Consider the following 110,878-nt stretch of genomic DNA (forward strand, 5'->3'; position numbering starts at 1 on the left):
CACCGTGTTCGTGTTTTCCTCCGAAAACAATAAGTTCCGTTGGAGCAGTCTTTCAACGCCTCTCTCTGTCTCTCGCAAGAAAAGTTGACCCACACAACAAAGTAAAGCTATTTTTCGGCTACGAGCAGACAGGGACCCCGCCGTATTAGTCAGAGGTCCCTTTACTACAGTTCGGAGTCGCGGACCTTCAGTAATAGTAATAAATCACACAGCAATAGTACATTCACGTTGTTGTAAAAAGCATGATAATATATTAAGTAATCCAAAGTATTCAGAATACGTTACTGTCATTGAGTAACGTAACGGAATACGTTACAGAATACATTTTGGGGCATGTATTCTGTATTCTGTAATGGAATACATTTTAAAAGTAACCTTCCCAACACTGAATATAAAACACCTTGAGGTGACTGTTGTTGTCGTCTCTTTGACAAAACAACTAAAATCCCACCTTTTTAAACTTGTGTTTAACTTTTATTTTTATGTTCTGGCATTTCTTTTGTGAAGCACTTTGTGATTGTGACTTGCAAGGTGCTATACAATTTGAAATTTTGCTTATTTACTCTTATTGCAGTAGCACTTGAGAGCCCAGAGATCACAGGTATTCAGGATGGATGTTCAGGCTTCTCTTCTGTGTTTCTTGCACACAGAGGCTTCTCCAGACTATTATTGAACCTTATTATGTAATGTAGATTAAAATATTCAGTCTTTGTAATATTACACTGAGGAACATTATTCTGAAATTGTTCCAAAAGTTGTAGGCACAGTTTTTTGCAGATTGAAGAAACTCTGCCACCTTTACTTCTGAGTAAAGATGTAATTAAAAAAAAAAAAAACCAGCCTTGTTACTGACCTGTTGCCTAATCAGCTGCAAAATGTTTCTCAATCTTTTTCTTTTATTAACACTTACTTTTCCAGCCTCTTTGTTGCCCCATCCCAACTTTTGAGATCTGCTCATACCATCGGATTAAAAATGAGCTAATAGTCTATTATTATTATTAAAGTCTATTTTTAGGGGAGTTTAAAACTATATAAAACAAACAAAATAAATATTAAGAGTATTGCCATATACTGGTATTGTACTTTTGTACAAATATGATTACAGACTGCCTTTTCTCTCATATCATTATTATGATATATTCTTTTTTGTTTAGTTTTTTTGGCCAGGATAATCTTGTAATGATATTTGATAACATAACAGCCGTAGTATATGCCACTGATTGGAAAGTCTATTTGAATATGGCAAAAAAGAGAAAAGAAATATTTTTGCTCTATTGCTGGTTTAATATTATATTTAACATATATAAAACTTTCCATTATTAAATACACTCAAGTTTAAAAAACATGAATGACAGTTATTGATGCTACTCAAAATAATGATATTGATAAACACAATGCCTTGTACCAGCCAAAGGAAAATATTAACACCACTGTTTTCAGCTCCATACAAACAGAAGGAAAGACACATTTAAGTACTTACTGGATCAGAAATGCATGACTTGGTTTCGGCATACATACATACAAAAAACTCAGCAACAGTACAAAACTGTGACTGTTAATTCTGGTGATAAACAGCTCTATTGTGATATGATATGGCCAACAGTGATGGGATGATTAAGACCTGGATGTAAAGGACTACCCCCCAGAAGGAGAGAGCCAGCAAAGCTGGTTTAGTAAGCACCCCCATTTCCCACACCCTGCTGCTGGGCGATGAAGAGTGGAACCGGGAACAATGTCGACCGCAACCCAGGGCAACACTCATCTTCCACACTGCACACATTAGTCAAACTGGACCTCTCAAAGCCCCATCACCAGCACCTTGCGAAATCTCTTTCTGAAGGCAATATTAAACTGGCGAAACATCTCATGCAAGCACTGGCTTTTGTAAAGGTGTATGTCTGGGAGAATTACTTTCACAGAATTACACTTCTAAAGTTGTTTGCATTAGTGGTTCGCTGTTGTTTTGGTTACATCTTTTTTTTGTTATTAGTCTTTTAATATATTTTCACAACTACCTGTTATGAAAGCCCACATAGCCTTTCGTAACAGGAGCCAACCACTACCAAAAACTGCACTTCTTCTAAGTATACCCTCATAACCAGTGGTCGGGTTAAATACCTGTGGCTCTCTACCATTTCTTTAAAAATGTCTTTACACACCTAAATAAATGCAGTTGTCTTAAGCTCTTAAGGTCACTTAAGGCTCCATAGGGGAGTCAGACACCGTGGACTGCCATGATAAAATCTGACTACAACAAAAATGAACATTTTTTACTGATAGGGACAAAATCAAGTGTGAGCTCTGTGGTAGGAAACTTTATTACAGCTGAGCTATTTAAACTGTGGTACCATCACAGCCTCCAGCTCTGCCAGCCAAATCTAGTGACAGACTTAAGTCATGCCACTGTTCTGGAATATACACAATCAGCTGGGTGAGGAGGCTTGCAGAGGGCTGCTGAGGGAAAAGTCTCCAAACACACTAGCATAGGATCCTTTGAGGAACTGGACATAGTTTTGCAGGCTTCGATTAGTGCTGTCTGACTGCTCCAGGCGATCCTTCAAATCCTGCAGCTGGCTCTGGTACCGCCACTCCATCTAAGCATCAGAAATACATACTTTACAGACCGGCAGATGTTTCTACACAGACAATTTTAGTCAGTAATTCCCAGAAGCCTTTACCTGCTCTTTGCTCCGTCTCAATTGATTAATTTCTGCAGTGGTCCTGCTGAGTTGGTTTTCTAGGTCCAGTATTTTGGACTGGGTGGAACGTTGTTTGTTGACAACACGTTCTTTGGTCTCTGACATCTGATAAACAGATAAACAGATCACACTGAATTTCACTAAAATTTCTTTTATACACTATTTCAATGTTACATGCTCTTATAAACAAATTCAAATAAAAATATAGTCAGTGTATGTACAGTGGGGCAAAAAAGTATTTAGTCAGCCACCGATTGTGCAAGTTCCCCCACTTAAAATGATGACAGAGGTCAGTAATTTGCACCAGAGGTACACTTCAACTGTGAGAGACAGAATGTGAAAAAAAAAATCCATGAATTCACATGGTAGGATTTGTAAAGAATTTATTCGTAAATTAGGGTGGAAAATAAGTATTTGGTCACCTCAAACATGGAAAATCTCTGGCTCTCACAGACCTGTAACGTCTTCTGTAAGAAGCTTTTCTGTCGCCCACTCGTTACCTGTATGAATGGCACCTGTTTGAACTCATCATCTGTATAAAAGACACCTGTCCACAGCCTCAAACAGTCAGACTCCAAACTCCGCCATGGCCAAGACCAAAGAGCTTTCGAAGGACACCAGGAAAAGTATTGTAGACCTGCACCAGACTGGGAAGAGTGAATCTACAATAGGCAAGCAGCTTGGTGTGAAAAAATCAACTGTGGGAGCAATCATCAGAAAATGGAAGACATACAAGACCACTGATAATCTCCCTCGATCTGGGGCTCCACGCAAGATCTCATCCCGTGGGGTCAAAATGATCATGAGAACGGTGAGCAAAGATCCCAGAACCACACGGGGGGACCTGGTGAATGACCTGCAGAGAGCTGGGACCAAAGTAACAAAGGTCACCATCAGTAACACACTACAACGGCAGGGAATCAAATCCCGCAGTGCCAGACGTGTTCCGCTGCTGAAGCCAGTGCATGTCCAGGCCCGTCTGAAGTTTGCCAGAGAGCACATGGATGATACAGCAGAGGATTGGGAGAATGTCATGTGGTCGGATGAAACCAAAGTAGAACTTTTTGGTATAAACTCAACTCGTCGTGTTTGGAGGAAGAGGAATACTGAGTTGCATCCCAAGAACACCATACCTACTGTGAAGCATGGGGGTGGAAACATCATGCTATGGGGCTGTTTTTCTGCCAAGGGGACAGGACGACTGATCCGTGTTAAGGACAGAATGAATGGGGCCATGTATCGTGAGATTTTGAGCCAAAACCTCCTTCCATCAGTGAGAACTTTGAAGATGAAACGAGGCTGGGTCTTCCAACATGACAATGATCCAAAACACACCGCCCGGGCAACAAAGGAGTGGCTCCGTAAGAAGCATTTGAAAGTCCTGGAGTGGCCTAGCCAGTCTCCAGACCTCAACCCCATAGAAAATCTGTGGCGGGAGTTGAAAGTCCGTGTTGCTCGGCGACAGCCCCAAAACATCACTGCTCTCGAGAAGATCTGCACGGAGGAATGGGCCAAAATACCAGCTACTGTGTGTGCAAACCTGGTAAAGACCTATAGTAAACGTTTGATCTCTGTTATTGCCAACAAAGGTTATGTTACAAAGTACTGAGTTGTATTTTTGTTATTGACCAAATACTTATTTTCCACCCTGATTTACGAATAAATTCTTTACAAATCCTACCATGTGGATTCATGGATTTTTTTTTTTCACATTCTGTCTCTCACAGTTGAAGTGTACCTCTGGTGCAAATTACTGACCTCTGTCATCATTTTAGGTGGGGGAACTTGCACAATCGGTGGCTGACTAAATACTTTTTTGCCCCACTGTATATATGAAAAAATGGGTGTATCATATTTGACCACAGTTAAATTCAGTCATCATTAAAGTATTAAATAATGTATTAAATAATACAAGCTAAAAAGGAAACATTTAATAGTCAGAGATGCCAAGATATCTAAGGTGGTGACTGACTCAGAACACTAACCCAGAGCCCAATTCAAAGAAATGAAACCCGTGATTATAATACTGCTGAGGGAGTGGGCATTTAGAGCTAAAACATTGCATTTACAGATACACATACACAGTCCATTGTGTAGATGGAGTGGTTTAAAGGAACAACATATTTACGCAGTATCATTAAGTTTCTTGTGTATTTTTCACACACTTTGCTTTCTAATGTTAATTAAAATCCAGGTGTTTCCTCTGAAGCTTGCCGGGCTGTATGGTCTGTATGTGCTTTGTATCATGGTGTTCTTTTTATTGTGAATTGCTGTCACACTTGGGGTTAATCATATTTTTAAGTTCTTTAAAAGTAAATCACTATGAAAAAGGATCAGACTTGTTGGCGAGCATCATCCAGAGCCTCCTCCAGCCGATGGCTCAATAATGAGCATTCTCTTGTTTTGTCTTTTAGACGGAGCTCATTGCTGTAGACGGTCTCTTCCCGTTTTGCAATAACTGCTAGCAGGTCGCTATTCTGACTGCCGGCCTCCTTTAACTTTCTAGAAGATGGCAAACAAAAAGACAATGACAACAAGGTGCAGTTAGAGTATTTTCAATGAACATATATTTCAAATTGCGTAATTAACAGGCTTTGGGAGCGTATTTAATATTAAATCGATATAATTCAAATATGATTCAGTGGAATTCTGTCAGGACAAGCAAGGCAAGCACTGTCAAATTTAAAAATAGACAAATTAAATTGAATTTTCACTTGTTCCATTGGCAGATTTTTTCACTTATTCCAAGCAAAAATATCTTGTATTAAGTGAAAAAACAAACAAACCTGCCAATGGAATAAGTGAAAAATCTCTAGTTTCAAGATGCACTGTCTAAAAACAAGTTCATATATCTTACTGAAGTGTTACCCTGTAGCTGATTGTGTCTTATTTTAAGTGTGATGAGATTATTTTGACTAGAAATTAAAAAAATATACTTGGTAAGATTTTGAGTTTTTGCAGTGTATTGCCAGTCCCAGTCAGCAGTTCTCCTGCCCAACCAAACAGCCTGAGCCAGCCAGCTTCCCATTCCTGAGTCAGCGGACAGCTTGCCAGAACTTTTTTGAGGCCTACCGAAAGACCCTAAACTCCTATCACACCCCAGGTTTTTCTATCAAAACTGCAGAAATTGCACCGGATACCCCCTCTGATACTCCTCTGCTGCTTCAGGAGACCCCCTGGCCAATCAAGCCTGGGAACTCTCCTTCTTCAGCCAGACGGGACATCATGATTCAATAGCTAAACAAACACCAGTGGATTTATGTTTGCTCAATTCTCACCTCACAAAATACAAATTCAGAATCCTGATATAAAATGTGCTGCTCCTATTTGACAGGGTCACTAATGTTTACCTCAGCATTTACCCAGCTCACAGGACATTTCTCTGCCTAAAAGCATTTCAGAGACTTGCTGACAACATGATTTTGTGGAGCAGCAAGTGTCTTCTGTCCACTCCTCTTTATGCTATGAAACAACGCACGATCTGATATCCTCGTGTTGGTGTTGTTCCCAGATCATCATACTAAATGTTGCTCCAGGATCAACATTGCAAGTGACCAATCAGAATGTTGTGACGTCATACTTTTGCGACTTCGGGAAAAACCGGCGTAAAACAAAAAACTGTACTTAAGCTGCGAGAAACCGCCTCTGTCCGCCGATCAACGGACCCTGACCCTAACCCTAACCGTAACCCTTTAATAAACAGTAAGCAGAATTGATATTCTCCTTGCAACATTGGAATTTCATAAATGCACAAATGGCTTGGCGCGCAAAAGAATAACGTCACAACAATGTGATTGGTCACTTGCAATGTTGAACGTGGAACAACATTTTCATGATGGTCTGGGAACAACACCAACACGAGGATATCAGATCATCCATGAAACAACGGCGTGCTGTCAATGGAGGACATGCTTCTTCACTTATGGCCAAACATAGTTCTATATGCTCTCTTCCCAGCCTCATATCATTAGTATTAAGAGGATTAGAAATGGCTGCTTCTGACTTTGTTAACTCCATCATTGTGTTTTATTTTGACCAATTGCAATACAACAAATGTCCCAGTAAGCCGGTTATGTTACCTGGGGTTTGGGTTATTTTTTTTTTTAACTGAAAAATCTGAATTTCATGAAACCTGCTTTCTAGAACAGGATCAGATACGGGGTTTTATTAGGAATGACAAGGTGTAAAGACAAGAACAAGAAACAGCTGTTGGACGACATGGTGGTTGATAAATAACTATATATCTAGACAGTATTAAAGTGAAACAGCATAAGAGAAGACGGACCTTTCCAAACTTTCTACTCGCTGCTGAAGCTGTCTGTTCTCCTCCAGCAGCACCTTTTTCTTCTGTCTAAGAAGCTCCATCTGGCTGCCTTGGGTCTCCACCTAACACAATAGAAGGCCTTTGAATAATGTATTTAGAAAACATTTTCACTGAATATAAACTGAAGGACATATTAACTGAAGATGCACAGAGATGAAGAGTAGTCTCAGAATGGAATGGATGTGGCTCAAGAGACAAGGGGGAAAGTTGGTAGTTTGATCCCTGGTTCCTGTTAAAGTTGAAATGCTCTTGAGAGAGATGCTAAAACCCACATTACCCCCAGTTGGGTATGGTATAATTGTTATTTGTGCCCTTTTCTACAAGTTTATTAGTCTGTTAGCTATAATTATATTAAAAAGCTATTTTTCCAAACTTTGTAAAGCACCATTGTTTCCACACTTCCCAACGAGCATTCCTTTCTGCCAATCTATCATTTATTATCTGTCATTCCCATTTGTTCTTGCTCTTGTACCACTACCATCCAATATTTTTATTTGAATTTTTCATTAACATCATTTCAATATTGTTAATATTTTTAATGCTATCTTTGGCTATAAAGCATAAGACTGTTGTAACCTTCATGCGGAGATCAGTCAGTGCTGTGCTGAGCTCCAAGCTGTGTTTCTCCTGGCTGCACTCCCTATCCTGAGCTTCCTGCAGCTGTAGCTGGGAGCGCTGTAGGGCTTCAGGGAGAGGCTCCAACTCTGCCAGCCGTCCCAGAAGCTCCCTGCGCACTTCATCGATCTCCTTCTCCAGCTCCCCCTGCACCGTCTGAGCCTTCTGCTCTGCTTGAGCCAGCCGAGCACAGTACTCATCTGCCTCAGCCTGGGTTTTCTCCAACTTTGTAGATATGGTTTAACAGGACAACAAGGACAATAACGGTGTCATTTCTGTACAATGACAATGTAAAACTGTTGTATCCCCGTGAGAGTGTGAAATAATGACCTGCATCTTATAGCTGTCTAGGAGGCCCTCATACTGTCTGATGGAAACTTTGACCTGTTGAAGCTCTAACTGAGACACGGACAGCTTCTCCTCCACGGCAGACGCTGTAGCCTGAGAGAAACAGAACTTTTATTAAATAAAAATGACAGTTCATACTCCTAATGCAATATAAGTGAACCTAAAGCTATTAGAATCAGTAATGGAAAGATTACATCCAACCCGCAAAAGCATAACAGATGTGTCGAAATTCTGATCAGGGCATGGTTTGATTAACATTTAGCAAATCTGTTATCGTTAATAAGTGACTTTGGCTGTTTCACCTTGAGGGATTGGTTCTCCAGTTTGGCAGCAGTACTCTCTGCAGTGATTTCACGGAGACGATCCAGCAGCGCTTCTTTCTCTGCTCTGCCTTTATCCTTAGTAGTATGAAGCTGCTCAGTCAGCTCTGCTATACGGCTGTCATACCACATATGATAACAAGTTAACAAGGATTAGATTTCCATTCATATAAACAAAATCCATCTGAAAGAGCAAAAGTCCAAAGTCAAAATTCTATTAATGAAGCTTGGTAACTGATTTCATCACAACAGGATCTTTGTGATTTTCATGTTACATTTTCTGGAAGCTTGCCCTTATCTGAATTAAGGGTCTAAAGACTTATATATGGTTCAATAATGTTTAAAAGGTCCACTGAGCACACTGATTTGTGATATTGGACTAAATAAAAACTCAAGTAAAAATAAATTCAATTAAATTTTATTTATATAGCTGTGATGTCTGCTGCTGCAGATTGTGTGGAGTGAAGAGAGTGCAGACCCAAATGCAGACAATGGAGATGTGATGAAGTGAACAGAAAGTGAGCAGTTTATTTCTGGCTGCACAAGACTACAAACAAAAGCAAAGAAGGACTAAGATGGAACTACCAGAAGCTATACTGGGAAAAGCTAAAATACTAAGTACATGAAGCCTAAGACCTGAAACCTGAAACTTGGAACACAAAGGAAGAAAAGCACCAACAAGAGACAGACAGAGGACTAAATGCACAATGATAACAAGGAAATGGCAAACAGGAGGGAAACACAGCTGCGACTAGTCAGAGACAACGTGACAGGGAGGAAGCAACCCTGAACACACTAAACGCAAGACGCGGGACTATCAAAATAAAACAGGAAACACGAGAAACAAGCTGAGACACGGACCGCTGGGACTGCTGAAGAACAGACATGAGTATATAACTGACTTGTCGTGACACATGAAACACAGGGGAGGCACAGAAACAAAAGCCTAAGGCGTAGAAACAACAAATATAACCAGAAACTAACTAAGTGAAAGTATATTCAAAAACACAGGGTGCCCAGACCCAGGACCATGACAATACTGCCAAATCACAACAACAGTTCCCTCAAGGCGCTTTATACAAATGACTTGCAAATCTCATAAACTCATTTTATTTTATTCACAACACAATATAGAATATGTAAAATATGAAAACATATCAAGTATTTAAACTGACAAAAGAAAAACACTAGTATATTTTGAATTTGATGGGAGCAACACATCTCACAAAAGTTGGTACAGGGCCATGTTTCCCCCCGGGTAGTGTCCCGTTTTCTTTTAACACGCATCCGTAAATGTCTGGTAACTGAGAAGATCAGCTGCTGGAATTTTGGGAGGAATGTTGTCCCATTCTTTATCTGATAGAGGATTTTAGCTACTCAACAGCCATATGTCTTCTTTTTTATATTTCTTATTTCATAATGTGCCAAATGTTTTCAGTTATTGAAAGATCTGGGTCAGCCTGCAAGCAAGCCAATTCAACCCCCAGATTCTTCCACTACAAAGACATGCTGTAGGAATAGATTAAATGTGCAGTTTAGCATTGTCTTGCTTAAATATGCATATTATGCACACAGGGAGCATATTTTGCTCTAAACCTTTCAGCATTGATGGCGCTTTTCCAGATGTGAAACCTGCCAATCCCCCCCCTGACATTTACGTTTTCCAAAAAGATTATCAAATTTCAATTTGTCTGACCACAGCACAGTTGCTCAACAATTTGCAGATGCAGATTTTTTTGGAGATTGTTGTAGCTACATAGCTATTCTGACATCACCCATCGGTTCGTAAATGTCCATTCTGAAGTCTCAAGATCAACCTTTCCACCATCTTCATCACAAAAAACAGTGATGGATCCTGACAGTGACGATGGGCACCTCTGACTGTGAAACCACTTGCTAGTACGCTCACAAGTCGTTAGCCAATGAGAAAGCAGATAACACCACAGCTCATCCTGCTTTATGTAACATGGTATGATAATGTTTACAAAACAGATTTCATCTTTTATTCAGTATGACCCAAAATGCATGACTAGGTCAAAGAACACAGTAGCAAAGTGTTTGCAGAGGGGGACACAGAAAGCCTATAGACTTCTATAGGACTGGAAGTGTTTTTGCAACCTCAGCTAGTGCCACCAGGTGGCATGGATGGATATAATGCACTTCCATACCGGCTTCATTTTTTTTGACCAGCAATCTATGTCAATCTTTTTTTTTTTTCCCCCATCTATGTTACGCTCAGAAATTCTGCATCTAAGATGCTGCTTTTATAATCATGTTACTAACCTGTTGCCAATGAACCTAATTAGCTGCAAAATGTTCCTCCAGACATTTTTTTCAGTACCACTTACTTTTCCAGACTATTACTGCTCCATTCCAACTTTTTTGACATGTGCTGATATGTTCTATTGTCAATATAATATGGGTTTATTAGATTACACAGTTTTCACCTTGAGGCGATTGTGGTTCTGTTTTGGCGCTATATACATAAAAATTATTTAAGTTGAAATTTACATCACACACACGTTTTCCTTAGGATCACATTTTTTTTTTGTATTTTAACAAAACAGCCAAACAAATGAGTCTCAGCAAGAGTGCTCCTCTCAGAGTTTTGCCAAAGAGATCAATGGACATATTGTGTCAACTACATTTTCTCCATATCTGCATGTCTCTCACATCCCACCCTCAAATGTACTGCTATATCCAACTTCAGCTCAAACAATTCCCTGTTTATTTCTCTCCCAGAATGATACTGAAAGCAAGAAAACTTGATGAATGAATGGAAGATGCTCGGTATATGGCTACAGTCTATAACCCTATGCTAATGTCATTAGTGGTATAAGGCATTTTGCACTACACAATTACCAATGTGACATTGGAAGACCTTGCAAACGTCAAAATAAAAATGTATTCATGGTGATTTTCCAAAAATATCAACAGACTTTTATTGTCGTGCATGCCATTCAGCTGTCCAAAACTCCTTTGTGAAAAATAAAAGGAGTTTAGGATCTTGGGTTTGTTATCCCCCCTTTGTGAACAGAGAAAAGGAAAATGCAGTTACCTGTTCAATAGCGACAATTCAATATCCAGTTTACTCTTGTCTTTTGCTTCTCGTGCATGTTGACTCTGCCATGTCTCAGCTGCTGACAGCACCTCTGCTATCTGCTTCTCCTGCAATTGGAATACATTTTTGTCACTGTTCACAAATACTGGTTGAGTCAGTTATAGTCATAGTTGGGCACTGGTTTGTTTTTAGACTTCTCCTGGTATGAGGTGCTTATGTTGATATGCTGTATTTGATTGTACATTATGGTCAAATATCTCCATTTGTTGAGTTCTAGAATCATGTCCAAAGACATTTTGGAAACGTACATAGACATATAGTAGAACTGTAAAAACCTGTAATCTGTAAAGCCACTGTTGTGTTTGTGACCAGCTCTGTCTATGAACATGCTGCAGCTGTTTTTTAAGTTGAAAAACACAAGCACTGTGCTGGATTGCTGGTGATGTATGAATGGCTCGACCTTTTTAAGGAGCAAAACAAGTCCTGTTTTTCCTTGGTTTTATGACTTTACATCATATGGGATCAAGCTGTATGCCAGAAAATTTGCAAGGCTTTAACTCTTTGATGGACCTCACCAGAAAGGATCAAGAGCGAGGACACACATGTCACACAGACTGTTTAAGTGTGGCTGAATGATGCCAAAGACAGAGAAGGTGATCCAAACTGAAGATGTAGAACTACCAGGAAGCAAAATAGTAGACTAATGGGATAGCTATATCCTCCTGGGGTTATCCAGAAAGTTATAGCTATCCTGTATGTCTGCTATTTGCTCTCCAAGCCAATCGGACCATGATAATGATGCAAAGAGAACAGCCCTGCCAAATATTTCCAGAGGGTAAGATAGTACTGACAAACCAGCCCAGTTGTAGTAATAAGGTCCCAGACATTAATATGTACAGTACCTACTACTGGTCATCATATAAGCAGCCAGAATAATATTGCTTTTTCTACTGAATTAAAGTACAGACTCTCTATATGTGTGTCAGAGCTGCATGAAATAAGACTTTTGTTCATAACCCACCTGCACACTTACTCAGAGCTGACTGAACTATTTCTGATCTGCTGCTCTGGAACTTAAAACTTCACATTACCAGTTCATCTACTCAAATTTCAGGCTCACACTCTGTGGTGTTTATTACATTTGTTTGCTGCAGTATGGACCAGAGGGTTGGACTATGAAGCAAGTTTGACAGGCTTTCTTTAAGTTAGCTGGCTTGGCAACTCTTCAATCAGTGATAAAGACGATGAAGAAGGCTTCAGGATCTGGGCAGGCTCAAATAAAAGAAGGCATCAAATGCTTCTTTTGACTCTACTTCCGTGAAAAATTAACTGTACCGATGGTTGAATTAACTGTGATTTATCACTTTTTTTTGGAAATCTGGGCTACATTTGTGCCTGATTACAGCCAGACCCACTGAATCCAGAAATCACTTAAATAGAACCTGCGTGACAAAGAGAAGCGGGCTAAAAGATCTCAAAAAGCTACACATCATGGTACAATCTAAAGAAGCAGCCTAATGATTAAGATGAACAGCATGGGCTCAAGCTCACACTCTTAAGCACCTGAGATCCTTCTGCAACCAACCTCTGAAAATAATGGAGATAAAGGGGCATCAGTATTATACTGAATCTAAAAGAAAAATCTCCTTAAATTAGTTTTCAAATATACACAGAGTCTAGTGTCACTGCATCTTCTTAAAGACAAAACAGCAAAGGTCACTAGGAGGATGGTGAATGGCAACTGTAAAATAACACATCATAGATGCACATCTAGACAGTCAGTATTCTTCATAAGGCCCGTCTTCTCTGCGACACACTGAAACCAAACTAACTGCAGATCCTGAAGTCAAACTAGGAAGAAAGACTGGAATTTTGCATAGATATAAAATCTCCGTTCAGCACATTAGCTTCATAATATGTTAAATTGCATTATTGCATTATCCCTATCATATCCATCATTTGGATATAACAATAATTTTTACCCAGATCAAATGGGAAATTATTTATATTCTCTGTGACTTATATGACAAAATCAAACTGAACAGAATATAATTGACAGAAATGACATAATATAAAAAACAGCAGAACAAGTTTAATATCCATGACATTAAAGGTTTTAATAGACTGGTATGTCTGCGCTGTGGAAGGACGTACCATGTCCAGCAGCTGGATGCTGAGATGGCCTGCTGTGTCCTCGCTGCGCTCAGCTCGCTGCTTTTGGGCCCGTGCGGCTCGTTTCAGAGCCTCTCGGTCTGCGCCTGCCTGCTGCTTTAGTGTCACCAGCTGATCTGTCAGATGTTTTATCTCCACCTTCTGCCGATTGGCTGCTTTTTCCAGGTTCTGAACCAATGGCAGAGGATAACAGACGTATAGATAAAGATATACTGAAAAAAACATGTCTGACTACAATACAAACAACTGGACAAATATAGATTGCAATAAATATAGATTGTCCAGGGTGTGTGTTCACTGACTATCATTTCTTTCCATCCATCCATCCATCCATCATTATTATACACAGCACCAAAAACAGCAACAGATGGCAGAAGATACCACACAAACCTTTATCTGCACAGTGAGGCGACTGTTCTCAGCGTCTTTGCTCCGGAGCTGTCCTTGTAAATGAGCTCGTGTTGACTCCAGGCTCTTTGAAAAAACAGCTGTGCTCCTGGCATTGTCCTGCATTTCCAAAGCCAGCAGAAGATACTTGTTTTGTGCTTTGACATTTGTTAGTTCTAAGAATATATGATATGAGTAATGCTGCAGTGAAAGAATGCCGTATGGAAAATTTCAGCTCTGCAGTTTGACACAGTTTCGGATGAAGAGAGTTCTAAATAAGACAGCCACCTTTTCATCATCTAGGAGCTTGGCAAGTCGATTAACCTCTCGGTCTTTCTCTTGAAGTTTAACAACAAGATGCTGTAAAAGGAAAGAAAACATATTATTTCTGACACAAAAAAGGAAACTACACAAAACGGATGTATTTTGTGAGGTTACTTAAACAAAAAGAATTTGTAGTTTCTATTAAACTCACGGCATTTTCAGCTTCTGTGTCTGCCAGTTTCTTGAGTAATTCGTCCTTCCTTGACAGCTGGAGTGACTCCATCTGCTTTAAACCATCCACACATATAAAACTTCACCAGTTTCTTTAACAAGCATTTACTGCATCTACAAAAGTGTTAAGAGACCAACCAAGGCTAAATATTGTGACAGAATATAATCAACTTACTAAGTAAGGATTCATTTATTTGAAAATTACAACAGATCTGCACCATACTGGCAAATCTAGCTTCTTACCAAAACTACGACTGCGACATGCCCCCTTCTCTCACTCTGTTTCTCTGCACTGAGGTTTCCTTGTGTTGTTTTCATGTGAAAGAATACTGTCCCAGAAACAGTTCAATATTTACTCATCTAAAGGTAGCATGATTTCCTGTGTATTTTGTGCTATTGTAAATTGGCAGTTGCATTAGACTGAGGTTACGGTTCATTCATTGGACCCTGCTTGCATGAAATGGATCATCAACACAGTCCTGCAACCATTTACACTGGAGCTTAAGGCGCAATAGGCTCTCTTTAGATTTCTCCAAATGATCTGTGCTGTAAATCAAAAAATCATCTTGCACAGTACCTGAGATTCATGCTGCTCTCTGAGAAGCTTCCGCAGTGTTCGGTTTGTGACCTCAAATGTCTCCAGTTTCTGCAGCAGCAGCTCGTTCTGACAGGCCAAGGCTGAAGACTCAGAGCCAAATGGCTTCTTCAGCAGCAAAGACACAGACAGAGATAGAAACACTGCATCACGAAACGCTGAGAAAGCCTCCTGTTTCTTTCTAAAGTTCCCATGTTCCCCTAGTCTCACAGGACACATTGAAAGAGCAGACCCTGAGGTAATACTCACATTGCTACCAGGAGCGCACAGATTGAAAATGGACTCTCGCAGGGCGGAGGCTTGCTTTGCAGCTGCTGCTCCATTCACCTCAGCCTCCATCAGCATCCTGAGTAAAGCATCTTTGTCCTGATGCCCACTGTCACTGTGTAGGAAAAAACAGACCTTAAATCACAAACATACTACTACTCGAACATGAGTTTCATAAACGTCATACTCTGAAATGACTGTCCCACCTTTATGTCACATACGCTAACAGGTAGTATAGTTGAAATGCAGTTGAATCAAGCTATTTTCTTTCAGTTGCCTATAGTATAATTAACCACCCAGATCTCTAAGCCCTTTGAAAATGAGGGCAAAGAGAGGCTGTTTGTCACGTGAAGGATTGGGAATGAGTTTGGAATCACATTTGCCTGTTACAGTCATTCTCCTCCAGCATCTTCTCCATGGAAAGCCGTAACCTGGTGTTTTCCTTCTCCGTCTCCTCCAGCTCTTTGGTCACCTCAGCCAGCTCCTCTTCCTGCTCAGCGATCACCCGCTGGGACACGCTCAGCTGCTTCGACTGACGCTCTAGCAGCCGCTCCTTCTTTTGCATTTCTACCTGCACATATACCGGATAGGTATAAGTGAAAAAGGACATGTGGACCAACGCTTTAAGCACAGAAATCGACAAGAAAACCTCGCTGCTCTTTGCGATCATCAGATGTGGCAGTTTAAAATGAGGGCAAGTCTTTCTATGGGGTAAATGAACAGGTTATCTCCCTGCTATACTTATTACATGTGAGTGGCAAGACTGGAGAATTTTGACTAAATTAATACATTTCTACATTTAGATTTTACCATGTGTTTCTGTGTAAATGGTAAATGGACTGATTCTTAAATGGTGCTTTTCTACTCTCCCAAAGCACGCAAAGCACTTTTTTCTAGTGCTTTCTATCTACCTCTACCAGGCTTTAGTACTACCTGTTGTCTCGTGACAGGGTGGTACACTCCAAGCTGAGTTTGTGAAGTTAAAATAGCAGTTAAAATGAAATAAATATGACTGGATTAAAAGCACTTGAGCTTGCAAATTGCTATGTATTTTAGGTTTAACATATTCAAAAATGTTCAAATTTCCAGGAGTATTTAAAACAGTTTCCATGGAATAAACCCATTTATTGTCTGGGTGCCTTAAATGGTTATGTAACAATAAATATGTAACAAGACTCGCCTTGAAAATCCCATGTAAGAAAAATAGAAATCAACAATGTTTATAACATAAGTACTACTAACAAACAAATTATAATCTGAAATCTGTCTAATTAATAGTAAGGTTAGGGTTGTAGGTTGGACAGTTGCTTAACTCAAACTGACCTCATTTTTCAGCGAGCTGACTTCAGTCAATAAGTTGTCAATCTTCCTCGTGTACTGGCTGATTTGTCCATGTAGGCCTTCTTCCTCCACTGATGCAAGGTCAGCTAACTGAAGTGCAGACTGCGAGCTTTCAGGTTCTGGTTTCGGTGGTGTGATCTCAAGGTTGTGCGTTGGCCCCTTGGTGCAAAATATACCGTGACACTACATCTTTGATTGCGTGAGTGTTTTTAAAAAAATAGCAGAGTGGACTGGAAACTGAGAGAAGGTATTACCTCCCACTTATATGTGGCATCACGTATGGAGGTCTTTCCTGGCGTGATCCCCAGACCTCGAGTTTTGACTTTAGCCGTGGGACAAAGGTCTGCTTTGTTGACTGCAGTCTTCCCCTTTAAAATACAGTGTGGTTATATTAATTGCATTTATTAGAATGGGCATGTACTATGGGCATGAGTAAGCAAACGGCTTATGATCAAGAGATTAGATTAGGAGAAACATTCACAATAAAACATGAACAACATCACAAGACAGACAGTCCACATACAAATATCTGACCTGAGGTGACCTGCCAGGACTCCTCTGGCTGTCCAGGTGCACGTGTACTGGCACGGTGTCATTGATGTGCACATGAATTGGAGGTGAATTTGAGCGTGTTCTCGTGATTTTCCTCTGTGGTACATGAGCTTAAGTAAGAATAAGCTTAATAGAACAGCATGTAGCTCAATAAAAAACAAACAATATCTTAATAATTTGCAAATAAATACGACAGGATATGTGAATTTGATTGCACAAAATCCATAATTTTCTGTTAAGGTAAGTCAAAAACAGCTAGAAAAATTACTGGGTATTCTTTTACAAAAAGAATGTTATGGCTATGATCTGAAACAGATTCTGGATCCTGTCCACTCTGGTTACTCCCAATGAAAATCATCAACTGCCACCTCCAGCTCAACACACTCCTCTGCACTCATTTCTCTTGTGCACTGCTTTCGATGTTTCTAAACATTTCTACCTTTACTAACGCTGCTCCTTGCATGTTCACCTTTCCACCTCATCTACTGTCTGGATTCTAGTGACACTCGTGCCTCTTCTCTCCAGAACATGCCTCCACTTCTCCAGTCTATTCCACCTATTGTTGAAGCTGAGGAGGGGTTCATCAGCTTTACCCCTCTGTAGTTACTAGTGCTCTGCACATCTGTCAAGACGTCCACTACTCTGTCTCCCAGACATCTCTATACCTGCACAGGTATGTCATCTGGACGGACTCTTCATCATCTTCACAGCTCCCCTCACTTTCAGATTCACTAACTTTCCTCATCAGTCTTCGTCTCTCTCGTTTTCTTCATTCATCAGCTCCTCAAAGAACGTCTTCAATTTCCTCAACACACTTTCTTCTTAGCACATTTCTGTCCTTCATCAATCTCTCCTGTTCCACATCCTTTCCAGCTTAATCACACAGGTTGGTCCTTTTCTCCTTCCTTAGGAGGAGAAAGGTGCTGTCCTATGTACACAGTACTTGGACAGCTTGAATCCAAATACAGTGCTCCTGGCCTTGCTTTCATCTGTTCTCCTGCACACGCAATACTCGTGTATTGCTCGTGTATCGCTCTAAGACTCTACCTTCTTCCTCCTCTCCATCATATCAGCCAACTCTTTTGCCTTGTACCAGACATAGTTCCTATATTTCAAAACAGTTCCTCTGCAAACACCTCTGCACTCCTGCCTTTCCTCACATCAAACTTGCCTTCCCTCTTTCCTCCTAGGCACAGTTTCCACCTTAACTCTTTGGTCTATCAACACCTATCAACATCTATCATTCACTCCGTCACCGACAAATCCGATCCTCATTCTTGTGTTTGATGTCTGATTAGGAAAAGACTTTTGGCTGACGCCCCATTTATTAATGTATAACCCAAGAGTACACTTCATATCGACATTGTTTTAAACAGTTGGCGAAGTTGTCATGAGGTCACTAAGAAGTATTCCTTCCCATCACATTAGCTTCAAACCTTCACGACAGCATTTTTAGGATGTGTATAGTAAACGAACAAGTCAGGAATCTTACCATAGGAGAGACCGTAAAAATACACCCCCCAAAATAGAAATAGAATTCATTGGCAAAGCACCATTTAATGCTTCGAGAGGAGTTGGATTGGAGTCAACGCCAACAGACAAAGCTTCTTTCTGGTTGGTTACTTTAAAGCACGTGACGTCTTTCTCAACCAGAGATTGGAGCAGAGTCGACGACGTTACGTCACTTAGCAACACACTTAACAAGCTACCAAAGAGAATAGCTGAATGAAGATGAACCTCCCCCACTAGGTCAATTCCATTTTCTAAAGTAAGCTCACCACTCAGCAGCCATCTTGAAACTCACTCGGACTCTTACTTTGAATCAGCAGAGGAACAAGAAGCAGTCAAATGTGGTAAAGCACATGAAAAGTGTTTTTCTTCTGCCATCATCTTTGCTGTCGCGAATCTCACGTTTCTGTTAATGCAATATATGCTAAATGACAGAAAAGGGAAAACAAAAATATACCTGAGTACATCCTTGTCTTCCTTCTCTCACCCCAACTGGTCCCAGATTACGGCCCCTCCCTGAGCCTGGTTCTGCGGAGGTTTCTTCCTATTAAAAGGGAGTTTTTCGTTCCCACTGTCGCCAGAGTGCTTGCTCATAGGGGGTCGTATGATTGTTGGGGGGTTTTCTTTGTATTATTATAGGGTGCACTTTACAATATAAAGCGCCTTCAGGCAACTGTGATTTGGCGCTGTATAAATAAAACTGAATTGAACTGTTTGTTTGGGAGGAATTAAGTTCAGTGTAGTTGAGCAGTACCCTAGCAGTAGCATTAAAGGACCACATTTCACTCACCTCAAAATCCTTCTATTTAAAAATTGTTATCATTTATTTATTTTAACTAGAGCTGCAGCTTCTCTCAGTGGCTGGGGGTTAAGTGATCAGGATATGGCCCAAGACTTGTATGTTCAATAACTTTGTAGATGGAAAAATATTCAACTACAGGAATAAGACAAATGAAAAAAGTGTCTAACACATATGTTTAGATTCTACGCTGTCTGTTATATGTAGAGATGACTTATTCCTTGAGTTAGATCCTTTTTCTGTGCTTGCATGATTCATACGAATAAATAGCAGCCAGTGCCCAAAGAAAATCTTTGAAAGATATTTGAAATCTTTGAACCTTGAAACACATCTGTTGAGTGTATCAGCTAATGGGCTGCTTTTAGATTTAAGGTGCTACTCAGGCACACTAGCCTTTTTTTCCCCCCACACTACAACACAGCTAAAGGCTCGCTTTACAAACGGGTAAAGCTGATTGTATCACAGAACTCTTTAAACACAAACAACATACAACAATAAAGAAACATACACACATCATCTCTGTTGTGACACAGGACACTCCTTTAATGAAGCCAAATATTGTTTTCATTATTGGCTCCATCACAGAGGGGAAAAAAGCAACATCTGATACAATAACTGATTTTAATCATTGTTAAGATGGGAACATGAGAATACACCAGTCTTTGGCACCTCCTACTCTAAACAAACATGCTGCTTACAGATAAACATCTGTTCTTTTTTTTTTTTTTTAAAAGAAATATTAAAAATACATTTGACATTTTGACACTGATAATCACAAGCATGTGACACATGTGGGTATAAAGGACGGGTGCTCCCATCTTTTGGACAATTTTACAAGTAGAAAACAGTAGAAAGGACCCCTGCACATCTGGGGAAGAAATCAGAATTGATCAGTTGGCAGTTATTTGTGACGTGCATTAGCAGGTTGCTGACGTGGAGTTGGGGCTTTGTGCGTCCATGTCAAAAACAAGTTTATTTCTTGTGCTCTGTTGGATTCTAATACTGGCTAGGCAGATTTCACCCCCATGGCTGGCCTTCAAAAATCACTGCATCTTCTGTGCATTTTCACTTTGACCACTTTGAAATGGACTGATTTGGCATGATTGCAACAAAAATATAAAGTGTTTTATGTAGCTGAGACCTGACGGTGTGAATTCTGGAAAATAAAAGAGTGAAACTTTTCAAAATAAGGCAAATTTATGTCACAAAATGCTGAACAATTGTAGTCCTTGAACACCCAACATGTCAGATAATTATGACAGGAATAGCAACATGACAGCAGAAGAGGAATAAAAAGTCTTTTGTGGTTTGGACAGAGTTGGATTTCAGGGTTTAGATTTCCATTTTAGTTTACAGTAGTAATATCCTCTGTATAATCCTGCAGATTACTCATTCTTATAAATTCATTGCAGTAATGAACAACAACATAACACACAACATATTAAATTTTGTGTCAAATGCAGAAGCAGCGTGTGAAAAAGTAGGCACACTTTAACTGCTTCAAAAGGAATTAAGATGGCAAGCAGCAGCCAGGCACTGCTAATCAAATTCACTTGATTATCTGATCATCAGCAAGTGTGAGCGCCTCTATATAAGCTCAAGTTTAGGCAGTTTGCTGCTCCTGAGCATTCAGGTGTGTTAACACAACGCCAAAGAGGAAAGACATCAACAATGATCTTTAATAAGAAAATGTTGCTGCCCATCAACCTGGCAAGTGTTAAACGGCCATTTCCAAACAATCTGTTGTCCACTGTTTGACGGATTATTCACAAGTGGAAAACATTCAAGACGTGCCAATCTTTCCAAGCGTGCATGTGCCACCAAATTCAACCCACGGTGAGACCGTGCAATGCTTAGAGACACTGCAACAAACCCAAGAGCTTCATTTCACAACACCAGCACAAACACCTCAGACCAACTGTCAGCACGGTGGTGGAGCGATGATGATTTGGGCACCTTGCGGTCTCGTTTATGCAGTGATGTTTCCCACACGAGTCATCTTGGTCATATTATGCCTGTAAAAGTTCCATCCGTCTCACAGAATCCACCTTCTTAGTAATTTGTTTGCACAATTTGCAACATGTTGTTTGCATAATTGTATAATCTGTAAATATTTCATTCTCACAAGCTACCTTATTTAATCAAATTCATACATATCATACAAGATGAGCTTGTTAATATTTTGTTCGCAGAAGCTATTTTAGTGATACAATTTTAGTACCTTGTTTACACAACTTGACATTTTATTTAACATAGCTGTTATTTTGCGTGAACTACTGATGGGTTTTTTGTTCTATTGTTTAAAAAAAAAAAAAAAAGAAAAAAAAAAAATTGTGCAGTGAATTTACCTCGAGAATATTGCACCAAAAAACATTTTAACAATCTAGTCTTCACATAGCCATTAAATCACGTGACTCACGACCCATTTCCATCATACAGAATGTTATAAACATGTTATCGCACCATGCTTCATACGCTGCTGGGTAGAGTAGTATAAAATTGACTGCAACATGAACCCCCCCCCCAAAAAAAACAAGTTTCAGGAAACATCTGTGAGAGGCAACTTTAAATAATACACACTGTTTGCATCAATGATCCAAGTGCTGCTACATAACAAATGTTGCATTTGTGGTGATGTTTTGAACATGAACAACAGAAACAGAAGTTCCACAAACGGTTAACAGAAGCTCAAAGTTACGTTCTTCGTTTCTTTTATTTATCAGGTTTCGTCGTTATAATTCCGATGAAGGGGCAGCAGCAGTTTGTGTTTGGGGTTATTTTCCAATAGAAAAATGCTAATTTTGTGTCAGCAGGCCAAAGTGTTGAATCTTTTCAGAGATCTTTTGAGCTCTGAGAACTGAATGTACAGTAAGAAGTTATAACAACACAGAAACAAGACTTTTGGAATAGTACCTGACAAATTTGTCAGTATGCAGTGTTTGAGGATTTACTGTGTACCATTGATACAAAGTGTTAGAAAACATCATTGGTATTGCAATCCTCACCAACAGCATTACGTTTGAGCACCACAGAAATCTTTCTCATTCTTTTTCACACATGTAAATGACATGTTATTGCTGCCTACTTAATACAGCCAACTGCTATTAAAAACATGACAAAAGATGAAAAGTTTAAAATCAGTGACCCACGTAACTTTTACTCTTCAAGTGAAAGAAGGTCACCAGTGTGTAGGGCTGGTATGAAGAACAACAACATGAAAGTATTTTTCAATTTCTGGACTAAAGAACAACTAACAAGATCAGAAGAACATTAAATCTCATAAAGTGCAAGCCTACAATATTTTAAATGTCATAACTGTCAATACAGGAAACACATTACGGTAAAAAGAAAAGAAAATGTAGAAACAGCTGACTTCCATAGACAAATGTAACACTGAGAAAACACTCGTCCTCTGCCTCTCTTCACATCCTCGGAAAGCTGGAATGTAACTAGAGAAAAATGGTCAAAGAACAAACTGGCCTCTTTACCATGTTGCTCCTCCTCGCTTTAACTTCATATTTCATTATGGATTACATAGTCTTGCAAAATACTGAACAAACACATCTCTGCGCAACACTATTATACATCATGTGTGCACACTCCAATGGTGGCAATAACAAAAAAATCAACACTAAAAAGTCAAATGTCATTTCAACCAGCTGCTTCTTGCATTGCTGTATCATTCCAACATTTCAACAAGTGCAGTTAAATTTCAGCAGCCATGTGCAGTCACTTTCCCCTGCTGCTGCCAGGAATAAATCGACAGCAGTTCCTGATAAACCTTTGGACCTTTTACATCTGCCCCGCTACATTAAAGATATGAGGCATGCATATTAGCCAATGTAATACTGAAAGTTTGAATATAAAGACAATTTTACTTTTTAGCTAATACCTCTTAGATGTTAGAGGTTTCAATGGAACTGGTTGGTGATGATATATATATATATATATATAGTAGATATAATAATATATATATATAATATATAGAAATGATATATACTTGATATATATACACACACATATATACACACATATATATATACACACACACACACACACACACACACACTTCTATTCACAAATAATCACATAGAAATGCATTCATTGTTGCAATCAACAATGAATGCATTTCAGTTTGTGAATCCTTCAGGATTTTCAAAATCGACTGAAATGTGACCAAAAACATCAAACGTTTTCTCTAAAAGACAATTAAATAATCAAACAAAGAAAGCTAACAATAAGTTGGAGGTAAAAATTAAGCTAAAATTCCTCCAAGCCTCTGTGAGAGACAGATTGTGAATTGAGAATTAAACATTTAATGGCAAATGGGAGGCGGTTTTCCACTGCAGGAACTCGCAGGCTGGTCTAGTGCAGCCTTCTCTTTAGTATTCATTCTGAACTGCTACAGTTTTCAGGATCGCTAACAAACCTACTGCATTAGCAGCTCTTACAACCTACTGGGGACTCACTCACTGGTTAAACTCTAAGATTTCAACAACAAAAGCCAAAGTCTATAGGTAGCAGTCTAATGCTTTTAAAGCACAAGCAAATGTGCAAAATTTGCAACAGACACTAATATAACTGATCGCAGATATGTCATATTGCTCTTTTTTATACATTTATGTATGCTTTTATGAAGTTTTAGTACTGTGCTATGCAAGTTCTCATATGGATTTGATATTAATGTAGGTTTGGACCCCACTAAGATTAGCTTTCCTTTAAGACACAGCTAATAGAGATTCTAATATCCATCTATGGGTCTAGGATTTGAAGGCTGTAGTTTTGGCAGAGATTGCAGGGAAGCTCGCCCCTCCAGCGGGTCCTGGGACTGTCATGGTTTTTTCTCCCTGTAGGACGTGCACCTCACCTAGCAGGCATCTAGTCAAATGCTGGAACAACTTCACGTGGTTCCTTTCGATGTGGAGGAGCAGAAGCTGTACTCTGAGGCTCTTCTGACTGACTCATTCGTTGCACATTGCATTGAAGCTGATGCCCGATCACTTAGGTGAGCCTCTAATGTATTTAATACCAGGTCATTTGTCAATCAACAGTATTTTTCATTCTCATTGGTGGTCATTTAAATCGCTCACCTGGAAGTTGCGTCGCCAGCATGTTTTTCGCCCATAGTCACTAAATACTGTTCACTTTCTGTGGTTTCTCATTGATATGTTGGTATGAATCACTTCCAGTGTGAATGCGGGTTATCGCCATGAGACACCAGAGTTGGTTCAAAGGAAGCTCTGGGCTATAATCTCTAAAGTCACTCCCTGCAGCTTGGGGCCACAGGCAAGGGTAGAAACAAAGCTCATCCAGAAAGCCATTAGTTTTGCTTTTAGGATCCTGATAAAAAGGATCCTTATAAATAAACAAACGGTGACTATTTTGGTTTCCTTTATTGGCATTCATAGTAAACTTTTGGGGCAGCCCTGAATTCCTGCGGTGCAAAGTTGCCTGGAACCATCTTTGAGCTTAAAGGAGTAAAAGCCACCAGCCAGTATGGTGACAGCAATGACTTAAGGACATAGCGAGAGGAGCACGACTGGTATTTATTGTGCTTTATAAGAAAGCAGCTAAGGATGTTGTGATTAGGTGGCAGGCCACACGTTAATGCTGTCATCATGAAGATAACAGGTGCCTAGCCATTTCAGTAATAAAAGTAACGATCTGTGTTATCAGAAAGCACAACAATTTGAACCTCTGACAGGTCACCACCTCTCCCACCTCTCACTAGATTGTCTTCACCGATTGACTAACTAAACTGTACAGGCCCATGCAACACATGCACTACTTCCCTTTACTTTCTCATTCCATGTCATCTGAACATCTACAATTTCTTTTGTGTGGTGGAGCATCCTCTTTGGAGCACACAACTAACTGACACACGTCTTTGCCTTTTTTAGCATGCAAGTACAGCACAGTGAAATGGGAAATGAAGCACTATCACGTCACACAAGGCTGAAAAGAAAGTCTCCGAATTAGTTTGTTAATGATATGAAAGCGAATAACTAACTCACAACATGTGGCGAAACAAAACCTCATGCACCTTTAGCGTGCTGCAAGTTGATACACCAAGCGCTGTTTGGCAAACACAAAACTCCAGCACTAATAATATTTTTGGTGAATAATGTGCTCATATAATAACTGTTACATTTCCTGATGCATTTTTAGCTCTACCATGCTTGTCTTTTTACAGGTGGATCAAAAACCACATGAAAGCTGCCAAGAATGTTTCCTTTCTTTGTTCCTTTACGTTAATAAATGATGAAAAATCTTTTTACAACAAACTACCAAGGCTGTTATCATCTTGATGATAGTCTGCTGTGATGAAAAAAGTTAGAAGCTGATAAACAAGAACTAGTAAGCTGAACGGTAACGTGGAGCGTCTCATTTGTTTTACTCTTATGTTGCTCATATTTACCAGGCAAGCCAATGAGAGTCAAAATGGGGAATTTATGAGAAGAAACTATGTGAACATCTTTCTGTTGCATGACATTAACACTTACATGGAGGACATGAACTTGCATGTTGGGTTTTTTTTTTTTCTCATTACCTGTTAAAAAACAAAATGACTATGAGGGCTTTGGCAGTGGAGTCTGTATTTACATATACGCCATACTGCCCTGTGTGAAGATGTTAGTAGGCTTCCAGTGAATCATCCCAAAATAAGCTCTGCACGTCCAGCATGGTCGCCAGCTCCAAAATATGCTTCTGTAGAAGGCTGCTCTCCACTGTGTCCTGTTTGGGGAGCTCTGGATAGGATTCCGGGAAACTCTGAGATTCCTGCAAGCACACAAACATCCAAATTGTGTTTTAGCTACTTGACAAAAATTCTTTGGTGTTCACTGAAGGGTTCTCACTCTAAAGTGAGAATGAAAGGTTTAAGTGTTAAGAAGAGCTTCCTTCATTTACGAGAAATTTAAAAAAAAAACATGATTTAAATAGCATTTAAATACAATGAGAAGGTTAAAAAATTATTGTATGCAGGTAAACTATTATAAAATTTAAAAAAAATAGCAGTTTATTTTGAAAGTCATCTGTTATTCTCATTTATTAATATTATTTATTATTGCCCCCATAATAACATAAGTGTTTTTTATTGAGTTACTTGATGGAATAATCAATATTAAAATATTGATTATTAAAATAATCAATAACTGTAAACCTGTAATAATCTGGGGACTTTAGTGGGTTCATTTACTGAGTATTTGCTGACATGACGTGATTTCCTGATGATGCATAAATACGACTTACTGCAAGTGCTTAAGAAACACTGGTTTGTGGAAATGCATGGTGCATTTTTGGCATATAAACTTAAACAATGTGGCTCCTTAAGGAAAGCAGACTTACCCGAAAGAGTTTATGCAGTCTCAGTGCAGCGGAGCAGAACACAAAGCGGATCAACAGCAGCCGCAGGAACTCGTCACCAAAGAACTGCAAAAAGGCTTGATCTGCATTAAACAATGTGTAAATAAGTCGATCAACAGAAGATGAATGTATCACAATTTATTGCAGTGCAGCCTTAAATCCACCATAGATTTAAACTTCTCAAGAAAGAGAGAAGTTTATTTTCATGGAGGGACCTACAAAGCTCACCTGATGGTCACAAATACAGTACACATGGGTCGTCACAGTAACCCTTTCATAGTCCATGCTAATCTCCATAACATACCTATGGTCCGCGATCGTGTTAGCATCTGCCCAATGTCACGGTACACTTTGCGAAGGAATTCTTGAGCTCTTTCCCAAAGACCTCGTTGCACACTGTTTAAGCCACACACGGAGGAGAAAGCCAAGAGCGGACTGTAGAGGAACAGAGTGAAGAGACTCCCACGCTGAGACTGATCTAAACAGGTGAAGCAGAGACATTGTAAACTGAAAGGAAATTCGATGCCTGAAAAGCTTCCACTGAAAGCAGCATCTTTACCAAACATAAAAATACTGGTAGATACCAATGACACCCATGTTAAATGTGGATTAATCAGCTGCTACAAACAGTCCAGAATTTACTTTTGTCTAACTAACATTAGACTAAAAGCCTCTTTCTCTTTCAACCAAAACACTCAGATAGTGGAGCCACAGAGAGGAAGTTAGGCAAACAGACGAAGATGGAGTTCGTTTAGGTCTTCTGGTTAAAGGAGTGTGGTTCTGCAGTGACACCCACCTTGTACACTCTTGGGATATACCGTAGGTGATAGTAGGCACACCAGGGGCTGGCCAAATAGATTTGTAAAATTCTAATAAAACAAAGAAACAAGCATTTTAATTATGGAAATATACTTACAAACAACAGTGGCATGTTTGATATATCTGCTGTGGACACTAGTGACATTTTTATCTTGAAGACAGATTGAGGGACATCCATACAAAAGCTGAACGTCTGACACAAACTTGTGCTGTGTGATGTGAACAGAGGTGAGCATCTGCTCAATTTATAAATATTTCGATTAGCTTCACATTTGGTCAGGAAACCCATGAGCAGATTCTCTCATACACCTTCATTCTCAGCATCACTCTCTCCCCTTTAGCAGTAATATCCCCTACATTTTAATTCCCTACTCTTACCTCGACCCCCCTCGTCTAAAACTAAGAAACACTGAAATATTAATTTAAATTTATGTATGTAAATCTACGTAAGATGAGACAAGATGTTCATTACTAAAATGTAACAAATGAATAACTAAAAAACTATTCAAATGTGATTAAAGTGTGGCACATTGAGCCATGCTTTATGAACGATGCACGCACCATGACAACCACTTCAATAAAAGTTCAAATCTAAAATAACAACAAGTTATGCAGCCATTTTTTTCCCGCTTATCTGAAGTCGGATCGTGGAGGGAGGAGCAGAGAAGTCCTGCCTCCACGATCCGCCACCTCCTCCAACTTATCCTGGGAAACATTGAGCCATCTCTCCAAGTGTGTCCCAGATATACACTGGGGCCTCCTCCTAGTAGGACGTGCCCGTCTGAACACCTTGTCAAGGAGGCGACAGCATTAGCCGTCACCCTATCGCTAAGAGAGAGTCCATCGAATTTTTGGAGCACCAATTAAAACTTAACAATTAGATTAAACCACTAGTAACTCTGGTACTGACTAGTGACAACAGTGTTGATTAGTCTGCTAGGAGACAATATGTGCACATCCCTGGAAACTCGTGAATATTCGCCCCTAACATTCTACAAAAGGAATACAATTTATAAAGATTGAAAATTACCATAAATTATTTTCTCTTGCCGTCTTGGTCCAACTGCTCTCACTTTCCCCCCCCCATCTCTACATAAAAGTCAAGTTTAATCCTACAGCTACATATGGCCTCAACCTGCATCAATAAGGTTGCCCTACATTTTAGATTCTTGCATTAGGAGAATACACAGTCTATGAGAGAATTCCAGCTGAGGCGTCTTTATATTGCACCACAAAGCAAATTTTTTGCCAAAGAACCGGAGAATTACTGATCTTTTCATATTGGACAACACAAGCTTTTGTCAGTTCACCTCTTTCCAAAAGACTGTGGATGTAAACTTCACGTTGCATTTTGTTTGAACACACTAGTAGTGATGCAATGTGGCGGTATCCACACAGATAAAACTATTCTCAACTTTGAGGCAAGTACTTGTTACTAATGGAGTGAAGAAAACTATTAATTGACATAAGATAGGGTGTTTGTTCATGCAATTTATGAAGGAGGCATGAGAAAGACCTAACAAACATTTTCAGTTACAGGTTTCAAGTTGGCCCTGTCATCATAACTTGCACATCCCCTGAATTAGAGTATCTCCCATGCAACCATATGTCCACTAGTGTTCAGCTGCCAACTACAAGGTGATGCGTAGTGAGCGAATTTCTTTTTATGCTGATTGGGCTTAAGTTGTGTTCTGTTCTCACCTCACACTGTGAGGTGAGAACAGATTCCCTCATCACATTTTTCCCTCCATTTGCCCATCAACAATTCCTCACCATTTAAATGTGTCTGAAATGGAAGGTCTTAACCTACATACCTTGTAGGCCGTGCTGTTTGAAGAATCCACAATGACAAAAAGAGGCTTCCGGGTGAAAGGGAATAAGTCTCCTGGATGAAGGCTGCAATACGCCAAGCAAATGTAACTCAGCAAACCCTCAGTGAGATTCTGCACTTTTCAAGTAACATAGATAGATTCTTAGTAAGCTCTGTCACACATTATGACTTCTGTAAACATATTTAGAGTCAGGCTTTCAGCACGAAAGCCTGAAAGTCATTTACTTATTAGTGAAAGTAATAGGTAAAATCACTTCCTCTGATTTTGGTTTAGATGCTGTCAACTGAATAAACAAAGCAAAGTTAGAAGTATTGCTAGGAAATTCTCACCAATGCATTTCCTTCTGGGCCTGATTCCTCTTCTGCACCGTCTCTCCATTCACCACATCTCGATTTGTATTCGTGAGAACTCCTCCAAAATCATATGGTCCTGTGGGAAAGGGTTAGACGCTTCTTTGGTGTAACTTGAAAAGACTGTATCGGTCATAAATATGCATTGGTAATGCTTGGTAGAAGCCACTGTCCACAACATCTTCAACCACCAGAGATACAAATTCAACAGCATTCCAAGAGAGGCTAAGTATACTGAGTCTGAACAGACCTTGTTCTGCATTAGGGATGAGACTTGAGAACCGGTTCCCAGTAGTTCAATTTCTTTTAATTGTTAGTGTGCTTGCCTATTGATCCTGCTTAACGGTTTCATTTGCACTTGCTGTAAACAGCTGATTTCAGTTGTATATTGTTAAATGGTAATTATAAGACAATGCATTTCAGGTCATTTTAAAGTGAAATGCAAAAGTAATGTAACGAGTAGTGTAACAAATTACTTTCTCCTGGGAGTAATTAAGTCTCCATAGGTGAGGAGTTCAGCCATCTGAGAGAGACTCAGATTAGAGCTGCTACTCCCCCCACATCGAAAGGAGCCAGTTGAAGTAGCTCGGGTATCTGACAAGGACGCCTCCTGGATGCCTTATGGTTAAAGTGTTCTGCGTATGTCCTACTCGGAGAATGCCCTGGGGTAGAACCAGTAGGACACACTGGAGAGATTATACATCTCGGCAGGTCTAGGAAACCCCGAATAAATTGCAGGTGGTGGCTGGGGAGAAAAGAATCTGGGCTTCTCTGCTCACACTGCTGCCCCTGCGACCCAGCCCCCGATAAGCAGAAGAAAATGGGAGGCAGGACACGAGTGTTGCAAACATGTCTACTATAACAAAAAACTCTTGAAATGGCAGTGTTGCATTTGCTGTTGTCTCTAATTTATTGTTATTAGTTACATCCATGACTTTGCTTGAATGGTTTTTAAAAACTTTACATCAGATAAAACCTGGAAGCCTGTCTCATGAACCAGACATTTTTGACTTTTTCAAGACATTTCATCAGATTTCTTTCACGTTTTTTCACTTTTACTTCCTACCACAAACATGTGCTAACAGCTGTAATGACATTACTGATCTCCACTCCAAATCGGTCTATTATCGTATTCAGAAATTCCATGAAATTACAGACAAAAAACCCCAAAACAAAACAACAACAAAAGAAAACCAAAAACATACCCTCATAATCTGAATGCCCAGTAGGGAAGACTCCAGTAGCTGACAGGTAGACGAGCAGAACACTGTTAGCAGGTAGCTCCTGGAAATAAAAGTGGTAAGATAAAAAATTAAGTCACAAATTCAAGTATTTCATTTTACTGTAACTACCAATCGTAAATAATTTACAGCGCATGATAACCGAAAAACTCTGAATCCATTCAATTCAACTGAAATTATATAGTGCCAATTCACAACCACGTCTTTCTGAGTATGATAATACAAGCTTGGCACACCCATTTTTTAGACCGTTTCTCCCATTCTTCTTTGTAGAACCTTTCGAGCTCAGGTTGGACAGGAAGGGTTGGGGCAAAGCCATTTTCAGATCTTTTCAGAGACAAGAGTTCAATCGGGTTCAGGTCTAGGGTCTGGCTGGGCCGTGACTCCTTTGTTATCGTGACTGTGTGCGTAGGGTCACTGTCCTGTTGGAAGATGAGCCTTCACCCCAGACCAGGGTCCAGAGTGCTCTAGAGCACATTACCATCCAAGATATCTATGTACATTGCTACAATCATCTTGCCTTCAAGTCTGACTAGTCTCCCAGTTGCTGGTGCCAAAAACATCCCCGTACCATGATGCTGCCACAACCATGATTCTCTATAGGTATGGTAATGACCAAGTGCTGAACAGTACCTGGTTTCCTCCAGACATGACACTCAGGCCAAAGAGTTCAATCTTTGCTTCATCAGAACAGAAAATATTGCATCTCATGGTCTAAAAGGCACCTGAAGGACTCCAGGTGGGTTGTCATGTGCCTTTTCTGAGGAAAGGCTTCCATCTAGCCACGTTACCACACAGGCCTTAATAGTTGAGTGCTGCAGAAATAATTGTGCCTCTGCAAGGTTATTCTGTCTCCACAGAGCAATGTTGGCGCTCTGTCAGAGTGAGCATAGGGTTCTTGGTAACCTCCTCAACTAAGGTTCTTCTACCCCGAATGCCAGGAAGTCACAATTAGGAAGAGTTCAGGTGGTTCCAAACGTTTTCTATTTGTGAGTGATAGAGGCCACTTTGCTCATTGGGACGTTCAGTGCTGCAGATATTTTTCTGCACACTTTCTCAGATCTGTACCTCGATACCATCCTAACTCAGAGGTCTACAGATGATTCCTCAAATTCCATGGATTTGTTTGGGCTCTGACATCAGTCATGCCCAATCCATCCATCCATCCATCAAAAATACATGTTCAAGAATTTCAAGCAAACTGTTTCAATTTGTCTTTACATGGTAATATGTATATAACTTTGAAGTGAATGAATGACAAATTTTTCCCCTCAACCACTGTGTAATATAAATAATTAACCTCAGTGTGTGAAGAAGACTCCCTATATATATATATATATATATATAAACAAACTGGAGGATAATGGAGAGACATGATTCAAACCACTGCAGCGTAGTAGCTTTAATACCAAAAGTGTGTTCTGATCTCTGTAATAAAACATTGCAGTCTATGGGCAACGCTTGGTCTGCATTGGAGTACCTATGTTCCCTTTATGAGCTCAACTTGAAAACAATGCCCAGATAGTAGGTGGAAAGAAGTGAGAATATAAATATTAACAATGCAAATAATGTAAATATATAATACATCTTGGAGATAAAAATCTCAACTTATTGAATATTTATTGAGGAAACCTGCGATTAAAGTTCATACTGACCTTAAAAGAGGCAGACAAGAAAGTAAAAAGCTGGCTGAAGGTTGGCTTATACAGCAAAGTACTTGTGAGGGTTTTCTCTCTTCGCTGGCTTTTCGTTGGGTTCCTGTGGAGAAACATCACACAAAACATTGCATGTGTAAACAAAAGATTGTAAAACCTTATGTAAATGCAAGTGAAATCAAAAGGCTTCTAGGCCAGGGGCTGAGGCACACTGCTGTGTGTACAGGTGTATTATGTGGTTTTATCATCCCTATACATTATAAATGTATAAGCCATTTGTGCATATATACATGTGGTACAGTAATAGTATCTTCATTAACAGACAAGCAGATTGGGATTGGACAGTAAATGTGTTCTTGTGCAAATCCATACAGTTTATACAGAGGAACAGTTTGTGCTGTGGATAAATCCTATGCTCCAGCTCAGTCTCAGAGACTCACACGATGGACATGCGTCAACTAGCATGCAGCCTGTTTCAGTTGCTCCTGTTTTTTTAATCCATACTTTAAACTTTTTCCTTACTTTCTTTGTCTTTTACTTATTATTGTAGCATGTTAGTTTGTTTTCAATAGTTTTCTCTCAAACATGTGGGTTGAGAAAGTTTTTCTTCTCCTTGTTGCCGCAGAACTACTACTTTCATTGAGGAATGAGATTGCGGCATGGCAGTTACACACCACACGCTCTGTGGCTGAAATGGATGCAGAGGTGGGGGACAGAAGAGCACGAGGGAGACCGTAATACAGTGGAGGCTTCAAGCAATGAAGAGCTTTAAGCTGAGTCTCCCATGTAGTATAATGGGGAATGTTAGGTCGCTAGCAAACAAGCTGCATGAGCCAACAGCACTCGCCTGGAGTCAGAGAAGCCTGATGTTCTTCACTGAGTCATGGATTAACCAGGATATTCCAGATGACAATGCATCTGTGGAAGGCTTCCATACTGTTCGGGCCAACATGGACAAGTGGTAAAGCAGGAAGGAGGGGGGCTTGCCCATTATTACCACTACACGATGTGCCTGACACTCACCATCGTTCCTTGCTTGGAGGTCTGTGTGGCCAGGTTTACTGGTTCCCTCTCCAAAGCTTGAAGCATGCGGAACATATCTATGGTTAACTCACTGAACTTCACCTAAAATAAATGACAAAACAATATTAATATATCAAGTTACTGTTTCAGCCTTCATTGTGGTTTGAAAAATTATTCAAAGTCACACACAAACACAATTGTTTGCCATACACAGAAAAATGAGAGCCCTCAAAGATAAATCAGTGCTGCAGTTATAATGAAAATGAAACAAAAACAACTACTGGTTATATTGTAATCTTCTCCTACAAAGTTTGACAAATATTTTAGTTTTTTGGGTCATAACAGCCAGGAGTGAGCAGTGCAAATACTATCAGCACTTCAGAAACTGAATGTTAGTGTAAACTGCACAGAAAGCAGAAAAAGATCAGATCAGAGGCCCAGAGAGAGGACGTATATGAAATAATAAAATAATCCATCCATCCATATTACTTGAGAGTCAATGTCTCAAGTTTTCTCTGAAAAGAGTTGCAGCAATTGTGGAAATAGAAATATATTGCTTTTCTAGTCTTAGTACCCAGTTAAGACACTTTAGATTACAAATAACATTTAACTAGAACATGCATGCAGTATCCAAAGGAAACCCAGAAAGGTACATTGAGGAACATGCAACTTCTACATTGAAAGACCCCAGCCAGGGTTCAAGCCTTCTTGCTGTGAGGCAACAGTGCCGATCATTGTACCACCATGCTGCTCATGCTGATGTGTGTTAAGTTTGAGAAACCATGAATCAGATTTAGTGGGTTAGAACCTGGTTGTTACTGTTGCCGATGATTAGTGCGTCAGCAAGGATGAGCTGCCCAACCACCATGCCTTGTTCCAGTGGAGGCACACTTCCCTCCTGCAGCCGATTGCTGATGGTGACGACAGAATTGTTGTCGTTCAGAACTACCACAGGATCTGCCTGTTACAGACAAACAATTGAAGAAGAGCAGTTGAAGAAATAGTGCGGATCCAGTATATCACCCAGCAGACAAGAGGAAGAACAGAGACTTCTCTGTTTACCTGTATGTGCACAAACATGACAATTATACCATAATGAATAAAATACTAACATAATGAAATAACATCAAACAGTATTACGCTTGGAGGGTTATTTACCTCTATAAAAGCTGCCACTTCCTGCAGAACCAGGTTCCACTCCAACTGGTCCTCTGTGTTGAAACGCTGTGTGTAGTCTTCAATTTCCTCAGATAACTCCTGCAGATGGCAGATAGGCAGGAAGAGCAATAAGTGGTGTCATGAAAAAAACCCGAACAGTTTTGAATTTTTACACAATCATAAAAGTAAATCGTGAACAAAATTCATGAAGTAGACTACCTTGGCTTATGCTATTCATGTAGATACTACTCCGACTTGCACAACCTACCTGAACATTTTGAAGACCATGCACAACCCTCTTGATGTGAGTGGCCTCATTACTAACTAAACCAAGACACTTACCTTTTCCTCCTCACCCAATTCAGCTTAATATTTGTTCATTACTTTGAAACGAAAAGACTAATTAAAATATAAGGGGGGATTGTTTTAAGCATTATAATACAGCATCTTCAACTTTGAAGGTATCGAGTGGACTGTAGACAGGTACTACACTTGGCAAATTATAGTTTCGACTATTACAAAATGGTTTTCCCTTATAGGTACACTTTGACTGTTTCTTCCTTTATTTAGCTGTTTTTGGCCCCTTTTTTTACTCTATAACATGCCTTTCATTCTAGTATTAGTAGTCGATATACACATTAATACAAAGTTATCACTTTGTAATTATAGTCATGTGAATGTACCTCATTATTAAAACTGTTACCTAATGACTGAAACCCTGCATACCAAGCTGTAATATAAAGTACTAACAATATGGCTTCCATACCTTCACCAAAACTTTGACAAGGTCCATCTTGTTTAAAAGTAAACAGACGACTATGTAGCGAGCATAATAACGAAGCTTCTTCACTACTAATTCAGGCCTGATGAAAGACAAGAAAAGACAATATGAGCGTGCAAACACAAACAAATCAACATAAAGCACTATCACAGTCGAAGCCGTGTTTATTAAATTGACTGGAGCCACCAAATGGTTCACCCTGTGTTTCTTAAGACTCCAATAAACATTTTTGTCTTTTCAACAAATATTTGATGTAAATATCTACACTCTGGGGAGCGTAAAAAGAGAAATTTTGCTAATTTTTGGAAAAAAAAAAAAAGACATCAGATCGTGCACACTCACATAAAAAGGCGAGTTTCACACATAATTTGACTCTTACACACTTAAATGATCCCCAAGAGTGCAGTCCAGTCCGCTCAGACACAATATCAAATAATGATTAAATGGAGATAAAAATCTATAAAGAATGTTATACACTTAAAAATGTAACAGTACAAGAGCAAATAGCACAAGAGTTTAATGCTGCAGAAATTCATTAATCTTGGGATTTAGCATAACGAGCAAAAAATTAGACATTTTAATTCCAGTTAATTATTTCAACACTGAGGGAAATCTTGGTGCTGCTGTTTATATCAAATGTGATAGCTGCACGTTAGAGCTCTGAAGCTTAAACTGGATCATTTTAAACATTCTAGGTTACTAGTAGCTGCAGTTCCAACTGTGTAAAAGAGACTTGGCAGCAGATTATAATAAATTATAACATTTATATATTTGCAGCTGGGCAACAACTTGCACATTTGAGACATGTTTGCCCAGCAGGGGACCTAAATTGCACTTAAAACATGGTGCAAATAAAAAAAATCTGTGAAATGTGGAGGTTCCAGACGACTAAACTGAAACATAACCTACTCCTAGTAGGTTATGCCTGGAGCATAAGTCACCATGGTGACCCAGCCAGGTAATAAGAAAGCCACTTTCACACATAGTCTTACAAAAACTGCAACTTACACTACTTTAACAAAAAATATCTGGAGCTTACCTGTCCTCTTTGTTGACCTGAAAGTAGTAGGAGCGCTGACGAATGGCTGAGTAGAACGAAAAGGCCTCATTCAGGTAACTTGTTTCTGAGGTACGAAGGCTGTCAACAAAGAGGAATACATATTTCAAATTTGCATCTTTTTAAACAAATCTGCAAGTGGTGATTGATAAATTGAATGAATGCAGCAGCATTCATTTGCTTTTCTGTGTTTAGTTTAGACACCAGGGACAATGAGCTGAGCTGTTTGAGGCTACCTGGGAGCTCTGAAAGTTTCATAACATACCAGATCTAACATGTATTCACTGTTTTACTTCAATGATAAAAAACAAACAAACAAACAAAAAAACATGAAGATGTGAAAACTGGACTAATGTGATCTCTTTCCTATCTTCTTACAGTAGAGCTGTCTAGAGATTCTTTGCTCTAAACCTTTTCTAGTTGAAATTTCCACACAGCACTGATTTCTGTTTTTCCCCTAATTTTTAATTTGGATTACATTCTCTAAAGCACTTCCTGAGTTCTGTGTTTGAACAGCTCTACATAAATAAACATTGCTTGCTTGCAGTTAAGTAATGCAATACTTAAAGTTATAATGACTAGAATACTCAAAGTAGTAACAAGAAGTGGATAAATATGGGCACTTCCATTGTGGTGACAGACTAGCTTTTTCAGATGTAGTTGCCACTGAATTAAATTATCATTATTATTTTTTTAAGGAGTGCATTTAAGGAGTTTTGTGGGCTGTAAAAACAATGTTTGGACGTTTCCTGCTTATGCAGAAGTGGCTAATTTCATCATGACCACTTTGCCAGTTCTTTTTTTTCCCCCTTAACGGTTGCTGGAAAAAACCTTCTAGGTGCAGTAGGGATGGGAAAGATTTCAGTTTGTGTGCAGGAGGAGTAAAATAGTGGTGCAGGCTGCGGCGTGTATAAGGACGTAATTTTTAGTTTTTATTGCACAAAAAGAAAATTGTGCGATGGTAAAGTGGAGACTGCATCCAATACAGTAACAGCTGCATTGTGCTGCTAACACAACTTCAGCTCTTTGCAAGCACCTGCACAGACAGCATGCTATTGCTAAGCCAGCCAAGAACAATCATTCTATGTTAGTGTTTGATATTTTAGTGTACTGTCGTTTTCTCAAAGAATGTACGTGATGCTGAAATAAAATCAGTGGCAAGTCTTCATGAAAACGGTAAAAAATACTGTCGTCTTCCACCATCTGAGTTAGGGAAGGTATGCTGATACTAAACAGACATGGAATTTTTGGGACCCTATGTTGGGACCCCAATAAGCAGTCCACTTCATTCAAAAGGCAACAACACATGTATCCTACCTGATGACTACCCTATCCTTAGTCATATTAATAATGCTGCAAAACATTGATACATGAGTTAGGAGGCCCTGTCACTTACTAGTAGTGGTAATAAAGCTGTCCAATTTTGGATGCAACTTCACCAATCTGCCATCTCTTCAGTCCATACCGACTGTCCAGAACCTGCCTGTCAGTAAGTATACAAAGATGTCAAACTTAACATTGAGACAATGATAAAACCAACCCTTAGAAAGAAAAAAGAACATTCTTCATTCAAGTATTTAAACGGTACAAGAAAAAAATAACCTGTGTTGTTGCTGGAACTTCCATAGCTTAGTGTAGACGTCAAAGGTCCGTCCAAAGTAGGACTGCCACTGCTTGTGTCCATACTGAGGAAGGTCTCTGCAGCAAAAGACGGCATAGAAGAGGATAGAGAAGGCAAGAAAAGCACACATAAAATTCAACTGATTGCGCTCAGCCTTTCAAACAAACTCCAATAAAAAGAACAGTGAAAACATTCGTGAAACAGAGTTGTTAGCACTCTTGGTGCTTTTTGTGACCCCAGTTACTTTTTTGTGTTCAAGGAAAAGCGATGACCTTTTTGTTCCATTACATGCAACACACATTATACAAATTTGTACAGAAATGGGGCGTCTTTTTACCCAGAGCTCAGTAATTATTTGAAAACTATTTTTTCCAATTGCAACGATGCCTTCCAGTGACTGGTTTTTGAGAAAAGTGATTATTTAGCCACATTTAGTTTTGCAAAGATGCTCTCTGTTTGTCTTGAGTTTTACATCCAGCATATCCCTTCCTGAAAGCTCAAGGATATCTCACATGTTCAGCTTACAATTATCCTTGTCTTATCACTCGAAGGCCACACACCGGGCAGCTTAAAGCCTTACCTTAAAATGTTAATGAATGCTATTAGTTAGATTTTCCTTTCTTCATGCTCCAATAGTCAACCAGTAAAATGTGCTAAACAGCTTTTTAAAGCAGGTTAACAATTACAGTAAAAAAAATGACACCATGCTGCACATTGTTATTAGCTATAGTTAATTTTCAAACCTTTTCAAGCTTTTAAATTTTCAAGGTAAACTTAAAATACACTTTTTATTCTCATAAAACCACCATGCACTAAAGACAGAAAACTACAATAAATGCACATTAACTGAGAAAAAAACCCCTACATGGATAGCATACATAATTAGTGTATTCTGATACACACATATGAGAATATAATGATGGTATTAAATTTGATTCTAGCTGATCTCTTCTTACAATGCTCACACGCCAACATTACTACAGTGAATGGTGAACAACCAAAATTAAACTGGATGTTTAACAATAGTGCTTCATATTTCAACAATACTCTGAATTTGTGCGCCCTCTAAATCCTAACTTTGACCTGATGACCCGCTCCCTCTGTCGATGATTCAAATGTGACCAAAAGGCAGCGTCAGCCCTGACTAATGCATCACAAACCCAGTGCGTCACTCTCATCTCAGAACAAAACAAGCAGAAGGCACCAGGGTACAAAAGGATGGCTGGCTGATTATCTAGCTCATAAGACACTTTCACAATACTTCACTCATAATTTTTAAACATACAATATGATTATTGTATGAGTATTGCAATAACATATACTGAGATTTATCACCTTTTCTAAAAAAAATAAAAAATAAAATAAATTATAGAATTCAATAGAATAGAATAGAATTCAACTTTATTGTCATTGCACATGCACAGGTACAGGGCAACGAAATGCAGTTTGCATCCATCCAGAAGTGCTTTAGTGATATAGATATATTACAATATATATTAGCAATAATATAGATATGTGAGTATATTACAGAAATGGGTCTATTATGGTATGTTATAATGTACACGGTATGAAGTATGTTGTGAATATTCTATAACTATAAGTATGTACAGGCTGTAGTGAGTACAAGCTATGTACAGGATATGAACAGGATATAAATATGAAAAACTATACAGAATATGAAATAAATAACTTTACAGAATCTGAGATATACAGCTATACAGAAATGGGAACTATGCAAGTTGTAAACAGTTGTAGGGTTAAAAATTATCGAATGTACAGAATGATTATTTACACAGAGCTATACAGTAGTGCAGTTAAGATAAGTGAGATATAATTCCTACAGAGGCTATATAAAGTGCTAGTGGTTGTGAGTGGTAGTTCAGTCCATGTTATTATTGTGTGTTTGAGGGTACAGTTGTCCATTGTGGGTGTGTGTATGTTCAGTCCATGAGTTTAACGTGGGTCAGATGTCAGGAGGCAGAGTTCAGGAGTCTGACAGCTGTGGGGAAGAAGCTGTTCCGGTACCTGGTGGTCTTAGTCCGGAGGCTCCTGTAGGCGCCTCCCAGAGGGCAGGAGGGTGAAGAGTCCATGCGATGGGTGACTGGGGTCTTTGATGATTTTCCCAGCCCTTTTCAGACACCGCTTCCTGTAGATGTCTTTTATGGCAGGAAGTGGTGCTCTGGCGATGCGCTGGGCAGTTTTCACGACCCTCTGCAACGCCTTCCGGTCCGAGGCAGAGCAGTTCCCGTACCAGACTGTTATACAGTTGGTCAGGATGCTCTCGATGGTGCAACGATAGAAGTTCACCAGGATGTCTGAGGACAGGTGGTTCTTCCTCAGAGTCCTCAAGAAGAAGAGGCGCTGGTGAGCCGCCTTGACCAGCTTGGAGCAGTTGGTCGTCCAGGTTAGATCCTCGGAGATGTGGACTCCCAGGAACTTGAAGCTGCTCACACGCTCCACAGCCGTCCCCTTAATGTGGATGTGGGTCAGCATTCCTCCTGTAGTCCACGATGAGCTCCTTGGTCTTCTCGGTGTTAAGCAGCAGGTTGTTTCTGTCGCACCACTCAGCCAGACGATCCACCTCCTCCCTGTAGGCGGCCTCATCGTTGTCACTGATGAGGCCAATCACCGTGGTGTCATCTGCAAACTTAATGATGGTGTTGGAACCATCAGCAGGTCTGCAGTCGTGGGTGAAGAGGGAGTAGAGGAAAGGGCTCATCACACAGCCTTGTGGTACACCGGTGTTCATCGTGATTGTAGATGAACAGTGGTTATCCAGCCGGACATGTTGGGGGCGGTTGGTCAGGAAGTCCAGTAACCATTTGCAGATGAGGGAACTGATGCCCAGGTCTGTCAGTTTCCTGATGAGTTGTGAGGGGTGGATTGTATTGAACGCTGAACTGAAGTCTATAAACAGCATTCTGGCGTAGGTGTTGTTGTTGTCCAGGTGTGAGAGGACAGAGTGCAGTGCGATGGAGACTGCATCCTCTGTGCTCCTGTTCTGGCGGTATGCGAATTGGTGGGGGTCCAGGGTGGGGGGGAGACAGGATTTGAAGTGTGCTAGGACCAGCTGCTCTAAGCACTTAGTGATGATGATTATGTCCTAAAAGTTGATCTGTTTTATCCGGTAAGATGAAGTTATGATGGGCATTATTGTAAGAGCTAGGAAGCAGGCACTTTCAGTCCTGCCTGTCTGTAAAATTAACAGAAAGTATTAATTTACCAGGATAACACAATAACTTGTGTCTGAAAAGTATTATGTTTCTCTTTTCATCTTAAAGTCCCAGATTTAAAGTGAAATAAAAATCATTCTATTAGCAACTAGACATAAACAGTGGCAGCCTACCTTACCAACATTGATCAATAACAAAAATATGGTGCCAAGCCACCAGAAACAGAAAAACAAACAGTAGGGCTAGAATGTTTTAGAGATTTCCCAACTTCCAGCCATTAACCACAATCGCTAGATCCCTGGCTGTACGAGACTGCATGCCAAAGATCCTTGGGCAAGATACAAAGCCCAAGTTGCTCTCCGGTGCAACGACTGGAGTGAGCATGTCTCTTTTCACACCTTTCAGTCTTTAACTTATTAATGGGATGCTTTTGCAGACTGTTAGTACATTTGAAAATAGCAAAATGAAGCACCAACATCGGTCATGGCTTTGGTTTATATCTGTGTCAGTTTTTCATTCAGCAGAACAGAGTCACTAAGAGCTAGGCTTCAAAAGGCAATATGAGCTAAAATTTTACTATTGGAAAAGTAAATTCAAGTTAACTTTGACACTTTTCATAAAAACTGAGAGTACCCAACATATCCATGTCAGTCGGGGGCCTGGCCCCATTTTGTACTCAATTTCTTAGTGTCAGTTCTGGCCAGCTTGGCTTATATCAAATGGCAGGTTTACCAACTCAGCAGGAAAACTCCTGCTACTCCAGATGGCCAGTCTCTGTTTATTCAACAGTTTTTCTGAAGCTTTCTGAAGCTGTGATAGCCACTCTAACAATATCGCAAGAAACAAATCCAAAAGAAATGTGATTAGGAATGCATCTGAGGACTAGATTAAGTGTAAACTACAATATCTTGCTTCGTGTATGACAAAAAGAAAACAAGCAACCTTAAGAACCAAGTAAGGCCAAGGCTTCAGTCAGGGTGATGTGTGTGTAGTTGCCATTTTTTGAATTGTTGTGAGCAGCATGACCCTTGTCAGTTTTTTGTTGGGTGTTTTTTTTTTTTTAACAACTCCAACAGCAAACTCTAATCTCAGAATCTTTTCTAGATGTAAGGAATTGTGTACAAAAGACAAAAGTGTAAACAAACCAAAGAGCTTCTACGCTTAAGCGCTTTAAAGCTTTGCTGTATTGATGACAGCTTTGTACATGCTTGGCAACATCTTAACATTCAGGTTCTCACCCAGAATGGGTAGTGTTATTGATAACATTTCTTCCTTTCTTATTGTGTGTTCAGACCCAACACAAAAGGCACTTTTAGATTCAATAAAGGACTAGATGTTACAATCCCAGTCTGCAGCATAAAATCCTCTTCTGTTGTTACATTGTATTTATATTAAGTCACATCAAACAAACAAACAAACAAACAAACAAACAAACAAACCACAGTAACAATTTTGCAAATAAAAAGCGTGAGTAGTTACTTTTGCTGTGATTTTATGCACGGGACAAAGTAACAGTAACTTTATTAAGATGTGGATTGCCGTCTAATTGGGTCTGCCTGTTTTTGACATATTAATTTGTCCTCCTTTTAGTAGATTGCCTAACTCATGCCTGAAATGAACAGGCTACTTCTGTGCTTATAAATAAATTACTTAGTGAAAAATCTAGGACCAGTACTGCTTCTTGATCTCAGGAGTTCTGCTCAGAGTGTGAGGGACACTTCTTTTTCCTTCTGTAACATTCAGTAAGCTGCAGCAACTATTCAGTCTGGGCACTATATGAGTAGAAACATCATAGAGACATCATGTTGCTTCTAGCTTTCTCTCTAAGTGATCATCTCACTTGTAAAATGTAAATAAAAGCGCAGTTGGTATCTTTGATTTATGTCCGTGATCATTCTGTCAGCTGACATTGCGGACGAGAAGAAGCAGCATAACAAGAAGGTGGAACATAAAATGCAAGTGGGACAAACTCCAACAACGGGTGGAAATAAATCCACTAAAATGGCTTGCACTCTATAGCAATCACAATTAGTTTCTAAAGAGTGTAAATAGGTCAGCGATGCTCAGCTGATAATTGCCTCAGTTATAAAATGTTTCAAACTCCAAATCAGGAAAGTACGACAAATAGGCATAAGTGGCATGAGTTAGTTAATTGTGTTGATGCATAAATGTTGTCCATCCTGTTTCCAAGATATAAGTTTATAAGAAAGATATTAAAGATTGGAGATCGCTAGTGATGTTGTCAACATTAGCCACGGCTCTCACTCTAGATGAATCACAGAGATTATATCTCTTAAAACGGGAACCTTTATTCATTTTTTTCAGCAGAAGACTAATAGCAAAGACATACAGGAAAGCGCCTAAAGGACATCCCTGTTTCACCCCACTGGAAACATTAAAAGGTTCACTCAAAAAGCCATTTACTTTTACTTGCACAATGGACTTTTATGAAAATTCACATATGTCTTTATCACTGTCTACAAGTAGGAATGTGAAACATAAACACTTTCTTTTGATGCAAACCTATATAAAGAAGCCTGTGTCATTGCCAGTATATACAATTTCTCTTAAAGTTATCTCACATCTGAAGACTACAAGTCTATTTTTTATCAATAATGATACACACATCATTAACTCCATTCATTATAATTTTAGCTAATATTTTATAATCCACATTCCTTATAGATTGCTGCCTGTAATTATTTAAATCACAATCATCGCCATTTTTATGAAATAAACACACGACTATCCATCTTACTCGTGTGTAACACAGGTCTATCCATTCCTGCCATTGCTCAATCTGAATGAAGCCATGAAGAACATTACCAAAAAGGCGACATTCACAGATTACTGAAGCCACCAATGTGGCACATTCCAGGTCGTGCCACAATCCTACTGTCCAAGATAATACTGGTATACATTTTTATGTGATTTAAAAAAAAAAAAAAAAAAAAGTCATATTACGATATGAATGAAATAGCAATGCAATAGGTGGAAACTGGTCTTAGCATTTGAACCAAAATGCATCATTTAGTACAACCAGGGTTTAAAGCATGTGAGGAGGTGACAACAGCAGCTGTGGATCTGCGACCCAAAAGGACACAAAATACTCCACTGTGCAAAGCAATGGCAAGTGAGCCAGTGTTAGCAACTCTGCAATATACCACTGCTAAAACCGCCAGGAAGGTTTCTTCTTCAGCTGCTGTATGTTTGATTAAACACAGTGTTTTGGGTTCCGTGAGCACCAAAAATGTGTCTGTGAAGGAAAATCCTGAGCGTTCTAAATTGAAATTTATGAAAAGTATTGCTCAGAGTAAAAAGAAAGAAGTTTAACTTCCCAGAGAAAGAGCTTTTTCAAACTTTTAAGAAAAGCAGAAAAACTTGGAGAATGCCAACAAAATGTTTCATATGCATGCATTTTATTCATTTTATTCATTTTATCCGCCTGCAGAAGTTTCAGGATATCAGATTTTATGTTTAAAACACATTTGTTTTGACTAACATGATATTCTGCTCATTTCATTCTTAGTTATAATTTAATAAATGAATGCAAGCACCCAAAAATGTTTATGGTTTACATTGTATTCATTTTTTAAGCCATCAAATAACAAATTTCCAAATTTACATGAGCTACACATCAATCCACCCCTCTAACAGACAGGGCACACCACTTCCTACACTGGTACCGAATGCTGCAGAATAATCCAGTGAAAACACACTCTTGAGGGGTATCTGTTCAATGCACCCATTCACCAGAGTAATGCACTGTAAACCAATGTTAGAGTAGAAAACACAGTCCAGCAGACAGAAGAAAACAAAGTAAATTCCAACCAACCGTAGCCCATTGAAGAGTTGCTTGGACTTGTCCAGGAGATAGCAGAAGTCTGTGACAGTCTTCCTTTCACCTAATGGAATGTCATCCTCAGTCTCAGCTCCAGTCATGACACTGACTTTTCACACCTGAATTTAAAGAGAAATACAGACCGTATACGGTCGATACTCTATAGACTGATGGTGATGGATTAAAGAAAAACATTTCAATTACAAAAAAATATTAGTACTCATTGAAACTGATGGAAACTACATGAAAGTCAGCCAATCAGAACTTGTGACTGACTAAAGAGGAACAATTTAGACTGTTAAAATGAAGCAAAAGATTGTTGTTGTTTTTTTTGTCTTGATTTCCGGAGCAAATTCCTGATACTGTCTATCCTGTAACACTTACATCATGATTTAGTAAACTCCAGTTGTTTTTAAACATCTATAAATAAATTTGATTTGACTTGAAAATAATCTAGTCATATGTAACATGTTGATATGCATGGTTGTACTACTGAACAAACACTGCTGATTGGAGTTATCCAAGCGTCTTACTGGTGCCCTACTTACTTATGAATAGAAATAAGAAACTATGGAGGAGGAAATGCATCACATGGTCACCCTTTTTTTAGGTTGACCTGGGATGTCCCATATTTCATTCTCACAGTGGCTGCAGTCTCCAGTTTGCTAAGGATGTACAATCAGGTCAAGGCAGCAGACAGCTAGGGCACAATGTTCAGCTAATGCTCTGCATGTTAAAATCATTTGCAGCTAATGACAATTTTACCGTGCTATAAACATGTCTGGCTATAGCCTCGAAGTTACTGTGCATGTGTGTGGCTCTACATCTGTTTGGCTTTTAAGTAATGTAAATCCATAATTTCAAACTGAAGAGTTAAAAAAGGATTTTTTTAATACATTGAAATTCAATATAAACCTCACCTTAACAGATTTTTCAGATTAATTAAGCACTGCCTAAAAGTATAATTTTCCTGTACTTGTGTGGGCATTTGATGCCATGACGGTGTATGTGGTGAGAAACGGCAATAGCAACAAACAAAGCCCTGTCACATTGAGTAGTTATGTATGTAGCTGCATGTCATGAAATACAGTTAACAGTCCATTAATCCTTTTCTGAGTGGGCGTGTCTGTGGGCGTGTCAGTGTTTGCAGTAGCAGAATCTGGATGTTAACTGAACTGTTATGCATGATGGATTATACCAAGTTATTCCAGAATAGATACAATGACAGTAAAGGGCTATTCTAAGTGTTTCTACATTTCTAATATTATGATTACAGTTTAGTCCAATGCTAGATTAGCAACGTCTAGAGTTAAGTGAGTTAGTGGGATGGTGACTATCACTGTGCGCAGGAAAACTTGTGAACGGAACTCAAGCTATCTTTACTTAACTTATGTAATGAAGTAAATGAGTGTAATGACGTGGAATGGCACGTCATTACACTCATTTACTTTGGGGTGCTGCTTATATTTTTATTTAAATAAATACGTTTAGGTTATGGTAAAAGTGAGGTTTTTCATGTAAAGATTTTTCAGAATATGCTGCGAACACTTCTGTCTTGTAAATTAGAGTGCCCTAGCTGCTTCTTAAAAAAGACATGCGAAGACGGCACCTTGGACATTTTTGTATTGTCTAATTATTTCATGAAACAACTGATGTTCTTTGTATGAAGTGTGTGAAGCCTTATTTTACTTGTAGTACCTAAAACTTCTGCTCAGTTTTAAATGAAGGCGAGAAGCTGTGAGAGAAGGTCTGCATGACAATCTCATGCTATACATCATGTGTACCATTGTTTTCTCTCGCTTTCCCTTGTGGCTTACTTATCATGTTAACAGCAGCAGAGTTGGTAAAAACCTGTCTCACCTGTGAACATCTCTTTGTTCCAAACCAACACAACATGCAGCACAAGTAGTATTTGTCACTATGTTTGGAAGAAAGATCTCCAAAAATAACAATCAAGTTTGGAGAATTTTTTTTTTTTAAATTAGGTAAACTGAATACCAATATTATTATCACTGGTAGATGGGTGGCATTCATTTAAATGCAATTCAAATTTCTGTCTTTGCCGGTAAAAATCTGTATCAAAGAGCGTGATTGTGCTGTGAGCTCTAATAACATAGCTAATTCCTGATATCTACCATCAGCATCATGAATAAAATCTCAACATAATAAGCATGTGGATATTAATAATGTGAAGCACAAAGATAACAGAGAATACCACATATATGCAGGTGACACTTGAGTTGGCGGTTGCAGGGCTTTAACCGCCTCTGCTTGTGTAATTGCCATTTGTTCTTACCTGTGCAGCCGGCTAACGGTGACAAACTGTACTATCTTTCACAGAGATGCTTCTCAAAAATCACAGCGAAAGCCTCGACGAGCTCTACTGCTGAAGCGCGACTTTCCTGGCATCTCAGTGCGTGGAAGTGCCACCAGACCGGCTAACGAGTTCCCCCGCAGCGTTGATTGGACTGCTGTCTGTCCGAGCTTGAACGCTGCTCAAAGGCTGTGACAGGCGACGAGAAACAGAAGGCAGGGTGAGGACCGCCGCTGGCACTACTCCACTCCAACTGGCTAGCTATTTCCGGGTCAACTATTTCAAAATAAGAGCTTCACATCGTTACAGTTTTTAATAGCCAAAATTTCAACCAGTAGTAGTATGATCCTATGATTCCTTAATGCCATTTTAGATAATGATTACAAAATACTGGTGGCTCAAAGGTGGACTGTTTCAATATTAACATTCAATTCAGGCTTAGGTGGCTGGCTTCAGGGTCACCTGATCCAGCCCTAGCTGTAAGCTTTATCAAAAAGGAAAGTTTGAAGTTGAAGAATCGTAAAAAGGAGTGGGGTTGTCTGTGTATTGAATCCAAACTGGGAGCTGTTTCCACAGAGGAGGGCCCTGAAAGCTGAAGGTTTTGCCTCTCATTCAACCTTTACATATCCAACAAACCACAAATAAAACTAGGGTGTCGTGGGGTGTGGTTTGTGGCTCTGTTCAGGGGAGGGGTGGAGCAGAGGATTCAGGGTGTGGTGACAGGGGAGGCTGGTTGGTGCCTAAAAGGCCCCGGGAAATGAATTTTCCAGGCGATTCATTACAACCCAATGGCCGGTCACATGGGATATGATAAAACTCTGGAGCAGATAATGGCCTGATTTTATTGGCCGGTCATCCTAGCGGCTGTGCGCCAATGGTGCGCATTCTGCCTGGAGTTTCAGCTGGTTAACCAGCCAGCAATTCCAAAAGTGCCTTTGCACTCACTGACATTAATAGAGGTCCCTTTTGAGCGCATAGGTATGGTCCTCACTGGGCCATTTCACTGGAGTGCATGGGAATAAGGCTTTGTACTAGTTGTGGTCGATTACGGTATCTCGAAGCAGTGCTGCTATGCACCATTTCTGCAATAAGTGTGGGGCAGGCGGTGTTTCAGATCCTCAAATAGATACTGAATGACCAGGGCACACCATTCTGTAAATCTGTTCGGACCAGTATGTACCACCCTCAGACTGATGGGCTGGTGGAGCAGCTGAATAACACTTTAAAGTTCATGATTTGTAAGTTTAGTCACGAGGATGAAGGCAATTGAGATCGCTGGTTAGCACATCTGTTGTTTGCGGGAGGCCTCCACGGGTTTTCTCCCTTTGAGTCGCTGTTCCGCAGAAAGCCACAGGGGGTTTTGGACCTAGTTAACAAAAATTTGACGAAGGTCCAAGCCTAGCAAAAAATTGAAATTTAAACACATTTAAACTTTTTTTTTTTTTTTAAACGTTAATCACATTGATTTTACATTCTTTCCAAGTGTCATAATGTAAAGCCAAAAAGGATAAAAAAAAAAAAAACAACAACAACTTTGAGCTTGTTTTAGGAGTAAACCCACACCAAATTAATACCTATAGAAGAAACAGAAACAAGCACTGGTGCCCTGGATGCTTGATCTGTTGTCTGATGATTGATGGAGAGAACTTCAAAAAGTGCATTTTGGGTAAATTTTGAAGGGTCACGTCAGGTAAGAGATGTGGTTGCTCTAGATAGCTTCTGTCATTTGAAACCTCTCCCTTTTACCTACATTTAGCCTCAGTAAATTTGAGTTTGGCAATCCTGGGCCAAAATTACATCATTAGTAAGGTTCAAATGACAACTACTTGCAAATATTAAGGAAGAATGTTTTATTGAAATTAAAACAACAAAAAACAAAAACAGGAAAACAATGTTAAAGAGGCCTATGCTCTCCTAGAATTACAGCTACTTTTCAGCTATTTATTTTTCCACAATTAAAGATTCTGCTTATAAAATGCCATAATTCATCACACTGCAGAGATGGATGGGAAATTTTAAAAAGAAAGATACCTGTGGGAACTTGCCATTTAAAAAAGAAAAAAAAAATCCATGTGCAGTAGCAAGACACTTTTTGAACTGAATAAATAAAAAAGGAAAACTAAACTGAAGCTAAAGTATGAAATCAGCAGTTAAGGCAAAACGCTGAGAGAATCGCTCAGGAGCTTTTTACACAGTGAATCAAAGGAAACAGTATTTATCACTTCACTTATATGCATCTATTGTTGGCACGCGCTACTATAAATATTTGTCAATTACTTTCCTTGGGAGGGATACATAAGATCAAAAATTGTAATTATTTAAAATATGAAGTCATTTAACAGTATGAGTCTGGCATTGGGTGTATAAAAAGATATTTTTCCTACTTTTATGGCAGAATGTGGGTGTGGTGCAAACAGACTGTAGCTTAAAGAAACTCTTTGCTACTCAAAACACTCTTAACTTGTGTTAATTTCCTAAAACATGTTGTGAGTTTACAAAAAAGGAAGGAAGCACGGCATGGATCTGATGGCTGACCCAACAGGTGCTCTTCAGCTGCACAGAGAGAAGTGCAAAAAACAAAATCCAGGAAGTCTTATAAGATTTCCTGCATGTAATCTTTTGCTGAATAATATTTGAGGGATGAGAAGTCCAGAGGGTAGAGCTAAGAGAAAACTCTGCTTTATCATTAGAGGAAGTAGGGGGTGGTTGTTCGAGGAGGTATCACACGTTCAGAGTCGGGAACGGCTCGAAACAGCTTGGGCTCTCGTCTGTTGACGTCCTTGAAGACCATGATGGAGGCAATGTTCCCACAGCGGTAGCAGTAGTTGGGCGCTGACCACACGGTCACCAGTTTCTCATCAAACATGAACTTGTAGCCTTCGTGAACCAGCTGGTGTGCACGGCAGATGAGCTTCAAGTTGTTGATGTGAACAAACTAAAACACAACAGATTAGAGAAGTAAGTAAAAGGAGGTTGACACACCTGGGTTAAAGGATGCTTTCCAATGACTGGTTTTCCAACACGGATGGCTCAACATACCTCATTAGTAACCTTGGAGCCAAAAAGCCAGCCAGCACCTCGTGGACTGATAGCCCAGGTGTCCACATCCTCTGGATCTGACCACACAAGATCACAAAAAGCCCCCTTGTGAGGAATCTCCTGGTTGCGTTCGATGGTTCGGATCTGGTCCAAAGTCTTGATGTCCGGTGAGAGACCACCATGGACACACAGGATCTGCTCATCTATCAACTGGGATTAGGGTTTAAAACATACTATTATGAACAAATCAATGAATAAACCCAAGTCAATAGACATCTCTATTAGCAACACTTCAAAGTTGCCATCTGCTTGTCTCTGTTCTACTCTTTCACAAACTGGAAAATCCTGACAGCAGAACAAATTTCAGGAAAGTTTGAAGTGCACTACATTCAGCTGCTAAAGAGTGCTCATGAGATCTGGTAGCAGAACTGAAGAGGGCAGTGTCAGAGTGTTTTCACACCTTCTGTGTTTAGTCTGTTTAAATCAAAGTCTGGTTTGGCCAGATTCATTTGTGCAGATGTGAATCGCCAAACAAGCATACTGAGATCATTTGGAGGAAGTGGTCTCAGAGCAGTTCTGAATCAACTCCAGAACGGTTTGTTTATGGAGTGAACATGATCTGACCTCAATCTAGGACTGCAGCTATCGATTATTTTTGAAATCAAGTAATCTATTGATTATTCCATTGATCAATCATGTAATATGCTAAGAAATACTTTCTTCTTATTAATAAGCAATAAATATCCCAAAAAGAGAAAAAACCCCAAGGCTTTCAGAATGAACTGCTCACTGGTTTTTGAGAAAATTTTAGAAACTGCAATGTTTTAAAACTTAACTGCATACAACAAATTTGTGAACAAATTTAAACTCAACTCTTCGATTGCATGTATGTGCCATATTAAAATTATTTTAAAAGAAACATTTTCTTAAATACAAAAATACATAAATAATCCCAATACAGTCAAAAGACATATATTCAATCTAAACTAAGGCATAACAAATTATCTTTACTATGTCTTCTTTCTGGCTTCCTAACATTAATAGGAGGCAAAAAGAGTTCTGAAACGAGGCAGTTCTGGTGTCCGCTCATGTTTGAGTTCAGTGTGCAAGTAAACTTGGTATCAGACTAAGTTAACAGTTCATCTGCATATTTTAATATAAATTCAGGAGGCTCATTGGTTAAACGTCTCCATTGTTTAACACATTGGCAGGCTACACAGCCGTGTGTTAAACAATGCACTGAAGCAAAGAATGTGGGTTGAAGATTTTTTATAATCAAATTATTTGAATTACTCAATGGATCCTTGCAGCCCTTGATCCAGACCAACTACCAAGTGTGCATTGTAGCCATGTACGCTTTATATTCCAGATTGTGGAAAGGTACTATAGATGCAAAAATGATCTGTATGAGCTAGCAACTAGCTGTGAACGTAAATTCTCCGACGGTCCCACAAACACCACCTTCTTCCTGTATTTGCTCACTCCCCAGACACACCTGGCCAATAAGTGGACTAAATATTCTCACGTGGTTTCTAGCGGCTCATTCTGGTTTCCTTTGAGTTCACTTGGATTTTTCTCAAACCAAATCATAGGGAAAAGCTACAAGTTTATTAACTCATAAATTGATTGGGACCAGAATAAACCAATAAAATAATCAATAAAATTGATGTGAAAACACCCTTACTCTACAAAAATGTCTGCCACACTTTACTGTTCTTACTCTTCTCTAAAAGCAAGAACACATCCAAAATCATGAGCGAGCTGAGGCCTTGGATGCATAATTTCTTGAAATCTATCTTCCTGCTGTTGAAACAGACTAGCTTGCGATGACGGTCATGGTTATGATTCTGGCTGTGTCATGACCACTTTCAATGGGTTTAGCACTGATTGCATCTAGCGTTTATGTATGGAGTGAGTTGTTTTCTGGCGTTCTATATTTTTGTGTTGGTAATACACCTGTTACAGAAGATTATATGGATACTTGTATATCCATAAGATCATTAAAAGAAAGAAGTAACCTCAGAGTACTTTTTAATTGAATTCCTGGAGAATTATTGCCTTGATCCTTGTTGGGCTCTGTCTGTGATGATGAATGCCGTAATAAATATTTAATGCAAAGCTAACTGCCTGCTGGATAAAGGCACCTTTTAATATTAAAACCCCCCAAAATTAAGAAAATGTAATGTAAACCAGTGTGCTCTTTGTTTTGTTGTGATGCTAAAGACGCAATGTTTTAAGTTGGAGCTTATTATGATAATGTATTAAATGAAGTAACAAGCAGCCATTTACATAAAGATAGCATACAGGGGGTTAATAGCTACTTAAGATGTCTTTATGGTTGCACTGGTTCCAATTATGCTGCATTTAAAAAGGAACAATAGTTAAATGTCATGTAACCGGAGAGAAGAAATCAGACTTACAGCTGCCACAGTCAGCATATCAAACACTTTCGTGCAATACCGCCAGGCATTTGCATTTCCATACTTTGTCTGACACTCATCTAAAACAAACAACAGACAAACAGAAAATGTAAACCATTGTTAATAATGAATTTTGAACTTAGTAAACACACAAAAAATGTATTTCCATAAATACATGAAGTGAAGTACATACCATAAAATCCATACACTTGAGTTATCTGTCTGCTCTCATGGTTCCCTCGAAGGAGAGTGATACGATCTGGCCACTTGGCTTTTAAAGCTAGCAGGTGTGTAAAAGTCTCCAAGCTATAATATCCTCTGTCTACAAAATCTCCCTGGGAAGAAGAACAAGAAGACATTATTAAAGAAGGTTCTGGAAAAGGTGGATATTTGTATGAGAACAGAACACCTGCTTTTTATTTTAACTAGTTGCATTAAACTTGCAAATGCATACTGGTTAAAGCAACATGTAACTAGGGATGTTCCTGGTGACCAATTTCTTAGTCGACTAAACGAAGAAACAATATAAACTAACCCACTAGTCTAAAAGTAAGAAACGCTCAGATATTAAGTTAAATTTGAGAACAGTTTAATGGGAAATTTCAAAAACCAATAACAAAGGCATCTGAAACTATTAATCACGTTCTTCAATAATGAGTCCTGCCACTTAAATGTGCGGCACCTCACATCATGCATTATCAACATTACACGTTATTCAAAAATTCTCAATGATAGGTTTTCATGGGCTGATTCAGCTGCTGAGAGGCATTACATTTTATGTAATGGTATTACAACATGCCTAACAGCCTTCATCATTCAGATTTATTTAAAATGTGCTGCAGCTCAGGCACAAGTAAAGGAAGCTTACTTACCATGAAAATGTAATTTGTGTCTGGTACTTGGCCTCCAGTTCTGAAGAGCTCGCATAGATCATAAAACTAGAGAGGAAAATTAAGAAGAACTCATCAATCAAAATATTTAAATTAGAACTAGCACACGTACCAATAAACCTTGAAACCAAAATGAACTAAACTGGGGTACGAAAAACCCCTTTTCCACTAGTAACTACTTGATTCAACTTGGTTTTTAGGGTTTCCCAACAGGTACCAGTACTGGTAAAAGTACCTGGTACCAGGTACTTTTTTAGTACTGACTCAGCCGGGGTTCCAATGAGCCGAGTCGAGCCTGACGTCAATTGACTGCATGCCATCACTGGATAAATCAAGAGAGTGACTCCTTCACAAGAATCAAACCCGGAATTTTTGAAACCAGGCAACGAGGGAAATGGCTACACACAAACTAACACCGTGGTCCAATGACAAGGTGCAGATGTTTACTAATGGTTTAGCAGCGAGTATATTATTGTCTTGATGTTCTCAGTTGTTGTGTGCCATAACGACCTCACCCACATTAATTGCAATTAAAAATGACCGGAGCAGAGTAGAGCAGAGTCAAGTTGAGCAGAGCCAAGTAGGTGCTAGTGAAAAAAGAACCCTAACTTAACTTATTTCCAAATGATATTCGTATTATAAATGCTTTTTATGACTGCAATAACATATTGCCACCGATCCTATATTGGGGTGGCTGTAGCTTTAGAGGTAGAGTGGGTCATTTACTGATTGGGAGGTTGCCGTTTCAATCCCTAGCTGCTCCAGTCTGCATGCCAAATATCCTTCAACAAGATACTAACCCCAAGTTGCTATCTGAAGCCTCCATCAGTCTGAATGTGTGTGAATGTTAGATGGAAGGCGCTTAAAGCATAGAAAAAAGTGCTTGTGCGAATGAGGCGTGTTATATAAAGCGCCCTGAGTGCTCTGGGAGAGTAGAAAAGCTCTACATAAGAATCACTCCATTTAGATGGTAAATGGTACGCTTTTCTAGTTAGCGGTTTCTTTCTCTCTCTTTTTTGCTACAAGTTGACTCATGGCACAGGGTACGCCACTGCTCATGATGGAATGAGACCTGTTATCCCGGAGGAGCTACAAAGTAGACAATGGTGCTGCAGAGCTGGAGCTAAACAAAGAGCTGAGGTGGAAGAGTGGGATATGAAATGTCCATTCCAGCTATTATATGGGGAATGTGAGGTCCTTGGATAATAAGATGGACAAGCTTGTAGTGGTGATTCAGACCCAAAGCGAATACTGACAAGAAGGGGCTAAGTACAAACTGTTTCCTAAAACAGAAGTTCTTCTGGATGTGCAGCAAATATTACAGATGCTCAGTCTGTTGTGGTTTTACTGCCATTTTAAAACTCAATTTGCTTTGATGATGATTAAATATTTTACTAGTCAATAATAATAATAATAATAATAATAATAATAATATTCACTTCTGTAATCAAAAGTATTTTCAAAATATGGGATAAATAAAGCATTTTTTTCTTCTTCTGTATTTTGCCCATGGTGAAAATTGTGCATCACCCTGGGAGAAAATTATAGAAGAAGAAAAAACAAAAACGAAAATCACACAGACCTACCTGACCATGAATGTCTCCACAAACTGTAACCGGAGTAGCGACTGGCTGAACATTTGATTCTTCAAGCAGCAAATCACAAACATAATCACATAATCTCTACAAGAGGAAAAACACAACACGGTTAGTGGACACAGGCACCTGGAAACACACTATATTAAAGGCAGCGTGTGTATCACACAGCCCATTAAATTCTATTCTTACAGATGGACTGTAAAATGGGAAATGGGTTGGGATTTACATTCTGTGCTGCATCTTGTGCAACAACACTTTTACATGCAGACTGAAGGATCTTCCACTATCTCCCGAACCACAGCACTAGAAACGCTAGAACTCTTTAAAGGCGATTTGTAGGCATGATCTGTGACAAGGTAGGCACTCAGCTGAGTGCTATGTTTCTGCAGTCATGTGACTTTTACATTTCATATTTCTGTGGTAATCTTGTAAGTAGTTTAACTGCTAGTTACAGTTAATTAAACTAGCTGTAGTCCAGATTTCTCCCTATGTCAGATCGGGCACTAATAGGGGCCATCTATTTCCAAGTATGAAGTAATTAATGTCCTACTGAATATTAACTTGTTTTTTTAAGTGACACATTTTCACAGCAGTGTGACTAAAGGACTAAAATGGGATGTAAAGAATACAGTTAGGAACTACTTTGATCTCAGTTCATTCTGAGACATTTACAAAGTCAAAATGACTCCTTTTTCAGAAAGTTTCATTTTTCTTTGCAACGCACTCAGAGTCTGTCTGATATTTAGCTCTGCTCTGATCGCCGTTTCAAGCAAAGCCTCAGAGCAGAGGGATGAATAAACGTATAGATGTTGTCTTCCTTATGCTATTTACACCCCCAGTGCACATTTCATCGGAATATTTCGGCTACCATGATATCTTTCCACAGTTAAACCTATATCTTATATTTAAAGTTAATACGGCTTATGGTAACGGCAGACACTGACACAGCAGTGGTTCCCATTACAATGTTTTAAGTGGCACCTTCCTCACTATTCACACCGACGTGTTTAACAGAGTCAACATGCGTTATAATTCTGTGAGATTCATTTTTAAAAGCTGAAACAAACAACAGAGTATTACTTGAGCGTGAAACCCAGTTAAAACTACCGACCACATTTGTTGAACAAACCTCGTCTAGTCGCACCATGACCTTTTACGAATACTAACAGAGCTTATCTGAAGTTAAATCCAGAAACTTCGACTCACCTTTAGATCATTTTCAGGCAGATATTTGCACTGTCTCGCTATTTCTACGTACTTATCGAGGTCTAAAGGCGCCATTATCGAAACGCTAAAAGCAGCTAAACTGCAGCTAGCTTCCTTTTCTTCTTCCTGTTCGCTCGCCGCTCCTTCATTTTCAACTTCAATTTCCTGCATCAAATCAGCCTACCACATCCTGCCCACATTTTCAAAATAAAACTATTTACCAATGACACAGAGGCTAGTAATGAACAGCAACTAAATTAAACTTAGAAATGTCAAGAAAGAAAATATATAATCTACCATAAGTGCTTATTTAAGTAAATTTCCGGCTGATAACAGCGAATGTTATAATACCTTTATGTCGAACGTCGCATTGAAAGGAAATGAACTGAAGCCAACTTGACCCTCGTCAATGGGCTTTATTGTGCAACTAAACCAAACATCGCCCCCTGTTGGTACGAGCACTGTGTCATCCATTTGTTTACATACAGTATTATGGAAGCCACACATTGCGTGGGGCAACGAAAGCAGTCACGTTACATAACAAACTTTACTAACATTAAATAAATAATAACTTGACCCCCCCCAAAAAAAGAAATCAATGACTTTATTTAAAATGTTTTATCTCCTGCCTACGACCTCTCCAAACACTTGCTGGTGTCCTTCTACTGTGGTTCAGTAGAAAGCATATTTAGTGCAGCATATGCCAGGTGCATGCCAGCTGCACTGAGGGTGACATTACGGCTTCTGCGAGAGCTATCGTATCAGCATACAGAACCACCAAGACTCAGCTACCAGCACATAAGCCGAAACTTCAAACATCAGCGGCGCTACACATCAGTAAAGGCCCCTGCAGAAGTCATTAAAGTGTCTCATAACGCTGTGCACTGCCATCACTCAGAACATCCTGTGCAATATCACAAAGGAATGTGAAATGGATGTCCGTGTGTCTTTTGTAATTCATAATAGTCGGTATTTTGTCTGTATTTGAATTTATATTTTTTATTTTTAATTTATATATAATATGAAAGCACTTGCTTGATTTTTTTTAACGTGCCTTAAATGTATTCAACTCAGGGAAATGCATTTTGCTGTACACCTGTAACATTACAACTAAAGGTATTCTATTCTATAGCTAAAAATAAAGGTTGATATTTCATGTTAATCACATTCACACTTGGAGCCACGTGAAATCATTAAAATGTGTGCTGGGCTTCTGGAAGACTCTTTTAGCCTGAATACATCAGAGGAGAAAACACAAAGATAACAAGTCAACATTACACTTATAAACTAATAAACTGTAACCTTCTTACACACAATTTCAGAGAAGTTAAAATTTATGATATACCAGCCACCAGAAAAGACAAAATACTGATGTAAAACTAGTAACCAGGTTTACATTTGCAATAATCTATTGTTAATTTGTGGTTAAATCAACTGTAACATGGGTTTTTACATGTAGCATTACATAAAAATCTTTTATATCTAATAGATCTGTGCACTTGGAACAAACCAAGAGAGAGAAATCTCAAAAGACAGTAGGTCAATAAGGACGACAACGAAAACACCACAAAACGAGTGGATGAAAATCCTTAGGTTGCACAAAACAAAACATGGAAATTTTCCTGTTTAGAATTTTCCAAATTAAGTGTTCAGAAGTGATTTTACATACAATGTGTATTTCACTTAGCTTTGTAGATTGTAAAGGTTACATTTATTAAGATATTAAATTTACTTTAAAAAAGTAAAAAAAAGAGTTTGTTTATGTAGCACATGTAAACACAGACTTCGACCAAAGTACTGCACAGCAAATAAATCTATAAACAAAAACAAAAAATATTAATTACACAATAATAAAACAATATAACAACTAAAAGATACAAATAAAGTTTTAATATAAAAGAAATAATTCAACAAAAAAAAAACCGATAAAGAAATAAATAAATAATGAGAGCAATACACTGCAGAAATCTTGAAATGAGCTATATTTGTTTTTACAACAACAATGTCCATGCTGCTTATCTGAGTGTAAACATTTACATTGTTTGCTCTTATAAGGGCAGTTTGTCCTTTTTGGCCTTGTTCGAACTATAAATGGTTCAAACAACCATCCTGAATGTCTTGATGCGCTCAATCATCCAAGTAAGTAAATCCCCAAAAGTTGATTCTGTTCATCTGGACGTTTTCAGTTTGAGAAACGTTTCGTCAGTTCAGTCAGTGACTTCTTCAGTCTCACCTGACTGCAGGTTTCCCCAACCTTATAAACAGTACCTTTGCACAATTACTGAAACAAGCACCACTGAATGAACAATGGGCTGTGAGGTCAGTGCTCAGTGACGAAAATACTTAATCTATACCAAGTTTGTGTGGTTTACTGAAGATACATAAACAGGGTTTACCTTTAAGACCAATTGTCTGTATGATCAACTAGGTCACCTATAACATCTCAAAGTTTCTGGTTTTGTTCCTCAACCCGTTGAGGTCACCTGGCCATACCCCCCGATCTGCTCTGTCTCTGATGTCGGTCTCCCGGCCAGCCCCGAGAGTTCCATCATCACAGCCATCTGCCTGCTGGCAGACCTGCTGAACTGAGTTGCCAGCATTGGCATTGTAGGAGCCATAATTGAATGTATTGAATTTTGATGATCACTGGGTTTTTATTTGTTTGGTTGTTATGGGAGTCACGTGGGTGCTAGCGGTGACATAAATGGGCGTTGTCAGTCTGTCATTCACGGGTTTTGATTTTGACAGAGAGGTAGCCGTAGTTTTTGTTGACCGCTGCATTACATGTTCGCTTCGTTATATTAGAGCCTGTGATGTTGTAAGAGTTTGAATCAGGAGCCGATGATACTACTCTGTAAAAATCGCAAAGCACTTTAATTAAACTTTAATTAAACGAGCAAACAATTCCATCTCTCGCATTATTGCGTAACTTTGACAGCGCGTCAGGCAAACAGGCAGGCTCCATCCCCGGCCTGTAGCGACTGTGGAAGTCGCTACAGGCATCTCTCCCTGGACAGTGGGACAGTGGGTGGGTGGTGGGGTACTGCATGATATTGGGTTTTGGACCTAGTGTTTTCAGTTTTGGACTTTCAGTTTCTGTTTGATATTCTCTGTTTGACCTGGTTTGTTGTAGTTTTTCTGTTTTGAGTGTATCTAATATTATATTTTAGCGTAGGTTGTGTTCTCATTCGTATTTTGTATTTCTGGTTTTTCCTTAGAGTGATAATTTATATGTGTCTGTGCTTAATATCATGATTTGCTGGGTTATATTCTTGACATTTGTTGGTTTGTATTAATGCCCTTATTTCATTTATCGACCTTTCCCTGTGCTCTCCATTCCTTGCCAAGTCATCTTCCCCATTTGTGATTCTATCTTTTGTTACTTCCTGTTTTATTTTATTAGTCTTTCTCTTGTGTTGTTCAGTTTTGTGTCCCTCTGCCTTTTTCCCTGATTTTGTTCGGCTGTGTGCCCTGGTGTGTTCCATCTCCCTGATTACCACATGTCTGTATTTAAGCCCTCAGTTTCCCTTTGTTGCATAATACTGTTTGTATTGTTGTCTGCCAGTGTGGCCTCTTTGTACATTCTCATTTGTTGTTGTCTGGGTTTGCAGGCTCACCTTTAAATAAAGATTCGTATTCATTTATTTGAATGGAGTCTGCATTTTGGGTTCAAACTCCACACACATAATGGACTGGTTCTTATAGCTACAACGCTTTTCTACTCTTCCTGAGCAATCAAAGCACTTTATACAACTTGCCTCATTCACCTATTCACCTCGATTTATACAAGCACTTTTTTCTATGCTTCTCATTGTGACAATAATATAAACACCTTGAGGCAACTGTTGTTGTGATTTGGTCATATATAAATAGAATTGACTAGAGTATCTATTTGAATTTAATACAGAATGCCACAGAGCCTCGCTTCATTAGACTCATGTATATATGAGCACCAGCTCACACTTGAGTGAGCTGGTGCCTGCCTGACTGTTGTTTTCAACCAGACATTTCCACCTAGGCCAATAGAAAACTGTTCATTTTAACAAGAAGCTAACATATTCATGTGACAAACATTAAGTTTGTCACATGAAGTTTTATTTATTATTACCCCTGAAGTTTGTCAGGGGTAATATAATATCATGAATATGTGAATATGTGAAACTTCTACGCCAAGTTAATAATTTAGTAGTTTGGAAATGGGTGCTTAATATTAACGTTCAGTGTGTAAATTAGCAAATGTGAGATGTAGCTGGTACAGACTGAACCTGTCATTAAGCTGTGGCTATATAAATATGTGTACAACTCTGTGTATATATATGTTTATGGACAGGCATGCAATGTAGTGACAAGGATTGACAAGAACTAATATTGCATATGAGAAATATTGCACATAGAAACTACCATGGTGTATTGTACGCTGCAGGTAAGGAAGGAAAGTAGCCTTGCAGGGAAGGAAAGACCTGAATCTCTCATGGTTGGGGGTGTGTGTGTGTGTTTGCACAACAAAAGCAGGAGAACAATGGAGCTGAAGGCCTGTGAAAATCTCAGCGGGGTGCCAAGAGGTGTTAGGGTCAGGGGAATTTACGCAAATTTGCTCAGGGCTAGTAAATCTAGTAGTAGGGACTTGCACCAGGGGAAAAAAAAGCTCAGTAATTCTAGTGTTAAACTCCAACCAAACAGTAATTAGACAATGTCCTCACTCTTTTAAACTGAACACAATCAAATGTCAGTGCATGGGTTGGTGCATGATGAACTGTTTCTGTAAATGTGCAATTAGCAGTCAGACATTTGCAGTCCTGTAACTATGAGACAGTCTTATATTATTAGCCTACAGTGTCCCTTTCAGACAGTACACCTATATCCATAAAATGAGTCACAGATGCATCAAAGTTAGATGAGCAACACAAAGGGAAACCTGGACAGGAGACAGAATCACATTTTCCACTCACCAGCAGTGCTGCAGGTAATTCAGTCTGCTGCAGGAAGATTTGTGATGAACAGATGGCTTGAACAGCAAATATGTTCCAGTCCTTAAAACATTTTTTTTCTTTGATCTAATCAGCTGTTCCTTAACAAATTACTTGTTTGAAACAATCTTGAATCTTGAATGTAATTTCCTTGTAGTTAAATACAGTAGTTTTGATTTAATTCACCATTAAACCCCAGAAATATATCGAAATGTCAATGCTATTTCTAAATTAAAGCAACTGTTAAATACGTGATCATAACAACTTAAACCAGGTTATGGTAAGATTTAAGAATTTAAGGTGCACCCTCTTTAAGTAAATATTCAAATCTGAAGGATTTAAATGATTATTAAATTGAGATCCTGGATATTTGTCTTACAATAATAAAATGAATCCATAAATCCTCAAAAGACATTTTTTTCCGCGATGAAAAAAAAAAAAATCGTAGCGAGATATATATTTGCAAACAAGAGAAATGGTTCATGTCACTGATTTCAGTTTGTTAGTTTTACTGCTCAGATTTGGGAGAACATGCATTTGAAACATATTTGGAACGCGCATTTATTCGCTAAACCTTTTGCAGAAAGGAATAAAGTTTTGAACATGTGCAAACATCTGAGCTATTATAGACCAATATGGTTCATAATTTTAAGAGAATGCATTGCTGGTGTGAATACGTGACACACGCACGTTTGCTCCTACTAACAGAGAAAAGACCGAACAGTTACGTCCTCCTCTGGACCAAAAGAAGGCAGACAAGTAAATCATAACCATATGCGTGTTGTGTCTGAAAAGCATTAAGGAAGAAGCTGAAAAAAAATATCTGAGAGTAATAAAGAATGTCTTTACATAAATGATTTCCGCCAAAAGCGGGAGAAATTGCACATTTTTCCAGAGAAAATCCAAAAGAACGAAGGATTCGACGTTTCTGACGCACAGGTTTCACTTCTTTCTGAATCTACAGCGTATAGTCCGAGTGCTACGGAAGAGGACTGGGGCGATCGGAGAGAGGAACAAATGTGAGCGTTTTTTGGATTTTGTTTTTCTTCCAGAATTCAGAAAAACAAACAAACCCAAATGCAGAATTTTTTTCTTAGAATTCTGGAAAAAAGAATCCAAAAGACCTCCCAGTGGTCCTTATACTCGCTTTGATTTACAGACTACAGCAGTTTGCGAAACCCATGAGTTGCACCGCTGGAGTGTAAGGGGTTAAATCACGTGTGTGGTAAACCTGTTACCTGAGTAGGACAAAGACACCGGGGCCGACATTCATTCACTCCATCCACGCAGTTCCTGCGTCCGCTCTGTTGCACGGTCGCCGTCACAGCGTTGAAAAGATGCTGCGAGGTGCCGTGTTTTACGGCAGCATCCTGCCTTTGTACCTTTTCCTCTGCGTCTGTTCTCTGCCGGTACACGACCACAGGACCGCCAAGCAGCTGCAGGTGAGTCAAAGCATCTGAAGCGTAAATGCACTTTTCAGAGATCCTTATGAATGGGAAAGTGTTCACAGATGCAATGGTGAACAAACATCCAGTAATACAGAAGTTGACATGAATAAATGAATTAAACATGTTAAAGTTACCTGATAATTCTTGTGTGTGTGTGTGTGTGTGTGTGTGTGTGTGTGTGTGTGTGTGTTCAAAACTGTGCTGCGTGTATCGTCACATCCACTCATTTTAGGGATGCTGCTGTAAGTTCCTTTGTTGTTCTGCATACCTTAATGTTTCTGCATGCGCTGCCCTTAAAGACATCAATGTTCTCACTGAAAGCTGTTGATGGTTGAACAGCTGAGATTTGTGAGATGTGAAGTCTCTTTGAGTTTCTGTCACAACTGACTCAGGGAACTATGATTTTCATAGTTATAACATCTTCAGATTACCAGTGTGGTGTTTCTGTTTTGGAATAACACGGTCGGTCCTGTTTGTGAAGGATTAAAAAAAGAAAGAGAAAAAAAAAGAAGTTTTATTGTTGTTACTGTGTACTGTACCCTGGAGGGTGCCAGAGCTGCTTTCCGGTGAGTGAGAGTCAGATTATGCAGGCAGAGGCACGCACCTGGTAACTCCGGTGCAAACGCTACTTATTTGCTGACTCACGGGAAAAACCGCAGATAACTACTTAAAGACAGAAACACGAGGTAAACAGGCAGTGTGCAGCAGAGTAACACCACCAAGACTTGTTTGTAAGCTTTAAGTGTCCACAGACAGGAACCGGCTGTGGCAAAAAGGACCCTGTGCAGCTGTCTGGCATTCCTATTTATTCCTTGTTTGAGTCCAGTGACTAATCATAATAGCTGAAGCAGACTTGCTGCTTGTGACAGATTCATGTTACTAACAAACAATCAGTCCCTGACATTCTTTTGTGTGGGAGGCTTCCTTCTGGACTGTCAATGATGAATTAATCTGTTTATCTGCAGGTTAAGCAGCAGAACCATTAGGTCAAATACTAGCATTTTATACAAACCCTCTTACAGCTAAAAACTTATCTTTTTAAAATTGCTTTTTGTTAACTTTGTTTGTTTTTTGCCTTTTAATCTGTTATATCTGTAAAGCACTTTGTGATGTCTATCTAGAAATGTGCTATATAAATAAAATTTTACTTTACTTACTTACCCAGAAAAGGTGCTGTTGCTCATAACAGTCAAGGCAAAAGCTCAACTTTAAAAATAATGAAAAGTTTTTTTAAAGATGTTTTTTTTTAGTCACAGTTTATGAAAGTAGATTAATATACCAAAATCCACTTTAGTGATACTTATAATTGCAGTTTCTGTGTAGTTCCCTGACTATCCAACGTAACATCTTATGCTCTAATATTCTTTGTTAGGATCATGTAAACACATTAGTTTACATGTGTTTGAGTCTGGTTAACGAAAAAAGGTCTTCATTCAAATGTATACAGTTACAGTTAAGTGCAAATACTTTTGGAGACTGACACAACTGTTAAAAATCCACATTAAAATAGCAACCAACCATCAGCAATCATTGCTGTTAGTAAGTGTTTAGCTGCTTCAACACTGAAGAACATGTCTTCAGGTTTAGACAGAAAGACAGCGGTGAGATGCAAGAGCGCCAACTCTCCACATTATGTTCAAATCTTCTGTTTATGAGGAACATCTAATCAGAAGAAAACTGATTAAAGTGAAATAAAAGAATAAAAGTTTGAGACAGAATAGCTACACAAATGCCTTGTATACCGGTATATGATGTCTGAGAATAAAAATGAGGTAAAAGTTGAGCAGAATAGGTCATCTGAATCCTTCAAACATGTACTTTTTCACAATATGAAAACCTGGAGACGACAAAGACAACTCTGTGGTTCATACTCCTCTAACAATGATGTAAAATGCAACACACGGGAAATGTCTGTGTTTTTAACTGCAGAAACTTAGCTTGTTCAGACGTGTCAGACCAGAGTGTGCATCTATAAAAACAAGCAATATTGTTGTCCATTTTATGCAGTGCATAATCTTAAGTTGGCTGTACTATCATGTTGTTTTCACTCACATATTTTAAGAGGCAGTTTAAGTGGGATAATCGTGCTGTTTGGTCTTTCACCAAAATGTTCAGAAGATGTTAGAATGTTAGAAGCTGAAAGGACAAAAGAAAACAAGACAACATAGTTTTAAATGTAAATTTAGCTTTAAACTTATGAATTAAATTAATTTTTTTCCTTCCATTCCTCTGTACTCTAGATTTATTTGAGCTTTTCAAGTAACCTCGACCAGAACCGAAATGATTTGATTTGTTGACTGTTAAAAATGGACTTGTTAATTGTTTCCTTGGTGAGAGAGGTGCGCTATTTTGGTTAGTCAAAACAAGACATTTGAACACATCAATTTGGACTCTTGGAAAAAATAAGAAAAGATGTATTTTGACATTTTCTAGATCAAATAACTAAGTGATTGTTTCCAGAAGATATTCCACAAATTAATCAACAATGAAAAAAAAACGGAGTTGCAGCTTTTTCTGAGCTGGGTATACACTGGATGGAGCTTATAAAGTAGCTAAAACTAAGTCTAACTTCAAGAACTGAAAAAAGTTGCTCATTGTATTAACAGTACTGGTCATTTTAGACACTTCTAGTATTTTTGCTACTCATGATAATATATCATCTGGATAATATATTATAATGGTATTTTGAATGCAAGACATAGAGAAGTAGTTTTATTTTGGTATTGAGCCAATCACAGACCCAAATACTTTCACTGCTGGAGACAGTAGTTCTCACTGTTTCTATAATCACACTTATGCACTTTTATCTGGAAACTGTTTTCAAATGAAATCACTCTGCCCTACATCCTCAATTATGGATGGGGACTTTTATCAAAGGAAATCGGCAGGGTCTGCGTGATACGCTCATAAATTTCCATCCTGAACAAAGGAGTTTGGGACCGATAAAATCTAATCAAAAAGCAAACTGTATGCCTGCTTGATTGTTTCCAAACGTCTGAGTTTTTCCCTGTCCACACATGGCCAAAAGAGTGATCTAAAACAGTGTGGGATGAGGACAAAAGGTTAAAATCTGCTGAAGTTTGTTAAGGTCTATTTTACAAGAGCATCCAATATACAGACAACAGAGATTTGCAAGTACATCGGGGGAAATAAAAACAACAAATGACTGGTTTAATGACAGGCCCTGTGTAGTGAGCCAGGAAAGTCCAATAAAAAAAAAAAACTATCCAAAAAAGCACGGATCACACAGGAGAAACAAGCACGATGGAGGCATGTGAGGGAAGTGCATCAAAAAATGAGGGAAAAGACATGCACTAAATAGACACCGGGGAGAGAGGGGTAATAGGGCAACAATCAGGTCAATCAGACAGAAATATGTAATAATCAAAATAGTTTTAAAATAATACAGGAAGTAACCTAAAAAGGATTTGAGAGAAAGGCAGACACAGAAAGAACAGAAGAGGGGAAAACCTTCAAAAACACAAAGGACAGAGAAAACTAACCATTCATATTGGAAACCACAACACACAGAAACTGCAATGTTTTCAAAGGTTCCTATGGAAAAGCTGATGTTATCTGGAGTATGATGGGGCTTGTTGACTGAAGGTTTACTGATAGATGTTTACCTTGGAGAAGCAGCCTCTCATCTCTATTCATGCTAATACCCTTCATCCTGCAAACATTCCCCACACTTAGCACAGTCAGCTCTCTGTGTGCAAAACACTTACAGCCTGCTGATATTCAGGACTTTTTGTAGTTAAATATTTACCCTGGAGAAATTTCTCCCACTACGTGCATCATTTATCTAAAGTTTGGCTACTTTTTATCTGCCAAGGGATATCTGTGGGATATCTCACAGCATGTGTTTAAAAGGGAATTGAATCAAGTCCTGCTTGTTTTTTGTGTCACTGTAAAAATGATAATTCTCGCTAATGTTTAGATTACCACCCATAACAACCTCCCATAAAACACCCCCAGTATTATAGTGCAGGTGACCTGATGTCATGACTGAAGAGGGAATTTCCAGACATCTGCTCACTGTGTGTGATGCAGCTTTTTGTAGCTTTGATGAACACATTTTCATCTGTGTGTGTGCACATTTTTTCTGTGTGCAGGTTCATACTTGCACATATACGTGTAGTTGCATGTTTGAACATCATCAACAAAGAGTCCTCAGTGTAACCACCTATTAGATAAAACTATAATGCTCCTTTCTGCAGATGTTCCCAGCAGTACACATGGCTTGTATCTCAGGCACACTGATTTGGGAAGCAGGAATCACACTATCCTGTGGGGACATGTTGGCCCCATCGGCAGGATTCCCAAGCATACACAATGCTTTCTTTTAGTGGCATGTGACTCTGTGTTATGCCTTTTAAGCAAACCTGTACTCATTGCCAACATACTTACAGAACAAACTATAGTTTTGTCACTCATCCTAAATTAAACGATCTGCTAGCTCCGCATGGCTCTGGCTTCAGCATTGTTCAAACTGTCCAAGCCTGGGGTGCCAAACTCATTTTAAGAGTTTAAAGCATTTTAAGCAGGCCGGACCAGTGAAAATCCCCTTTTTGTCAGTATAAAGAAGTTACATATTTAACTTTTTTTTTTCTACATGATGAAGAAAAAGCTGCTGTGTCAAGGAAAGAAACTGTGACCATGACTCTTTGGACTTAAATTGTAAGAAATACATGTGTAAAATTTCAGAAAAAGTTTTGGTTGCTCATTGTTTAGATTGTCCAGTTTGTTTGTTTTTTGTAGTTGTAAAAAACTGAAATTTCTATAGTAGAAAATAGAAAATAGAAACTTTTCAGTTTTTCACAAAGTTACAGAAGTTTTATTAGTAGACACATAGCTAAGCATTTTTCTAATTTGCTGAAATTTGTGAAAACTGAAATTTCTTGGGTATTGAATGGAACAAAATAGGCTTTCTCGTCAGAGGGCATCTTTTGGGAAAAAAAAAAAAACTGTGGCCAACAACACTACACAACGATAGACTGATGTGCGAATAAGGTATGAGGTAAAAATGACTGAATTCCAAATAGGGGTAGTGAATCCTTATCTTCAGTTACTGATCATGTTACATTTTAGTATTTTAGTAATAGAAGACATGATTGCAGCCTTCAACTGTTGTTCCACTTCCCACAGTTTCAGTGGATTGAACTACTGTAAAAAATTGCCTGTCAGATTAAAGTTATGATGTATGAACCTATAGCAGGAAAGCCCTAGCAGCCATTAATCTGTTAGCAAAGACAAACACAAATGCTATTTGTTGTGCAAAGCAAATAGGGACATTCTGATTTAAAAGACAAAGGGTCAGTTTAAGAATTAAGTTCAGTCAACCTCCGTCATGTTAGTAAGTGCTCTCCACCCATTATAAGGTGGAATTAAATGGTCTCTATTTTATTGAATGGCCTTTATAAGTTTAAAATCAAATAGCACAATTAAAGCTTCAAAGTTTTTGAATGTATAGTAAATGGATTAAGCCCTGACATTTGATGTTGATGATTAACAGCTTTGCTTGCTGTGAGTGAGCCTCAAAAACCAAAAACAACAAGGTCTTTTGTAAAGTAAAGGTCTAAAGCAGTGGCGGTGGTTCAGCACTGCTGAACAAAACTGAACTGCTGTTCAATTCAAGATTCATACTTTTATACTTGGACTCTGCTAGAGTACTGTGACAAAGTGGCTAGGACAGAATTCATTTGCCATTTGTCACTTGCATATATTGTTATTTTGTGTTCTGTTATTTTACAGTCAGCCATAATGCTTTAATTTAGACATTGCTGGTGTAACTTCTCTTAACACACACTATCCCGGGTTTTGTTTGTGGTAGCAGTAGTTACATCCTTTACATCCATGCATGTGTTTTAAAGCAAACACTACTAACCATCAGATTAGATCTGAATTTTCTTCTGTTTACAGGCACATGTCTGGTAAATTATGTTTCTTTATGTTGCTTTGGTTATACTTACCATGGTGTCCATTTTGTGTATTCAGGTCCTATATGTGAGACAGGTGTATGGGAAGGGCCGCCCACTACTTCCTGTTTATATAGGGTCATGAGGTCAATGAGTGTATCACTGGGTGTAACCAAATGGAGGGTTTTTCATTTTGTATAGTATTGTTTGTTTTCTTTAAAGTAGCCTTTTGAGTTATATTGTATGCAGTGTTTTACTTTACAAACCATTTAGTTGAGTAAATGAGTTTGTCAGTTTCATGCATGACTTTATTCCTGTTCTTTGTTTAGAATTGTATTATTTGGTTTGACCTATTTTGTTTCAATGGTAGGGACTAACGAGGTCAGGTGTGGGCAAAGTCTTGTATAAAGCCAGTGGGATTTTTGCATGCCTGATTAATTGTTTTATGGTAAAAGGGAGATGCCAGCAATAAAGTATGCTTAAAAGAACTTCAATCGTCTGCTAATGCTATTTACTTATCACCTTCCTTGCTACACCACAAGTACCAAAAAGCAATGTAGATCAATGTAGCTTCAGAATTGACAGGGAAAGTATATGAGTCTATCTTTCCATCCATTTTCTAACCTAAGCAGAGAAGTCCATACCTCCCCATCCCCAGCCACGTCCTCCAGCTCTTCCGGGGTAGCAGTGAGCCATTCCCAAGTCATCTAAGAGGTATAATCTCTCCAATGCATCCTGTTACATCCTGGAACACCTCACCCAGGAGGCGTCCTTGTCAGATCCGCGAACCACTTCAACTGGCTCCTTGTTATGTGGAGAAACAGTAGCTCTCTGACTTAAGTCCTCACCCTGTCACTAAGAGAGAGGCCAGCCAAACTTCAGAGAATGCTCATTTATGCAGCTTGCATCTGCAATTTCATTCTTTCAGTCACTACCCACAGCTCATGACTATAGGTGAGCGCGGGGAGAGATTGACTGGTATAGTAACAGCTTCTCTCAGTATCTGCAATTGATATAATCCACCTGCCAATCTCCCACTCTCTTCTCACCTTGCTTGTGAAATACATAAATTCCTCCACTTGAGGCAGGCACTCATCCCTGATCCGGAGTGAGCACTCCACCCTTTCACAGTTGAGGGACATGGCCTACACAGGGAGATGAGGAGCCGGATTTAAATGCAAGCATGTCAGAAGAAGTGAAAAAACAAGTGAAAACATAAAACGAGCAGTATCTGGCTGCATTTCAGTGATATTGGGTGTCTGATCGTCTAAATGAGTTTTACAGTGCTTGAAGAAATTTATAATTCTTGACTTGTTTGATTTGTTGCTCACCGCAAACAAGCACAAGCTGAAATGTTGGACTTTTAACTGTATTTTCATAAGTTTTGCAGCTTTTCCTACTGACAAAATTCTCCCTTATGGCCATTCATGCCACACAACATAATTAAGCAATAAACAATTAACCTGTTGAACCCCAATGCTCCCGGTACTGGAGGCATACAGTACATCCCATTAAACATCTGGTTTAATGGGATGTACTGTAAGATGTGTTTTTAAATATAGACACGTGTGGTATCCACAGAAACATCAGAATCTCAGCTAAAAGCTCACAAAGTAATTTCAACAACCACTAAACAGCTGAAACGGCAAATGATTAAAAAGCAAGTAAGCGCAAGATGTAAAGACAATGTGTGGATTCCCACCGTTCACCCGATATACATGGACATACCTTTGGTGCTGAAAGCAAACACCTCACAGAATTTCAAACTGCAGGTTTCATCACTCCGATCAAAATTTACTGAACCAGCAGCAAAAGTAGACCAAAAGTACACTTCACGTGAAAAACTGAATTGCCTCTTACTATGACTTTCATCCTTTCATTAATAATAGCAATTTTCTGCCTTATTTGCAATTTTACACATTTATTTATTACATTTTATGTCCAGAGTCTTGCTGACAGATTTCTTTCCTTGTCACAGCAGCGTAAACTACACATGGCAGCATATTAGCACAGCTAACTGTCTTCTCAGTGAAAAACAGGCCACTCAGCAACTCTGAAACTGAACTGTACCAACAATCATAGGCTGGCCTGGGCCAACTTACATCCCTCACATCAGACAACAAAAACCAACACAAGTGAGCCAGCAGCTGACGTCAGCATGTAATGAAGGAGTGTGACAGACGCCCAGCGCAGCGCTTATGACACTTCAAACATCATATGGATAACTGAGCTGAAGCTCATACACTGATGCCCTTCGTGGCTGGAGCTCAGGAGGTTCATCTCGTAAGGCTGATGGTTTGATCTCTGGCTGCTCCAGTCTGCATTCCAAATATCCTTGAGAAAAATACTAACTACAAATTCCAAAAGGTTGATTCTGGACGTAACGTTTTCAGTTTGAGAAACGTTTCGTCACTCATCCAAGTGACTTCTTCAGTCTGAACTGACTGCAGGTTTCCCCAACCTTATAAACAGTACATTTGCATGTTGACTGAAACCAGCCCACTGAATGAACAATGGCCTGTGAGGTCAGTTCCTTGATCATTAATATGCAAATTGTCATGACTATTGATCAACAACCACTGATCAAAGCCAAAGACCATTGATCACTGATCAATGGCTATGAGTACCATTCACAGAGAGTTGGGGAATGGCTGCAATCACAGCATTTTAAGGCTATGTTCACACTAGCCCGGATAGATTTGAAAAAGGCGTTTTCGTCTCAAAACGCTCCGTGTCCACACTACCGTTTTCAGTCATTTTCACAGAGTTGTGCATCCACATTGAAACGGCCGGAAACGTTTACGTTGCAGTACTGCGCATGCTTGTAGGATGATTCGGCCTGCCTCATTTCTGTCAGCCGTTTATTTACTTTCCGGCTCTTTGAAATGTCGCAGCAAAATGTTGAGGAAAAGCACCGAGTTTTTTAAATGGACTAACAATGAGGTGGAGTTGTTGCTGCAAGTAACACAAAAGTACAAAGTGAGAATTAAAGAATTTCAAGAAAAGCTATCTGAAACATGTACAAACTGATATTAATCTTTAATAGCGCTGTCAAAATTGAGAGCAAACAAAACAACTGCTGTATAATGCCCTCAGCTATCTTTGTTTAATTGGTCACATGACTAAAATGCATCATCGTTTTCGAAAGTCTCCGTTTTTGCTGTCCATACTGCGACGCGAAAGCACCATCTTCAAATGTATTCAAATGTATTTGTTTTCAAGAGTGTTTTCAAAACGCTGTGTTTTTCTTCGGGGAAAACGCTGTCTCAGTGTGGGCGGGAGGCCAAAACGGAGAGAAAACGATGTGTTTTCAAACGAAAACGCATTAGTGTGGACGTAGCCTAAGATGGTGAAAGATGGACCCTTAGGCCCCCTCCTCGATTCAGAGATGGTCTTTCCCTTTTCACATAAATGGCCTCCTTGACTCCGCGCTCAAACCAGCGTTCCTCCCTGTGCAGGATGTGTACATCCTCATCATTGAAAGAGTGTCCACAGGCCTGTAGGTGTAAATAGACTGCGGAGTCCTGGCCTGACGAGGTAGCTCTTCTGTGTTGTGCCATTCACTTTGTCAGAGGTTGTTTGGTTTACTGATGTAAAAATCATGGCAATCCTCCTGGCACTTAACAGCGTACACTGCATTACTCTGTTTGTGTCAGGGGACTCGATCCTAGGGGTGGACCAATTTTTGGTGCAGCATGTTTTGAGGTTTAAAAGCCACAGAGACCCGGTGTTTAGACTGTTCAACTGTAACAACTGTTCCGATACTCCTGACACATAAGGGATCACTAAGGGTTTTTGCTTAGGCAGCAGTTGTCCTTCTCTCCTGGATCAGCTGGAGCTTTCTTTAGGTGCCTTCCCAGCTTCGACAAATGCCCAGCTGGGATAACCACATTTACTCAGGGCCTTCTAGATGTGATGTTATTCTGCTTCCCTGGCTGCTGTGTCTGGGGATGGTGTTCGCTTTGTGTTGTAGCGTCCTGAGGACACCCAGTTTGTGCTCCAGTGGATGATGAGAGTTAGACCTTAAATACTGATTCGTATGCGTAGGTTTACGGTACACATGAACTTTTAACTGTCCCCCATTACTGATGGAAATCTCACAGTCTAAAAAGGCTAACCTGCCACTTTTCATATCTCCCCTGGTGAATTTGATCTGTTGGTCCACCGAGTTAATGTGATCCGTGATGTGATCTTAAAATGCTGTGATTGCAGCCATTCCTCAACTCTCTGTGAATGGTACTCATAGCCATTGATCAATATCCATTGATCAGTGATCAATGGTCTATGGCTTTGATCAGTGGTTGTTGATCAATAGTCATGACAATTTGCATATTAATGTTTAAGGAACTGACCTCACAGGCCATTGTTCATTCAGTGGGCTAGTTTCATTTATTGTGCAAATGTACTGTTTATAAGGTTGGGGAAACCTGCAGTCAGCTGAGACTGAAGACGTCAGTTGGATGAGTGACGAAATGTTTCTTCCACTGAAAACGCAACATCCAGATGAACAGAATCAACCTTTTGGGATTTACTTACCTGGATGTTTGAGCATGCATTAAGACACTAACTCCAAATTGCACTCTGATGCATCTACTGGAGTATGAATATGTGTGAATGTTAGATAGGAAGCACTTAAGCATAGAAAGACGTGCTTGTATAATAGGTGAATGCACCCATCACAAAATGAGGCATTTTGTATAAAGAAAGTACTTTGAATTCTCCAGGAGGGTGTGAACGTTATGAACGTTATGTCATCAGCATCAGTATTTTGTGATGATTTACTTTCAAAGAAGTGTGTATGAAGTCAAAAGCCAAGGATAATCTGGAATTTACCAGTAGAAAGGTGGCAGAAATGGTACATAGCCAACATTACATCTTTATGTATCTATTAAAACTAAAAAGTACTCTGACTCTGTTTTCTTTCCCTCAGAGATGGAGCAACAGTCATGCCGGTCTGAAGAAGAGGCCAAGTCATGAACAGGACACACTAAATGAAGAGTACGATTTCAAGTCCCCAAATGACACAGATTTGTGGAATCGTCCTCGCTGTGGAGTCCCAGATTATCCTACCTTAACGCAGCTCAGCACGACATACAACAATGTGAAAAAGAGGAGGGACACCCTGAGTAGACAGCAGCGCAGGAAGCGATTTGCGCTCTATGGCAGGCGATGGGAGAAGACAGACTTAACTTACAAGTAAGAAACACTAAAAAGTCTCTAAATACAGTGACTTGTTTGTTTGTTTTGCTGATGAGTTACATGGCTGCCTACATGACCATAATTTGCAGGAGTGGAACGCAAAGCTGATGGTTTTAGTTAAGTATGGGGATCTAATGAAACAAATATGTTTGTTTAGTTTCACATTAAGACTTTGTTTTTAGTTTTCATTTGTCAAAAGAACTGGCAGCTGTCTTATAAATGGTGAAAGCACTGGAACGTTAAGCTTAGCAAATTTATTACATCACCAACCAGTATGAGGTTTATGCCATAGCTGCCCTAAATGTACAGTATTGGCAATTACCATAACTTGTTATGTTTCTATAGAATAGAATAGAATGATCCTATAATTGTTCCACAAGGGGAAATTTGGGTGTAACAGCAGCAAGAAAGACACATATACAACAAACAGTACACAAGACAAAGAACAGAAACATACACAATTTTTATATATTTACATCAAAGACAAAGCACCTATAATGGTTTATCCACGAATAATCACAAGCTCTTTAATCAGAATAATATTTTTATTGCTAAGAAATGTATTTTATTGATGAATTTTCAAATTTACTGTTTGAAAAATGGGCCACAAACGAGTGCACTCTTAATATCACTCCCAAGCCCGGATAAACAGGGAGGGTTGTATCAGAGAAGTGCGTCTTGCATAAAATCTTGGCCACATAAAACATGCAGTCGGGGCCCAGGTTGTTAACAACATCCACCGTGTTTGTGAAAATTCTTAGTCATCCGGGTTATCTTAGCTGCTCATCAGAGAAGAACTGAAGAAGCTTCTCGGATGAGAGGTGAAATGTCTTCAAGAAACTTAAAGAAGTTCAGACGCTTTTTAGCTTTCCGAGCCCTTTAGACAACATCCAACAAGGTGCTGGTGGCCAACAAGGTGCTGGTGGCCAACAAGGTGCTGGTGGCCAAAGACAAACAGAGAGGAAAGGAGGAAGGCATGTTAGGAGGCAGCACAAGAGAAAGAAAGGCAGGAATGGAGTGTGGAGGTGAGAGTAGGGACTCTTAATGTAGGGACTGGTAAAAGAAGACAACTGAAGAGAAGGTAGGTCTTTTTATATAAGATACAGTTTCTTAAGCTATTCAATTTTTTGTTTAAACCTGAATTTACCTATTTATGACAGCTCTTTGTAGTCTTAAAGAAGTGTGGTGCTTGTACAGATTTACTAGTGCCTGTGTTTGAGCAGGGTGCCACTTCATAATTGCAAAATAAAGAACAAGGGTACTAATAAAAGGAACTTGAACTTGACGTACAAGTCATCACAGTTGGGGGTGGTGGACTAACTACCAGGTTATTCCCCAGAAAAACATGCATGCCTTTAATTGGTATTGCTAACAGAAACAAAGCTCTACTCTATTGCCCAAATACACAAAACTGACACAGAAGGACCAAAAGCAGAAGCTTAGCAACAGAATTCACCACAGCCGATCCTTCTCACTGCCTAACCAGAATCAAAAGAAGCTCCTCCCTAGTCTTCAGGTGCTAGTTAAGCACTGAAACTCATAGGCCTGGAAAAAGCAACCAAAATGGCCTTGAATGTATTCCCAAGACCACTGCTTTAACCACTTTGGACACCACAATTAAAAATAAATAAATAAATAAAAACCCAACAGACTCCAAAGGATGTGAATCCACTCTTAGGCCTACCAGGGACAGAACACCAGCAATCATATGCAAATCAAAAATAGACAGAGACGAGCCAAAGGCAGCGATGTTGATTAATACTATTGATCCACATGGATTTGGACCAGTTTCTTTCCAAGAGTTTAAGAAGTCTAGCATACCACATGAACATATATATTAAATTTATGTTAAAGCTTGATAAAACATGATATTAATGTGTTTGTGCCAACCAGGATCATACGTTTTCCCTGGCAGATGAGTGAGGACAAAGTGCGGAGTGTTTTCCAGGAGGCGTTTGGTGTGTGGGGTGCTGTTACTCCTCTCAGGTTCAGTGAAGTAACCAGTGAGAATGCTGACATCATCATTGATTTCAACAGGTGAGAAATGTCCACCAGTGAGCAACACAACACTGGCCTTTAAGAACAAAAATTCAGCTAAACTGAGACATTGATTTACCTAAGACAACAACCCGAGGACAGTTTGCTTTGTCACTCACTTATTCAACAAAAATATTGACAGGAATGAAAGATAAATACAGAGCAATCCTCGAAACCATTGCAGATCCCCCCAGTTGCAAGATGCTAAATGCTTTCTTGCATGCTTTACCTATTTCAAATCCACTTGCAAATTTTCAGTGAGTTTCAAATCTGAGCTTTGACTAGGGCATTTCATGAACCTCAACTTCAACTTTTCTAACTTTTCCCTGATGTAATGATTTGTATGATTAGATACGATTATCCTGTTCAAGCTCAGCTTCAGATTTTTTTGATATATACTGTCAATAATGTGAAGATGGAAGACGAGATACAGCAGAAATAAAGCTGTGATAAAGGAACTCTGTGATTTGTTGTTTCTTGGCCAAATTCTAGATGAGCCATCTTAAGCATGTGTGTCGAATGAAGCAGCTCCAAGTATTCAGATTTAAATATTTGTATAGATGAAATCTTGACCATTAACAATGTGTACAGTAATCACACATGATGTGTTTGCACTTTTCTTCATGTTCTAGCCCTTTAAAACCCCCAAATCGTAATCAGCATTAAGCAGTTTCAGAATTGCGATAAACAACAAAACTAGTGCATCACTATTTAGATATCAAATCACTTAAACTCTGGCCTGCCCAGATGTAGCTGTGGTGTGGAGCGGTGAGCACACATGCTAGTCTAAGCAGACAGTAGACACAGGCACACCTCCAGAGCAACTGCAAGGTAAGAAACTAGCTGGTACAATTCAACAAAAAGCAAGAAACTAAGTAACCTATGTTTTTACCAAAAGTTCATTTGCCTTAAGATTTTTAAAATCATACTTCCTAAACAAATGCTGACATGTTCAGGCAGAGGCTTAGCAAGAGGGTTTTCTTTATTTTATCCCTCAAAAATTTCAAAAATGATAAAATTCAAAAACATAATTAGCAGGCCCATAAAAGAGGTCAACTAAATATAAATCTACAAAAAGTAATTTCCAGAAACTTAAGTTGTGTCTCACTTTGTTTGTTTAACTCACAAACTGACCTAATTACAAAGAGGGTAGCTTTTATAATGGTTTGGCCAAACCATTTACATACAATAGGGGGAAAACAAAAACACACACTAATATTAACTAAGCACAGAATAACCCAAGTAAACCTAAAACACCCCTGCTCCTGATAAGCCCATGGTTGGTCCTGCTGAGCCAGCATTTTGTTCCCAGAGTCCTCAGCCACACCTTTTGCCCAGACAGGAAACAGCCACCGCCCAAACCCAGGTAACTCAAAGAAAGAGAAACATAATTAATATAACAAAACATTTTAGAAAACCCCCACAATGCTACTATGTGGGGGTTTTACCCAGATTTACCCATGTGTGGCTGATGCCATCACATTCACAAAGGGTTGAAATGGGAATGTCTATAATTTAGATTTTAATTGCAGGACATTTTATTAAAGCAATTTATCAAGAGCAAAGCATCAATTAATAACAATCACGAAATAATATTGAAATTGGCTGAATTATACTTTTCTAATTAACCAACTCTGAGCTAATGCTGACCTTGTTTTAATCCTTGTGAGGGAGGAGGTTAGGGGGAATGAGCATGCCTTGAGCACTGATGCCCTTATCTCTTCCATGTAGGTATGACCCATTAGGATACACATCAATGGGAAACAAATGAAATCCAAATCCTTTTGAATTAACATTCTAACATGGCAAAAAGGAGCAGAGAAAAAGCCAAACAAAATACACAAACAGTTTGCAGGTTCACAGTCCAGCGGTCGATCCCTCCGGGGTCTCTGCTGGAATCTTCAACATCTTAGGTCCGATCTTCTGAACTGCTCATCATGCAGAAGACAAAGTGAAGAACCCTGTATCACTTTTTCACCTCACCCCTCTCTCTATCTGACTTTTCCAGATATATTATTTAAAGCAACTTTAGAAATCACTTTATTAATTTTTTCCTTTTCTATGCAGTACTTAATTTGTCAATAATTCCATCACATATGAATGTTCAGTCACACATGAATATGCTTCATTTCATACCTTATTTAAGTTATGGTATTCTCTTCAATTACATTTCTCTTACTTTATCTTATTCAGAATCATGTATTATTATGGGTTGGCAGCACATTTCTTATCTTTCACGTTTTTCCAGACACACATAAATCTTAGGCATTTTCCAGACACACACAAACACTAAGCTGCCAAGGTCAAACCTGGATCATGTCTGTGGAGACACAATCTGGACATTAGAATAGTTTTCATTAATCAAACTTATATTTGGATTATATCTTTAGTTAGGAATAAAGATGATTTACTATTAGCAAATATGGATAAGGTCTGTTATAGCACTCTTTATCAGTTCAAACATAAAAGACCTTTTACTCTCTGGCACTAGCACCAATGGCGAACAATGGGCTGTGAGGTCAGTTTCTGGGTCATAGCCCAGTGTTTGCCAGTGGTGCTGGTTTCAGTCATTATTTAAATGTACAGTTTAAAAGGTTGGGGAAACCTGCAGTCAGCTGAGACTAGATGTCACTTGGATGAAGGATGAAACATTTCTCCAACCGAAAACGCTACGCCCAGATGAACAGAATCAACTTCTTTTTAAAGACCTAGACACAAATCTTAGGCATGACTCCTGCTGTCATAGTAAACCAGCAAACACTAAACCAGATGTCTCCCAGCCAAGACTGAGAGAGGATTATGGAACAAATGCAACATAGGACTTGTTTGGTGGGATTTTTAATAGCACGCCTCTGGCTACATATTGTATCAAATCAGAAGAGTCATTTGGCATCAGATTCATGATACTTACAATGTCATAACAGCTCTCTTCTTTTTCAGTGTCCTGCCACACTTCACTTTGTCAGCAATTCAAGTTCTAACTTGTGTACAAGTTACTTTCATGAGTCATTTTTAGAACTACTGCTATATTGTGTTTAATATTATGTACTCAGTTAAAATCTATCACGCGACCATTTTTTGTATAACATACTTTGTACACATTAAAATAGGCTAGCCACTAGTTTACTGGGTGCAGCGTAGAATTGCATCATGTGCCTAATATGTAGCTTATTGACATACTTTAATGTCAAAGCATGTCCTACATAGTTTTCTTACAGAAACATTGGTCCACTGAAATTTCAACTAGTCAACAAGTCCACATAAAAAGTCGTTTGACCATTGTATCATTTATTCTAGCTAAATAATGCAATCCAAGTATAATTCTACTAGCAGACACTCCCTTTAACAGCTACTCACTTTTTGGCCCTGACCCTAAACCTAACCATAACCTGATTGTAACCCAGACACTAAAACCACATTTTGAGCCTCAAAAAGGCCTTCAAACTGGTGAGGACCGGTGAGTGTGTCCTCACAAGTGACTGTTGGTTCTCACAAGTATAGTAGAATACACACACACACACACACACACACACACACACACACACACACACACACACACACACACACACAGTTAATTAAGAGTTACACTGTACTCAATTTGCAACATGCTTAGCATAGAGAAAGAGCATCAAAAGAATGATATGTGGTAGGTTTACCTCGTCCTCTAAAAGAAGTAATTGTGTAGGTACTGGCATGGGGACAACTTACCATTCGATGGTCCAGGAGGAATACTTGCTCACGCCTATTTCCCCCAGACACAGAGAGAGGGAGAAGTCCACTTTGACTATGATGAGCACTGGACAGTGGGCAATAATGCTGGTAAGTACATTTGAAAAGCTTTGAGCTGATTGGAACCAAAAATAACTACTCTAAGTTTGACTGCCCTCCTCTGTTTGCTTTTTTAGGCACAGACCTCCTCCAAGTGGCAGCTCATGAGTTTGGCCATGTTTTGGGCCTGCAGCACTCCCTTGAGCCCGATGCTGTGATGTGCCCATTCTATAGTGACGCTTACCCTCTGCAGCTGAGTGAGGATGACAAAAGGGGCATTCAGTATCTGTACGGATCCCCTCGGCATGCGCCACCTGTGATGACAGAGACCAATGAGATTGAGACTGAACTGGTGAGGCCCTTGAAAATACATGTATTTACTTAAAAAATATAAGCCATTCTGTATTTTGCTGCTTTGCATGATAGTTCATAGACAAAAATATTCAGACTAAGTTTGTTGCTGTGTTCCAGCCAAATGCTTGCAAAACAAACTTTGATGCTGTATCCATGATCAGGGGAGAGCTCTTCTTCTTTAAGTCTCAATATATTTGGCGAATACGTGATGGGCAGCTACAAGCTGGCTATCCAGCTTTATCATCACGCCACTGGAAAGGAATTCCAGAATACATTGATGCTGCATTTGAAGACAAGTCTGGCAACATCTGGTTCTTCCAAGGTACAGACGCGAACTAGACAGTTTTTTTTCTGGGGGACACATTAAACAAGTATTTTCCACAAAATATCCTTTGTTCCTCAAAACTAGTCAAGCAAAAGTGATTTTGATAACTTTAATGATATGTAGGGATTGCTAATTAGGAAGCTGAAAGTTAAAGTTGTTAGGCAGTCAGAATGTAAAGAAAACAGCTATCAATGACTTTGCAAATGTAGTTTACCTTAAAGGAAGATACACATGGACTGTAAAATTCTTAACTGCCACGTGGAAGTTAAAATAGTGAGTGAAAGGGTGTGAAGTCTTTATAAAATGTGTGTCTGGTGAGTTCAGTTAAGGGAGAAAGAAACTCAGGAGCCAATCAGTGATGAGAAAGTCAAGAGAGGAAATGAGGTAAATCTGGTGAAACGTGGGAACATGAGGAAAAAGGTTAAATAAAATAATAATCTTCACCACAGTGACACACGAGTTTATGGTAGAAATATGTAGCCTTGACTGTTGTCGTTACATGGTTGTACTTTTTCACAAGGATGTGCTTTACATGTATTCAGCAGGGATGATTTCTAGAAACAACATCCTGTTGACTTATTAATTGTAATTAATTAATTATTTTAATTAATTTTAATTATTACTTATCAGGTGACAGCTACTGGGTTTTTGATGCTGAAAGGAAGATAACAGGGCCAGATTCAGTGAGACGGCTGGGTCTTCCTGTAACAGACATTGAAGCAGCTTTGAAGTGGGAAGAGGACCATACTGAGAAAGTCTACTTCTTCAAGTCAAGTTACTACTGGTCCTTCAATATTCAGGATAATCGAATTAATGACTTACACCCTCGCAGCATTTACGAGTGGAGGGGAATGCCCAGCCACATCGATGGAGCCTTTTTGGACAGATATGGTAAGGAGTGTAATCTCTGCCTCTGACTTAGTGACTTGTAGGTCTAGAGAAGGTTTTAACATGTACATCTGGAGTTCACTGTTGCATTCTTTTGCCCTTTGACAGGCTATGCCAATTTCCTGAGTGGAATGCACTACTGGAAGTTTGACCCTGTGGCACTGAAGGTACTGGAAGGCTACCCCCGGAGCATCGGCATGGATTTCTTTGGCTGCTCTGCCTCTCTGTCCAAATAAGTTACATCTGCATTACTTTTACAGATCAATTTTTCTGTTGAATTTCCCATACAAAACACTCAAGATGTTTTGGATATATTCAATCTGATAGATTTCATGAATTTGACTCTAAAGCAAGTGTCTGTATTTGCCTTTTGCAGAGCCAGAAATGTTTCTGTCAGTGTCAGAATACAATCTGGAAAAAGCTAGTTAAAATTGTTAGTGTCAGTTCAATAAAAACTTCAGATCCAAGCTTATATCCCCCCATCTCAGCTGACTGCAGGCTTCCCCAACCTTATAAACAGTACGTTTGCATAATGACTAAAACTGGCACCAGTGGCTAACAATGGGCTGTGAGGTCAGTTTCATGGTCATTATTATGCAAATTGGCATGATGTTTTAGGAAAATGCATCTCAGCTGTTCCGATACTCATGACACATAAGGGTTCACTAAGGGTTTTTGCTTTGGCAGCAGTTGTCTGTCTTCTCTCCTGGATCGGCTGGAGCTTTCTTTAAGCACCTTCCCAGCTTTGACAAATGTCCAGCTGAGATAACCACATTTACTCAGGGCCTTCTTGATGTCATGTTCTTCTGTTTCCCAGGCCCCTCTTTGTAAATGGTATCATGGCTATTGATCAATGATGAAAGAAGTCACTTGGAAGATGAACAAAACTCCCACTGAAAATTCTACATCCAGATAAACAGAATTAACTTTCTGGAACTGCTTAAAATGATAACTCATAGTACTCATGCACTGAGTATTCAAAACCCACACACTCATAAACTGTTCTTTTGAGTGTTTGAATAGTTTTAATTAAGGGATTAAGGCAAACACTTTCTTACATTAGTCTGGCATTATTGATGAGTTGTGTCAGTGGTAGAAACAAACAAACAACAACAAAAAAAAAGTGTAGTTTTGATTTGATTGAAATTTTCAAACTCGCTTTCAAAGGATTCTGAGTCATTTACTCTTTAAAAATATTTAAGAGTATTCTCCTGTTGTGTTAGCTGTTCATTAACCATACACACCTACTGGAGCCACCGACTATATTGTTTGTTGGCTTACAACCACAGATTGTATCTAAAAATGATAAATGTAGCTTCCTGGTTTGAAGAGGGAAGTCAGTGTGGATGTGCCTGAATCCTAAATTCTACTCCAATGTTCAGCAGGGAGCAACTCCTCTGCTTGCAGAGCCATTTTTTTGCCATTTGATAGCAACAGTGGAGACAGATAGGAAAGCAAAGAGAGAGAGGGTGGAAGACATGCAGCAAAGAGTCCCAGGTCAGATTCAAACCCGGGCCACTGTATTCTGGTCATGTGGTATATATGTGTATATCTGACCATGTATATTTAGGGATGGCTACATCTCGGGAGGTAGAGCAGGTAATCTACTAATTGGAAAAGTGGTTATAAGAAGTGGTTATAGCTGTGCTAATAGAATAGCTCTACAGATGGCAGGTTCAAGTATCTCACCAAATGCTGCATGGATTGTACAGAGAACTGGCCGCTACAAGTTCTGATATGTTTTTTTAAAAAAAAAAAAAGTTTTTCTCTGAGTAGAATAAAAAAATGAATAAAAATGTAAAGGTTTTCCTAAGTAGTAACTTCAACCACAGTTTAGTTCTGAGAAAAATTGCTTTAACTAAATTCCCCCTCAGCTGTCCCCAAATGTGTGTTGGCATTGTATATATAAACATGTACAAATCCAGTTTTACAGAACTGTGGACACTGTGAAAAATGTAAATAAAAACAGAGAATTATGATGTGCAAATATCAAATACATTTACAAATAAACCCAGAAATTATTCAAAGTAGAAGATACAAAACATGGTTAAACTGAGAAAATGTACCATTTTAAGAAATAGGTATTTTTAATGGGAGCAACACATCTCAGAAAACTTAGGGCCATAATTACATCTGTGTAGTGTCCCTTCCTCTTTTCACTACATTCTGTAAATGTGTGGGAGCTGAGGAGAGCGGAACGTGGTCCCGTTCTTGTCTTATAGAGGATTATAGCTGATCAGCAGTCCTGGGTCTTCTTTGCCATATACTTCATGATGCTCCCAATGTTCTCAGTTGGTGAAAAGCCTGGACTGCAGGCATGTCAGTTCAACATCTGCACTCTTCTACCACGATGCTGCTGAAACAGATACTGTATGTGGTTCAGCATTTTCTTACTGAAACATGCAAGGCCTTCCCTAAAAAACATGTAATCTTGATGGAGCACACATTACACTAAAACCTTGATATGTCTTTCAGGATTGATAAAGCATTTCCAGCTGTGCAAGATGCCAATTTCATAGGCACTGATACATATCTAGACCATCAGATATGCAGGCTTTCAACTGAGTGCTGATAAAAAGCTTGATATTGCTCCTTCCTCTTTAGTTCAGAGGACATGACATATGTTCATGTTTCCAAAAGCGTATTTCAAAGTGTTCTGAATTTTTTCACTTTACCTCAGTCCATTTTATCTTAGCTTTGGTACATTAGGGTCACGTTCACATATGATTCCTTCTTCGCACAACAGATAATTAACTTACTGAAAATGATGAGATAGTCAAAGTTCTACACTGACAATATCTATTCTGAAATTGTTCCACAACTTGAAGACTTTTTTTTTGTAGATAGACGAACCTCTGACCATGTTTACTTGCAGCTCCAAGATGCTTCTTTTACACTCAGTCATGTTTGTAACCTGTTGCCAATTAACCCAGCATTTTTTTTTTTAAAAAACCACTTACTTTTCCAGCGTTTTGTTGCCTGTCGCACCCTTTTGAGACATGTTTTTGGCATCAAACTCAAAATGAGCCAACATTCTTACAGAGGTACATTTTCTGAGTTTAAAGGGCTGATATGTCCTATATTGTATTGCAAATAAAAATATGGGTTTGTAAGATGTATAAATCATTACTTTCTGTTTTATTTAGATTTAACACAATATACTTACCTTTTGGAATTGGCTTTGTACATACATGTGTATGGCTGGCCCTGTGAAACTGGGTTAGTGGCTTTACTGCTTCACTCTCCTTTGACCTCATCCATGGGCCATTTAGCCCCTCGGAAAATGATCTGCAAGTCATTTCTTTAAAAGAAAAATCAGGACCAGCCAGGAAATGATGCATTACTATAATAATGTAATTGTTCACAAAAGCAATTTCTAGCCTTTTATTCAGCTTCAGCAGAGGTAAACTGTTGTTCTGGCGCTGGCCTGATGTGAGAAACGATTGGTTTGCTTTTGCATTGTGTGGCAGTGACAGCCTGTGTTGCAAATCCAGTTTATCCATTTTATTTTTTTATAACTAAACTAAATAGTATCCAGAATAAATGAAGCTTTGTGGTTAATCTTAAATTTTTAAGGTGCTACTTAAGGTTCTGTAGACAAGACAGACACATGCCTCACATCTGCTCTTTTCAGTGTTAAGGTTGTCTGCTGATTCCTCAGAAAACCACTGAGTGAAATTTTTAAAAACATAAACAAACGTAAACAAAACAAAAAGTCTCTGTGATATAAACTGTGGTTCACTTACAGTAATGCATATTTTTTATGGATATTACATATTTTAGTTTGTATTCAGTACTGTTTGCTATTTTTTGTAATAAACAGTGCAGGACACTGAGGATTGCAATGATTTGTAAAATACACTGGTGTGCTTGCAAAAAACAGCAGTCCATCATAGCATGGACAGTTAGCTGTAATTTTAATCATTGCAAATGTGCCTTAATGATATTTTATTGGGGTATCCTTTTTAACTCTCTGTTTACCATTATATTCAGGGGTATTTCATGTGAATAAACCAGTTCTGTATTTACACAAAAACAAACTAATTTTCCTGTTTTTGAATTCAAGCTTTATAATAGAAAAAAAGTTTGTATGGAGGTGCTGAGTAAACTGAAAGAAACACGTCGATACTGTTCAGTGAACAGCATTGTGGTAAGTTGTCTTTAGCCTGCTGCTTTGATTCATATCAAGAAACCTAATCTCATTCCCAACATTTATGGACCATTTATGGACAATTCTTGCTACATTTAACACATCCCTTTAGCACTATTCTTAAACATACATGCTGCAACCACAGAATGGCTACATATATAACAACTAACAAAAGCATAAGGAGGCAGATGCTTTATAAACTGACACAGTCATGAGTTAAACCCAGAACACAGAGTTGGCTGTGTGGTCTTATGCCGTCTATTTGGCCTATTAGCTGCGTGTTTGAGTCTTCCCTCTACACTATCTAGTGCTATATAATATTATACCTGCGAGGCATAATCAGTCATGTGCAGCATGTCTCCTCTGACTACATAGATGTGGACACCACGGCATCCCGCGCAGGGACATATCAAATTTTACACCATAAAAGCAAACTACTCTAATACAACATCTCACCTTCAAAAAGCAGCACAAAAGTGTACAAGGAATAGAATTTCTGAAAGTGGAAACATTTAAATATCCATGGTCAAATCTCCAAAGCAACGGAGAGTGCATAAGAGAGAGGAAGAGGAGCATGGCGACAGTGTGGAGTGGGTGGAGAGGGGTTTGACAGGAGGATAGCAGCAAGAGCGAAAGGGAAGATTTCCAAGATGATAGTAAGACCTGTTATGGCATATGGTTTGGACGATGGCAGTGACCAGGAAGCAGAACTGGAGGTTGCAAAGTTGAAAATGCTAAGATTTTGATGGTGACTGATGAGAACTGACAGAATAGAATTGAGTACATCGCAGCTCAGCATTTAGGAGACAAGGTCAGAGAGGCAAGGCTGGGGTGGTTTGGGCATCCCGAGCAGGGACAATGGATATACTGTTAGCAGGCATGAAGGAGTAAAATAGGAAAATCACAGAGAAGATTCATAGATGTAGTGAAGGAGGACATGCAGAGGGCTGATGTGAAAAGGGAAGATTATAGAGACACGGTAATTTTGAGGCAGATGACCCGCTGTGGTGACCCTTAAAGGCAGCAGCCAAAAAAAAAAAAAAAAAAAAGTAGAAGGAAAAATTGCATCACAGTAATTTCTATATCATATATTTACATCTTGCCTTGAGCATTTTAATGCATATTATGATTAATGACTAAAGAGACAAATGAAATCCAGCCATTTTTTTCACCTCCCATAAATCTCATGTAAGTAGAATGATAAATGTGCTGTTCTCATTTTTAGCTTAAACCCCCCCCCCGTACCTTTAGGCTTAGCAGGTCTGTGCAAGATGTTTTTATAACACAGATGAATATATTTTTAGGCCCAATTCTAAACGGTCATAGTTCTGTTCTGTGTTTGTTTATTGTTGTTTTGATCTTGATTATATTTCCTAGTTTAGTTTTCTTTGTTTCTGGCTTTGATTACGTTTTATCTCAACAGATTATGGTTTATTTTAGGTTGTTTAGCATTTCCCTTTTTATCATGTCCTTAGTATTTTGTCTCTATGTTATGGATCTCCTTCTGTGTCCCTGTCTGACTCTGTGTTTCGTCTCCCTTACCTTTTCCTATGTTCCTCTCTTTGTGTTTCATCCTTGTCTCCTCAGCCTCTCGTGTGTTCCTGTTTGCTTATCCCCATCCTAGTGTCAAGTTTGTGAAACCTCCTGTTTTATTTTGTTAATCCTTGTCTCATCTGCATGATGTCCAGTTTTGTTTCCCTTGTCTCATTACAACTAATTCGTTCCTGCTTGCGTCCCATGTGTTTCCACTCCCCTTGTCACCCCTCAGCGTATTTTTCTGTCTTCCTTTGTTGGAGCGTCTGTTAACCTACCTATGTGTCTCTATGTCTTAAGTGTTTAGTTGGATTTCTTATTTTGTGTTTGTCAATCAGCCTGAATAAGCAGCTTGTCTTTTGTTAAAGCTACTCCCTGCTTCCATTGTCTGCATTTGTGTTCTCACTCTCCACTCCGCACCATCTGCTGCAGCAGATCTTGACAACTCAGATCTGCTACATGTGTCTTAATTTGTTTAGTTAGACATCTGCTCTTTACCTGCAACTTCTGACTCTGTCTTCTGACAGGGATCAAACACATAGAAAGATATCAATCTGAGGGAATATGCAAATATAGTTATACAATTGTATCACCTAGATAACAGTGGTAATTTAAATTAAAATGCTATGTCTGGGGAGCACATGTGAAGACAATTGAAATGGAACCACTATTCTAGCTTCAGGAATTTCATTATATGAAGAAAGTTGCTGCAGTTGGATGTTACTTTCTGAATCAGGACAAGGTTTTGGCGAAAAACAATTACTTAGAAAAACCTGTCAGGTTGGAATATTGTTAAGTATGCATCAAAATTATTAACCAAACAAAGATATGTTCCACTCGCAGAGTGTGGAACCATGCTCACAAGACTATGTAATTTGTTGCATAATAGTTAGGGATAGTTGCTGCTGCTCAAACTTCATCCAATGTATTGTCTGCTGTGACTTAGGGCTACAAAATTACATTATTTTAAAAACATACTTATCTTGTATTAAAAAAAAATCACACAGAGATTTGTTTTTTGTAACCGAGGGCTTTTATTTTGAACATTTCACATTTTTAAAGCATACTAATCTTCCAATAAGAAAGTTTTATTTTGAAAATCTGACACACCTTGTCCCTCCTGTTAGTCATTGTCAGGGTCTGGGACTGTTACCTTTGTGCACAACTGCGTGTATGTGTGAGAACGAGGGAGAAAGGTCAAGAGTTATAAATAGCAGCTTACGCACATATGACCTGAGGTGGAATTACATCATTTTTTCCAAACTATAAATATTTGTGCTTCCCATACTTATATATCCATACTCAAAATCACAGACAGCCTCTGAGACACTGTTAGATGGATAAATAACTCTAAATAGGTTGAAATGTGTGTGTGGAACACACTGAAATGGAGGCAAATGACATGTTGTGGTGACCCCTAAAGGGAGAAGCCGGAAGAAGGGGATTAGTGGGAGACGTGTGTATATATTTGAGCCTGTATGGGTTAGAGAAAATCCAAAATATTTTTGAAGAGCGTGTGAGAGAGTAGATTAGGCAGACATTCGGGATGGAATTCTAGCTGGCACACCAAACAGGATTCACTACGAAGAATGAGCGGTAAGCACTGATCATCTGGCCATTAAAAGAAAACAAACAAGCAAGTAAATTAAATTGCTGAATTATAAATTGCCTGAGCAGCAATACCACTGTTGTAGATTAAAAATCTAGGAACAGCTGGTGTAGAAGACTGGGCTTAGGTACTATCACTGATTGCAGGTTGGAGAACAGGTGCACCTCCTGGGAGCTCTCTGGACCATGCTTACTCCTGAAAAACAGTGGTTAGTTCCAGCCATATATGCACTCATTTACAGAGATAGCCGAGAGAAAGAGATAGAAAAAGGGGAGATAGATAGAGGGCAGGTTGCAACCTGGAGGATGTGGAAACGTGACACATGCATGGTCTCATCAGGAGAACAGCCACAGGAAGGCGCACACATACTGCTGCAATGCATCTCAGCCCCCAGTTTTGAACAGAAACACTGATAACACAACAGTAGCAGTGTTGATGACGCTGGCACAGTTTAATGCGGAGCCGGAGTCAGTTTACACATCGTGGTGAGCTCGGGTAGAGCTTTGCTGGGAAAAGGCTGCTGGAGTCCTTCATCTACGCACCTGATCAACAAAACTCTGACATGATAAGCAAACTTTGTATAGCTGCTCCATCCAACCAACATCTGTTTTACATAGAGAGAAATCTCCAGTAAGTCTCAAAAAGTTGTATTAAGATATGCAGATGAACTGTTATCCCAGCCCATTGTTCCTTCAGTGGGCTGGTTTCAGTCATTATGCAAATGTACTGTTTATAAGATTGGGGAAACCTGCAGTCAGCTGAGACTGAAGAAGTCACTTGGATGAGTGACGAAACGTTTCTCCCACTGAACACGCAATATCCAGATGAAGATAATCAACTTTTGGAAACATGGTCTAGTGCAGCGGTCCGCAACCCCCGGGCCTCGGACGGGTACCGCGAGAGTTGAGGCTCAGGTGTGAAATGTATAGTTTTCAGGGATTTTATCGGTTTTCAGCGTTATTTTGTTATCGTTTTTATCGTTTACTCGGTTTTCCTTGGTCTTTTCACGTGTGTTATGAATAAATTTTCTTTTTTTTCGGTACCGGTACTAGTTTTATTTTGTTGTATTTATGCGCGACACCTTAAAGGCCGGTCCATGAAAATATTGTCGGGCATAAACCGGTCCGTGGCGCAAAAAAGGTTGGGGACCGCTGGTCTAGTGTATATCATGCCCCTCTTTACTATCACCCCTGTTTGCTTCCATGTAAAATCGGACAGCTGCTGTCAGCCATGATCAAGCTGTATAATTTAAACATAGTATCAGACTAAGTTAACCCTACGTCCAGATGAACAGAATCAACTTCTGGAGATTTACTTATCTGGATGATTGAGCATGCATCAAGACACTAGACCATATTAATTTCAAGGCTTTCATAAAATGTTTCAGATTGAAAGTGAAATAATATAAATTGCATTAATATTTAAAATATAAAAATAAAAGCTTTTTTTTTTTTTTTTTACAAGCAAAAATAAAATAAAATAAAACACACATGGGCAGTAAAAGACTGGGCCACTGACCTGACGGTTGTTAGTTTGGACACTGATGATTGGTGTGGAAGAATAGTGGCTCTATTCTGAACCCCACACCCTGGCACTAAGGGAAAGCCCCCTTTAGGAAAAAGCTATTTTCTGCCATTTGTATCTGCAGTCTCATTCTAATAGGGTCAGCAAAAAAGATCAGGGCTATATTAACTTATATATGGTGTTTCTCAACAACTGTCTGGTGGCAAATGGTTGCATAACATTTATGACACAACAACAGTCCCACGTGTGGGACTAATAAAGGTTATCTTATCTTAACTAGTAAGTTTGGTACCAACTAGTGACAATAGCGCAATTAGTCGACTCGACGCACACATCCCTAATCTTACTTCATACGTCTTTTGACCCAATTGGTAACACAAGTGCTTCCCTGTTTTATTAAAGTACGACTAAGGAAAAAGACCTGCTAACAATCGGGACCTAATACCTACTGCCTAAAAATAGAATTTTTCTTCTTCTTCCATTTTTAACGGCAGCTTGCATCCAACGATGTTGTACTACTTCCACCTCCTGGATTTTACTGCTACATCACTTCCATATCTTTAGATCCTCTTGATGAGTCCAGTATTTCTCAAATAACAAAGTCTTTCCTTTCCCTTCATCATGACTTAACTGATCAACCACCATTTCAAACTTGGGTTCGGTAGTAATACCCATTTCTACCCTCAACATTCTCCTTTGACTGACATACTTCCTGCAACGAAAAAGCACATGTTCAATCGTTTTCATAGCATTACACTGATTACACAAATAAGTAAGATGTTTCCCTTTCCTAAAAAGAGTGTCATTTAGAAAACAATGACCTCTTCTTATTCTACTTATAATTATAATTACCTCCTCCTGCCTACTTATTCCTCTATTTCTTGTAACGTGAACGGTTTTGTACTTTATATAAATGTCTCCCTTTTACTTCATTATCCCACGCCATTTCCCATAAATTCTTAATTTCTTTCCAAACGTTTCCCTTCAGAATTCGACAACGGTATCTGCATACCAATATCTACTTTTTAATAGCTTCTTTGGCCAACCTATCGAGAAAACCTATCTGCTCTTTCATTACCCACAATACCTATATGAGCGGGAGTCCACATTATTACTATATTTTTGCTTTTTCACACACAAAATCTACGATTTTTCAATGCTTAACAATGCTGACAATGAATCACTATTATTACTTCTGAAAATCTGTGTACCACCCGTTCTAAAGCCAATAATATGGCACATAACATAACATAACTCAAAAAACTGCCACCTGCCGAAATCACTAATGCGTATGACGTATCGCGATCTACGTGCAGGCACGTCCGTGACGTAACTATAAGAGGGCGCCCCGGTGTTGGCGGCGAATTTAAAGTCTCGGTTGGAGGGCTGCGATCCAAACAGTCTTGCACTTTTCGTGTAGGATCGTATTTGATTCGAGTTAAAGGAAATGCCAGGCGACAGGTATCGTCCTCAGTGGTTCTTACTTTCTGTTACTAAACATATTTGAGGTATAGCGGTGCATAAGTTACCTCTCAGATGTGTTGCACATGTGAAAACGAGCCGCCATCCCAAGGCTAGCTTGGTGCTGTTTAACTGTCCCGACTCAAAACTGTGCTTTCCATTTCTAAAGCGGTGTGAACAAGGCGGTTTTTATGCGAAATTGTGTGTTCGGTAGACCGTCAGCGTCGTTAGTGTAAAACTGTACCGATAGCGCGCTTTCCCTCCACGCCTGTCAGCGGCTCTTTTCTTCCCGGGGTACACACTGTAAGCTAACCGCAGGGCAGGAGTGGACGTCCTGGACCACCTGCATGTGTCTGTGTACTGAAAGACAGGAGACGGTGTCTGTCGTTTGGTTTTGCAGTCAGTTTGCGCGGTCACTCCGCTGGTAGCTACATCAATATGGCGGGCATGGAGGGGTTCTTTAGAGGAAGCTAGGCCGCTAAGTAGCCTTTCTGTGGGGTGTCTGTGTAATGATGAAGCCTTGTTTAACGATGCCCACATGTCTGATTAACCTCTGCTTCCAACAGTGTCCCACTGCAGGATCGTCCCTGCCTTAGTCTGCAGGACTCCATGCTGACTCAGCCCAGGAAAAGCAAGTCCAGAGGCATTCTTAGCGAGGGCCTGGACACTGAGTGCACCCCAACAGATTTCATCCTGCAGGTCACACCACCGCGCAAGCAACAGCGGTTCTTCAGCAAGGGGAAGGAGAATGACAGCAATCAATTTGTTCTTAGCAGGAGATCAAGGAGGAAAGACTCCTCACCAAGTAGGAGAAGATGCTTTTCTGATGTTTAAGATGAGGACTTTCACCTGTGATCAACTTAACCTTTTTCCCTTTCTCCTTCCCTCTGCAGACATTTCATGGGATCAACTACCAGACGAGGTTGTTCTTAGGATTTTCTTCTGCCTTCCTCTGCAGGACCTCGTCAGAATATCTGTAGTTTGCAAGCGCTGGCAACGTTTGGCGTGAGTCATAATGATCATTAACAAAATCTCTGGCCCTGCTTCTTCCCGCTTAATTTTTTTTAAGTGCAGGGCGGATCCTAAAGATTGAGTTTGCATACTTCAAACCACGCCTCTGGTTCTTTCTCACATCTCGTGACACTTATCACAGTATTCAAAAATATGGAAATCTGTGGCCCTGTGGATTCCTCATTAAAGGATCACTCCTAGTTCATCCATTAAACAGCTGTCACAGCTACTTGCACACCATCACATTCGAAAGTATTAAATTCTGACAAACTGGTAGACAAACGAGTTTGTGCTGCTTGATATTCTCAATGACACACACAATGAAACCCACATTCACATTTGACAGAACGAGTTGCTGTGTGCAGGTTATTTACTGCAGGCTGCTGTAGGGTTTTGCCTCCATGACACCTCTTTGCTTGTGCATTCATCACAGGTTTGACGAGTCTATGTGGCACAGTGTGGATCTAGAGGGGATGACCCACACGGCTCTGGCTCTGCAGCAGGTGCTGAGGACTGGCATCCGCAGACTGCGCTGCCCTCGCTCCTTTGTGGAAGAGTTGCACTTAACAGGCAGAGGGTTAGTCACATATATCGTGGTGTGTCCTGATTTTCTTCAGTGGAAGACTTTGAGTTTTCCTTGCCTGCAAAAATCTAATGAAAACTATCTAATGTCTAACTATTTAATTTTCCTTCACACCAAAGAGCTCTAAGTATTAAGTTCTGTGGCACTTATTAAGTAGAAAAATGCTCTTTTCTTTCTTTTCCATTATACAGCTCTTTGCAGGTGGTTCAGATGGATCTGTCAAGCTCAATCATACCAACGTTGGCTCTGGAAGACATCATCTGTCGCTGCAGACTGCTAGAATGTCTGAGCCTGGAGGGTCTGCAGCTCTCTGACACCATCATCAGGTGAGATCTGAACCATTTGCTACTGATTAGAGCAGCAGGGATGTCACTGATTCCCAGGGTCTTTGCAGCTGCTTTTCTCTTATCAAAAATATGTCTGAGCTTTTCCTGACTTCAGATGCCGAGGGAAACATGCCTTTGTCTGAAAAGTCAGTGATGCTGTTTGTAGTAGAGCCTCATCAGAGATGGAAAAGTCGTGCTGTAACTGGCAAAACACTAAATTCCTCTCAGTAAATGCATTTTCTGAATGTGTTTGAGCCTTAAATCTGTACTGTGTGTTTGGAGCTCATGTTTGGGTGTATTTGTTAATCTCTTTTACTCAGCTGTCTGGCAAAGAACACCCGCCTACAGGAGCTCAACCTCAGCGGCTGCTCTGCCTTCTCTGCTCCTGTGCTCACTAGGATGCTTAAATCCTGTTCCCGGTCAGCTGCTCGGCCCTTATTTACTTTGTAACCACAGTTTCAGTTTCTCCTCTGCCTCAGATTTACTAATGCAATTATTTTGTGTTTCAGTATACAACAGCTGAACTTATCGTGGTGCACCTTTGATAATAATCACATAAAGAGCGTCGTTGATAATCTGAGTTCTAGTGTCACACATCTCAACCTCAGCGGTTACAGAGAGAGCCTCACCCTAAATGGTGAGTGGTGGAGATCTTCAAGTCACTGATTTCAACACTAACAAACACAGCTGGTTTGTCCTTAATGATGTAACACAGAACAAACTGCATAATGATACAGTAATTTGATTCACTTGACAGCTTGAAGGGTAACACTGAGGGTGCATACTGCTGAAGTGAAATTACCGTAGTTTGTGAAAACTATAGATAGATCGATCTAGATATAGACCTATATCTTAAAGATTGAGTTGCATCATTCTGACGTGTGTCTGTGTTATTTCTCATTTTTAGATGTGAAGGTGTTGGTGGAAAAATGCCCCCAGATTAAAACTCTAGATTTGAGGTAAAAGTTCAGTCATTGTTCTATGTTTGGTATTTAACTGTGGGGTTTTTCTTTAAGTTGTCTCGTTTTATTTGCTATTGCAAATTAAATTGTCATGGTTGGAAAAATGTCTTTACTGTGGCCACAGATGACTGCAGCTTAAAATCTGTTTCTGTGTCGCAGTGATAGCACTCTGCTGACAGCTGACTGCTTACCTGTCCTCAGTCAACTCAAGCACCTGCTGCATCTGTCCCTGAGCCGCTGTTATCACATTCACCTTGCTGCTCTCACGTAAGTTTTTGTCTGCCTCCCACCTCCATCCATGTCACTGCTAGTTAGTGTGTCCCATCTGATCGGATCTTCTAGCTTATTTATTTTTTTTGCCACAGGTATGTAGATGTTTGTTTGATTATTATTCAGATGGAAACACACTGTCTAAGTTAATAGTAAAGTACACGGATGATGATTACAGCACTAGTCTGTTTGGTAACTAGTGCTAGGTGTGGTGTTCATTTAGTTTGATTTTATTAATACAAAAACTCTGCTCTAACCTTGAGCTCTATATTTGGGACTTGTTTGCATGAGTGAATACTGAAAACTAAATGCTGGTCTAGATTTTATTTGGGGCCTAAATGGGGAAAATCTGTTAAATTTAATTTATAGTTTTCTAAAAAGAATACAGAATCATATTTAAATAGCTGAAAATCACGATTAATACTTTAGCTGGTGTGATTGCAGTGACGTGGGTATAATGTTCCCTGTGCTGAGCCAGCTGGATGTGTTTGGGCTGGTGCAAGATAGCCAGCTGCCCTCTCTGAAGAGGGAGATGCCTCATGTGAGCATCAACTCCAGACCTTTTTCAAGCATCGCCCGGCCCACACCGGCCAGCAGGTTTGTTGGCTCCACCAGCGACCGCACCATGTGGAACAAGAAGTGTCGACTGCGGTTTGGACTGTAACAGCCATGGCTCCTTCTTATTTCTTTAGTCCAGTTAGTTTGTAACGCAGAGAGTTTTGTCCTGCAAAATTCCAATGCATTCAGGTCTGACCTGGTGTGCAGTAATGGAACAATGTTTCAGTGTTTGCTGCTAAAGAATATGCTTTCTAGCCTTGCTTGCACATTTGTGTGATCTTAAATGCAGAGCACGCAAGCTTGTGAAGAAATGTCAGGGTTGTGAAGTGAAACGTTACATTGTTTTAGGTTCTAATAATGTGTTAATTCATTTAAAAAATGTATTAAGCATGGTTTACAAGGGGGTAAAGTGAGTTAATTGGCTAAATACTCGTATTAGTTTTGCTCACTAATATCTGGAAATCAGTAAATGCATAATGAAGGTATGTTAATGAGGCATTTACTGTGCTGCCTAAATGATCACAGATCTTTTGATAAGCTTAATGATTTTAAAACGGCCTCTTCTATTTTAGAAAAGTCAAATATTGACTATCGTCCAAATAATTTTAACTTGTAATCCAACATTTATCAGTTGCATCCTTACCTCCAGCTGTCGACATATTTAACAGTAAAAGTGTTTTGTGTGTGTCAGCTGTAAGAATGAGAGAACATTTGATTTTAATTGAACCAGTTTTAATGACAACTGATATATGTGGATCTGTCTCAACACATTGTTGCTAAAGAGACTACCTTTTATGGACCTCCATGTAATCTGTGTTGCTTGCAGTAATCCAAGTAGCTCAATAGTGTGGCTGTGTTTGCCCTCGTGTCAGCTTTAACTCTAGAGGAACATGTGAATGACTTATTTTCACCTCCGAGTCCTTTCTCATAAACCACTTTAAACTAAAAGCTATTGAATTTTTCTGTGGGATTTATTTAACTTAAGGAAACTTAAGATAAGGAAATGTACAGTTTGTGCCACATGTTTATGTAATGTTTGCCTCTGCAGCATCAGTGGATTATTAGATCAATAATGATGTTCAAATGTTAAGTTTGATTTAAGTTAAAAGTATTGCTTTTCCTGTAGAGAAATGAGTTGTTATACATTGTCCAGTTTTAAGGCTTAAAAGTATTTGGACAGTGAAGAAGTAAGCAGATATTTTAGATTTCTTGTACTAAACTTGAATTTGATTGCTACTTGTATGAACCGACAGGCGTGAAGAGATGTGAATAAATTGAAAACCCTGAAAAATCATAAAACTCCTATTGGAGATCCCAAAAGGTTCATTCTGTTCATCTGGATCGTGTTTTCAATGTGAGAAATGTTTTCTCACTCATCTGAGTAACTTCTTCAGTCTCAACTGACTGCAGGTTTCCCCAACCATATAAACGGTACATTTACAACACATACAACAGTACATGTGCAGTTTATAAGGTTGGGGAAACCTGCACTCAGCTGAGACTGAAGAAGTTACTCGGATGAGTAACAAATAGGCCTCGGCTGTTTCCCATGATGCACTGAGTATTTCTTCTTTCCCTCTCTCTGTGCTTACGAACCACTCTGCTCTTTGGTTCGGTTTTCTTTCCCTCAGCCCAACCAGTTTCAGCAAATTGCTGCCTCTCCCCAAACAGTGTCAAAGGATTCTTCCTGTTAAAAGGGAGTTTTCCTTTCCCACTGTCAAAGTGGGGAAAGGAACCACCGTTGGGGTTTTCTGTTTTCTCCGTAATATTGTAGGGTCTTTACTTTACAGTATAAAGCGCCTTTAGGCGACTGTTGCTGTGTTTTAGCGCTACATAAATAAAAGTGAACAGTGTACATTTGTGGGTATGGCATGAACTGTGACATACTTGCAGTGCTGACAATGCAAGAAACAGATGATTTTCTTGTGCAGTTACAGCAGATGGACCAAAATGGTACACTGTGCAGATGTTTAAATGCACTGAGCATAACCAAATGTATCAAGGGCAAGGGAGGTTGCTGCAGAGGGATAGTTTTTAGCATTTCTTCCAGCAGACAACTTCTCAAATCTGATTGGGGTTTTTTTTTTTTTTTTTTTTTTTAAAATTAAGGATGACTCCTCCCACAATTTGGACCATTATTTCCACCTCCAGATTTTTAATTATTAAAAATGATAAATTTCCTGTTAAAGTCACAACGAAAAACAACCTGCTTGATACAATGAAGACAGGAAGGTAATAAGATGAGCTTAATGGGGGGGAAACAACAACAACAACAACAGCAGCACACAGAAGCACTTGTAGTTCATATCACTTTATCGAGTTCCAAAACAAAACATTCCAGTAGAGTGTGTTTCCATAGGGAAACTTGCCTTTGGCATGGTGCATGTTACACTTTGCAGATAACTTTTCAAACAGAACATGGTTTTTGCAAGAACGCTCCAAGTCAAGAGATTTGTTGGGTTAAAAATAACTTTGTATCCATCAGATACTGTTTCACCTATAACTTTAGCCATGCCCACCACAGACAAGACTGTTTCCTGTCTTAGGTGTCAAGAAACAGCCCCTTTAACTCTACCAGAGAAAAAAAAAAACAACCCTTTAAACATGAAGTTCTCTTTGCTGCACTACATTTTTTTTTTCCTCTAAAACTTACCGTTCTGTGTGGCTCAGACAGCTAGGAAAAATAGACACTATATTCCAAAAATATCTTTACTCAGCAAGCCGCTGTGCTTCAAGTCCTCTGCATAGATTTACAATTATAAAACTTACAGCGGAATTGAATATATGCTTGGAAAGGACAGGACTGATGAATCTAGATTTTTCTCTAGTGTTAACGAGGCCCTGAAACCAACAGAGAATGTCTCCTGGTAACAAATACTGTACCAAAGCCAGATGTAGCATATCCCACAGTTGGCCACAAACTTAGGTTAAATGCATTAGTGAATGTTCTTTCAATACCATCAAGACATCCTGTAGATTATTTCCCCCTCAATTTATAGGATAGTAGATAGTAGGATGAGTAGGAAATGTGGATTAATCCACCACTGAAGACAGTTGGCTAGCTTATAGTATTGGCTGATAATAACTTAACACAACATATCCAGAGAGAGAGAGAGAGAGAGATTTAAAATTGAGTGCTTTGAGTGGTCTGTAGGAACAGAAAAGAACTCCATGCTAGTTGTGCCATCAGTACATATGTCGAGTGTTAAAAAACTGTTTTGTTTTGGTGGGGTGTTTAAAAACCCTGTCACAGTTTGACCAGCAGGGGGCTTTGCTTCCACAGTCCTCTTAGCACTGCACATCACATGTAACAGGAACGCATCACGGTTGTGCAGTAAGTTACTAATCAGTTTGAAAATAATGATTCCTTTTAGCCTACATAATATATATAGAGATTGGAGATGTAACATGGTAAAAAGCAAAAATTAAAAACTGAAATACCAATTGCCATTAGATACATTCAATAACAATTGTTATTGTGTGGTTTTGTACATTTATGGTTACACTCTCCCCACGTTCTTGCACTTTTATTTCATCTTCAATTTCCCAGAAAGCTCCTCACATGAGTCAAGCATTTTATTATAATCAGCTCAAGTTATGCTATCAGTGGTGATAATCAGGAAGTCAAAGTGTGACACTGTCCTAATTGTAATGCATGTATAAAAAGAATCATCTGATGTATCAATATCAGAAGTTTGAACTCCTTAGAAATCTGCAGCCATGTTCTGTTTTAAGGTTTTTTGTGTATTCAGCAATAAATTATAAACTTGAGGCAGAGTAATTTGGATTTGTTGACAACAATAACTCTGAATAACTTTGCCCATATTCTTAAAGCTCACTCAGTAGTGTGAAACCACATCAAAATCTTTGTCCTGTTTCAGTGTGGGGCAATATTCACAAACAGTCTGCTGGATCAGTGTAGCTTTTATGTCTGACGTTTCCAAAAGACTTCAGGTCTACAAAGAGTTTTTTCTTTCATCTTGGCCTTAGTTTCACTGCTCACTTTAGGGCTTGTGCTGATATACTGTAAATATAATCAGAAACTGTATCTAAATAAGGGATCATCTTTGTAGCTTGGAATATTGACACAAATATTAAAAATGAAAAGAAAGTGTAAATGGGTTTTGTTTTGTTGTTGTTTTTTTGAAAAATATGTATAATAAAACAAAAGCAAAGGACAAATACTTCCCTTTGAACACATCCACTTGTGAACACTGTTCGCTTGAGAGATATTCAGACTTGTCTCAGTTTTCTAACACAACAGTCCGGAGCTGGTCCTCCTCGCTCATGCTGATTGTAGCGATAGCGCCATCGTTGAATTCAAAGGAAGTCCCACCATCCACCACCATGCAAGCATCCCAACAGCGGGAGCGGACACACAACCTGAAGGCAGAAAAGAAAAAAACCCAAAACGATCAAAGGCTTCAGTTACAGCACAGACTCATCGACGTTGTGCTCTGCCTGAGACTGGTGATCACCACTGACTTTGTGGCAAAGCCTCTCTGTCGACTGCTGGAGAAGACCCTGTTCACGATGGGCTCCCTGACGCTGTAGAACAAACGGCTGTCATCTGGGCTGAACACCAGAGACTTGTTGTATTCCTCTGTAACTGATCACACAGGTGCAAGAGCAAGATAAAAAAAGGCTATAAAACTACACAAATCAACAATAATGACAAGAGAAATAGGAGCTCACCTTTTTCAATTAATTCTTGGTTAAGGGGGATGTCCAGACCTGACTGGGATTTCCCTGGAAGAAAATAAAAAGGCATTTAGGAAACAAATTGGGTTTTATGCATGCAAGGACCAGTTACAATCTACAGTTCCAGAACAGTACAATAGAGGCCAAATATTATCTAATACATTTTGGATTCCAGGTAAGTGGGATCACTGCAGTTTGTTAACTTTTGTTTTGAAAATTTGGGAAGTTTAGCATTAACCTTACTGGGTGTGTTATAGTTTAAGTCAGCGGTCCCCAACCCCCGGGCCTCGGACTGGTACTGGTCCGTGAGTCGTTTGGTACCGGATCGCGAGAGTTGAAGCTCAGGTGTGAAATGTATGGTTTTCAGGGTTTTTATCAGTTTTCAGCGTTATTTTTTTTTATCGTTAACTCGGTGTCCCTGGGTCTTTTCAAGTGTGTTATGAATAAATCTTCTTTTCATCGGTACCAGTACTAGTTTTATTTTGTTGTATTTATCCGCGACACCTTAAAGGCCGGTCCGTGAAAATATTGTCGGGCATAAACTGGTCCGCAGCGCAAAAAAGATTGAGGACCGCTGGTTTAAGTGAAAGGTCCTCAGGATTACTAATAAAATAATACCAGGTTTTATTCTTTTTCTCCCCTCTTAATCCACATGCTGGTGGAAAGTGGACCTTTTGTACCTCCCCTTATTTTCTGTCATGAATGCTGTTCCAGTGGTGGACACCAGAGTTATTAGAGTTTTTCATTTTCATATTTTATTGCTTTTAATTGAATTTAGTTTCAGTCAGCTTCCAGAGTGGAATGTTTAGTTTTATTTGTTTCAGTATCTTTTAAATTATTATTCTATGAAGTGGAGAGTCAGAGGCAACATTTCTTGTAGGCAGGCAAGTATCAATAGAATCTTTACCAGACTAACACATACTAAAACTGAGGCTCTTTCCTTTAACAACATCATTTCAGTTGGTTTTAGCGTCAGTCTAGTTTTTATTTTCCATTTTTAGTTTTAGTTTTTATCTTAGTTAACAATAATAATAACCTTGGGTGGATACTCAGTGTTACCCCTGTCCACAGTTTTAAGTTATGAGGTAAGTGTATGTGCTTTAGCCCTAAAAACTCCAGACAATTTAGTATGTATGGATCTGTTTGACACTAGAATGTGCAGTATGTTTACCTCAGGCACACAGCTCTGGGTAATGTTACACCCACCTGCTGTTTAAAGCTCCTGCTTACAAGGGTCAACTATTCAGAAAAAGATGGTTAAAGGGAAGGGTGGCTTTAGCAGCAGAACTGCCAAGGGGTCATTAAAAAACAAAAATCATATAACTCTAAATAAATAAATAAAAACTGAACTTCATATTTAATCAGTTTGTGATAAATTTAAAAAATCATCAATATATCATTACAGTTTTAGTCATCACAGTGAATTTTGGGGTGTGTCAGAGCAGTGGGGGAACCATAGCTGAATTGAGGAGGTGAAGGGCTTCAGACCGAATGGTTGACAGTGAGTAAGAGAGCGGCTGCATTGGGCAAATAAAGAAAGTGGTCTTTTTCTTTTTCAAATATACACAAATTGTTTAGATTGACAACCAGGCAAATGGAACTACACATTCTTCTTGAGAGTTTAGGTGTTACTATTTTGCTGCATTTGCTGATAAGCAACATTAAGACAGACACATCTTGCAAGTCTCTGCCTGCTACTCTGCAAAGTTATGATGATATCTGCGTAGGGATGGGTATCGAAAACCGGTTCTTGTTGAGAACCGATTCCCACTGTTTCAATTCCTTGGAATTGTTTGCCATTTTTGCAAACGATTCCCTTATCGAGTCCAGTCGCCCCGAATGACGTCACAACATTGCGGAGCGTCATTTACCTGGCAGGAAACACGGCGCCTAAATGGCTCAAACGCTCAAAAGTTTGATTATACTTTACGAGAACGGATGACAACAGGGCAACTTGCAAAGTAGATATTTCATTTAAGGGAGGAAACACTGCAAAAGCATTTGCTCACAAAACACACGATAACCTTAAATGAATGTCGTGTTTTTAATGCCGCTTGACTCGTGAATCTCAACCCAGCAGCAGCGGTAACATTTGCACGCCCTCTCCCGTTAATGCGGCAGGTAAATAATCAACTACCAGTGCATATTATGTTAGCGCGATCTGCCTTATTACAAAACCTGCCATTACTGTGCATTTAGGTGACCATGATGAGACAGACAGAGTCTGGCTGCCTCAGATGCTGGCAGTTCTCGCTGCAGTCTACCGGTAGCGTCTCCTTTCAGGCCAGGATAGACGAATGTCACCGAGCAGTGACTAAGTTTGTGGTCAAAGGCTTGAACCCATTTGCCACAGCAGATGCCCCCGATTTTCGGTAGGTGAATGTGTTTAATTGTAGGCAGGGACATTACTGGATATTCTTGTGTAATTGCTACAGAATAATTTAATTTATATACTTTGTTATTGCTACAGAAGAATATTTATTTTATTATTTTACATTTACAATTTTTTCCTGGGAACCCCGTGACACCCCATTGAAGAGCCGCAGGCTGTGGATCTCTTAAGATCTCACTGTTGGGTTTGTAAGGCCATGTTACTCCTAAATTTTTAGCTTGTTCAAATAGAAGATATAAAACAAAGTTCTAAGCTATTCGACCTTAGTGTTCTCCTTTTTAAAAAGAATCGATAAGAGAATCGATAAAGAATCGAATCGTTAAACAGAATCGAAAGTGGAATCGGAATCGTGAAAATCTTATCAATACCCATCCCTATATCTGCGGGTCTTGCACCTCAAAATTTGCACATGTACAGTACGTACCAATTTTTAGAACTTCTTCCACTGCTTGTTCAGCAAGTTTATTGATGTTGTATGACCTGTGGAGCACAAGAGAGATGATCGTGAGGGAGCTGACAAGTGTAAAGACACGATTCTTTTCATTCTTATTTGTAAGGCAATATCATGCTTTACATCAATGGCTTTCATAATTTATAGGAAAAATAAAACGTGACAAAAATAAAACAATGTCTAAGTAAAGAATCAGCATTTTTAGTAGTAAATCACAGCTGGACCAATATAAATTTTATATCTATCTGTGTGTGTTTAAGTCTTGCCTGCATCTCCTTTCAATGTTAGGTGAAGTTTAATAATATTAATCTGAATATTAAAAGCTCTTCACGGACCAACCAAAGATGAATCAAGTGTTTGGAGCCAACTAAGAGAAATTTACTTAAGTTTGGTTGATCCACACAACGTGATAAAGGCCCACTGGCTATTATTACTGTGCAGCTGTGCTCATACAGATGTTACAACCTAGGTTTTTCCAGTGACTTGAAACTTTTCCCATCACATCACACTTTTTACAGTCCAGTAAGAATTTGCTCACTTATGTGAAGAGACTATGAACCTATGAGGTTCATTTGCACCTGACTCAAGCATCAAAGCTTTAAATGGTGCAGGAAGAGCTATTCCTGGTGCAGGAAGGTGATTAGGAACTACTTTTTTAAACATTTAAAGTTGTTTTGTGTACCAAGCTTTGGATCCTGTTCCTGTGCAAATGTTCAGTCCAGAACTCTTTTGTTTTTCCCATGGGCCATCATCCACGGAGATCTCGTAGTAGGAAGCCCTATGGAGCAAGAGGTTAACATGGGGTTTGAAGGATTTTAACTTCACCCTGTGGTGGACAGAGATTTTTCCTGATGAGTGCTGGAAAAGCGTGCAGCATGCCAGTGAAGGGACTGAGGATTTATGAAAATTACAATATGCAAACATGCTTAGATGGGAGTAAGAATCTGTTTCCGTGATTAAGGTACCTGGAAGACAGAGATTCTCCAATGAAGATTTCATTTAAGCTTCTAACAGGGAGAAGGCTAGGCTTGTAGAAGGTCTCATGTAGTGTTCCTGTCCCTAGAAAGAGTAATTGAATTGGGAAAAGGACGCAGGGAAAGAAATCAAGAAAACATCAATATAACTCCAATCTCACGCCATGTTTGCACAAACTCAGGATTGAGTGACACTAGGGAAAAGAGACTGCATCAGACAAGCATGCTGAGTGGGTCGTACTGTTTAAGTTGTCCATGGAGGTGAAGCGGTGAGCTTGGTTGTGCTGCTCCAGGCTGAGCTGCTGTTCGTGGAGGTCCACTGGATTGGGATTTATTCCTGTCCCCTCTAAGTGCAGACGGATCCTCTGACGCCACAGCCACCTGAAGACAGCCAGGGAAATGTAAGGGGACGAGATCTGCAGTCTCAAGAGGCGTTAGCCTTGTGTGTGCGCCATTTCTCCATTTTCTATATTTGTCTCTGAATCCTCTGAAACCACTTTTATGAGAAGAAGAGGTCTACTTTGAAACATAACTACAGAATCTGAGGAAATAAAACGGTGACACTACGACAGCATCCCAAATATCACCATATTCATTTTTACTGGACACTTTTACCAAAACTCTTGACAGTGGGCAGCAGTGAACTCTAGTAGCAGGACAGTGTAAATGGATTTAGGATATCCGACTGAGTTTGACGACACAGCTTTGGGGTGTTAGACATCATGTGACTTTTCCCCAGACACACAGATTTAAACTCCTGAACTCTAAGCTAATGACATGTCAACAACTCCATGGTGTTCAGTACGCTATAGCCAGCAGCAAAGAGTTATGGACTATTTTCTGTACAACTTTGAACATGAAATAATCCACTGGTATTAATTAATAACATAATGCAGTTGTCAGGGCCTTCAATACAGACACAATAATACAATTTTGCATTTTACCTCGCAGAACCACAGTACATTTTAAATCAAACATGTTATTAAAGTGCAGTTTTCACTTTAACTCAAGGTACTTTACACTTTAACAAAGGTATTGCATTAACCGTTTAACTACACTCATTTCATACACATTCCCCCATTTCCATTGGTAAGTTACCTGATTTAAAAGCAACTGTGGTTGTGCACAGAGGCAAAACTGCAAAAATTCAGCCCCTGTCCAAATACTTATGGACCATAACTGTAGATTGTCACTACTGAGCCAGAAAAAGCTGCTAACATTGAGGAAGGCGTGAGAGCAGTCAGCATTTGTAGATAAAAATACACACCTGAACTCACCACGGCACAGCTTCTCCAGTGCCTCTGGGAAGGCACGAGTGTATCGCACAGGCAGGCACAGATGACCTTCTGACCTTCAGTAGAAAGACAAAACTTCAATATACTCACCTGGAAATGTTAACCAGCAATTGGCTGGCTTAATCCCATGAAAAATTCAACTTATTTAAATACTTACACACCACTGCACTGAGAAATTTACATTAATGACTTATTGAGTTTTTCAATAAAACGCACAGTCTTTATTATTGTGGGCCTACTATGCTTTACATTTACTTTCTGTTGTGTATATATACACTGTTCCAACAGTGGATGTGGCCAAAATTTCAAAGAATGAAGTCAGTGTACTTGCAAATAATTATTGCGAGCTAAAAAATTCATGGCTGTTCTAAATACTCATTTTCAGACAGTTTTCCCTTCTTCTGGCTCTGCGACAGTGAAGAGCCCCAATGCATGTAAGACAGAGGATGAACTAAAGGGGCGGATGAAGGTCCAGCATAACGATAAAGATCGTCTCCAGACCATGCAGAACTAGTGCTGGAGGACAAAACGATCACGCTATTTTAAAAATGTTGATGACAATGATAAATTCAATCAATACACATGGCTTATCGGGCCAATAGATGTTCTCCCTCTCAACTCTGGTACCAGGGGCAATGGGGTTCAACGGGTTAACGTGGCTCTAATACTCGACCGCACCCAACAAGTAATACCGAAAAGCCAGCTGCTCAGGAAGAGATAATACAGGTCGCAAAAAGTCAAAAGTGCAGAAGTCGTTCAGTTTCCTCCATTCAGACTGAGCACAGATGGACAGGTTAAAAAAGACACAGCGCCGACAGGTCCTGACAAAGTTCAGTAAAATGACACACCTCTTTCATTACTTTCAAAAATCTGCAAAAGAATGTCTATTAAACTTGAAACTGTGAACAGGCTAGTCTTCTTAATTGGAGGTACAGGTGCAATTATTCAGATACAATACATTAGTCTCTATGTCGTGTTTTTACTTGAAGATTTTTAGATGTAGACTTAATTTACATTTTTTTGTTATGCCTGCACTGTTAAACAGTACAGCACAGTGTTATACTGCCAGCTAATTTGAGTTCATTGTATTTTTTAATGCATGTAAACAAGTAATTTCCCCATGTTTCAGGTAATTGTATCCTATTAGTTATTAATACTTTTTCTTCAACTTTCAATTTGTATTAAAACAAACAGCTAGCTTAGAATACTAACATGTACCTAGATCTATATCAATAATTACCAAAATTGTTTAATAAAGAAAAAAAATAACATTAATAGTGATAATAATTTTGTCTACATTGCCCAGCTCTATGCAGAACTAGCCCAACAACAAAAATATGGAGTTGTACACTAACATAATAGGTCCACTTTAATTTAACAATACAATTCATATCCAACAATGGTCTGTTTTGTGCTTTACCTTTCAGGGTCTGTGTTAACTCCAACGACTGGTTTGTCTTTGCTAAAAACCTTACTGGCCACAAGTAGCATTGTTCCATCACCTAATAAACAAAAAAAAACCCCCCACACAATTCCGGTTACTGAACTTGGATTTTGTTAAAGAACAAAGAAAGTGAAAGACAAGGAAGAACCTTTTATTCTGTGGTTATTACATTAACAGAATATATACTGGTAATGACCATATAAGCCATATATTATTGATGTTCTACATTTACAATGAATTACTGTCCCAAGCAGACAGCTTTGTTGTACAAATGATACCTAGGATGACAAAATATTCCTACCTCCAGCAGAGATAATGGTATCTGCCCACCGCACTACATCTTCATTGTATTCTCCTCTTTTTACCACTTGTACAGTAATGCCTTCTCTCCTGAAAACAAACAGAATACAAAGAGAGTCCCAGCTGCAAACACTTCCCATTTCTCTAAGAAACATTGCTGTTGGACGGTATCTTACTTCAAGCTCTTCACAATGTGCTCCACGTTGCTAGTGTGGATGTTGTGTCTTTCCAGCAGGCCATTGTAGCTGGAGCCCTTCATAGCAAGCTGTAGAACACAGATTAAGTAAAACACTGGGTGAAGGGTAGAATGTAAAGTGACGTGTTTGCTTTGTGCTGGTCACATGAATGCAGTCTTACCAACTGCTTTAGATCTTCTTCAGAAACTCCTGCATAGCGATACCGCTGCTGTTCAAACTCATACCGCGTAGTCTTTGTGACCACTGCTACCTTTTCTGGTTTGAACCCAGCTTTCGGTTGTGGTGATGCGCTGCACAGTGAAGCGTGGAGGGGGCGAAGAGTGTTTCCATACAGCAGGCTGATGGCTCGACTCCCGTGGCACAGCACCGAACGGCGAGCCATCCTTATTATATGAACCTACAACCAAAAACTTCACAAAGGTCCGGTTAGAGTTACTCAGGGTCCTGGGTAGTGCAGCTGTTAGGGAGCGCACATACTGACTCTTGTCAGTACTCGACAGATGTTTCACAGTCAAGTGAGATCCACATGCACACAGCTGTCAAGGACGGTCACCACCACGCTCGCCCCGTGTTGCAAGATGAAGACGTTAAGATTTAACTGTCCGAGTAAAGTATCTCCTCAGAACAGCACTAAAACGCCAAGAACAGCAGTAACCTTGCTGCTAACTAGTGATTCTTCTAACCATATTTGGCAGAACCGGACTTTTCCAGCTGAGCTTAACAAGCTAAAAGTAGCTAGCAGCTTGTTCACAAGTCGTTAGCCTGTCTGCCTATCACATCTTTTTCACTGGGCTAACTGTTGTCGCACGCCACATTCAAGCCGTGCTACGCTCCAAAGCTCCTTAAACACGAGATAACACCCATAAGAAGGTGAATAATACGCGACAACATAGAAAACAGTGGAAGCACAAACCATGCAACCGGGCACGTACTCAGGCTGTACGTGCGTGCGTGCGTACGTAACGTAGCATCTGATTGGCTGGTCGAAGGGCCTTGGTCCAGCTGGAGGCGGGTCTGGCCTGGGACAAAAAACAAACAAACGGATTTCTTGGTGTAAGCGCCCCAGCATGAATGATCAGTCAAAACAAAACAGACACACACTCTAGCTACCAGCAGTGGCTCATTGTCAAAGCAGCTATTTATTTGACTTGAATCTCTCTCTAATTATGTCAATATGTAATTATGTTTAGTAATTTGATTGGGCAATTAATTGTGAGTACTGAAAATGACCAATGGTCAATGCTTAATCTGCAGGATTTATGGTCCCCCAAAATTGTCCGTCTTCGTATACTTTTCGGTCAGACAGACGGGGGAGAGGGGCTCTCACCCACATGCGACGCGCTGCAGTGCCTTGAAACAGAAATCAAGACGTGCACGACCGGGTGTTGTGCCAAAAAGTGATCGGCTGACAAAAACTGATTTCCTGTATTTGCCAAAAATTGATTGACTGCTTTCTTACATTTGCACAATATCTCTAAAATCAGAGTGACGCTAAAAAAAATCATTTATGCATTTATTACTTCTAGGCTGGACTAGTGTAATTCATTATTATCAGGAGGTCCTAAAAACTCACTGAAAAGCCTTGAATTGACCCAAAATGCTACAGCAAGAGTAGTGACAGGGACTGGAAAGAAAGAGCATATTTCTCCTGTATTGGCTTCCCTTCAGCTCCCTGTTAAATCCAGAATTGAATTCAAAATCCTGCTCCTAACATTCAAGGTCTTAAATAATTAGGCCCATCTTATCTTAATGACCTTATAGTACCATATCACCACATTAGAGCACTTCGCCGTCACACTGCAGGCTTCTTGTTCCTAGAGTATTTAAAAGTAGAATGGGAGGGAGAGCCTTCAGTTTTCAGGTCCCTCTTCTATGGAACCAGCTTCCAGTTTGATTCGGGAGACAGACACTATCTCTACTTTTAAGATTAGGCTTAGAACTTTCCTTTTTGCTAAATTTGGGCTACCCTTAGTAATGCTGCAATAGGCTGCTGGGGGATTCCCATGATGCACTGAGTATTTCTTTGTCAGTCACCTTTATCACTCACTTTGTTACCTCTCTGTACTGAATCACACTTGTTATCAATCTCTGGCTGTCTTCCACTGCACGTATTTTGTCCTGCTTCCTTCTCTCACCCCAACTGTTTGCGGCAGATGGCCGCCCCTCCCTGAGCCTGGTTCTTCCGGATGTTTCTTCCTGTTAAAAGGGAGTTTTTCCTTCCACTGTTGCTAAAGTGCTTGCTCATAGGGGGTCATATGATTGTTGGGTTTTTCTCTGTATGTATTATTGCAGGGTCTACCTTACAATATAAAGCACCTTGAGGTGACAGTTGTTGTGATTTGCTGCTGCATAAATAGTCAAATCTAATCAATTTATTTATATAGCACTTTTCACAGGATAAAAACCATTTATTTTTTTATAAAAAATAAAATTGAATTGAATTCAATTGTATCTTGAGAGTGGACTAAAATTTTGTTTTACACATTTGTATAATGTATAATTTTTGTATAATTGTTCTGTATAATTTTGTATAATGATAAGCATCTTATCTGGTCTATAGATTGAGATCACTTGATGCCAGATATGAGTGGGGGTTGAGGCGTCTGGGTAGGGATCTCAAAACAGCACTGTAGGTGATGTCAGTTGTAGGTGATGTCAGTTGTTCTAGTAAGCCAAGCCCTCTGTTCATTGATTGTTCACAGTCAACATAGATCGCCTGTCTCACTCTACGAAGGGGTATGATTGCGACATCAAGAAAAAAAATATATTATTGATCATTTTGAGAATAATTTTGATGTTCTGAAACAGCGTAGCACATTTTGAATTGCATCAGAATAATTCATACACTATGAAAGGTCAGTCTGACCGGATAGTAAATGGACTGTGGACCTACATTATGATGCGACGCTCAGAGAAGATATGACCCTGCTGGGTGGGGTCCACGATGTGATGTTCCTTTAACACTAATGATCTATTACGATCATTCTTTAAATGAACCTGAATGCACAAAAACACATAAAGCATGTACCTACTCATCGACAGCAACATCATATTATATCATATCTACACCCTACCAGCTACACATGACTGAAGCCCCCAAGCCCCAGAGTACAAATGATTTTGAAATCACCAAGTAAAAAACTTGAGGACTCTTCTTCTGCTTGCAGTCTACAGAAGCACAAGAATGGCACCAAGCAGTTAGTCTTCTGTCAGCATTGGAAGATGAACTCAAATTTATTAGTAAAGGTATCCGAGGTAAAAGTGTATACATTCTCCATAACAAAACAATTATTGCTGTAATACTATAACAAATTTAGACTAAGACTAAGACAATAAGATTCAGACTTAAAAAGTAGATAATAATGA

The 110,878-nt window shown here is 39.3% G+C and overlaps 6 protein-coding genes and 1 long non-coding RNA gene across 13 annotated transcripts; 3 read left to right on the forward strand and 4 right to left on the reverse strand.

Moving 5' to 3' along the window:
• Nucleotides 1-2,295: 2,295 nt before the first annotated feature.
• On the reverse strand, nucleotides 2,296-18,809 carry odf2a (outer dense fiber of sperm tails 2a). Of its 5 annotated transcripts, none has more exons than XM_040048686.1 (19): nucleotides 18,669-18,809; nucleotides 17,159-17,272; nucleotides 16,879-16,992; nucleotides 16,607-16,783; nucleotides 15,661-15,854; nucleotides 15,266-15,398; nucleotides 14,999-15,121; nucleotides 14,402-14,476; nucleotides 14,215-14,286; nucleotides 13,930-14,046; nucleotides 13,522-13,707; nucleotides 11,365-11,474; nucleotides 8,289-8,424; nucleotides 7,969-8,079; nucleotides 7,600-7,863; nucleotides 6,985-7,085; nucleotides 5,039-5,201; nucleotides 2,679-2,804; nucleotides 2,296-2,594 (listed from the first exon to the last, which is right to left on the reverse strand). In XM_040048686.1, the coding sequence occupies exons 1-19, from the start codon at nucleotides 18,669-18,671 to the stop codon at nucleotides 2,424-2,426; spliced, it is 2,490 nt and encodes an 829-aa protein (XP_039904620.1). In that variant the 5' UTR covers nucleotides 18,672-18,809; the 3' UTR covers nucleotides 2,296-2,423. The 5 variants fall into 5 exon arrangements, with proteins under 5 accessions (XP_039904620.1, XP_039904618.1, XP_039904621.1 ...); XM_040048684.1 differs by having other exon boundaries at nucleotides 14,999-15,124; nucleotides 18,669-18,805; XM_040048687.1 differs by having other exon boundaries at nucleotides 14,999-15,124; nucleotides 15,667-15,854; nucleotides 18,669-18,804.
• A 6,574-nt stretch (nucleotides 18,810-25,383) lies between these two features.
• On the reverse strand, nucleotides 25,384-48,046 carry scai (suppressor of cancer cell invasion). The gene is given in 18 exon segments (XM_040048609.1): nucleotides 25,384-26,264; nucleotides 26,832-26,932; nucleotides 27,154-27,327; nucleotides 27,646-27,718; nucleotides 29,483-29,564; nucleotides 29,830-29,929; nucleotides 31,056-31,134; nucleotides 32,747-32,803; nucleotides 32,805-32,849; nucleotides 33,770-33,871; nucleotides 34,578-34,730; nucleotides 34,928-35,026; nucleotides 35,694-35,790; nucleotides 36,748-36,846; nucleotides 38,162-38,248; nucleotides 38,368-38,463; nucleotides 45,395-45,519; nucleotides 47,697-48,046. Coding segments are annotated over 17 exon segments (1,698 nt in total). The 5' UTR covers nucleotides 45,502-45,519; nucleotides 47,697-48,046; the 3' UTR covers nucleotides 25,384-26,117.
• A 1,501-nt stretch (nucleotides 48,047-49,547) lies between these two features.
• ppp6c (protein phosphatase 6, catalytic subunit) lies at nucleotides 49,548-57,036 on the reverse strand. Its single transcript, XM_040048615.1, has 7 exons — nucleotides 56,868-57,036; nucleotides 55,650-55,745; nucleotides 54,046-54,111; nucleotides 53,367-53,508; nucleotides 53,174-53,253; nucleotides 50,754-50,963; nucleotides 49,548-50,649 (listed from the first exon to the last, which is right to left on the reverse strand). Exons 1-7 carry the CDS (start codon nucleotides 56,940-56,942, stop codon nucleotides 50,401-50,403), a joined length of 918 nt encoding a protein of 305 aa, XP_039904549.1. The 5' UTR covers nucleotides 56,943-57,036; the 3' UTR covers nucleotides 49,548-50,400.
• A 5,534-nt stretch (nucleotides 57,037-62,570) lies between these two features.
• On the forward strand, nucleotides 62,571-85,811 carry LOC120744309 (stromelysin-3-like). Its single transcript, XM_040048610.1, has 8 exons — nucleotides 62,571-63,276; nucleotides 74,131-74,396; nucleotides 76,293-76,436; nucleotides 80,122-80,255; nucleotides 80,342-80,556; nucleotides 80,676-80,880; nucleotides 81,514-81,774; nucleotides 81,880-85,811. Exons 1-8 carry the CDS (start codon nucleotides 63,172-63,174, stop codon nucleotides 82,005-82,007), a joined length of 1,458 nt encoding a protein of 485 aa, XP_039904544.1. The 5' UTR covers nucleotides 62,571-63,171; the 3' UTR covers nucleotides 82,008-85,811.
• LOC120744313 lies at nucleotides 74,403-76,039 on the forward strand. The gene is made up of 2 exons (XR_005698338.1): nucleotides 74,403-75,297; nucleotides 75,334-76,039. It is a non-coding gene; the product is annotated as an uncharacterized LOC120744313 (long non-coding RNA).
• Nucleotides 85,812-91,915: 6,104 nt separating the features above from the next.
• On the forward strand, nucleotides 91,916-98,349 carry skp2 (S-phase kinase-associated protein 2, E3 ubiquitin protein ligase). Its single transcript, XM_040048614.1, has 10 exons — nucleotides 91,916-92,048; nucleotides 92,615-92,853; nucleotides 92,942-93,053; nucleotides 93,493-93,636; nucleotides 93,834-93,968; nucleotides 94,289-94,387; nucleotides 94,478-94,605; nucleotides 94,876-94,927; nucleotides 95,090-95,197; nucleotides 95,645-98,349. Exons 1-10 carry the CDS (start codon nucleotides 92,035-92,037, stop codon nucleotides 95,862-95,864), a joined length of 1,251 nt encoding a protein of 416 aa, XP_039904548.1. The 5' UTR covers nucleotides 91,916-92,034; the 3' UTR covers nucleotides 95,865-98,349.
• nadk2 (NAD kinase 2, mitochondrial) lies at nucleotides 98,054-108,471 on the reverse strand. 3 transcript variants are annotated; one of them, XR_005698337.1, is made up of 13 exons: nucleotides 107,673-108,471; nucleotides 107,492-107,580; nucleotides 107,317-107,405; nucleotides 106,992-107,073; nucleotides 105,544-105,627; nucleotides 104,518-104,657; nucleotides 104,268-104,361; nucleotides 103,985-104,128; nucleotides 103,276-103,331; nucleotides 100,454-100,507; nucleotides 100,244-100,367; nucleotides 99,002-100,141; nucleotides 98,054-98,971 (listed from the first exon to the last, which is right to left on the reverse strand). XR_005698337.1 is itself a non-coding variant. In XM_040048611.1 (12 exons), exons 1-12 carry the CDS (start codon nucleotides 107,892-107,894, stop codon nucleotides 100,003-100,005), a joined length of 1,317 nt encoding a protein of 438 aa, XP_039904545.1. In that variant the 5' UTR covers nucleotides 107,895-108,471; the 3' UTR covers nucleotides 98,054-100,002. The 3 variants fall into 3 exon arrangements, 2 of the variants coding, with proteins under 2 accessions (XP_039904545.1, XP_039904547.1); XM_040048611.1 differs by having other exon boundaries at nucleotides 98,054-100,141; XM_040048613.1 differs by having other exon boundaries at nucleotides 98,054-100,141; nucleotides 103,985-104,080; nucleotides 107,673-108,470.
• Nucleotides 108,472-110,878: the final 2,407 nt, after the last annotated feature.

Source organism: Simochromis diagramma, unplaced genomic scaffold, assembly GCF_900408965.1.
Source record: "Simochromis diagramma unplaced genomic scaffold, fSimDia1.1 OVJJ01000683.1, whole genome shotgun sequence".
Lineage (NCBI taxonomy): Eukaryota > Metazoa > Chordata > Actinopteri > Cichliformes > Cichlidae > Simochromis > Simochromis diagramma.

What these genes read in the sequence shown, in the direction of transcription:
- nadk2 (XM_040048611.1), bottom strand. Translation starts at nt 107,894, where the DNA reads ATGGCTCGCCGTTCGGTGCTGTGCCACGGGAGTCGAGCCATCAGCCTG. An exon ending in TACCATTATCTCTGCTGGAG is followed by an intron (nt 107,074 to 107,316) that starts GTAGGAATATTT and finishes TTTGTTTATTAG; the next exon opens with GTGATGGAACAATGCTACTT. An exon ending in GGAACAGGATCCAAAGCTTG is followed by an intron (nt 103,332 to 103,984) that starts GTACACAAAACA and finishes TGTGCTCCACAG; the next exon opens with GTCATACAACATCAATAAAC.
- odf2a (XM_040048684.1), bottom strand. An exon ending in TAGACAGCTATAAGATGCAG is followed by an intron (nt 7,864 to 7,968) that starts GTCATTATTTCA and finishes ATATCTACAAAG; the next exon opens with TTGGAGAAAACCCAGGCTGA. An exon ending in TGGATGATGCTCGCCAACAA is followed by an intron (nt 2,805 to 5,038) that starts GTCTGATCCTTT and finishes TCTGTTTATCAG; the next exon opens with ATGTCAGAGACCAAAGAACG.
- ppp6c (XM_040048615.1), bottom strand. Translation starts at nt 56,942, where the DNA reads ATGGCGCCTTTAGACCTCGATAAGTACGTAGAAATAGCGAGACAGTGC. An exon ending in TGCCTGAAAATGATCTAAAG is followed by an intron (nt 55,746 to 56,867) that starts GTGAGTCGAAGT and finishes TTCCTCTTGTAG; the next exon opens with AGATTATGTGATTATGTTTG. An exon ending in ACACAAATTACATTTTCATG is followed by an intron (nt 53,509 to 54,045) that starts GTAAGTAAGCTT and finishes TCTTCTTCCCAG; the next exon opens with GGAGATTTTGTAGACAGAGG.
- skp2 (XM_040048614.1), top strand. An exon ending in AGAGAGCCTCACCCTAAATG is followed by an intron (nt 94,606 to 94,875) that starts GTGAGTGGTGGA and finishes TCTCATTTTTAG; the next exon opens with ATGTGAAGGTGTTGGTGGAA. An exon ending in ATTCACCTTGCTGCTCTCAC is followed by an intron (nt 95,198 to 95,644) that starts GTAAGTTTTTGT and finishes GTGTGATTGCAG; the next exon opens with TGACGTGGGTATAATGTTCC.
- LOC120744309 (XM_040048610.1), top strand. Translation starts at nt 63,172, where the DNA reads ATGCTGCGAGGTGCCGTGTTTTACGGCAGCATCCTGCCTTTGTACCTT. An exon ending in ATGAGATTGAGACTGAACTG is followed by an intron (nt 80,557 to 80,675) that starts GTGAGGCCCTTG and finishes GCTGTGTTCCAG; the next exon opens with CCAAATGCTTGCAAAACAAA. An exon ending in CAACATCTGGTTCTTCCAAG is followed by an intron (nt 80,881 to 81,513) that starts GTACAGACGCGA and finishes ATTACTTATCAG; the next exon opens with GTGACAGCTACTGGGTTTTT.